Here is a 144179-nt window from a genome sequence, read left to right on the forward strand (position 1 = left end):
CCAGATCCAGCACCACGGATAGCACTGGGGTGGAGGGGAGGGAGCTGCAGGGCACACAAAAAGTGGATGAGCATTTGACCCGAGGCTACCGGGGGACATGATCTTAAAGCAAGAATAATCTCTCTTGGAATAATTGTGCCACTCTCCCAAGATTCAAAGCCAGGGTAGAGCCAAATGATGGACCATGCTCTGGGTGTATGCAGGGTGGACAGGAATCATCTTTAAGTTTTGTTTTGTTTTGAGACAGAGTCTTGCTCTGTTGCCCAGGCTGGAGTGCAGTGGTGCAATCTTGTGCTTCAGCCTCCCAAGTAGCTGGGATTACAGGTGCTTGCCACTATGCCCGGCTAATTTTTGTATTTACAGTAGAGATGGTGTTTTGCCACATTGGCCAGGCTGATGTTGAACTTCTGACCTCACGTGATCCACCTGCCTTGGCCTCCCAAAGTGCTGAGATTAGAGGTGTGAGCCACCGTGTCTGGCCTGTCTTTACATTTTGTAGTGGAAGGAAAGGCCTTGTCTTCTATGGATCTTGATATTTCCTCAAACTCAAATGATGCTTAGATGCCTGAATGACAATTGCCCAATATGTTGTGGATTAGGGAGAGGACAGAGGAAGAAAAGAAGAGAGAAAAAAGATGGGAATGGGGAGAAAGAGAGGTAGGGGGCTGAAGGGAGGGGAGAGGAGAGGAAAGGAGAATAGAGGAGACAGGGAGATCAACCCACAGAGTAAATATTCCGTGGAACAAGAGACAGACATCAAACATGGCTGTTCCTTCAGACTCTATGTTCTTCTCATGGTGAGCATCTCCGTGATGTAGCCTGAATGCAAGTCATCTCCCACCTCTGCCACTCCCTGAGGTCAATATCAGCTTGTTTCAAGACAGGTTTCAAGCTGTTTCAATGCAGCTTCCTCAGGCATTTCCAAGAGTTACTTTTGAGCTATGAATTTTTTTTTTTTTTTGGCCTAAGTGCTGGCATAAGGGATGACTCCCCTCATGAACTTACCGTGTGCAGGCACTTTGCTTGCGTTTCTCTAATCCTCACTCAATCCTATTTGGTAGGTGTGTTATTGTCCCATTTTACAGATGAGGCTTAGAGAGGACATGACTGCAATCCAGGTTTTGCTTTTTCTTCTTCTTTTTTTTTTTTAAATGCTGTTTTGACCTAGTTTTGAGGCCCTGGCTGGAGGCCGGTCAGTTCCTCTTCTTAAGCAGCAGATGAAGTTTATACCCCTACTTCTCTCATAAAGCTCTCACACTACGTGCAAGGCACACTGTGTGCACGCCCACATCAGGGCCACATACCAGACAACTAGAAACAGCTCCTATGCTCCTGAGCTGCGGATTCTTCACATTAATGGATTCACAGATTAGCTGCGTCCCGATCCCTCTTGTTGTATATAGGCTATGCCTTACAACCCCAGCTGGCTGTCACTCTTTACTCCGGTTAGTCTGAGCAGCCCATGTGTGGCCCTGCATGGCAGCCTTTTCTCTTGTTTGCAGATGTAAGTAACATGGAGTGCTGCCTTTCATCTGTCAGTGTTGGGTTGTGTTCCACCATAAAAGGACCTTTAAGTCTCATGAAGCAGTGACATGCTCCACCCGCCAATATGTCAATCACAGGTGCAACCACTGATCAAGGCGACGTTGTCAATTGATGAATGTCCCCTTTAGCCCGCGGGCTTCAGGGGGACAGACGCAATGTCTGTGCTAGTCACAGTTGTGCCTCCAGCACACAGGACAGCACTGGCTCAGTAAACACCAGCATCATGGCACTGACCTCAGCAAGTATTTACTGCATCCTCAGGACTGCGTTAGATGTGCAGAGGCTTTTGCTGTGAGAAGACAGCCCATGCACAAGAATTGCAGAGAAATGAGAGCATCCCCGTGCAGTACCCCCGGGCTCCCACGTGCCTTGCTTTGCTTGACCCTGAGATTTAGTCTGCAGGAAATTTAGGTCCTTGGCAAATTGTCATTGTATTTTGTGACAAATTCCACGTCTCTCCAGTGAAATGACATGGATGATTACTTGGTTTGCAAGGAGAGAGAATTGGGTTTTCCCACTTGGATGCCAGGTACCAGGGGAGGACCATGTAACTGAGCTTATCCAGCTGTGGTGGAGAGGTGGCTGGGCATGGAGGCAGGAGACATGGCTGGGAAGACTGAAGAGTGTCACTCCTCCTCCCAGGGGACAGCTTCCTTATCTCTATAGTGAAAGGATAAGATCACTCCTGAAGATGAGAGAGAGAGTATATGAAGGGGTTCGGAGAGTGCGTTCTGTAGCTAGACCACCGGGGTTCAAATCCTGGCTGCACCCTTTATGAGCAGCATGGCATTGGGCAGGATTTTCCCTCACTGAGCACCAGTTTCTTAATCTATGAAATGGATGCAGAGAGTATCATCCCCATAGGATCATGAAATTAGATAATGTGTATTTAGCACTTAGCTTCTGAAACGGGAATTGCTCAATATATGTTAGCAAGAATAACAATAACAACAATAAATATAATAGCAAATTGGGTGAAACTTTAATGAGGAACAAGAGAGGATGGAATCAAAACATTTAAAACCAAATACTTATTAATTACTCCATTAGTGTCACATGGCTGCTATAACAAATTATCGCAAATTTGGTGGCTTGAAACAACACACATCTGGCCGGGTACAGTGGCTTATGCCTATAATCCCAGTACTTTGGGAGGCTAAGGAGGGAGGATCGCTTGAGGCCAGGAGTTTGAAACCAGTCTGGTCAACAAAGCGAGACCTTGTCTCTACAAAAGAAAAATGAAAACAAAAACAAAAGCAAAAACACTTCCCATACATTTATTCTCTACAGTTTTGGGAGCCAGAAGTCCAAAATCAGTTTTACTGGGCTGATGTGCAGGTGTCAGCAGTACATTATATAGTGTTAAGCCATTAAATTTGTGGTAATGTGTTTACAGCAGCAACGGGAAATGAATGCTTTACCAATGCATATAGTTGTGTATGTATGCAGGTAGTTATGTACATCTAAATACAGTACATGAATACATAAATAAATCTCTCCAAATATATGTAGAGAGAGTCAGGGTGATTAAGCTAATGTGGGAAAATATTAACATTTGGGGAACTTGGGTCTTATGGAAGTTCTATGTACTATTTTTGCAATTGTTTTGTTAAGTCTGAAATTAACTCACAAAAAAATCTTAAAACAATACTACGCTAGTCAAAAAGGACTGGCCAAGCACAGTGACTCATGCCTGTAATCCCAGCACTTTGGGAGACCGAGGTGGGCGGATCACCTGAGGTCAGGAGTTCCAGACCAGCCTGGCCAACATGGTGAAACCCTGTCTCTACTAAAAATACAAAAATTAGCTGGGTGTGGTGGCGTGCTCCTGTAATCCTGCTACTTGGGAGGCTGAGGCAGGAGCATTGCTTGAACCCGGGAGGTGGAGGTTGCATTAAGCTGAGATTGCATCATTGCTTTCCAGCCTGGGGGACAAAGAGTGAGACTTTGTCTCCAAAGAAAAAAAAAAAGGACTTAGATTGTCCATTGTGCCTGGACATTTTCTTTGTAAAAACCGTCATTTTTCTGGATTCTAATTACACTCCAGGCACCAGGACAGAGCTTTCAGTGCATCCTCTCATTTGATCCTCAAGTAACCCCTTGAGATAGGTGCTGTTGCCCCATTTTACAGACAAAAGACTAAGGATCAAACAGCTTAGGGAATTTGCTGGGAGTCACTCAGCTAGTGGGCAGCAAACCCAGGATCCACCTGGCATCCCTGGTGTTCAATGCCCTTCCCTGTGGGACGGAGGGAAGAAGCAGGCAGCAGTGAGTTAGAACAGCGGTTCTTAAAACGTGGTCCCTGGGCCAGCATCAGTGTTAATACCACCTGGAAACTGGTTGGAAAGGCTACTTCTTGGACATCACCCCAGACTTCCTAAATGGATACCCTAGGGGTGGGGCCCGGCCATCTGTGTTATAACAATCCCTGCAGGAGACTCTGATGCTCACTCAAGTTTGAGACCCCCTGTTTAGAGGGCTGGTGCTTGCTGTCTGGTGGCAAGCATCAACCCTGTTTGTCATCCTCTGCATTATTTATGAGTTTTCATTAATATGCAAATTTATGCCAGTTGATTGGCTTGCCTGGCATGGTTCCATGCATCTCATCAATCAGGGGCTGCTGAGCTTTCTTGTTTAGGAATGCTCCAACTGTGGGCTCTTCTGTATCTGCAATGAGATCAATAAATCCTCCACTCAGAGGGCAATGAACCAGGTTGGCTCCCATATGCCCAGAATTCCCACTGCTTGGAAGCTCCTCTGGGGCCCATGGAATTGCAAAGGGGCCCTCCTGGAACCTTGGGCTCTGGAGTCAGGTGGATTTAGGTTTTCATTTCAGCTTTGCCAATTAACTGACTGTGTGATGATAGCAACCCATGTGAACTCCCAGCCCAGTTCTATGAAATAGAGGTGGGAGAAGCTTAGGACTTAGTGTATAAGTGCTTGATTCTTGCCTTCCTCAAGTCTTAGCCTCTGAGGGGTTCAGTCATGTGCCCAAGGTCACTCAGCTCTCTGGTGGTGGAATCAGGCTAGAAGCCAGGTGTCCTGGGTCCTCATCCAGCATTCTCTCTCCCAAACAAGGACTCCTGGCCTTGGTTAATCCATCTGGAGGCTGGTGCATTGCCAATTCAGTTGTTTTGCTGCCGTGTAGGGAGAGGGGTCAGTTTCAGGAGTCCAAACACGTGGCCACCAGCTGGCCCTCTTTGGAGACAGAGGGATAGGACAGGCAGGAGACAAAACTAGCTGATGAAGGTTTCTGTTGTCCCTGCCTTGAAATACAAGTCCTGGTCAACTGCCTTGTTCTCAATTTGTCGCCAGGCCACTTGGTTGAGGGAACAGTCAAACCCCCTTTCTTTGTCCTCCTTGTTCTGTCTCAGGGAGATATTTCTGATGGTATGGTGGTTAGGAGCCCATGTGTTGGAGTCAGGCATAATGGAGTCGTAGGTGTCTGTGTGTCCTTGAGAAAGTTGCTTAACCTCTCTGAGGCTCAGTTTCTCTATTGTCAAGTGGGACTAATCATAGCATCCACCACACAGGGTGGTTGTCAGGACTATCTCATAGTCCTTGGCACAGGGTCCAGCACAGAGTGCCCACTCAAAGGCAGTCACATATAGCATTAGGATGGGCACCCACCCTTCTCAGCATTTCCCGCAGGGCAGAGTACATCCCACAGCAGGTGGAGTGGAGGATACAGAAGAAAATAGTAGGTTACATAGAATATCAGTCAGGTCTCAACCAAGAAACAGAACCAGTGGGAGGTGTATACGAAGAATTATTTATCAGAGGGCTTATCTGAGTATGGGGCTGGCTGGGCGAATCTGAAATCCATCAGGAGGGCAGGCTGTAACTCTCAAGGAGGACCTGGATCTGCAGTTTATGGGTAGAATTTCTTCTTCCTGGAAACTTCAATTCTCTTCTTAAGGCCTTTGAATCCCACCCAGATTACGTAGGATAATCTCCTTTACTTAATGTCAACTCATTATAAACATCAGTGACACCTACAAAATACCTTTAGAGTAACCAGCCTAGTTTGGGCCAACTGCCACCCCGTAACCCAGGGAGGGGAGAGTGTCTCTACTGGCAGGCTCCCCAAACTACCTGGAATGAGAGAGTCATTTCTCAAAGCAAAGGACAACCCAAAGCTCCACTAGAATTTAATTCAAAGCAACAAATAAAAAAGAGTTTACTAATAAATGAAGAAAGAAATTACCTCCAGAGCCTTTTTATTTTATATATGAATAAGATAGAGAAAGGTGAAAAACAGAACAATTACCTCTACAGCATGCTCTAAATGAGTGTTTGATTGGTTAACGTGGTCGATAGCCTGGCCAAGGTGACACATACAACTGACCATCACACATGGCAATGAGAAATCAAACGACAGTGAGATGTGTGAGAATGATATTTACTTTTTCTCTGGTTGCCCACAGAGAAAGGCTCAGTTGGTGTGACTACATCTTTAACACTTTTCTAAAGCTTGGTGATGGCCCTTTATAACGAAGAGTAACCCAATGACAGTGGCCTACAAGAGTCAGCTGCAGCCACCCAGCTGTTGTTCTTGATCACCCTGATTCCCGCCCCACTCCCTCTCCCTCTCACTCATGATGCTCCATCCTGACTGTCTCCTTATTCCTCACAAATGTCAGATCACTCCCACCTCCTGGCCTTTGCACTGGCTGTTCCCTCCACCTGGTGTGCCCTTCCCCGGGACGCCCATTCATCCAATTCCCTCCCTTCCTTCCAGTCTTGTGCCACTGCCACCTTCTCAGTGAACTCCCCTGACTATCCCATTTAAATGTCACAGCTCTGATCTTTTACCCATTTCTGCACTTATCACTTCTTACATTCTATTTAATTATTCACTACTTTTTTAGAATGTTAAGTTCCTCTCCCTTCCCCTTGAGAGATGCATTGCAAATAGAGTGAAGAGACTGCTTACTTTGACCCAGGTTGAATCCTGTGTCTCCTACCCACTGGCTGGGTGCTGTTGTGCAGGTTCTTTGGCCTCTGTGGTCCTTGGTCTTCTCATCTATAAAATGGGTTAAGCATTCTCACCCCATGGGTTATAATGAGGATCAAATGGGATGATGCACAGAAAGTCCCCAGTTCCACTATTCACCATTCTAAACATTCTCATTGATTTTTAAAGGAACTGGACACACACACACACACACACACACACACACACACACACAGATACTCAAGTGCTGTGCTTTTTCTCCTCCTCTGCTCATCTCCTCCCTCTTTCCCTTCAGGGCCCCCTGTCCTTGCTCCTGCCAGACCACGCCCCCTTGCTGTCAGGAATAGTCCTGCTCAGTCCTTTAGGCTTTCTTGTAAATCCTAAGGGTGAATCAGATAAGCCACTGGGATCTTCATTCCAGGAGCTTTTTGACCTTACTGAATTAAAAAGTGGCTGAGGTCATGGATATAGCTCTGGTAAAAACCCAAATAACCCAAATAACTCCTAAGAGGAGAAAAATTATAAAGTCAAAACACTTCCATCCATCCCTAATTTCCCTTCCTAGGGGTGCGTCACTATCAACCATTCAGAGTGGATCCTTCTGTCATTTTCCTGCGCACACACAAACATGCGGACTGGATCTAGGCAATGGATTTACATCTAGCTATTGTTTTTGCAACTGGCCTTTTTAAAAAAATCGACAACGCATTTTGACTTTGGGCGTTTCTTCTAATTCTTATTCTTTCTACATTAGCATCATCTTGGGAAAGTGACTTCTCAGTCTCAGTGTTCTCATCTGTACAATCGGCATGATGATGGAATCTGCCTCAGAGCGTTTGCAGTGACCCTTTGGTATTGATAATGCAACTCCACTGTATGGGTGGATCCTAGTTTGTTAACTAGTTCCCGATGGGTGGACTTCTACGTTATCGCCACTGTTTGCTAGTACAGGTTTAAAAACCCTTGTCCAAACGGAAAAGAAGCCACCTGTGTTTTGGGATTCAGTGTTTATAGATTTTAGGTGAGTTTTAAGGTATATATATCATATACTATGTAATAAAATCAGAGATTGGAGGGGGCTCAGAGTAGCGTCCTATAATGAAACACATGGATAAATTCTTCAGTGCAACACATAAATATTCCCACTAAGTGGCATAAATAAAGACTATAAATAGCCTCAGGTTTGTTCAGGGAGGGTTTTGTGCCAAGTAAGTGTTGGCTCCAAACTTAGGATGGAAACACATTCCATTTTCAGAGCATCTTGGATTTTTAAATTATAGATAAGTACATGACTATGTACTTGGGCAAATATTTCTGTAAGATAAATTTCTAGAAAAAAATGTTGGGTTGAAAATTCTGTTCATTTTAAAACTTTTTATAATTGTTTATAAATTTCCATCCCAGATTGTCCTGTGAGCAGTGTTTGTTTGTTCTAAGCTGGGGCTGCTATGGAAGGGGATGTCCTTGCGCTCCTGCATTTAGGGCTGGGTGGAGGTCTGTGGGGATGGGCCAGGGGCCCTTAAAGTCCTTGGAGAGAGAGATGCATGGAGGCTGCTCTGGGCACCAAGGGAGTTGGGGCTGTGTGGACAGAAGGAGAAGCCGGGACTGGAGAGACTGGAGTTCCAGGAAGTGCAATCTGAGCTCCCTGAGGTCTGCAGAGAAGGTACATGAAGTCTCCAGGGAAGCTGGCCTCAGAGGCTGGAGCCACTCGAGGCAGCTGGTGTTGGAATGAGCTCTGGCCCTCTTCCCATCCCAGAGCCGTGAGCTCCGGGGCGGGACCTGGGCTGTGTTTCCTTCCAAGTTTCTCCATCTGTTTTCATCAGAGGGAAATGATCGTGTGTGGAGATGGAAGGCCTGCTGCGGCCACAGCTGTTGGAGGGGGTGGCATGAGGGTGGTGTGAACAGGAGTCCTGGGTGAACTTGGCAGGTGCTGGGTATCCCCTTTGTCAGGGGTACAATGTAGGGACATTAAATAACCTCAGCATAGTCCACGACCTTCTTCCCACAGTGGGATTGGTACAGTTGCAGTGCCTGGCACACTCAGTAGGTGCTTTATATAGAATTATATGGAAGGAATAACAGAAAGGGAAAGAAAGAAGCCATGTGACCTTGGCACATCAGAGCTAGAACACTCTTTAATGATCACCCTATGTCCCCATTTTACAGAAAGGGAAGTGGAAGCCCAGAGAGGTCAAGGGGCTTGCCCCAGGTCACCCAGCTAGTGGGCCTCCCCAAGTTTCCTTAGCCTCTTCTCTCTGGAGAATCCTGGGGTGGGGGATGCCAGAGGGAGAGCTGCTATCATGCCAAATTTCTACCTGACTCGGCTGGATGTCAAGGCACCCCATTTCTTTGGCCTTGAGCTCCTCATCTGTCAAATGTATGTCTTGTTCCTGACCTGCTACCTCTGCTTGGGGGCCAGGGTTGGGGTAAAGGGGCTTAAGAATCAAAGCTGATCACATTCCTCCCCTGCTTAAGACCCATTTGTGTCTCCACACTGCCCTCAAAATAAAGACGTGTGTCTGGGATGTGACTGTGTGGGCTGGCCTGCCTGCACCCAGCCCCTCCGACTCTGTTCGCTTGCTCTCCCGGCTGCTGGTGGTTTCTTTCTTATTCAGCCCCCTTCCCTCCACAGGGCCTTTGCACAGCCCTCTCCTTGTGGTTTGGCCCCTGGATTGCGGAACTGGAACACGTGCTTTAAAACCTGGTGCTATCACTTCCCAGCTGGGCAGCTGTGGAAAAGTTACTTCCCCTCTCTGGGCATTGTTAGGGACAAGAAAACGCCCTCCTCGAAGGCTGACCCCTCCTCCCTTTGGTCTGCCGCTGCATTCCTGAACCCTGCCTAGGCACTACATCGAGGCTGCCAGACGTGCTACAATTAAGCAAAGCCTGATTACAGCCATCCGGGCAGCTCAAGGGAGGACAGGGAAAACATATGTTGGTTATCCATACTTGTAAATTCCTGTTTGACACATATCTGTAAAAAACTCCTGGTTTCTATTTAAAAAAAAAAAAAGACTGCAGCCACAGAAGTCACAAGATGATGTATTGTAGGCCTGTTACAAGTTAACAAACTATCTCTGTGCCTGTTACCAGTGCATAGATTACCCCAGTCCTAAAACCGCCTTATCCCCCTCTCACCCCATATAAACCCCTCATTTTGTAAGCTCAGGGCTGCCTCCTCTGATTGTTACTGAGCAGCCCAGCAGGTTAATAAAACTTTCTTGCCTGACTTAGGGTCTATTCTCCTTTCTCTTGGATACCCTTACAGGTATCAGTTTCCTCCTCTGCAAAATGGTCCTGATAATAATAAAACCTGCCTCATGGGGTTGTTGTAATGAACAATTACATGTTAATACACATGTGGACTAAGAGCTCAATCCTCAATAGTTCTTAGGACTCTGATATGATTTGCCTCTGTCCCCACCCAAATCTCATCTTGAATTTTCATCCCCACATGTCAAGGGAGGGACCTGGTGGGGGTAGTTCCTGGTGGGGGTAGTTCCCCCGTGCTGTTCTCATGATAGTGAGGGAATTCTCACGAGGTCTGATGGTTTAAACGTGTGGGGCTTCCTTCGCCTTCTCCTCCTCCTGCCACGTAAGACGTGCTTTGCTTCCCCTTTGCCTTCTGCCATGGTTAAGCTTCCAGAGGCCTCCCCAGTCGTGTTTAACTGTTAGTCGATTAAACCTCTTCCTTCATAAGTTACCCAGTGTCAGGTATTCTTCATAGCCATGTGAAAACAGACTAATACAGACTCCTTCTTGCGGCCCTGGGTCCTCTCCTTTGCTGCTGTGCCACGATTGTTATATCCTCTGCAGTGTGACTATTTGACTATACCTGTCTCACCCTAGACTGTCATCTCCAGAGGGTAGGGCCAAGTCTGTCTCATCCACAGCTGTGTCCCAGCACCCAGCACAGCCACTTACACAGTAAGTGGAAGCTCCAGAAATACTTAATGCATCTTGGTGAACCTGACGTGACTCCACTGTTGTGACCTTGGAACTCTGACTTCTCCAGGTTACATGTGTCCAGCAAGCCCCAGCCGCACTTCTCCCCCTCCCCTGCCACTCTCTTTTAAGAAAGACAATTATTCCTGCAGAGACTGCTCTACCATGTGCCTGGGTCCTGGGGCATCTGGCTGTGGCCTCAGTCTGCTGGGGTCAGTCCATTTAGTATGATCACTGCTTGTCTAATTAGATCCGTCAAGATGAAGACAGAGCAATGGCGCATCCTGCATGCTCCCAATTAACTCAGGAGCACCTCCAGGCACCGCTGCTGACTCTGGGTCCCCTTCATCTGGGTTGGCTGCCTTTGGGAGCTAAGAAATGCAATTATTTTCTGGCCACATGGTTGGAGGGAGTTGGGTGACCTGGGCCAGCCTGTCCTCCCTGTGTATTCCAGACAGAACCATGGCGTAATAGTGCGGTATAAGAAAAGGGACATACGGTCAAAGTGCCCAATACTGGCCTTCCCATTGCTTGTGCTTTAGTTTATGAAAACAACGATGGCAGAGAATTTAATGATTTTTTCCCCAACTGGCTGTTGAAGGAGAGATCCTCCAAAACATTTTCAAACCCTGCAAGCCTTTGCCACTTTCAGCTCATCACCTTCTACTCATCCTTCTGTTTCCACTATTACCCCCACTTGCAGCCAGGCTGATCTTTCCCAAGAGCAAATCTGTCTCTCTTCTGTTTATAGCCCTCTATGGCTCTCTATTGCCCTGGATAAATCCCAGACCTCTGATAAAGATCTATAAGGCCCTTGTGATCTGGCCCCTCCTGACCTCTCCAAGCTTAGTTCTTGCCTTCTCTCCACCTCTGCCTCAGCACCTTGCACCTTGATTTAGGCAAAAGAAATGCCTTTTACTTTCTTGACTAGGCTTTGTCATTGCTGGGACCTCCAGGCTTTTGCACATGCTGTTCCCTTTGCCAGGAACACTGTCTCCCTCTTTGCTTGGTTCAAGTCAGTTCATTATTGAGAAAGTCTTTCCTGATGCCTCCAGGGAGACCCTCACTGGATCACACATCATTTGTCCAATACTCTGTCCTTTCTCCTAGATGTTTAACTTTGCAAGGTCAGGAACTGATCTCTTATTTACTCATTGTATCCTCATGGTTCCTGATAATACTGACGACGACGATGATGATGATGATGATAATAATGATAATAATAATAAAAGTGGAAAGCTAAAGTGGATGTTATCTTTCTCATTTTGTAGTTGAGGAAATGGAGGCTTACAGAAGTGGAATGCACCAGCGTAAGGACCTTTTAGTTTTAGGAACTCACAGAACCAGCCCCACCTCCTCTCCTCCGTGCATATCAAGCTGGGAGACCATGCAACCTGGTGGTGGAGGTCATCAGCCCCTTCTTGGGGCAGGCATATTCCAGCTTAGGAAGCTTCTCCACTTACCGCTGCCCTTTCTCAACTTATTGCCCCAGTCCAAGCCCCCAGTCTGACACGGACTATTGTAGCAGCCTCCTTCAAAGGTTTCTATAATAGATCTCCCTGCTGGAGTCTGCCCTCTGTGCACTGCAGGGAGTCGGAAACTCCAGCTGCTCTCATGTTCCTAATCTTTTTTTGTTTTGTTTTGAGATGGAGTCTCACTCTGTGGCCAGGCTGGAGTGCAGTGGCGTGATCTCGGCTCACTGCAACGTCTGCCTCCTGGGTTCAAGCAATTCTCCTGCTTCAGCCTCCCAAGTAGCTGAGACTACAGGTGCACACCACCACACTTAGCTAATTTTTGTATTTTTAGTAGAGACAGGGTTTCACCATGTTGGCCAGCATGAGCTCGATCTCTTGACCTTGTGACCTGCCCACCTTGGCTTCCCAAAGTGTTGGGATTACAGGCGTGAGCCACTGTGCCTGGCTGTTTCTAATCTTAACAGACCTAACTGGCTGCTTTCTGCCAGTGAAATGAAGTCCCAGGCTCCTCTGGGCTGACACTGAACACCCTGAACAATCAGCTCCCGACCCCCATGAACCGACATGATCCCTTGTCCAGCTTCCATTTTTACTCTTGTATTTGCCCCAACCTCCAGCCTAACCAATTCACTCCTTGTTTGTGCCATCCCCCACCAACTTCCCAGCCCCATGGTTTTTTCTTGTGCTGGTCCTTTTGCCTAGAATGCTTTTCTCTCTTACTTCATGTGGGAAATGTCTCTTCAATCTTCAGGGCTCAGCCCAGACACCCTCCTTCTTCAGGAAGCCTCCCCCGATTTCCCCAGGTAGAAGTGATCTTCCAATTCACAAAACACTTTCTGTCTTTTTGTTTGAGCACATGCCTCCCCAAACTTCTGTTTGAGAAAAAGTTTAGGCTTTAAATCCATACAGACCTGGGTCTGAATCTATTTCTGGCACTCACCAGCTGTGTGGCTTTGGACAAGTCTCTTTATCCCTCTAAGCCTCAATCTTCTGGGTAACTTTTCAGGGCTATTCAGAGGATTGGGCATAATACAATAGAGTGACCAGCACATAGTGGGTGCTCAACAGACTGATGTGTTTTTTTAAATGAATGGATGAATATGAAGGGTATTTGGAAGATCATGGGTTTTTACACCAGCTGAATCTGCCTTGAACCTACCTTAAACCAGGTATTTTGATGGTATTTTGTGGTTGTGATGGCTTTGGGGATGATTTTTCACCTGTCTGACCCTCAGTTTTCTCCTCAGAAAAATGAGAGTAACTAACAGTCTTTAGAGGCAGGATTGTAACAGGGGTAGAGATACTTCATTTACACTGCCAAGCTCATAAACATGAGTAGTAATGATGGTGGCGGTGATGATGAGGGTGATGGTGATGATGGTGGTCATTGTGGTGATTATGATGGTGATGATAGTGGTGGTAATGATGATAGTGGTGATGATAATGACAATGGTTGTGATAATGGTGGTGGTCATAATAGTGATGATGGTGATGACTGTGTTAGTGGGGATAGTGCTGAGGATGGTGATGATAGCTGTAATGATGATGATGGGGATGATAATGGTGATGGTGATGATGGTGGAAGTGATAATGTTGGTGGTGGTCATGGTGATAATGGTGGTGATGATGATGGTTGTTATAATGGCGGTGGTGATAATAGTGATGATGCTGATGTTGATGGTGATAGTGGGGATAGTGCTGATGATGGTGGTGATGGCTGTAATGATGATGATGGGATGATATTGATGGTGAGAGTGATGATGATGGTGACAGTGATAATGATAGTGTTGGCAGTGGTGACGATGATGGTGATGGTGGTGGTAGTGATAATGATAATGATTTTGATGATGGTGGTGTTGATGATGGTGGTAGAAGAGGAGGATTAGGGAGTGCTCAGCCAGTCTTGGGACCAATTTCCATGCCCAGCCAGCATTCTTCTGGGCTGCCCTCCAAGCTGGTGACTAGTGTCCCTTAGTTCCCCAGGGGTTTCACTGTAGTGTCTTCCTCCTAGCTAGCAGCTATCCTTCCATCATCTGCTCTTCTTCCTCCTCCCTCCCCATCAGGTACTTTAATGAGGGGCCAGTGCCATCCATAGCCACGCTGGGCCCCATATAGGGTGATGGCTAACACTAGAGCCAGGGCAGGTATAGTGAGAGCTGCCAGTGCAGGCTCAGTGATCATGGTAGATCATGGAGGCAGGTGAGCCCAGGGGTCTCACGCCTTGAGCCCTGCAGGGACCTCACCTGTGTAACAGGATCAGCACCACATGGGCAGCGCTTACAACAGTTATTCCTCAGTGTGATCTTGCCTAGGGGGAGTGAAGAGGAGCTTTTCTTCTGTAGAGGCTGAGTCTGCCTCCCTGAAGCTCCTCCAGGTTAATGCTGGCTCTGACTTCTGGACCCACACAGAATGTGGGTGTTTCCTATTCCTCAGTATTCTAAACCTCATAAAACAACAACCACAACTGAAATGATACCTTAGCTTGGGTTCCCCTGGAAGCAAAGCTAGAGATAAGGATTTAAGTGCAACAAGATTATATGGGAAATGAAGGAAACAGAGGGGGAACAGGGAAGTGAGACAAGGAAGGGAAGGAGCCTAAACAGCCTCCATTATTAAATCAGTCATCACTGTGGGTGGCCGGAGCCCAAATCCCTCTGGGAGACTCTGGGAAACTTGTGGAAAACATGCCTCAGAGTTATCCTACCTGAGGAGTTGCGGAGCTTCAGTATTTGGTCACTGGGGATGTTGTCAGGAGACACTGATACCCCAGCATTTCAGGCCAACCTTGGACCTGAGAAAGCCCTCAGGTGCTGACAAAAGAGTTGGGCCAATGTGCCTTCAGGTGAAGGCAAGGGGATATGAGTGGGCACCAGAGGGTCTGCAACTCATGGATTATTCAGTTAAGTCCTAATGATCCCTGAGAAGGTTCACTTTATGTATCAACTTGGCTGGACCAAAGGATGCTGATAATCTGGTTAAACATTATTTCTGGGTGTGCCTGTGAGGATGTTTCTGGAAGAGATTAGTATTTAAATAGGTGAACTGAATAAAGCAGATCACCCTCCCCAAGGTGGGTGGGCATGAACCAACTCATTGAGGGCCTGTCTAGAACACAAAAGCCAAGGAAGGTTGAATTTGCTCTCTGCCTGACTGCTTAAGCTGGGACATCAGTTTCTTTCTGCCCTCAAACTGAGACTTACACCATTGGTGCTTCTGGTTTTCAGGACTTTGGACTCAGGTTGAACTACATCACCAAATTTTCTGGGTTTCCAACTTGCAGATGGCAAATTGTGGGATTGCTAAGCCTCCATAATCATGTGAGCTAATCTCTCTCTCTCTCTCTCTCTCTCTCTCTCTCTCTCCCTCCCCCCAGCCCCCTCCACATGCTGCTTCTCTGGAGAACCCTAATGTAATCCCTTGTATTGATTCATTCTTGCACTCTTGCATTGCTTTAAAGAAATACTTGAGACTGGGTAATTTATAAAGAAAAATAATTGGCTCACAGTTCCATAGGATGTACCAGAAGCATGGCAGCATCTACTTCTGAAGAGGCCTCAGGGAGCTTCCAATCATGGCAGGAGGCAAAGTGGGAACAGCCCTCTTATGTGGTGGGAGCAGAGGAAGAGCAAGCAGGGGAGGTGGGAGGTGCTACAGACTTTTCAACAACCAGATCCCCTGAGAACTCTATCTCGAGGACAGCACTAGGGGAACGGTGCTGACTCATTCATGAGAACTCTATTCCCGTGATCCAGCCACCTCCCACCAGGCCCCACCTCCAACACTGGGAATTACAATTCAACATGAGATTTGGGTGGGAACACAGATCCAAGCCATATCATCCCTATTTTACAGATGAGGAAACTGAGGCTTGAAGAGGTAATGTGACCTGCTCAAGCCCACATATCTTGTCGGTGGCATCACTTCTGTCCCCAAGAACTCCCTTATTAGTTGATTTCATCCAGGGAATCTGTGAGCAATCATGATGGAGAAGCTGGAGGACTGTGGTGGGAGGTAGGGATGGGGCAGGGCTGCTGCTGGGAGATTTCAAATTTATTCCCCCGGAGCATTTCCACTTTCATTGGGATGTTATGGGTCACAAGAGAGTGGACCCAGGCCCCTTGCTTGGGCCCCAGTGAGTTTTCCTGCACATGAATAATGCTCCTGCCTTTAAATAATTCACACTTGCAGATGGTCATTTAGCACCATCCATCAGCCAGTTATTTCCAAATAAGCAAAAACCTCGGGCATAAATTATTCCTGCAGGGTCAATAGGTTGACAGAGCACACCTGCTACTGCCGGCCGAGTGTCATGTGACCAGGGGACTGCAGCCTGGGGCCTGCATTTCCAGACCTGTCAACACCAAAGAGTGAGAAGGATAATAATAATTTTTTCAGAATCTGGGGCCATGAGTTTTAACTCCAGATCTGTTTGTCACTTATTTTAGCCTATCTAAGCCTTTATATCTTATCTGGAAAACAGGACAATCAGTTTCTCCTCACAGCACAGTGAGATTTAAATAAGATTAATGAAGACTTTTGTCATAACGCCTAATAAATAGTAAGTGCTCAGTGAATAGTCCTTTTTCCCTCCTGTTTACATTCTTCTGTTCTACCTCTTGTTTGCTCTCCCTCCCTCTCTCCCTCCTCTTTTCCTTCCTTCCTTGTCAATAATTGTTCATGTATCCTGTAGCAAATGCTGTTGTGTCCCACCCGCAGCCCTCCAGCATTCATGGACCCTGAACATGCTCACAGACTTCTGTGGCCAGCCCCTGAGTCTTCCTGTCTGAAGGCATTCTTCAGCCATATGCATGCTCAGTCTGCAATGGGACTGGCCAGAAATGCTGGAAAGACACAGTCCTTCAAACCAAGCAAGGATGGTTAGTTGGAGGATAAATACCCCAGCTCCCTCACCTTTCAGGTGAGACCACTCTGAGCATATTCCACACTGTCTTCCAGAAGTGCCCAGTGGGATTGAGCCCCAGTTGCCCATGCCCTGCTCATCAATGCCCTATCTATTGGCTTCTCTCCCTTTCCTATCTCATTTCCCCACTTTCCTACTGGTGCTTCTTAGGGCCACTTCCCAAATAAATAACTCTGCCCAAGTCTATCTCAGGGTCTGCTTCTTGGTGAACCTAAACTAAGTCAGATGCCAAGAGGCTGTAAGTGATGGGGCCACTGAAGACTTCAAACAAGTTACATTCCCAGATTTTCAGCCTCAAGGACCTGTCCTAGGGACCTTACCCACAAAGTTCTGGCTTTCATAGTTTGTGGTCTTGAAGACTGTTTAAGACGGATTTAGACTATGCAAGACTCCCCTAGTCATTCCACTAGGGAGTAGCCAGAGTGATCTTTCTGAAAACAAACAAACAAACAAACACAAAAACAAACACAAAAACAAACAAAAAACACAAAATATGAAACCTGGCTGTGCTCTTCCCCAGAGCCCTCAATTCCAAAGTCACCTACATGGCTTACAAGGCTCTTCATAATTAGGCCCACAGCCTGCTCTAGTCTTATCTCTCATCCTACCTTCACATGCTCTCTTCCCTTCAGCCAGGATGTTCTATTTCCATGAAACACTCTGTGCTGTCTAAATTCTCCTAGCCCTTGTTCACACTCTTCCCTCTTCACAGAGTTCTCTTCTCCCCTACCTTGTTTGCCTACTAAATTAATCATCAAACCTGGCTCATGTTACCTCCACTGTGAAGCCCTTTCCCCCTCCTGTTCCTCCTCTGAGCTTGAGTAATTTTAATAGTGACTCCTCCTCCTGTGCCTTTTCAGTCCGAGGCCAATGGGAAGGAGAAGTTGACCCTGTCCCAGAAGTCTATGTAAAACCTCTTGCCATCTCATTGACTGATGGAGCCATTATGTCCCTACCCTTGACCAACACCACAATCAGAGGAATGCAGGACTCAGATTGGCCAGGTCTGTTCATTGGGATTCCTTCAGCCACGTATGATCTTAGCACCTGATGGATTAACAGTGGGGAGGGAAGAGTTCAGGATGGCTAATGCTTTGCCACAAACGTTCCCTCCTTGGCTTCAATGACTTTCTTTTCTAATTCAAGAAACTCAATTTAAAAGATGAATTTTATTAATTAAAAAATTTTGAGTTAAGTATTTATTCATATCTAGGCAAATTTTGTCTGCTTATGTGTAGATAATCTAGTTATTACTCAACAAGACTCAAGGCCTAAGACTTAAAATCTCCATGGCTCTTGGCTTCACCCTTTGAACTCTTGTTTTCATCATTTCTTCTCCATAAAGGTAACCTGTGTGAAGACAAGCTATAGTTAGCTTACTTTTTTCTGTAGATGTGGTGGGGGTGGGTCTAAAATCCTCTGTTTAATTTGTGCAGTTTATGCCTCTTTCAATACAAGTGGGCTGTGTTTCTGCCAATACATTTATCTGAAAAATTTTGTGGGTCTTTTATGAATCTCATTGGGGCCTCATTCCATTAGAAAAAAAGCCACACACACGAATCTCATTGGCATAAACTATTCTCTACCTTGAACTTCTGCTGAGAATCCCAAGGCAGTGGAGTCACAATACTACTTATTAAAATTTGCATGGTTTGAATGATTGGTTATCTTAGGTTGTTATGAGGCATTAATAATGAATTTTGTAGTCACACCCTCAACTTCATCTTTATACTCTACTTCCTGACAGTGCCCTGAATTTGACTTTTGCCTAGAGATATTTCTTAATTTTGGAATCACTTGCCATCTAGAGACACAAGCCATTTTCAAAACCAGCAAGTCCTGGCTTCTTTTTATCAGTCATTCCTTCAAGTTATCTCTTGCCTCTTGCATTTTACTATAAGCAACAAGAAGAAACAGGTGTCATCTTCAACATTCTGCCTGGAAATCCCCTTGTTTAGATAACCCAGTACACTAGACATATTATTTAATTTCCATTTTACTATAGGTGACAGTATTGCTAAATTCTGACACTACACAACAAGCATCAGCTTTCCTCTGGTTCATTATTTATTCACACATGCACTAACTCATAAGATTACGAACTCAACCAGTATTTATAGAAGCAAGACATGTGCTTACAATGATAACACAATCTCAGGACCTGCTCTCATGAAGCTTATCATCTATCAGAATATTATTTTGTTCCCTTCCCCTCCAGAACTCTATGAAATTTGTATTACTATTATTTCCATTTTACAAATGAGGGAGCTTGAGTTCAGAAAGGTAAAATCAATTTCATAGGGCCTCCCAGAAAGTAAGTAGAGGATCTGGTGTCTGAGCCCAGTTCTGGGTTTGATTCTAGAGTTCTTATGTGTAGATGTTACTATTATAATTCCCTTCCCTGGATTTCAATTTCCACTGTCCTTGTCAAGGTCTGAAGTGATGTCCATTTCTTCTTTGAAATTTTCTGGGAATCAAGCTGTTGACTTTTCTCTACAGGTAAATTTTTTTAAGGTAGAGATGAATAAAGATGTACATTTAGAAGCAGCCAAGTTGCTAGAATTGCTTTTTAATATGGGGGCTTTGGGAACTTCTCACAAGACCTCACTGCCCTCTAATGCCCCATTCAATAAACAGGAATGACAGAGGTGCTCTGAGCTTTCCCTTGGGAGGGTAGGACCAGGACAGGTTTGCAAAGTGTTGAAGTCATTGATTTTTGGAGGACGCTTGGGGGAAGAGAGAAGAGACAATGATTCAGGCAGGAAAACTAAATTATATTGTCATAAATCCTCAGGAAATTGCTATTTTCTCTCTTCTCCCCCACACTGTGCCATCTTCTTAAGTCACGAGATGCTCTCAAAAGCTTAATAACGCCATGGGATCTAGGGCAAGATGTGTGTTTAAGAAAGGGCAGGTCCTGTTCCCTGGATGCTGCAAAATGTGCTGTATCTTCTTGATCTTGACCTTTGGCTAGAAATAGGGGAACCTTTCATAAGCTGTAGAAAAACTGTTAGTTTTCTGAGCAACCTGTAAGACCCTGACCTCACCTTCAGCTGCAAATGTGGGCTTGGTCTGCAGCCTTGGTGGCTTCTCACAGTGAAGGAGGCCTAAGACTTTTGCTGTGGGTCTTAAGGACCCGGGAGGGGAGGCTTCCACTAGTACCTGAAGTATTCCCCAAGGATTTCCCACAACCTGTTTGCTCTTCTCATGCCTCATCTCTGCTGTTCTTCCCTCTCTCACTCTACAGGAGGCTACACTGACCTCCTTGCTTTTCCTCAAACAACTCTCTCCAACATCAGAGCTTTTGAACTTTCTGTCTCTTCTGCCTGAAATGAATGTCCCACATTTTCTTACAAGTAGTTCCTTCTCAACCTTCAGGTGTCAGTTCAGTTGTGACCTCCTCAGTGAGGCCTTTCTCAACCACCTTATTTAAGATGATGTGTTCTCACATTATTATTATTTTTTAAATCACATCCTCCTGTTGATCTTTTCTATAGCACTTACTGTGATCTGTAATTCTTTTAAAACACTTATTTACCTTTTTTTTTTTAAACCTGTTTACTGCTGCTCACCAGAAGAGACAACTATAGAGATTTAGGTTTCCGGATTCTTTAAGTCTCGAAGGACAGACTCAGGACTCAGGCGATGAGGGTGGTCCCACTCGTGCGCTGCAGGGAGAGCTGCTTACTTAGATGCTGGTTCTCAAGTGGAGGTGATTTTGTTCCCACTCCTTGGTGATGTCTGGCAATGCCTGGGAGATGATTTTGAGTGGTGTGAGGTGGATGCTTATAAACAGTCGGCAACACACAGGAAAAATTACAGAGTCATCTGGCCCCAAATGCCAATAGTGCTGTGATTGAGGACCCCTGACTGAAATTATAATGTCAGCGTCACTCATCTGCCTTCATACAGATTCAGGCATTTTTCTCGGGATGCCCAGCGGCTTGGAGCTGTCTGTGGTGCTGAAGCAGACCACACTCCAAGCCCCTGACTTTCTTGATCCCGTTCAGATCCCTGTTTCTGACCCCACCTGAGACTGTTGCATATAGAATCATACAACATTGGAGCTGGAGGGTTCTTAGAAGTCAGCTAATCTAATGCATCTCTTTTGTACGAAGAGGACACCGAGGTTCAGAGCTCAGATTTGCCAACGGTCACGATGTACCTGCAAGTGCATCTCCAACCCTCCCCGACCCCACAAACAATGTCCCTCCCAGGACATCTTGGCCAACGACATTTTGCCATCTGAGGGTTGTTAATGGGGTTGTCCCCAAGTTAAGGCAGCTTGTCTTTTAATCACATCGGAACTAGAAAGAAAATGACTTTGAAGATTTGTTCCCGTGGTGCTCAGGGTGGCTGGGGCAGGCAGGCCCTCTCTGGGTGCCTGCGGTGATACAGCTTGTCTGGCAGGGAGCTAATTGATTCTTTAGGTTAGCACTGTTTTGTGTGCACAGACAAATCTGGCCATCCGTTCTGCCTAATGTGTCACTGAGTGTTTCCTGTGAGCTCCCCAGCCCCAGTCTTTTGCCTCTGACTTCATGGAACTATGTTTTGTGAAACTTCTCTCTCTTCTCTACCCATCAGAAAAGCAAATTCAAGAAGGCTATTCTGTTGATGGTGGTCTTCATTGAAAATGCGTACTTCATTTCATGCACTTCAAGAGAACTGTCACCTAGAGCTGCCCTCTACTGAAAGCCTGTTAAGTATCAGGTAGTTTTTCTATTACCTCTGATCTTAACTGTGAAGTAGACATCATTTGCTGCATTTTAAGATAGACATACTGGGTCTCAGAGAGACCAAGTAGCTTTCCTAAGGTCACACAGCAAAGAAAAGGCAGAGCTTTGATTTGAACTCCATCCTTCCTGTCTTTCCTATAGATTTATTGTTCTCCAAGTGTGGTCCCCAAACCAGCAGCATCGACATTGCCTGGGAATTTGTTAGAAATTTTCAGATTCCCTTTATTCTTGGGTTTGGTTTTGGGCAAATCCAAGATTTCTAGCATTACATTATGGAACTATAATCCCTATTTTGCAGATGAGAAAACTGAGCAGAAGTCAGCTTGTCCAAGGTCCTGCAGGGAGTAAGTGGCAGTGCTGAGGGCAAACCCTGGTCTCTTGCTCTCTCTCACCCAATTCTGCCCATGATTCTTGTGTGCCTGATGTTTCATCCTATTTTTCAGGCAGGGAGGCTGATGAAAAGGACACTGTTCTAGTCACACTACTGGGGAGTAGCAGAGGCGGGATTTGGATCCAGGTCTTTCAGAATCAAAGCCTGTGCGCTGAGGTCTGGTCTATCAAACTTGCGACTTGGTCTCAAAAACTCCATAAAGGAGCCAAGGTGGGTCTTAGAACAGAGCAAAGTCTTTAATGTAAATGTGTATTGCCTTAGGTAAGCCATTTTACTTCTCTCTGCCTCACTTTACCCATCCTACCGTTACACAATGCTCATTAACTGCGCATATTTGTTGTTATACTTGAATGCAACAATGACCCTGAAAGATATTTTAATAATGACAACAGCATTGGCTATGCTTTATTAAGAATCTACTGTGTAACAGGCATGATGTCTGGAGATTTGTAAATTCTGACTCCTGAATTCTCACCCCATGAGATAGGTGCTTTTGTTCACTTGGGTGAGCTCTGGACTTCAGTTACTTCATCTGTACAACTGGAATGATGTCATAACTACCACAGAGCATCATTTAAGTACTACATGAGGTAATGTATGTAAGTTATTTAAATGGAAGCTGGCACATAGTAAGCACTAGGTAACTGTCATGCCACCATGCACGTCTTAAAACCAGGGAAACTGAGGCTCAGAGAAGCAAAAGACTTGCTCGAGACCATATAAACAAGGAGTAGCTGACCCCAGGGTTTATACCTGTGTCTTGTGACTTTAATATCTGTTATTTCTCCTCCCTGTTCAGAGGATCCGCTGGTTTCGATGTTCATTCTCCCTTGCTCTGCCCCAAATATCAGGATGGGATAGCCCAGCCTCTATAAATTTAGTCTGTCCTTTCTTGGCCTGTGGATATGCCACGCCTACTCTCTGAGCCTCAAGGGTCATGGAAATAAACTGCAGAGCCCGATAAATAAATAAAAAATTAGCTTCATGTTCCTGATGTCCGGAGGCTGTGGCAAGTATTGAATTATTCAGGCTGTTTGGGTGTGAGCTGTTAGTTTTCTGCTGTTCTCGCCTTGACGGCTGCCCTGACAGATTGATGAATGAGCCAGTAAAACACTTGGAGGCCAGAAAGAAAATTCTTAATCATAACTCACTGGTGGGAGCAAGTGTTTTCTCTACACTGGCAGCTCCAGAGGCTTGGCCTAGCCCCAGCTCTGTCTTGCCTTCTGCCCTAATGAGGCTGGAGGTACCAACAGTAGAGTTGTCCTTGGCAACCAGGTGAGGGCTTGTCACAGGACTTTTAAGAATAGAGTTGTTTATTCATTTCACTTCATGTTTTTGCTTTTAAAAAAATTAAGGTGCAATTTACATAAAAGGCATAACATTTTAAATTTACTGCTTGGTGAATTTTTACATTTGTGAATGTGGTGTAACAACCACTCAGATAAAGATCCAAAGCATTCCTATCGCCATGGAAGGTAGCCTCATGTCCCTTTTTAGCCATTACTATCTTTACTCCTAGACAGCACCTATCCTGACCTCTATCATCATAGTTTTGTCTATTCTGGAGTTTTATTTTATTTTATTTATTATTTTTTTGAGATGAAGTCTTGCTCTGTCACCGAGGCAGGAATGCAGTGATGTGATCTCAGCTCACTGTAACCTCCGCCTCCCAGGTGCAAGCAATTCTTCTGCCTCAACTTCCCAAGTAGCTGGGACTACAGGTGTGTGTCACCACACCAAGCTAATTTTTTGGTATATTTTGGTAGAGACAGGGTTTCACTATCTTGGCCAGGCTGGTCTTGAACTTCTGACCCCAGGCGATCCACCAGCCTCGGCCTCCCAAAGTGTTGAGATTACAGGCGTGAGCCACTGTGTCCGGCCTGGAGTTTTATTTTTAAATTTTTATTTATATTTTTTAGAGAAAAGATCTCACTCTGTCACCCAGGCTTATGCCCAGATTGCTGTGGTACAATCGTAGCTCACTGTAACCTCAGACTCCTGGGCTCAAGTGATCCTCCCACCTCAGCTTCCCTAATAGCTAGCACACCACCACACCCAGCTAATTTTTAGTTTTTTTGTAGAGTCACGGTCTCACTATGTTGCCCAGGCTGGTCTTGAACTCCTAGCCTCAAGTAATCCTCCTGCCTCAGTCTTCCAAAGTGTTAGACTTACAGGCATGAGCCACCATGCCTGGCCTTTGAAATTTTATGTAAATGGAAACATATAGTTTGTGTTTGGCTTCTTTCACTGGCATATATTTTTTTTAGATTCGTCCATGTTGTTGCATGTGTCAGTAATTGTTCATTTTTATTGTTGACTAGCATTCTGTTATAGGAATAGGCCATAATTCCTTTTTTAAAGAAATAGTTTCCATTTTATTTTAGATTCAGGGAGTACATGTGCAGGTTTATTACCGGGGTGTATTGTGTGATGCTGAGGTTTGGGAACAGTTGATCCTGTCACCCAGATACTGAGCATGGTACCCAGTAGCTTGTTTTCCATCCCTTGCTCCTTTCCGTCACTCCCACCACTGCTAGTCCCCAGTGTCTATTGTTGCCATCTTTACGTCCACGAGTACCTATTGTTTAGCTCCTGCTTGAGTGATAATGTGGTTTTCTGTTCCTTCATCAATTTGCATAAGAATGGGACCTAATCAAACTCCACAGCTTCTGCATGGCAAAAGAAACAGTCATTACAGTGAATCAGCAACCAACAGAACGGGAAAAAATTTTTGCAGCCTACCCATCTGACAAAGGGCTGATATCCAGAATTTACAAAGAACTAAAACAGATTTACAAGAAAAAAACAAACAACCTCATTCAAAAGTGGGCGAAGGATATGAACAGATACTTTACAAAAGAAGACATACATGAGGCCAACAAGCATGTGAAAAAATACTCATCATCACTGGTCATTAGAGAAATGCAAATCAAAACTACATTGAGATACCATCTCACGCCAGTTAGAACAGCGATCATTAAAAACTCTGGAGACAACAGATGCTGGAGAGGATGTGGAGAAATAGGAACACTTTTACACTGTTGGTGGGAGTGTAAATTAGTTCAACCATTGTGGAAGACAGTGTGGCAATTCCTCAAGGACCTAGAAATAGAAATTCCATTTGACCCAGCAATCCCATTACTGGGTATATATCCAAAGGATTATAAATCGTTCTACTATAAGGACACATGCACACGAATGTTCATTGCAGCACAGTTTACAATAGCAAAGACCTGGAACCAACCCAAATGCCCATCGATGATGGACTGGACAGGGAAAATGTGGCACATATACACCATGGAATATCATGCACCCATCAAAAATGATGAGTTTGCGTCCTTTGTAGGGACATGGATGAACCTGGAAACCATCATTCTCAGCAAACTGACACAAGAACACAAAATCAAACATCGCATGTTCTCACTCATAGACGGGTGTTGAACAATGGGAACACATGGACACAGGGAGGGTAGCACTATACACTGGGGTCTGTTGGAGGGGAGTGGGGGTGTACAGTGGGGGGTGGGGAGTTGGGAAGAGATAGCATGGGGAGAAATGCCACATATAGGTGAAGGGGAGGAAGGCAGCAAATCACACTGCCATGTATGCACCTATGCAACAATCTTGCATGTTTTTCACATGTACCCCAAAACCTAAAATGCAATTAAAAAAAAAAAAAGATAGTGGCCTCCAGCTGCATCCATGTTGCTGCAAAGAACATAATGTTCTCTTTAACGGCTGTGTAGTGTTCCATAGAGTATATGCACCACATTTTCTTTATTCAACACACTGTGGTTGGGCACCTCGGTTGATTCCATGTCTTTTCTATTGTGAATAAAGCTGCAATAAACACATGCATTTATGTGTCTTTTTGGTAGAATTTATTTTCCTTTGGGTATATATCCCGTAATGGGATTGTTGGGTCAAGTGGTAGTTCTAAACTCTTAGAGAAATCTCCAAACTGCTTTCCACAGTGACTGAACTAATTTACATTCCCACCCACAGTGTAAAAGCATTCTCTTTTCTCTGTAGCCTTGCCAGCATCTGTTGTTTTTTGATTTTTTTAATAACAGCCATTCTGGCTGGTGTGAGAAGGTATCTCATTGTGGTCTTGATTTGTATTTCTCTGATGATTAGTGATGTTGGCCATTTGTTCATATGCATGTTGGCTACTTGCATGTCGGCCACTTGCATGTCTTATTTTGAACAGCGTCTGTTCATGTCTTTTGCCCATTTTTAAAAATGGGGTTCTTTGTTTTTTGCTTGTTTGTTTGTTTAAGTTTCTTATAGATTCTGGATATTAGACCTTTGTTGGATGCACAGTTTGTGAATATTTTTTCCCATTCTGTAGGTTGTTTGTTTACTCTGTTGATACTTTCTTTTGCTGTGCAGAAGCCTTTTAGTTCAATTAGGTCCCACTTGTTATTTTTTGTTTTTGTTGCAATTGCTTTTGAGATCTGAGTCATAAATTCTATGCCAAGGCCAATGTCCAAAATGATGTTTTCTTCTAGGATTCTTATAGTTTGAGGGCTTACATTTAAATCTTTAATCCATCTTGAGTTGGTTTTTGTACATGGTGGTCCAGTTTTGTTCTTCTGCATATGTCGAGCCAGCTATCCCAGCAACATTTTCCCCATTGCTTATTTTTGTTGACTTTATCGAAGATGAGATGACTATAGATGCATGACTTTATTTCTGTGTTCTCTATTCAGTTCCATTGGTATATCTGTCTGTTTTTGTACCAGTACCATGTGGCTTTGTTTACCATAGAACTTACAGTATAGTTTTAAGTTAAGTAATGTGATGCCACCAGGTTTTTTCTTTTTGTTTAGGATTGCTTTGGTAATTTGGGTTCTTTTTTTAGTTCCATATGAATTTTAGAATTGTTTTTTTCTAGTTTTCTAAAAAATGACACTGGTAGCTTGATAGGAATTGCATCGAATTTGTAGGTTGCTTTGGGCAGTATGACCATTTTAACTATACTGATTCTTCTAATCCATGAACATGAAATGTTTTCCCATTTGTTTGTGTCATCTCTGATTTCTTTCAGTAGTGTTCTGTAGTTCTCCTTGTAGAGATCTTTCACCTCCTTGGTTAGGCATACTCCTAGGTATTTTTTTTGTGTGTGTCTATTGTAAATGGAATTGCATTCTTGATTTGGCTCTCAGCTCGAACATTATAGGTGTATAGAAATGCTACTTATTTTTATATATTGATTTTGCATCCTGAAATTTTGCTAGCGTTGCTTATTAGTTTTAGGAGCCTTTTGGCAGTCTAGGTTTTTCTATGTATAGAGTCATGTCATCCACAAAGAGAGATAGTTTGATTTCTTTTCCTATTTAGATGTCTTTTATTTCTTTCTCTTGCCTGATTGCTTGGGCAAGGACTTCCAGTACTTTGTTGAATAGGGGTGGTGAGATTGGGCATCCTTGTCTTGTTCCATTTAACTCATCTTTGTCTATGATGAGTAAAGCTGTGAAGAACATTTGCATAAAGTGGTAATATGTGTTTTTATTTGTCTTGGGTAAACACTCAGGAGAAAGATAGCTGCATCTTAGAGTCAGGGCTTATTTAGTTTTATAAGAAACGCTAGATATTTTCCCAAAGTGATTGCAACATTTTACATTGCCACCAGGGATGTATGAGTTTCACTCGTCCCCTGTCTTTGTCAACACTTGGTATTATCAGTCTTTTTAATTTTAGCCATTCTCAAGGTATGAAGTTTTATCTCATTGTGCTTTGTTATTAATATCACTAATGCTGTTGAGCATTTTTTCATGTATTTACTGGCCAATCTGGGGATGTGAAGGAGTTAATACCCCAGGGACCATCCTCAGTCATGGGAATGGAATTTAGTAGATAAACAATGCAGCTTCCTCTTCCTCTAGTGGGTTGATTCTGGGGTGTGTTTCACAATGATTCTTAGAAGGGCCCCTGTGGGATTGAGTCCCAGTTGCCCACAGTAGTAACCCATCCTTAATGCATCCTTTATCAGCTACTATCCTTTCCCTAGCCCACTTCCCCTCCCTCCCCAATTTGTGCCTCCCAGGATTACCCTCCAAATAAATTCAATGCACCCATGTCTGTTTCAGAATCTGCTTTGAGGGTAACCCAATCTAAGATAGGAGACACTCCAGATATTGGTAAGAACATGAAGCTCCTACATCCCTTAGGGCTGGAAGATTGCAAGGAGAGGTGGTGTTACTGGTGCCTAGGGGCTGGTGTCACCCAGCACAAGTTGGAATTACAGTGGGCTTGTCCGGGGGAATTGATGTCAACAAGGAATCCAACACTGTCAGACACACTATAAGTTATGGTTTGAACATTTTTCTTCTCCCAAACTTGTGTTGAAACTTAATTGTAATTGTAACAATATTAAGAGGTGGGGCCTTAAGAGGTGGTCAGGCCATGAGGTCTCCAGTCTCATGAATTGACTAATGCTGTCATCATTGGAGTTTGTTCATTATTAAAGGGCAGCTTCAGTCCTCCCTCCCCAAATCCCTTTGCCCTTCACCATGTTATGACATGACAAGAATGTCCTCACCAGATGCCAACACCTTGACCTTGGACTTCTCAGTCTCCAGAAATATAAGAAATAAATTTCTCTTTATTATACATGACCCAGTCTGTGGTATTCTGTTACAACAGCACAAAATAGACCAAGACACTACCCAAATCAGAGAAGAAAAGGGAGAAATATTCTGGCTCTGCCTTTTCTCCACCCTCATATCTCCTGTCTGAGCCTCCCATTGGTGGAACCCAGAGAAAACCCAGTTAACCAAAAAGCCTGGGAAATCCAGCCCACAGGGTCAGGCCCCCCCTAGATATAGAGCCAGGCCAGGAAAGGGTGAGGTGTGGATATGAAGACAATCAGGTCCAGATCCAGTGGGAAGTAGGTTGGCAGGGAGTCCTTCTCAGGTGCCTAGATGAGCCACCCTCCCTCCCCAAGACTTGGCTGCCAGGCTGAACCTAGGGGAAGTCTCTGTCTTCTTTTTCTCCCCCAAAGTTCTGTGTAGGATGCTCTGCTTCTTAGTCACTTGGATGCCTGACCATGACAACTGTCCCTTTGTGCTCAGACACAGGGCATATTGAGTCCCCTTCTCCTTCCCAAGTTACTTTGAGCTTTTGCTTTCCCCGGGGTGGTGGGATGCTTAGGTATCTGTTATCTGAAAGATTAAAACCCACCAGGTGGAAAATTGCAGGAGAAGTGCCAAGCAAAAGGATTCCCTCCCTCTACAGCAGGAAGACAGTCCTTTGAGCCAGTGCCAGGGACTCCCGGATCCCTCTGCTGGCAAGGCCTGCTGTGGCAGATGGAATTTACAGACTTCAGTGCCCTGAATGGGAATAGCTAGACACAGAAGAAAGAAATCCATACTTGGGCCAACATGCTTATCCACTAACAGGTAAAGTGGCCTTGGGCAAATCATCTTAACCTCAGCTTCAGCCTCTGCCTTGCCATCTGTAAAATGGGATCATGGTACTTGTTTTACTTTCTTCATGGGGTATTGGATAGATGTATGTACAAAGGAAGTATTTGTGGAGTCTGGTTAATAGGATGAAGGTAAAGAACCTAACTCTTACCCCTATAAATTCTCTTACTCAGAAGAGGTAATATTATGAGGAGGTACACCAGAAAGTCCAATTTGTCTTTGGCATAGTCATGTGGTTGACAAACTCCGAAGTGGTCCCCCCTGATCCCCACTTCCTTCATTCACATCTTGTGTAATCCTCTTCCATTTGGTAGGATTCCATAGGGCAGGAACTGTGACTCACTTCTACCTAAGATGGTGGGATATTACTTTCATGATTATACTACATACAATTCTAAGGGCTATCTTTCTAGTAGACTCCCTCTATTGCTTTCTCACTTTGCATGCTTGGATGAAGCTGTGTTGGTGAGGTCCACATGTCAGGGAATTAGGGGCAACCTATGATCAACAACCAACAAGGAACTGAGGACCTTAATCTGACAGATCTTGAGGAACTGAATTCTGCCAACAACCAGAACCAGCTTGAAAGCAGTCCTTCCCCAGCTGAGCTTTCAGATGAGACCTCAGCTCCAGCTGACAACTTGATTGCAGCCTTGGGAGAGACCCTGAAACACAAGGACCTGCTAAAGCATGCCTGGATTCCTGGCCCATAGAAACCGTGTGATAATAAATATATGTTATTTTAAGCTACTAATTTGTAGTTACTACTAATTTGTAATTTGTAGTAATTTGTTATGCAGCAGCAGGTAACCAATAAAGCACACAAAATCCTGCATGATCTGGCCCATTTCCTCTCTGATTTCACTTCCTAGTACTCAACTTTCACTCACTTTGCTCCAGCCACTTTGATCTTCTTGCTATTTCTCAGACACACCAAAAATTCCAAACCATGGTTCTTTGCACTTGCTGTTCCCCCTACCAGGAATGTTCTTTCTTCAGAACTTCACATGTCCCAATCCATGCATTTATAGCTATGTGATGTGTTATTTTGAGGAGGGGGAATAAAAAAATTAATTTGATCGAGGGAGAAAGAATTAGAAATGTCCTTGGTTATCTCTATAGCTTTGGTTCCTAACTTAGGGCCTGGCTTAATATTTGATGAAAGCATTCTGGAAAATGAGAAGCAGACAGGAACTCTGTTGGGTGGCAGGATGAGTAAACTGAAGGCTCCCAATGTTCTGGGTAGTGTGCATTAGGGGTGAAGAACCAGTCAGTATCTGTACCAGCCAGTAGTGCCTCCTGGAACTCAGGAATGGAAATGCAGGTGTAAATTCTCAGATTCTTAGTCCTGAGCAAACTTGAAAGATGTTGGTTACTTTGCTTCCAGCACCTCCATCCTTTTTTTCATCCCCTACGGGGTCTTCAAGTTCTGGCAATTTTAAGTTTTCTGGAACCTCTCTTGCTTTCCTCTCCATCCTCATAGCTATTGCCTTATGCCAGGCCATCATAGGTCTCCTGGACTACAGCAATAGCCTCCTAACTGATTTGCTTCCTGTTGTCCTTCTACAACCCACTTCCACCATAAGCCAGAGAGATATTCTAGAACACAAATCTAACCATGTTGCTCCTGCTTTAGAACTCTCAATAGCTCCCTGTTGCCCTCAGGGAGTTGCCCTCCCAACTCTTTGCCAGGTCATGTGAGGTCTGACCCAGGCTTCCATCTTCAACTTCATCAACCATATCCCACTGTCTAGCAACACTGTGCTATATTAAATTCTCCAAATGTGCTTATTTCTCTACTCTCTTTGGGTTTTTTGTATATTCTATTTCCTGTCTCTAGAATACTCCCCCTTTGCATATTTTCACATTCCCACCAACTTGATTACTTCCTACTCATCCTCAGAGATCATCTTGGGCATGATCTTCCCTTTGCAGTGCAGGTTATAGATTTTCCTGCCCCATCGTAGCATGCCCATCATGGCACCTACATAGCTGTAATATAATTATCCTCTAATATAGGATCTTTGGTTTTGGTTTACCATTGTATCCCAAGTGCAGTTCTCCAACCCCATGGTCCCTTCTAGCATCCCTTGGGTTCTAGGCATTGACTCCAGTGCCAGTGCTGGTGGGAAGCTCTGAGTATCACCCACCAACAGGCCAGAGCCAGAGTGGGCTGCCACATGCCGCACAGCAACCACACAGCAAAGGGCCAGGAACACATGGTAGGTGCCTAATAAATATAAGCTACATGGGTGAATACAGCAACACCAGCCCCTACCACTTATTAAATCAGATCTACACTACACTAATATTGGGTGGTCAAGGCCCCCATGACTCATCTAGCTTCTTCTACCTACCTCCTTTCCCAATGCTCCCCATTATGCAGTCCACACCCTACTGATGTCTGTCTTTTCACTGCCAGGCTGGGCTGTATGTTGGCTGCATCCCCTTCCTGAAGGCCACAGCTTCTGTTGCACGGTTCCCTCTGAGTTCTGGCAACAAGTTCCCCCGTGGCCTCTGCTCCTTCATTCCTTGCCCAGGCCGACTCATGCTTCAAGCACTTTATCCCATCCTTGGTGCCTGATGGATGGGGAGGATTTGACTAAGTGGAAAGATTGAGAATGGTATTCTGGAAAGGGGGCACAGCTAACGCAAGGGCTCAGGGGTGGCAGGAAGTGGGGTTTATGCAGGGAACAGGAAGGAGATGGAACTGATTAAAGAGGTGGGCGGAGAGTAAGCTACCTAGGACCTCTTCTGTGCCAGGCATGGTGCCAAGCTTATGCTTCACATTCTTATTTAACCTGCCTCTGTGTCTTAGAACAGCCTCTGCATTACAGGAGCTAAGATCCCAGGCTCTGTATCAGACAGCCTGGGCTCAGATCAAAGCTCCTCTACATCCTGGTAGTGTGACCTCACAAGGACTTAAACTCACCACCCTTCATTTTCTCCAGAGAGAAAACAGTAGAGATAATATCTATGTCATAGGCTTCTTATGAGACCTAGGAGTTAATATGTGGGAAATGCTTGGAACAGGGCCTGCCACATAGCGGCACATCTATGGCTCCACAGATGTTAGTTATCACTAGGCTTACTATACCTGCGCTGCCCTTTCAGTATTGTAGCCACTAGCCACAGGTGGCTCTTTAAATGTAAATTCGTTAAAATTCGGTACAATTAAGGATTTGGTTCACCATCACATTAGTCACATTTCAAGTACTCTACAGCCAGTGTTTTGGAGAATGCAGATGTGGAATGTCTTTGGAGGGGACAGGAGATAAGGGTGGAAGAAAGATTTTCCTCTTTTGAGGAGATGAGGGCTCACTATGTTGCCCTGTCTGGTCTTGAACTCCATGGGCTCAAGCATTCCTCCTGCCTCGGCCTCCCAGAGCACTGGAATTTAAGGCATGAGCCACTGCACTCAGCCTCTATTCAGTCTTTAAATCTGGTTTCTGAAGAAAAAATACAGGACAGGGAGCCATGTGTTGTCCTCCCTGAAGCATCTTCTCTTCCCACACCCCTGGGAAGGGCAAATGGAGAGGGCAGGAGGGAGAAGGGGCCCTGAAATCCTCTCATTTGTACGATCATGCCCATTCTCTGGCATGTCCCATGGCCTTGCAAAGTATGGGCAGAAAAACACTGGGATCCTATATTCTGATAACAAAGGATGTGGCAAAAGGCAGGAGTGGCTTTAAGGAATATTTATAGGGCTGTTGCATGGGTGTTCTCCAGATTTCCCTGACCATTCCAAGGTGAAGAAGCAATTTTGTATTGCCATTAATCTTGCAAACAAATGCATGGAGTAACCACAGCTGGGAGTTTTCATATTAATCGATTGTGGCATCAGAACTGAGTTCAGAGCTCATTAGGCAGGGCTGTAAGCAGTGGGTCCACTGGGCTCGTTTTGCTGTGTGGTTGCTGTGTGGCACGTGGCAGCCCACTCTGGCTCTGGCCTGTTGGTGGGTGATGTTCGGAGCTTCCCACTGGCACTGGCATGGGAGCTGGTGCTCAGAACCCAAGGGAAGCTAGCAGGGACCATGGGGTTGGAGAACAGCAAGCTGGGGAGGACCTAGTGTGGTTCAAACACTTTAGTGATTCCAGGGTTGTGAAAGAGTGTGAAGCCTGGATAGAGAGGCAATCATGGAATGCGTTTCAAGTCTGAGCACTCCCTCCTACTCAAACTCTCTGTGTTTGAATTTTGGTCATTGTCCCTCTTTGAGTCTCAGGTTTCTCATCTTTGATGTGGAGATTATACCAATACTTGGTGCAGAAGAATGCTTAAGGGTTATACAAAACTATGCCATTATCTTTAGGTCAGAGATGCTGCTCATAGGATTTAATTGTTGGGTCCTAGAAGAACTCTTTCCTTCAAATCACGCCATCTGCTCTAGCATGGCTAAAATACTCATATTAATGCTGTATCTCTGTGTGTGCATGCAGGGGATGTGGGGGTGGGGAGGAGAGAGAGAGAGACAGGTAAGAGAGAGCTGTTACCCATCACTGACATTCCTAGGGTGGGTAAAGGATTGAAGAGCAGGGTTGTCTGGGGGAAGCTGTGGAAGAAGAGAAAACAGGAGGCACTGGAACCTTGGAGGGAGAGGAGGAGACTCCTGACGTGTGTACTGGATTTTAAAGTTTATATAGGACACTCATATTCACTGGTTTATCTGCTCACTTCCTGTTCAAGAAGTCGACAGGCCGGGCGCAGTGGCTCAAGCCTGTAATCTCAGCACTTTGGGAGGCCGAGGCGGGTGGATCATGAAGTCAAGAGATCGAGACCATCCTGGTCAACATGGTGAAACCCTGTCTCTACTAAAAATACAAAAAATTAGCTGGGCATAGTGGCGCGCACCTGTAATCCCAGCTACTCAGGAGGCTGAGGCAGGAGAATTGCCTGAACCCAGGAAGTGGAGGTTGCAGTGAGCCAAGATCGCACCATTGCACCATTCTCAAAAAAAAAAAAAAAAAAAAAAAAAAGAAGTCGACAAACAGGCTCTGGCAGTAGCAACTATTACTTTTGTTTTCCTTCACTTTTACTGAAATCCCTGAGTGAAGCCCACTTCTCCCTCCTTGTCTCAGGCCACTTGCTTGATGCTTCTTTCTTCCCATGTGCACGTTATGTCTGGGAGCTTTCTCCAATGCACTACATATGTAACCACTAACTCACTCATTTGTTCAACCAGACAAAGAGCCAGCCAATGAATTAACCAAACATCTAACTAACCAGCTAGCCGGTCAATCAATGGACTGACCAACTGGAAAACTAACCATTCAATCAACTAACTGAATAACCAACTAACCATCAACCAACTGAACCCAAATAATCAATGAACCAATGGACCAGCCAACCAACTCAACCATTCACTGAGCAACTAATACATTGTCCAACCAACCTACAACTAACTAGCCAACAAATCAACTAAAGTGTGCTGGTGTTAGGCAAATACAACCAGACTCTGACTTGGCCCAGGGAAAAGACTGTCTGTCTCCTGCTCAGGTTTTCAACAGCCTCGCCTGGGAAGGGGCCTCACCTTTGGATTGCCTCCTTGCCAGACATTTTCCCTTCTGGGCCTATTTCTCCATCTGACTAGAGTAGTGGTTTGCAAACTGGGTTCCTTGGAGCCCCAGGGTTCTGTGGAAGAGCCCTGGGGCTGCCTTGGAAGGCAAGAGGCAGCCAGGTAGGATGGGACTGGGATTCTCATTTTTACTTTCTCCCTTTCATCTGTTTTACATGTTGGGATTTTGAGTAAGACTTTGTTTAAAGAAAGGCTTTGATGTCTTAAGTTTAAAAACCATCACGTTGGGTCACCTTTTCAGCTCTAGAGGTTGATGGTTGTGTTTCTGTGGGTATGGGGGAGATGTGCAGGAGACCCTGGGCCCTGGACCTAGAGTTTCCATTTGGCAGAATGCAGTGATGGCACAGAGGGGACCATCCACATATCTCCCTAGGATGTAGGACCACTGAGTTCTGAGGCAGAACTGTTGGATGCCTGACGTGCTAAGATGCTCCCAGAGAGGCCGGCATGTTGGTGAGGGCTGAGCATAAGTAGCCCTGACTGCATTTCCTTACCCATTTCCAAGCTGAGCTTGCTTCCCATGATCCAAGGTTGGTTGGAACTTTCAAACAGCTCCTGGCAGGGCATGGGATGTCCTTGGACACGGTGTCCATTGGAATCGACTCCAAAGGATCTTCTGGCCACGGCCAGAGCTGCCCATCTGTCAGTTTCTCAGAGTCGCCACGTGGGAGGAAGCACAGAGCTGGGGTATGTGTAGGCAGACCGTGTGAATCACACCAATCTGTTGCAGATTGTCTCAGAGGCCCTGGGTGGGGTGCATGGCCTGGGACTTCTGTGTGGGCTCCAGTCCCCAGTAGTGAAAAAGAGGCCAAGTAAGACGCAGGGTTCCCACCACTTCTCTCTGCAGGAGACAAGGCACAGCGCTGGACTCATGCCTCGCCTTTGCTGAAAGACCTCAGGCAAGTTGCCTCATGTTCCTGAGTGTCTGTTTCCTATTATATTTGTGTCAAATAGACTAGTCAGTGGTTATCACCGAACCGTGCAAGGCCAAGGGAAGGACGGATCTCTGTTTAGGAGTCCCCTCTTTGTAGATGGAGAAACTGGCCAAATGGAATTTTTAGAAAAGTTAGGGTTATCATTGAGGTTTATGAGTTTACATCTGTTTCCTTAACCCTTTATAGGTTTTTATTTTTTAATTTTTTGGAGACAGGGTCTCACTTTGTTGCCCAGGCTAGAGTGCAGTGGTGAAATCATAGCTCCCTGTAGCCTCAAACTCCTGGGCTCAGGCGATTCTCCTGCCTTAGCCTCTGGAGTACCTAGGACTGCAGACACCAGCAACCATGCCCAGGTAATTAAAAATTTTTTGTAGGGATGGGGGTCTTGCTATGTTGTCCAGGCTGCACTTGAAGTTCTAGGCTCAAGTAATCCTCCAGCCTTAGCCTCCCAAGGTGCTGGGATTCATGTCCAGCCCCTTTACAGGTTTTCAAGATCTTTTAAGACATCATTAAACAATGTCTGGGGCATTTTTTTCTCTCCATCTGGGAAATGTTTTCCTTTTAGGCAAAGCAAAGCCATGCCTGACTGGGAGAGCTCTTTTGGGTCTGAATCTGTGTAAATACCCAGGGATAACTCTGGGGACCTCTTGCTCTCCTTACCAAGCTTCCTGCCTTCTCAGCTCATCTCACCTCTTGCTCTTTACCAAGCTCCCTGCCTCCCCACCCCAGTAGGGCGCAGGTTTAGGCATCTCCCAGGGTACATTAAACAGCTCCAGCCAACCTGCCTGATGATCCAAGTGGCTATCATTTATTCAGAAGCATCACTGAGAGTTTCTGATTTATTGGTGATGGGTCAGCTATGTTCTTCAGGCAGCTGATGGTCATGCCATTAATTTTCAGAGATTAAGAGCATGATGGGGAAGATAAATTTAGTGACTTGGGGAGACCTGCAGAGAGCAGCTCCTGGGAGGGTCTCCACATACCTTCATGCTCAAGCCAGTGAGAAGCAATTCCCTTTCGGCTGCTTTTCGAGAAGGTGGTGATGTGAGCATCCTGTGTGGAGGAGACTTGCTTTCAGAATGGCAAGATGTTCGTTCCTGGACTCAGAGGGTATTCTCGTGCTAGATTCAGATTGCTGGAATTGAAGAGTCACAGGCTGTTAGAGTAAGATGAGTTTTCTGAAACCATGCAGTCCAGCCCTGTCATTTTACTGATGGAGAAACTGAGGCCCAGAGTGGGAAATGACCTCATCAAGGGGAATTCAACCAGAGGCTGCACCTGGCTCTCCCTCCATTACTCCTTTCTCCTAGAGTTGGGGATTTGTTGCAGAGTGTAAGAAAAAGACTTTTGAGGGGACCTTACATCTTTGTGAGCACCCCTATTTTACAGAACAAAACCCCTGAGGTTCAGAGAGGGCACTTGACCTCCTGGCTGTAACTTTCACAAGGTCTGTTCGGTTTTGTGCTGCCTCCCTGGCACCCACCTCGGTGCTTACAGCAACACAGATGCTATAAGTATTTTCTGAATGAATGAATATTTATCAGCAGATCAGAAACTAGAATTGTGTGATTTAAAGGCTTCCTTTGGGGCTCGGTGGCCAATTTCAGGAGTGGCAGCCTCACTGCTGCACAGATGAGCTGTTTTGTGTATTTCTTATGTGGTAATGAACAGTGGATGAGGGGATCAGGAGTCCCACAGGTGAAGCTCAGCATCCCAGACAGCGGGAGTTTTCTTGTAAGGGCTTTAAAAGCCCCAAGAAAAGGAAAAAGGTTTAAATAGCACCCCCAATGCTTAGCTTTGGTCAGGTAGCCACCTCCTCCCCATTCAGGAGAACTCTGCAGTGAGAGAAGTTATCTGAAGGCTCTGATTCTAAGAGAGGTTCCTAGGGATGCATCTGAAATGGATCCAGAGGATTTAGTTGTAGCCGAGGAGGGAGCCATGAGCCCATGAGCTGGAGGAAGGCGGCAAGATGTGTAAGAAGCAAGAGGCTGCAGAGACAGGGGAGGATGTGGAGGAGGACCAGTCTCCTTCTCTTTGCAGATAGTGCCTGGGTGACTTAGCACTGTCTAAACACAGTGATGAGGACATTGCCTGGACGAGGGCCCTGCCTTAGCAGAAACCATGGCCCCAAACAAGAACACAAAATCAGTGGGAACAACAGCACCCAGTTCCAACAGATTCAATTCATGGAGACTTTGCTTCAATGTAACAGACATTCCCTGAGCACCTCTGTGGGCTAAGCTCTGTGCAAGGCACTGTGGAAGTTAAGAGAGTCAGGACTGTACAGTTAAGAGATTGCATTCTGGAGCCAGAGGGTCCAGGTCTGAATCCCGGTTCTATCACATACTAGCTGTGTGATCTTGGCTAAGTCACTCAACTGGGTCTCTGTTTCCTCATCTATAAAGTGGGTACCAGCAGTACCTATCTCATAGGGTTGCTGTGAGAATTAAATTGGTTAATATAAATAAACCCCTTGGCACAGTGTCAGCACAAAGTATGTGCTCAGGAAGTACTGTTGCTATGAAAATGTAACTGTATCAGATGTCCCTGGCATTATACAAATGGGGCTGCAGGAACAGAAGTGTTCAAATGACATGGCTTTCAGCCCCTACTTGCAAGACCTCACTTTTTCCTCAATATCTCCCCCAGTGATTTCAGTGGGTCTCCAGGGACACCTCCTCGTATTCAGAAAGTTGTCCATCCACGTTCTCCTGCTTCGGGCTCCTGGAGGAATTCCCTGCCCACAGGTCATATGAGGGAGGCCTCTCCAGAAGGACCCAGTTGCCAGGGTCTTCTCGAAGGACATTGCTTCCCTCCTGGGCCCTGGGTAATTCCACTCCTGTCTGCTTTCCATAGCCCATATTGGAATGGGGTGGAGGGTCCTCCTTCTCACTCAGGCTTGCCTTGTTCAGCTGGGCCCCAGAGAAGAACTGCTCGAACCCAGAGTGTCCCCAGATTGTTCATGAACGTAACTCCATGAGCTTCTGATCCCAACTGTTCTGTCCAGGGGGTCTCTGCCCTGAACTCCATTTTCCTTCTGAGCATCTCGCCAGGGTTGTATTCTCTCTCTCTTTAATACACACACACACGCACACCACACTACACACACACACACACACACACACACACACTACACACACTACACGCCCCACATACAACACACACACTATACCACACACATGTACACACACCCACAACACACACACACCACACAAACCACACACACACACGCACACCACACTACACACACACACTACACACACACCACATGCCCCACACACAACACCCATACCATACCACACACATGCACACACACACACCACACACACCACACATGCATCACACAGGCACACCACACTCACACACACTACACACATCAAACGCCCCACACACAACACACACCATACCACACACATGCACACACACACACCCACACCACACACACATCACACAAACCACACACACACCACACATACTAACACACACGATGCACAAGAACACACAAACACAACCCCCACACCCCCCCACATCACACACACACACCACACAAATGCACCACACACATCACACGCCCCACACACAACACACACATCACACCACACACATGCATGCACACACACCCACATCACACACACCACATAAACCACACACACATGTACCACACATTCACACACACCACACACAAGTACACAAACACAACCCCCACACTCCCTACACATCACACACATACACATCACACATGTACAAACACAACTTCACACCCCCATACACCTCACACACACATTACATACACACACAACACACACACCATACCACATACGTGCATGTGCACATGCACACTGCATACACCACACCCCTTCAGACATCGCACAGACACTACACATACACTCACACATGCACATTACATACACACCACATCACACACCACACACATGCATGCACACATACCCACACCACACACACACCACACAAACCACACACACACTACATACCACACACACCACACATACACACAGCACGCACAAGTACAGACAAACACAACCTTCACGCTCCCCACATCACGCACACCACACACATGCACGCACACACACCCACACCACACACACCACACAAACACAGCCCCGTGGCCCCCCACACGTCACACACATGCACCCCCCAAACACACACCACATGCACATGACGCACACACCACACCACACACATGCACGTGCATATACACACCATACATATACACACACACCACACCCCCATCACACACATCACACACACACCACACATCACACACACACACCACACACCAAACACACACATGCCACACACATCACACACACCACACCACACACATGCACACACACACACCCCACACATGCCACACACACATGCCCCCCCCACACCCCACACATATGCCACACATACACACACATACACACATACATATACACACTCCCAGCTCCTTGTCTACAAGTTTGACCATGTCCTGTCTTCTCTTCCATGGTTTTTCCAAATCAGTTTGAGCCACATTTTACTTTTGTGGCTCTTGTCAGAGAGACCAGGCCCCATGAACTTTAGGGCTCCTGGAGTGGACTGTTCTGCCCATGTAGGGGGTGGCTACAGAGTGCCACAGCCATCCATGGCCAGTCCTTGAAGGGTATCAATATTTCTGGATGTCTGGGGTGTGGGGAATTAAGCAATTTACTCATGTGGCAAGATGGAATTCTCCATCACTTTCACCATCTCATTCTTCCTCTTCCCCACCCCTTGTGAGAAAGAGGGCTCTTTTACTAGAATATCACATTAAAGTTATGCTTTGGGAGGTGGTTTTATTGATCAAACATGTAATGCTTACTAGGCACCAGGTCTAAGGCCTTTAGATGTGTGATGTCCCTTACCCCCAACCCCCCGACAGCCCTATGAGCCTTTTTACTCCAATTTTACAGATGTGGAAACAAAGCCCAAGATTACACAGCTAGTAAGTGATGGAGCCTGCATGAGACTCAGGCTGTCTGGTTCCACAGGAGTTATGTGCTTAACCACCTGCTCTGCTGCCTTTCCAGCGAGCTTGGTCTTCCTAAGAGGAAATCTTGCTTGTCTTCTAGACCAGGCTTGCGACTGGTCTTGGGCAAGAGGGGCTTCTTTGGGCAATGGAAAAGAGAGCCCTGCTCAGATTCTCCTCTGGCCATGCCCTTCCCCAGGAAAGTGGTTATCCAGAGCTCACATCCTCCTCCTTCTGGTTCATATCCTGCATACCTGGGAGCTGAGAATTCCCTGCCCTAAGTGTTGGGGTGTGTGTGTTCATCTGTGGGTGCAAGGCCCCTCTTAGTGTGGGTGAAGCTGGAGTGGGAAATTAAGAGGAGTGGGATATAGGTGGGTGACGAGCTTTCTTTCTGCCGTCTTCCAGCATGGAGAACTGAGAAATCAGTTCCTCACTAGAACCTGGGCTTCCAAGTTGTCGGGAAAGGTCCATTTGTCAAAGTAGGCGGATAGAACATTTTCTGTTTGACGTTAGCAAGCTTGATTGATGATTTTAAGCATTTAGACATGTACTATGGGGACCTCTATTTATACTCTTGCTCCCAGCCCCACAGATGTCAGGATGGATTGTGAAGTGGGTGTGGGACTGAACAGCTATTGTCCCAGCAGCTGGGCTGCTGCAACTATCAGCCTCTGCAGGGGTCCCCTCTGATGTAGAAATCACTCTTGCTTAACTTACTCAAAGTCATGTCCCTTTGGGGAGCAGCCCACATTGATTACAGTGCAGGAGTAGTAAGGTCTGGTCTCTTGCCCCCCTCCCCATGGCTCTGTAGGATCATCCCTGCTCCAGCATTCTCTGTGGGGTTAACAGAAGCCTCCACTGAAGCTATATCCCAGCTGGATTTCTCCCTCTGCCCATGCAGCATCTTCCTGGCCCCATGCAGGTGCTAATTCCTTTGTCTTGTGTCTTTGCAATGCCTTCACTAGGGGACAAGTCTACTACACCCCATTGGTGTTCGGCCTGGGGGCTATGAGGACCTCTACAGAGAATATATGGGGTAACAGACTATAGCCTCACCTGCTGGCTCTCTCTGATTTGGGGAAGCATTCTTAGCCAGGCAAAGACAGGATAATGACACCAAGTTAGTCATTAGCTTTAATGACATTACTGGGCCAAGACAGGGGGTCAGTTTTATGAGAAGCACTAAGCTGGGAGGAAGGGTTTGAAAAGTATTGGAAGATATAATGGACCACTGTGATTATCTGCACATTAGTAGGGTGTGGCCTTGTGGCTTGCTTGGCCAATGGAATGTGGGCAGAAAGGATGATGTGCCAGTTCCTCACCTGGGCTTTGAAAGTCTTCATGGGTTTACTCTCACCCCTCTTGCATTTCTGCCATCACCTTGAAAACTACATGCCCTGGCTAGCCGACCGGGGTCCAGGGAGAGTGAGTGGCACCTGGAGCAGACTGGGATCCAATCAATGGCTTATAGCCAAGCTTGGCCAAGCCCAGGTTAGCTGATAACCTCCAGCTCACAAATATGTGAGCGAGAATGAAGTATTATGGTTTTAAGCCACAGAATCTTAGGTGCTTTGCTAGACAGCATTAAGGTGGCAAAATCTGATTGATTGACACAAAAGTTACCTGTGCTTGTTTTTGGGAAAAATGATGTTTCCCCTCCCTAATTCCTGAGTCAAATAGACACTGCCGGAAGAGGTTCCACAGGGATATTTTCTTTAGCAAGCCACTGGGGAAGTCCAGGGAAGTGAGTTCCAGGCTGAGAAGCAAAAAACTGGGAGGAAGAGCTTGAAAGGTATTAGAAAGCATGATGGACCATTGTGATAATTCTTTTCTTCTACACATCTGGGTGCTGGTCGGATGCCCTGATTTCAGCAGATGCTTCCAGCAGAACCTCAGGGGCATCCCATGGTCCCCAGGGAGGAGGTCTTGAAGTCCTAATGTGTCACTGTATGTGTGGATGTTGATGAGAAAGATGAGTGCCCTGAATGCTCCAAATACAGAGACAGCTGCTGGCCTGGGGACCATGAGGGACCCCATAGAGGATGTTCTGGGCTCACAGACTGCAGCCTCATCTGCTGGCTCCTTTGATTTAGGGAGATATCCTTAACTATGCAAAGATGGGAAAATGGTCCCCAAGTTAGTCACCTGTTTTAGTGATATTACTGGTCCAAGACAGGGGATCAGTAATTGGCATTCTGCTCCTCACTAGCCATGTGATCTTGAGAGCAAGTCTGGCCTCAGTGTCCTAATCTGATCAATGGGCATAGCAATGCCTTATACGTTTATCTTGATAATGAATGAAAATAGTTGAAGCTCTTATCCACCTCAGGGTGTTTGCCTTGGCAATTTCCTCTGGCTGGTACAGTCCATCCTGAGATTCTGATGGCTAATAACTGCATCCTTCAGATTTAGGGAGTCTACCTTGCTTGCCCACACAACTGCTTCCTGACTGCCATCATCACACACCCCTGTTTTTGGTTTTGTTTTTTTTTTGAGATGGAGTCTTGCTCTGTTGCCCAGGCTGGAGTGCAGCGATGTGATCATGGCTCACTGCAGCCTCCATCTCTGGGGCTCAAGCAATCCTCCTACCTCAGCCTCCCAAGTAGCTGGGACTACAGGCATGCACCACCGTGCCTCGCTAATTTCTGTATTTTTAGTAAAGTTGGGATTTCACCATGTTGGCCAGGCTGGTCTTGAACTCCTGACCTCAAGTGATCCTTCTGCCTCAGTCTCCCAAAATGCTGGGATTACAGGTATGAGCCACTGTACCCGGCCAACGACTCCCTGTTTTATGCACCTTTTAGTACTTGCCACTATCTGAAATGATCCTGTGGACGTCCACGTTCATTGCTGTCAGAGACGACCTGATGACAGCACACATAGCCCGGGGCCTGGAAAATAGTAGCTGCTCAGTTAGTCTTATTTAAATGAATAAGCAACTGGAGGGGTAGATGCAGTGTCTGCTGCCAGTAGGCATGATGTGAATACACATTCTCTATCATCTGAGGCTCCCAGAGAATCTGATGAGTTCTGGCTTAAATTAATTGGGAATAACTTTTCATTTTCCAGGTAATGCCTCTGGTCTCTATATCAGAGGTTACACATTTGCAGCATGCACTCCATATATGGCTCTGGGATATATTCTGATGGATAGTATGGTGTTTCCAAAGCATTTGAGCCAACCTCTATAAATCAAGAGATTTCATATTTAAAAGAATCTTACTTTCAGACATTTTCAAAAACAAAAAGGAAGATCCAGCAAAGCCAGGCCTGAATTTCTGCTTCGCAAGGAGGGGCTGGCAATGAGTAGCTACCCTCTGGAGTCAGGTGGACCAGTCCCTGACCCCAGTCCCCATTGCTCCTTCCACTAACCCCTGCCCAGTCCACCGGTTCCCATGACCTGCCTGGTTTCTGCAAGTGTTTGTGTTCCCTGATCTATTCTTTTCTGATTCTGCTGAATGGGTCAGGGCTGACTCCACTGTTCCCTCCCACTGTTCAGATACTCCCCCAAGAATTCACGGCCCTGAGCTCAGCTCCAAAGCTCTCTTGCTTTCAACTCCCACCCCATCCCTTGCCCTTGGTATACAGATTTTAAAACACGCACAATTGATTTGCCAAGAATGGGATGATTAATTAGAAATGAAGACTCGCTGTGGGAGAGTCTCTAAGGCCGTTTTGATCTCTATGCTTCTTGAATTTCCTTGCTTTGTTCTGGCCCCAGATGGGGGACTCGTTAGGCAGCGGGGGCTGCTGGGCACAGATGGTTTGCTATTTTTGAAAACCCCCTCCCCAGCACCCCCCTCCCCAGCCCTTCTCTTTCTTCTTGAGCTATGCCCCGTGCTCTGAAGGTGTATGCTGGGAGCTGTCATGGGGATACAAACCCACACCTGGCAGGCTACGAGGGTGCATTTTCTTCTTTTCCTAAACTTAAAATAAAATCATCTCCAGACAATGCTCAGCATTGTCTGAGTGGCCGAGACATGGTGGGGAGAAGTAGCCTGGATCTGAGCAGTTTCCTGTAGAATCTTGCTACCCAGGTGTGGTTCTCAGTCCAGCAGCATCTCAGGTATCCCGGGGAAGCTTGCTAGAAATGCAGACTCAGGCTCCAACCCAGACCTACTGACTCAGAATCTGCACTGAACTCCCGGGCAACTGGCATGACCAGAGCAATTTTCATATTTATCTTGGTTCTAGTGCATACTTTGAGAGTGGGTGCAGTCTTCCACAGCTATCGTTACACCACAGTGGGATCCGATTCTCACGAATCCCCACACCACCCCAGCCCAGTGCCTGGCACATAGTGAGGGCTCAGTGTGTCTTTGTAGATTTGCTTCCACCATAGAGGTTGGGTTCCCTATTTGGTTCTCAGTCTTGGCTGCACACTGGATTCCCTGGGGAGCTTTATACATTACTGACCCCTAGGCTCCACCTCAAGAGATTCTAACTTACTTGGTTTGGGTGTGATCTGGGCTTGGAGATTTTGGAAGCTCCCTAGGGAGTCAGAAGTGCAGCCAGGGTCAAGAACAACAGTTTGTTTGTGTTTTTTTTTTGAATGCAGGTGTGTCTGATGAAAGTTCTGAGTGGTCACAGTCCCTCTTTAAAATCCCATGGAAGTGGGGGCAGTGCAGAAACCCACTCAGCAGCTCTACGTTTTTCCTCAGTGTTGGGATCAGATAACTGTTTTCTTACTGAAGAACGGATGCCATTACTGGATTGCATTTAGGGGCCAAGACATATGAAATGTGTATCTTGGAATCCAAGAGTCACACTCCCAGGGCGAGATGCTCACCTTGTGGGCTGCTTGTGGGAGGTGAGGCCACACCCCCACACACGGAAGCACCTGCGCTTTCACATCCCTCTCCTCTCCCACTTTCCCTCGTTCATTCCTGTTCTTTCTTTAGATCTTAGCCTGATGCTCACTTCCTCCCAGAATCCTCCCCTGACCATCCACCCCCAGGTAAAGCAGGCTTCCTTTGTTACCTGTGTTCAAAGAATGGGGCTCTTTTCAGAGCCTAGTTAGACACTCAGGTGTGGGAGGCTGGGGTTGAAGCTGGGCATCCCACCCTGGACTGGAAACTTGCTAGAGGCAGTTGTCAGGCTTGTGTGGCCCCTCATGGTATTCCAGTGTGTATAGCAGACACCTAGTAAAAAGTGCAGTGAATGACTGAATGAGTGAGTGAATGAATGAATGAATGAATAAATGAATCATTAAAGTTGTTGAGGGTGTTGGGGGAAGGGTTCTTCCTTTCCACAAAACCTCTATGTAGATGTGGTTTATCCAATTACCCTGAGATATTCAGTCAGGCATAGCTGCATTTCTTAGGTTTATAATTTTCCAATAATTAGACTTTCAGGCACGTACGTCTTGTGGTTAGAATATGATTCTGTTATACCTCTGTTGCTAAAGTAACTGCTATGTAAGCCTTCAAAAATTTGCTTTAATAATGATGGGCTGTAGTGGATTTGTGCTATTTAGGTAACTTGGAATCTACCTTCAGGACAATATAATTACATGGCTGGGTTATTTTTAATTTCATGGGACAGCATTTCTCAAGCTCCAGCCATCCCAATGCCACTTTTTAAATTTTTGCCCTGCTTGTATACCACTTCTATGGTGTCGTGAGTTTAATATTGTCCCTTAAATCTACTCATTAAAAATGTCAGTGAATGTACTCATTAAAAATATCAGTAAATGTAGCTCAAAAGGGAAATTTATATGACCACAGTAAATAGAAAACCAATATCAATTTCCTCAAATAGAAGGTGACCATAAAATACCACCCCCACATAAACAATGAAAATAAAACACTGTGATTAATACTGTTGGCTGTCCAAGGCTCTGAGCCTGAGACCTGCTCTTTCTTTGTTATGAAGGGAGATTGGTAAGTGTTGGATTGGTAAGTGTTGAAGAAGGTGCCAAAGAGCCGGGAGCACCAAATTGAGACTTTCCCTGGTATAATGAGAAGGATGGCAAAAGAATTAAAAGAAACAACTTTCTCATGTTGCGATTCAACATTTATTTAGTGTCTTGTCCATGATATAGGGTATGGTTTTATAATACAAATTGATTTGTCTGAGCTCATAGCTTGCTCTTATAAAATCAATAGCAAGTTTTATGTTATGGCATCAAGTTTATTGCAATTTATTTTTCTTTCTCCAGTTATTTTTTATGGCCAGATCAAAAGGGTGGAGATTGGATGGAGACTTCAAGACCCAGCTCATCTTCAAGTCCTTTGTTCTGCCTGGACTGTGAAGTTAAGAACCACTGACACATCACAGGTGCCTTTGAAGTGTAACTGATCAGGGTCAGAACACTGGCCTTGCCACGTTTGCTCCCTGAGCTGGCACAAAGCACTTCACTTCTTTAACGCTACATTTTCTGTGCTGTAAAATGTGAATGGTAGTATCAGCCTCACAGGGTGGATGCCAGGCCTATAAGGAATTGTTGTATGTGAATCACCCTCTCAACGTGACAGGTGGTTCTTATTGTGGATGCTGTGAGCTCTGAGAGAGAAGGGCAGGGTCTGTCTTACTCGCTTTATAGCACTAGGGCCTGGCACTTGGAGGGAACTCAATACATATCATCATACTTGAGCAAATTCAGGGGTACAGAGGGTGGGGAACGGTAACTGCTCATGCTGCCTTCTTAAGAGTGTCTTCTCCAATTTGGTGGGTGGAAAAGAGGCACGTGTCAATTTAGAGACTGCCTTTTGGGGCAGAATGGTCCTTGAGATTCCTAGGGGGCAAGGGCTGTGCTAGGCAATCAATATGAGGGGTTTCCTACTGGTTTTTACATGAATGGTGGAAATGAGGACAGCAGCAGATGTAAATCCACAGAATTGTAAACCATCAGAAGGACCCATTCCCTTGTTTAATAGAGGGGGAATCTGAGGCATGGAGAGAGGAAGTGACTTGACTATGGTCATCAGCTGGTTGGATGCAAAGCAGAAGCTTGAACCCATGTCTTTTAATGTCCCATCCAGAGCTCTGTCCCCCATGTCATGCCCAGCTGTTATTCGCCTCCTCTAGCAGTTGTCATATAATGATCATCTGATCATTTTTTTTTTCAGAATATTGCAAAGGCTCTGGCTTTATCTCCTCTCTGGGAATAAGTCCACTTTCTCTGCCAGCACCTGCAGAAAGCAGGGAATGCTGGAAGCCTCCCTGTGTGCACGCATGTCCCCCATAGGGCTCAGTTGTGATGCTTGGGGCATGAAGTCAGGGTGTGTGCATCACAGTGAGGGGGGTGCCAAGTGTTCTCCAGAAGAACATTGCCTGATGTCTCCCTCTGGGGCCTCATCTGTTGAACCAAACAGTGTTTATTCTTTAATATTATGAAACATTCATTAAGACTATGGGAAAGGAAAAAAGTATCAGGAAGAAGAAAAAAACAATTATAATCCCACTACCTAGAGATACCCACTGCTAATGTCTTGGAACATTTCCTTCCAGTCATTTTTCTCTGCACACACGCGCACGCGCGCACACACACACACACGACCTTTATACATATCTCATTTTTCTTTTTCCCTGGAGCACAAATTTTATTCATGAATTTGGAGAAAAAAATTTATATTAAAATTAATACGGCCACATTTTGAAATAGAAGGCAAAATGGGCCTGAATTTTATAAAAGAAAATATGAAGCTTCACTGAAAAATGCATTAGGGTCTTGGGCTTTACCAGAGACCTCAGAGCTATGCGTTCATTCATTTGGTGGGTAGGTGGGAGAAGTGTTTCTCTCTCTTTCTTTCTCCTCTCTCTCTCTCGATCTCTCTATCCCTCTCTCTCTCGCCCTCTCTATCCATCTATAACTGATATGGTTTGGATGTTTGTCCCCTTCAAATCTCATGTTGAAATGTGACTTCCAGTGCTGGAGGTGAGACCTAGCGGGAGGTGTTTGGGTCACAGAAGCAGATCCTTCATGAATGGCTTGATGCTGTCCTTGGGGTAAAGAGTGAATTCTCACTATTAGTTTATGCGAGAGCTGGTTGTTCAAAAGAGTGTGGCATATCTCCCTTCTCTCTCGCTTTTTCTTTTGCTATGTGACATTCTAGCTCCCCTTCCTTTCTTCCATGACTAAAAGCTTCCTGAGGCCTTACCAGAACCTGGGAAGATGCTGCCTTGCTTCCTGTACAGTCTGCAGAACCATGAGCCAAATAAACTTCTTTTCTTTATACATTACCCAGCCCCAGGTATTCCTTTATAGCAACACAAAATGAACTAACACAATCACCAGAAACCATGTACTTAATATGTACAACATAAATATGTAATGTAATATTATATATTTAATATATAGTTATATTTTTAACATACTTTCTATAAACATATTAAATGATAATATGCTTTATTTATATATAATTCACATGTTATGCAATTAATCCATTTAAAGTGTACGTTTCAATGGTTTTTAGTTTGTTCACACAATTGTGCAACCACCACAATTGTGTGGGTGGAAAAGAGGCAACTTTAGAACATTTCTTTGCCTCAACAAAAAATCCCCCAAACAAAACCCTGTATGCGACTGGGCATGGTGGCTCACACCTGTAATCCCAGCACTTTGAGAGACCAAGGCGGGTGGATCACTTGAGGTCAGGAGTTTGAGACCAGCCCGGCCAACATGGTGAAACTCTGTCTCTACTAAAAATCCATAAAAAGTTATACCTGTGATCCCAGCTACTCTGGAGGTTGAGGCAGGAGAATCACTTGAATCTGGGAGGTGGAGGTTGCTGTGAGCTGAGTTAGCACCACTGCACTCCAGCCTGGGCGATAGAGCAAGACCCTGTCTCTAATGAAGAAGAAGAAGAAAAAAACCTGTATGCACCGCAGCCACTCCCCATTTCTCTCCAATCTTCCTCCCACAGTCCAAGGCAACCACTTTCTACTTTCTGTCTCTATAAACTTTCCTGTTCTTGACATTTTATATAAATAGAATCATGCGAGGTGTGGCCTTTTGTGTCTGGCTACCTTCATTTAATGTAATATTTTCAAGGTTCATCCATGTTGTAGCGAGGATCAGTACTTCAGTCCTGTTATGTTGGAATAAGTTCCATTGTGTGCATATAGCACATTTTGTTTATCCTTTCATTAGGTGATAGACATTTGGGTTGTTTCCACTTTTTGGCTCTTATGAATGGTGCTGCTATGAACATTCCATACAAGGGTTTGTGTGGATATATAGTTTCATTTCCCCCAGGAATGGAATTGCTGGATCATGAGGTAACTCTTTGTTTTTCTAAGGAACTACCATATTGTTTTCCAAAGTGGCTGCACAATTCTACATTCCTCTAGCAGAGTATGAGGGTTCTGATTTCATCACATTCTCTCCAAACTTTGTAAAGTTCCTTGGGGAGCCTGCTTCAACAAACAGGGCACTAAATGGCAGTTCTGCAAACGCTTGCTGCCAAGTGGGCGCCCTTCAACATCAGTCACCACTCATTCTTGTTTGCACCATTAATTTACCTTTTGTTCCCCTGGTGACCAAAGGTATTCTGACAAGAGTTCATTCAGGTTACCCTAAAATTCCAGGTTAGTGGGGATTGACCGTCCAGGAAATCTCCTGTCAGGCAGTTTGCTGCTTTCAGCTGTCATCGGTTGATTGATACATTCATTCAGCAAACATTCCGTGAGCACCTATCATGTGCCAGCCACAGTGCCAGGCATTAGGTGCATGAATATGGATCAGATTTGTGGTTTCATGCTTATAACCCCTTGAGGTTCTGGGATCCTTTTGAGAATCTGATGAAAATTTTGGACCTCCTCCCCAGAAAAGGTTGTGCCCACATAGACATATGTGCATAATTTTACGTGTTTATGGCCTCCTTGAAGACCATCAGTAGATTTCTTAGGAAGGTCATCCAAATATTTCCAGGTTCAGAATCATTGTTATATTCCAATAAATGAACAAAAAACATGGTGTCTTATTTGCGTCAGTATTATTATATAATACCTAGAAGTTTGATTTCTAATCAAAGATTTTCTTCCTCCCACTGCAGGATTTGTGGACTTTGGTATTTGAAAGTGGGTGCCTAGGCTCTATGCATAGGATATTTGGGGTGCTGCAGCTTCAGCAGGCAGCTCTACAGGCATGCTCCCTGCCCTCATGAAACCTGCAATCTGGGGACGGACTCCTGTTCACACCTGACTTAGGCTCTTTCAGAAATAGTTGATGGATCTCATGAGACCATCTGATCTCTGACTCTCATCAGCGGTGTGCCAGGGCTGGGCACAGTTGCTCATGGCTGTAATCCCAGTGCCTTGGGAGGCTGAAGCAGAAGGATCACTTGAGACCAGGAGTTTGAGACTAGCCTGGGCAAGATGGCTAGACCCTGTCTCTAAAAAAATTAATTTTTTAAAAAAGCAAAAAAAAAAAAAAAGTTAAAATAAAAACAAAGAAATAAAAAACAAAAAACTGTGGGCTAGGAAGAATCAAGGATGAGATGAACAGAAGAGAGGCATGCAGGCAGTGAGGGCCTCGTGGTGTCAGCATGCCCGGATCACACCAGCCTTGGGAAACTCTAATGAAGACAGGTGTTGCAGGTTACTGAGTCCAGCCTGGTCTTTTAGATGACATTAGGGCCCAATAGGAGCAAATACACCTCGACTAGTGGAAACCAAGGGGGACATCTGTGGGTGTGGAACAAAGCTAACGAGTATGGCCACAAACTTCCTTAACGTCTCGGAGGTCTATGATGACGTTTTGTGGAGTTTTCCATACCACACAACCAAAATCCTATTAAACCAAGGAGAGAGCAGATTCTCTCGCCTGAGTCCTGAAGAGTGAATCCAAGCAGATATAGGAATCTTTCTGGAGTGAGTGATTTCTGGGGTGAGTGACATCTTTCTGGGGTGAGCGATCCACAGGTTTCTTTTGCTGAATGCTAAGTAACTTCTTGGGGTCCCCATTTCCTTTGTCTCCTCAACATCACAGGAATGTGGAAATGTAGGTCTAGGAGGCAGCCAGCCGCTGCAGAGCAGGCACAAAAGCAGCACAAAACAAGACCTTTCTGATGAACCCTGGGTGTCTTGGAGTGGGACTGTGTGAGAACAGATAAGCCTGGGAAACTGGAGGCAGGTGTTGATTTCAGCGTGAGCCAGCTCCTCAGATGCTTACGATCCTGTGATTATGAGCTTCTCATCAGTCACAGACTCCTTTGAAAAGCTATGGTGAACTCCTTTGAAAAGCTAAGCTCTCCCCATAGGCTACAGTGAACAATTTGAGGAGGGTTTTGAATCACTGCAGGACAATCGTGGGTCCCTGGTAGTTCCTAGAAAGCAAACCTTACCTTGTGTAGTCCACTGAGGGAACTGAAATGTGGTATACATTGCAATTATTGCTGTTAAAGAAGCTCATAATAATAAAAATCAAGGGTTGGCAAACTTCCTTAAAGGATCAGAGAGTAAATATTTTAGGTTTTGTGAACCAGACAGTCTGTTGTTGCAACTGCCCAGCCCATCATGGCAGTGTGAAGACGGCCACAGACAACGCGTAAGTGAATAGGCATGGTTGTGGGTTCCCATAAAACTTCCCTTTCAAGAGCAGGCAGTGGGCCAAATCTGGCTCTTGGGCTGTAGTTTTCCTACCCCTGATAATAGTACAATAGTGTTTAGGAACGAACACTCACCATGAGTCAGGAGCTGAGCTATGTGTTTATGTTATTATCCCCATTTCACAGAGGGGTAATCAGTTTCAGAGAGGTTTCATAGCTTGCCCAAGATCACACCGCTAGTAACTGATGGGGCAGAAATTCTTACTTCATTGCTTTGTTCCTAAGAAATGCTCACAAAAAGTATTATGAAGATGTAATGATAGTGTTATTAAATTATTATGAGTATCAAATAATAATACATAATAAGAACATTTTTTGAGAGCCTTCTCTGTGCTGATGACTATGCTAAGTGCCTCATATGGTGCTAATGTCTGAGTGTTGTGTGTCCCTTCAAAAATTCATATGTTTCAAATCCTTACCCCTAAGGTGAGGGTATTAGGAGGTGGGGACTTTTGGGAGGTGACTCTGTTGTCTTGATTAGGATTAGTGCCCTTATACCAGAGACCCCAGAGAGGACCTCTCCAACTCTGACATGAAGTTACAGTGAAAAGATGGCTATCTATGAGGAAGGGCCCTCATCAGACCCTGAATCTTCCATTACCTTGACCTTGGATTTCCCAGCCTCTAGAACTGTGGGCAATAAACGTTTGTTGTGAGCCACCCAGTTATGATATTTTGTTAGAGCAGCCAAGTGGATGAAGGCATACACATTAACACAAATCATCCCACCACAACCTGCTATTACTGTTATTACCTCCATCAGGGGACTGAGGCCCAGAGAGGTTAAGCCACTTGCCTTAGGTCACACAGCTGGCAAATATGAAGGCAGGATTCAAACCTACACTGTGCCCCCCTCCAAGTTGCTATTTTGAGGCCCACACAGGCTACAATAATATTCCATTTATCACCTGATAGGACTTGGGCCGTGACCAATAACAATGTAGCCCCATATGAGGATTCCGGTCTCCTAGCTAGCTGGCAATACCCCTTTAGTTCCTGGATCATGGGCTGGTTCTAGGAGACGACCCTGTGTAGCTGGGGTTTAACCAACTGATCAGGAAACATACACACACACACACACACACACACACACACACACACACGGTGCAGTGGCGTGATCTCAGCTCACTGCAACCTCTACCTCCTGGGTTCTAGTAATTCTCCTGCCTCAGCCCCCTGAGTATCTGGGACTACTGGTGAGCACCACCACACCCAGCTAATTTTTGTATTTTTTAGTAGAAACGGGGGTTTCACCATATTGGCCAGGCTGGTCTTAAACTGCTGACCTTGTAATCAGCCTGCCTTGGCCTCCCAAAATGCTGGGATTACAGGCATGAGCCACCATGCTCGACCTAGGAAATATTTTAATATTTACAGAACTGGTATAACTCTCCTAGCTGTGCTGCTATAAGGTGAGGGAGGCCTGCCTGGCTGGTGGGGTGTGTGGATGAGCAGAGCAGGAGGCCCAGGCATCGGGTTCCTAGAGCAGATGCCAGTAGAGGGGATCTGAGGCCTGGGACCCCTGAGCAAATCAACTTAGTCCCTGGGCATCACCCAACCCGGCCCAGGGCCAGGGCCCGCACTCCTCCCATCTCTCTGCAGAGGCAGCAGCCTGAGTCCTGAGTCAGAGGCTCCCATAGGAAAATAAACTTTCTGTACTAAGAGGAGGAGGGGGAAGCTTACTTTTCAAAAATAGGAAAGGCAGCCCTGTTGCTATGACGAATTCCTCGTGTTGCTCCGTGTTTTTGAAAATTTTTTATTTTTTTTATGACCCACATAAAAAGGTACATACAGCCCTTGTTGTAAAAATACATGGAAAAAGCTCCATCTTATACCCGATTCAAGTGAGGGCCAAGGAGATGTGAGGCAAGGAGAGCTTGTTTTAAAGCCTTTGAAGGCTCTGGGATCTCTGACATTTGGGGGCCCCACCCCACATCATGGTAACCTCAAAATGCGTGTTTCTTATAAAAATATCTAGAAAGGTTTTAAAATAATTCATACAATCTGGGCTTTTATGAAGAATAAATTATTCATCGTGTTCTCGTGACTTGAGCTCTTCTATTTCCAACGACAGGAAGGCCGTGGAGGTGCAGCTGATTCACTCATGTATTGCAGACGTCAAACCAGACGTTCATTAATTTTGATGTCGCAGTTTCCTTTTGGTGTTCTGGGGCCAACTTGCTTATGATTACAGGTTTCAAATATCTCTGTAGGCCCTTGATAAGCTGGTGGGCTCCAGGTTCTGGGACCCAAGTGTGGGGCCATGGGGTCAGGGCCAGGGTCAGGGGCAGCAAGTAACTCCTGGGGCCTCAGTTTACCCATATGGAAAATGGGAGTGTTTCAGGAGAAAATAGGAAGTTGAAGACAGAGAGAGAGAGAGAGGGAGAAAGAGGAAGGAGAAAGAGGATATAATGGAATTGATGGGATAAAATATCAATAATTTGGTAAATTCTTAGGAACTTAAGAAGTTCTTAAGTTTATATTTACCCTGAGTTGCCAATTATTTATATTTTAATAAATAAAGATAAATTTAAAATATTTTAATAAATATAAATTTAAAATATTTTATTAAATAAAATATTTAAAAATTCTAATACATAAAATATTTATTTAAAATATTCTAATACATAAAATATTTATTTAAAATATTCTAATAAAATATTTATTTAAAATACTTTAATAAATATATTTTAATAAATATAAACTCCCTATAATGGAGTTTCTTGTACTATTCTTGCCACTTTTTTGTAAGTCTGAAATTACATAAAAATGAGAAGTCGATATAGGTGATGGGGAGGAAGGCAGCAAATCACACTGCCATGTGTGTACCTATGCAACAATCTTGCATGTTCTTCACATGTACCCCAAAACCTAAAATGCAATAAAAAAAAATAAATAAAAAAAGAAAAGTCCTCCTCACACCCCAGGTAGTGGTTGGAAAAGGGGATGTTGGATTAATTGGGAGACTTTGAGCCATGCTCAGATGAAGCCTGGGAGAACCCTAGGGGACCCAGCTCGTCAAAAGAGGTGGCTCCACTGTCCCTGTCTTCCTTAACTAAGCATGTCCATTTCTGTTTGCCTTATATTTTGGGGCTTCATATGGTTTCTTCTGGGTAAAAAGGAGTCCTTTAAAAAGGAAGCCAGAGACTGTGGCTGTGGAGGTGCCCAGGACTTGGGCAGGTCTGAGGATTTTCATATGGTTTGGCTCCACGTCCCCACCCAAATCTCACGTCGAACTGCAGTTCCCCGTGTTGGGGGAGACACCTGGTGGGCGGTGATTGGATCATGGGGAAAAACTTCCCCCATGCTGTGCTGGTGATAGTGAGCGAGTTCTCATAAGATCTGATGGTTTAAAAGTGTGTGGATGTCCCCCCATCGCACACACTCTCCCTCTCCTGCACCATCATGTCAAGAAGGTACTTGATTCCACTTCTCCTTCCGCCATGACTTCCACAGTTTCTTGAGGCCTCCCAGTCATTCTTCCTGTAGAGCCCATGGAACTATGAGTCAATTAGAGCTCTTTTCTTCTTAAATTACCCAGTCTCAGGTAGTTCTTTATAGCAGTGTGAGAACGGACTAATACAGACCTGAAGACTCTGTGTCCAGCCATCTCAGAGGCCGTGGGTTTCCTTAACAAAGGCAAGAAAAGAAGCCAAGTGAATTGTTATGGATTGGTGGGCGGGGCTGCGGCTGGGGATGGGAGGAGAAAGAGGGAGGACAAAGAAGGGACTGAGATGGTGAATCCAGCCTTTGACTGCTGCCTTGCCTGCCAGCACTCAGTAGGTGCCAGGCACTGCTCAAAGGACTTTACAAGTGCTAAGACCTTTCCTTCCCACAGTACCCTGCCCAGCAGCTACTATTACTATCTCCATGTTACAGAGGATGAAACTGTGGCTCAGAGAGGTGAAGTCACTTTCCCAAGTCACATAGTCAGTGAGTGGACATGACTTTACTTCCTCCCTGTTAACAACAAGGCAAGAAATAGGCACTTTGGTGAATGCTGCAAGGCCAGAGGGAGATTTGGGGAGTAGGGGTGTGGGGGATGGGCTTCCAGAAACAACCCACAGATATATGGCAACGCTATGTATTAAGTGCTTACCCTGAGCCCCGTGTCGTACGTGCTACATGCATCATTCTAGACAATTGTCCCAATCATTCCTCTGGTCCTTTGAGGTCAGGATTACTATCTCTATTTTGCAGAAGGAGCAAGGGAGGCCCAGAGAGGGGAAGTGACTTGCCCAGCGTCTCAGAGCAAGAAAGTGGCAGGGCTTGGGTTTGAACTCAGGTCTTTTGGACCTCAAAAGGTTGTGGTCTTGTCCAGTAGGCTGACTGCCCTAAAATGCAGTGGCTTTGGTGCTTCTTGTCCATTTCCAGTAGCTCATACTAACAGTTGGCCCTGGGAAGGGAGGCGAGAGACTAGGGGATGGCTCAAGTCATCAAACCCTTCTGGTATGACCTTTAGGTCCTGTGTCAGAGCCAGGGTGATGGCAGTTCAGGGGCAGAGACAGATGTACACATGGTGAAGTGAAAAAGCAGTGTGATTTGAGAAAGGATGAGTGTGTTGGCCAAGTACAGATATGCTTGGTAGAAGGGATGATCAACGTTCCCAGGTAGGTGGGAAGATAAGGGACAATCCTGGAAGGCTGCCTGGAGGAGAGGACATCTGAGCTAGATTTTGAAAGATGACTAGGAGGTTACTGGGTGGCTGGGCAACATGGTAGTGAGAGGGTATTTCTGGCCAAAGGGGAAGCTCTAACAAAGGTGTGGAGCCTTTAAATTGCACAATTGGTTCAGGGTAGGAGGGGAAGAGGTAGGCCACGCAGCTGGGGGGATGGCCAGGGGTGAGGTCACCAGAAGACCCTGTGTCTGTGTGTGTGTGAAATGGGGGCTGGTGGAGTTCTCTGGGAACTGGGAGAAGAGATCAGCTGCTCAGGACTTGCCGTGTGGCTTTGGGCAATCACTAACCTTCTCTGGGCCTCCATTCCCCATGTCTCTCCCCACTGCATCTCTCACCCCCAGAATGGAAGCTTTCCCAGAAGAGAGCTACGTGCACTTCTCCAACTGCACTCAGGACGTCGCCTGAGTGTTGGAGAACAGCCACAGGCCTCACCAGCTCCGAGCTCCTCCCATCCCAGTCTGGGGTCCAGGAAAAATGCTCTAGAACAACCTTGCCCAGTCGTCCCACCTCCCACGCGTCCAGGATGGTCCCATAACCCCCAGAGTGGAAAACTGCCTTTTTCAGGAGGGGCTGCGTGGGTGGAGTCCCCAGGGCTCACCAGGGAGCAGTGGGCCCTGCCCACCCCCATCAGGAAAACTCCTCTGCTAGCCTTAGAGTTGGGGTCTCTGACTCCCCATCTTCCCTGGGGACCATTAACCCTTCAGTGCTGTTAACCCTTTCCAGCTTGGACAAAAGTCCGGGGGCCTGGATGCTCATCGAATGGACAGAAGAGACTAGGCCATTAGTTTTTTCCTGCTGTTTCTCAGTTCCAAAACCTGAACTTCACAATTATGTCTGTCTCTCCACATCAGACAGTCACCAAGTCCTCAAGGAACTCCCTTTTCTTCCCCTCTCCTTCTCTGAGCCTAGTCTACAGGACAGAAGTAACTCTCACAGTTCTTCGAACACACACTGCACAGACATGAATCATGTTTACAACAAAATATTTGTCTGGGGGCACAGCACATGTCTGGTGACAGCTCAGTGCTCCACTTTCCTGTCTTGGTAACTCTGCAGTCCTCTCTGGGGTTAAGAACCAGAGCTCAGCCTTCGTTCCCTGGGTCTGTGGCCCCGTTGGCCTGAGCTGGTTGCTGACTGTGGCCATCCATTTATTCATTCATTTAACATATACATGTATTGAGCAGCTGCTGCATCCCTGGACCCAGTCCCTGTCCCCCTGGAGCTTTAGGTGTGCTGGGGAAGAGGGAGGAAATATACCTTGCACACATCATCATGGCATTATGGTTGAGGACGGTGCTGCAGTGGAGGTCAGGGTGCCATGAGAATGGATATCAGGGCACTGACCTAGTCTCAGGGTTGGGAGAAAGCGACATTTCAGCTGACTTCTGAAGGTCCTGCTCCCGCCAGGTCTCTTTCTAGCTGTGGCAACCCTTTAGTTTTCTCCATCTTGGGAGATGAGGTTGGCAAGAGCCAGGTTATGGGGGATTTTGATAGATCAGAGTCAAGACACTGTAAAAGGGAGCCATGGAGTGTTGTTGAGCAGTGGAGTAACACAGAACAAAATGGAACGTCAGGATGGCCGATTCTGCAGCGTCCCAATATACAATTGAGGGCCTCCATTTGGGAATGTGGCCTTTTTCCCCCCTCATGAAACCCACCTCCTGCACAAGGAATGTGGCCTTTTTAATGCTCAATAATAGGGGGTGGAAATCTAATATTCACTATATGACAGTTGTGCCAGACTCTTTTCTAAGCATGTGATGTATATCAACTCTAATTTTCCCAACAAGCTTCTGAGGTAGGGACTCAATTACTCCCACTTGCTGAGATTCAGAGAGGTTAGGAAATTCCATAAGGTCATACAGCTAGCAAGTGGAGCAGAGACTCAAGCCCAGATCTGCCTGCCCCCAAGCCCAATGCTCTGATCGTCTTTGAAACAGCTCTTGTATTAGGTTTCTACTGCTGCTATAATAAATCACCACAAACTTAGCGGCTTAAAATAATACAGATTTGTATCCTTACAGTTCTGGAGCTCAGAAGTCCAAAATGAGCTCATGGCCTAAAATCAAAGTTTTCATGGGGCTGGTTCCCCTTGGAGGCTGCAGGAAAGAATCTGTTCTTTGCCTCTTCTGGTGTCTGCAGGCTGCCCACACTCCTTGGCTTGTGGCCACATCAGTAAATCTCTGCTTTCTTCGTCATCTCAATACCTTCCCCTTACTCTGATCTCCTGCCTTCCTCTTACTAGGAACGTTCTAATAACACTGGGCCTGCCTGGATGATCCATGCTGATCTCCCCATCTCAAGATCTGTGATTTAATCACATTTGTAAAATCCCTTCCTTTTTACCACGTAAGGTAACATATTCTCGGGTTCTGGGGATGTGGGCATCTTGGGAGACCATCATTCTGCCTTTCACAGACTTCCAGCCTGTTTCACCCTCTGTTCCTTTAAAAGCTGCTTCCATCTTCAAGACACATGAATTGCCTGAGAATCATTTTTTTTTTTTTTGACAGACTCTTGCATGGTGGCCCAGGCTGGAGTGCAGTGGTGTGATTTCAGATCACTGCAGCCTCCACCTCTTGGGTTCAGGCAATTATCATGCCTCAGCCTCCCAAGAAGCTGGGATTACAGGCATGCGCCACCATGCCCTGCTATGTTTTTTTTTTTTTTTCTGTAGAGACAGGGTTTCACCATGTTGGCCAGGCTGGTCTTGAACTCCTGGCCTCAAGCAATCATCCTGCCTCAGCCTCCCAAAGTGCTGGGATTACAGGCATGAGCCACCATGCCTAGCCTGTCTGGGAATCTTTCCTGGTAATTAAGGGGGTCTTAGAAAGCATCATATCTCATTTAAAAGGGGAGTCTTGCTGGGCACGGTGGCTCACGCTTGTAATCCCAGCACTTTGGGAGGCCGAGGCAAAAGGATCACTTGAGGTCAGGAGTCCGAGACCAGCGTGGCCAACATGGTGAAACCACGTCTCTACTAAAAATACAAAACTTAGCCAGGTGTGATGGCACATGCCTATAGTCCCAGCTACTCAGAAGGCTGAGGTGACGGAATTGCTTAAATCCATGAGGTGGAGGTTGCAGTGAGCCCAAATCTTGCCACTGAACTCCTGCCTGGGCAACAGAGTGAGTGAGACTCCATCTCCAAATAATTAAAATAAATAAAATGAATTCTCCAGCAGGCCAGCTTCCCGAACATGGGGCATGGCTGTCTTGTTCACCAGCCTGTGCCTGCCAGCGAGATGGGGTCCAGTAAGCATCTATGAGCACTGAATGAACCAGAGAAGGTAAATGACTCGCCCAAAGTCACACAGCCTGTTTTTGGCTGAAATAGAGGAGCTCTCATTCCCATGCAGCCTGTCCACACCTTAAAGAAAGTCCAAAGTAGGCAGAGTTTGGACTCAGAGAGGACCCTTCCTGTGGCAGGAAGCACCTTCGAGGGCCTCCTTTGGTTGGGAGCCTCTCTGGTGAACCTAGTTTAGCCGCTGATGATCGGGGAGGCTGGGGACACTGTTCCACTTTGAGTAGAGGGCTGGGAATCTGTGAACACTGAAGATCTCTCGGAAGGAGCTACCGATGGCTTGGGAATGAACATATAAGCCGCATTATGCTAGGCACAGCCAGCACTGGGAGAGGGAGTGGCGCGGCTGGAACCAGCCCCTACTGAACCCGCCTGTCATGTGCCAATGCGACAGACTTCCCTGGAGGACAGCATGGGGAGAGGAAGGCAACCCTCCTCCCACCCCAGGTCCAGGGCAGGCGCTGCTCATGGATCACTGTGCTCCCTCCAGCCCGGCCAGGATGTGGCCTCTGATTCCCTTTAACACAGAGCTCCAGGAATCAAGAACCGGCCAACCCAAGCTGGACCTCAAGGGGAAGCTTGAGCCTCCATCCTGGCGTTACGTGGGGCTTCCGGGAGATGTCTCTCTGAGGGTACTGGAAGAGACTGCTTCTCTCTCAAGTCCCAGTGTCGCCAGGTCAGCCCTTAAAGTCCTATTTAAAACAAAAACAACCCCTCCCACCCCCGCCCACCACCAAACACTTCTTGCTCCAAGAAAGAAAAGCCAAACTGTTCAGCCCTGTTCAAAAGGGTGGCCAAAGGCCGGTGGCTTCAGACTGTGCCACAGCCACCAGGTGGAGAGCCATGAGCCAGGCAGCCCTGCCCACGCCTTCCTCACTGGCCCAGTGGGGCTGTGGGTTCCCTCCTCCTCTGCCAGCTGCTCCTCACTGGCCCAGTGGGGCTGTGGGTTCCCTCCTCCTCTGCCAGCTGCCCAGGGGCCCAGCTGGTTGGGGGACCAGTGTCCTTGCTCGGCCAGATGTGGCTCCTGGCTGCTGAGACTCAAGCCTGCGGTTCGCTGGGAGGCCAGAGGCCCAGGGAGGCCTGCCGCAGCCACAGCCACCTCCGGGGAGGAAGAGGCATGTCCAGGAGTCCATCCTGGGCTGGATTTACCCAGCTCCCCTTCCCAAGTCCCCGTGTGCTTGATCTTCCTTAAAGACTGCCTCCTGGCCACCTTCTCTCTCCCACACTCCCCATTCTCCCCAACTCTTTCTCCTCCTCCCAACTCCTTTATCTCCCTTTCCTCCCCCTCTTCTCTTTCTCCTCCTCCCCCTTTCTCTTCCTGACCCCTCCTCCTCCCCTTCCTTCCTCTTCCCTCCTCCTCTCCTCTTCCCTCTTCCTCCTCTTTTCATTTCCCTCCTCTCTTTCCCTCTTCCTCCTTACCCTCCCCTCCTCTCCTCCTCCCTCTCCCCTCTCCTCCTCTTGGCCCCGCCTCTTCCCTCCTCCTCCCTCCTCCTCCTCTCTTCCTCCTTCCTCCTCCTCTTTTCCTCTCCCTCTTCCTCATTACTCCCTCCCCCTCTTCTCCTCCTCACCCTGGCCTCTCCCTCTCCCTTTTCTTTCTCTTCCCTCTTCCTCCTCTTTTCATGTCCCTCCTCCTTTTACCTCTTTTTTACCCCCTCCTCCTTTTCTCCTCCTCTCCCTCCCTTCTCCTCTACTTGGCCCCTCCTTTTTTCTCCTTCTCCTCCTCTCCTCTTTCCCCTCCTCCTCTTTTCCTCTCCCTCCTTCCCTTCCCTCTTCTTCGTCCTCCTCTTCCATTGTCCACAGCAGATGAGGAAACTGAGACTCCAGAGGGGAAAGGCCTTGCCCAAGTCACACAGCTTACAGTGACAGAGACAGGGATTCAAACCAGGTCCGTCTGCTATCAAAGCCTCCGTTCTTAGCCACCGTTCTGCGCGTTGGCAAGGTAAGTTGTTCCAGGACCCATTTCAGTGAACTCCTAATTGAAATGCCTGTATCAGTGGATCTCAAGCTTGAGCAAGCATCAGTATCCCCAGAGCACTTCTTAAAAGCCAGATCGCTTCCTGGAGTTTCTGACTGCCTAGGTCTGCAGTGAGGTCCGAGTGTGTGTTTCTAACAAACTTCCAGGTGAGGCTGCTGGGGCTGGTCTGGAAACCAGACTTTAGGAATCTCTGGTCTCTTTTAGATGGTGATATACAGGATCACTGATACGTTATGGAAGTATCCTTTACTTTGGACCAGGACAACTTGAGGAATGATATGGTTTGGCTTTGCATCCCCATGCAAATCTCATCTGGAATTGGAATTCCATAATTCTTATGAGCCATAGGAGTGACCAGGTGGGAGGTAATTGAACACGGCGGTGGTTTTCCCCCCATACAGTTCTCATGAGATCTGATGGTTTTATAAGGGGCTTCCTCCTTTGCTTGGCACTCACTGTCTCTCCTGCCACCCTGTGAGGAGGTGCCTGCCACCATGATTGTAAGTTTCCTGAGGCCTCCCACACCGTGTGAAACTGTGAGTCAATGAAACCTCTTTTCTTTATAAATTACCCGTCTGGGGTATTTCTTCATAGCAGCATGAGAGTGGGCTAATATAGTTACTAACTTCTGGGAGAGCTTGGGTGAGTTTGCCTCCCCTGGGTTCAGTGTTCCCATCTGTACATTAAATGTTTGGATAAGATGTTTTATTCTTTAGATAAGCCCAATGAAGAAGAGGAGAAAGAAGAGAGTTGGGTGGGCTGGACCTAACTTCTGACTGTAGAGACCTGTGTGACCTTGGGCAAGAGACTCAACCTCTCTGGGCTTCAACTTATCTGTGAAATGGAAGAATGAAATTAGATGGTTTCTAAGTGTAAAGCTCACTTAATTAAAGGATTGAGGATGGTGGGGAGACGTCAGTGGGGATCTAAGGCTGATCAGATGATGAGGACATATTCCTCCACCTGCCCAACACTTTGAGGCTCAGAATATAGGTTTCTCTCTTTCTCTCCCTCCCTCCCCGTCTCCTTCTGCCTTCACCTCCCCCTCCTCCCCATTACCTTCCTCCCTGCCCTCCCGGGTCTTCCTTTCTTCTCCTCCCTTCCCCTCTTTGCCCCTCTCCTGCCCTTCCCTTGTCTTTTCCTGCTAAAAATACTACTTTAGGCAGCCATAGGCAGTCTTGGCTTTGGAATCAGACAGAGTCAGATCCAGCCACGGCTTGGTCAGCGTGAGCTGGGCACCGTGGGCAAAACGACTTCTGCTCTGTGGCCCTGGCATCCTCATGTGTGGAATGGGCAAGTGATGCCTCCCAGATGTTGGTGGTGGTTCACACAAAAGCACTTGGCACAGGGGCCCACGGTGGGCACTTCTGTTATTTCTTCAGTCTGGAGGCCAAGGGTGGGCCTCGGAAACAGACAGCCTCGTTGGAATCCCAGCTCTGTCAGTGGCTGGCGGTGTGGTCTTGGGAAAGTGACTTAACCTCTCCGTGCCCCAGTTTTCTTATTGGTATAACTGGGGTAGTAATAATTCCTGCTTTCTAGGGTTGCCATGAAGAGTAAGTACGCATCACCTAGTACACAGCCTGGCTCTCAGCTGTTTTGATTATTCCACTAACAATGATGAGCACACAGCTGATGAGCCAGGCACTTAGTGCTTGCATAGGGCAGGGAACAAAATACGGTTCTTTGCCTACAGAGTTCTTGGTGCAAGGAGAGAGACACCTTAACAGGCAAGGATAACACTGCATCAGGGAGGTGATGGGTGACCCTGAGGGGCAGAGCAGCCCCTGAGGGTTGGGGAAAGCTTCCCTGGGAGGTGACCTTCAACCTGAGACCTGAAGAGGCAGTGGGAAGCCATCAGGCCACGAATTAGGGCAGGAATAGCATCCAGGTGTATGAACAGCATTGCCAAGGCCCAGGGTGAGAGGCAGCCAGTCTCTCAGTCAGCGTGGAGCTCTAGCCCTCACCGGGAGCAGGGGGCTTGCACTTCCCCCAGCAGCCCGGGGTTCGCCTGTGCTCCCGGTTTGCGCTCAGTGGGCGTGGCTCCCGGCTGCCAGAGGGCGGGTCGTCCCCAGAGGGCCCTCGTCGCCACCCAGGAGCCCGGTCCCGGGCTGGTAGGGGCACCCTCCCCTCGCAGCCCCCTCTCTACAAAGCCGGCCTTTTCCGCTCTCGGTGAAACCAGTTTCCTGCCCCTCCCTCCGCTCTCCTCCCTACAGCTGTTTCTGTGGCTGAGTTCTGTCCCTGTCCCATTCAGGGAAGCAGCCCCCGCTGCTAGCAGGGAGCTCAGGACAGAGCAGGGCCCCCGGGAAGTCTCCGGGTGGTTAGGGGTGTTCCAGCCGCTGCGCTCTGGGGGTTCGGAGGGGGATCTTGAATGAACAAATGAATGAACTGCTTTCTGGGCAAACTGCCACAGCCAGAGGAGCCGTGTGATTGGGAGAAAGAAGCCGGGGTGCGCAAGTCTCCTCAACAGCCTTGAGTGGCCTGAAGTCACAGGGAACCCTCAGGAAGAACTTCTGGGCAGAGACCAGCGGGAAGGTATCACCACACACTTGCCTTTGGTGTCTTCTGAGAGGGGCCAGGGAAGGGGAACACTAACAGAGAGAAATTTGGGTTCTTTCTATAATTTCATATTTGTCAAAAGGAAGAGTTTTGTTATTATTTCCAGATGTCGAAAGTAATCCATGTTCATTGTTTAAAGAAATAGCAGGACGCACAACTAAATGTGTGTGTGGATTCCCACCTCTAGTTTGGTAACCTACTTAACCATGGATTGTGAACTTTCTTCCATATCACCTATATTCTTCCAATATACGTTTTTCATGGCTGCATAGAAAGAATGTCTTACAATTATTTGACCTTTCCATATTAGATTTGCTTCTTTTTTTTCTAATAGAACAGTGCTGCAATGAGGACTTTATCTAGTATGACATCTTCGTGTGTGTGTTTATGAATACCTTTTAAAAATTGCTGGATTTAAGGTTTGCATGCTTTTAAGACTTTGCGCTTTTGGTCACACTGTCTCCTGGAAGGTTGTGACAGCTTGACCTCTCTATGATGTTATACCAGGATGCAGTATTCTCACATCCTAAACCCACCTTTTAAACCTTCCCTGATATGAAGTTGAGAATAATATCTAGATGCTTCCATTGGCATTTCATTTCTTTATTAGTGTTGCATCTCATTTATAAACTTGTTTTCCACATTTCTAGTGTGCTCTCCTGTTCAAATCTGTTCCCATTTTTTTCTGCTCGGGGACATGTTTATCTTTTTCTTATTGATATCTAAGAGTTCTTTGTATATGAAGGACACAAACCCTTTGTGGGCCGCTCTCTGTTGAAAATATTCCACTCCCTCCTCTGTTTTCAGTATAGCCCATTTTAAATGGGCAAGCTGGCTTTTGGCAAAATTATAAACAAACAGCACATTGTAGTGATCAGGGAACTACTTCTTGATATAAGCCCGATCACTCAGACCCGTGCAGTTCAGAGATGCCAGGTCACTGCTCTGAGGTCACACGCCTGAATGCCCAGGTTCTGAGTCTTTCTTTTCTGTTGGGGAAAGCCCTCAACTTCCCTTTTGCATCCCCTACCTGTTCACAAGGCCAGTCTTCTCTGTGGTTCCTGCTGTCTCTCCGGCCCCTTCCAAACTGGTTTGAAGGAAAGATTCCTCTAAATGCCTTGGCTGCTGAGTTAGTGGGACTGGGTCATTCAGGCCTCTGGTGGAGGAGGAGGGAGCTTGGGCTTTTCTTTGGAAAGAAGTTTTAACCTAAACTAGTGACACTCAAATGGTGTTGTGTCAGAAACTCAGGAGGCCCACAGAAAGAGTTATCTCTTGATGCACAGGGGCCTTCTTTGGACTCTCCCAAAACTTCAGGGAATACATAACCTTACCTTTGGGCAAGTCATGCCCTTCTCTGGCCTGACTTGTTCTGAGAAGGCCCCCACCTGCACTGGGTCAGGGTTTGTCTGCGAGGCTCTCCCAGGGCCTGTCCCTCCCTTATCGCGGCTCTTGCCACACCGTGCTCTAATGACCAGTCATCTTGCCTGTCTCTCCTTCTAGCTGGGAGGCTCCTGGAGGCCAGATCTGGGATATTACTTTTTTTCTGTATCCTCAGTCCCCTGCACAAGAACTAGCATATATTAGGGTCATTGAATAGTGTTCATTGAATAAATCAGTTTTGCCATCTGTAAAATGGGGTGGGGAAGTTGAACTAAAGCCCCATCTCTTAGATGTTTACCTAATAACTCCTCTCAGTTTGCAAACCACTTTCTCAAGATGATTTTCTCGAATCCTTACCATGGCCATATGATGAAGGTTCTATTAACATGCCCATTTTACAGATTAGGAAACTGAAGCCTGGAGAGCTCTATGCTAGACCTCTCTGCAAGAGGCGATAGAACATTGTGCAAGAAGGGGCAGCTTGGTCTTAGGCAAGATACTTCCACTCTCTGGCCACAATAATATCATCTGTAAATAAGGATGATATTATCTGATATTATTATCACTCTGGGGATGGGTTTGAACTGGTCTGCCACCTGCCAACTGAGTGATATGGAGTAAGTTATTCCTTATCTTTGTGCCTTAATTTCCTCATCTATAAAATGGGAATATGGTCAGTAACTGCCTCATAAGATTATTCTAAAGAGGAAGAGATCATACATGTAAAGCAGTAAGCAGAGGTTTGTTGTAAAATAAGGGCTCTGTAAACATTAGCTGTTGTTCTGATAGTGTTTGTCTGTACCTGTGGCACTCATCTGAGCCAAGGGGAAGTTATTATTGGTTTCTTTAGTAGATTATTAATGCTCTTATTTCCACTGATATACAAGAAAACCAAAAGCCTATTTCATTCTCTTTGAGCTACACCACAGTGGTGCAGTCATTGCCGCCAGTTGTGAGGCTATGAAGTAGACTCAGAGCTTCTCAAAGTGCAATCTCTACACCACCTGCATCAGGATAATTGCAGTGTTTCTTAAAGCTTCGGTTTGGAAATCAGAATCTCTGTGGATGAGGCTTGAGTGTCTGCATGTTGAACCAGCACCCCAGGTCATTCAGATGCACCCCAAAACTTGAGAACCACCAACCTAGATTACTTAAAAGTCTTTGCTTTTTGCCCTTTGTTCACACTGGGGTCTTGGGTTCTTTGCTGCACAATGAGGTCCCTTTTTTCCTTTCTAAGCAAATATTCATGGACTTCTGTGAATCCGCATGTTCTGTGTCAGCAGTTGAGGCCAGAAGGTCTGGCAGAGAAGAAGCGAAACTTTGTCTTATAGTACCACAGAAAGTCAGATTATGTTAGCAGTCTCCCAGTGTGGGGGCTTTGAGCTTATTTTCAGCCACAGAATCCTTTCCACAAATGAAAGTCTATGGGGAAGTAAAATTTGAAAACAGATAAAAGTGGTGTTATTCTTGTTGAAACAGAGGTGGAAGACTCGAGGCTGCCACTAAATCTCACTCTTGTTGATGAAGGGCCTCTAAGAATCTTTGTAGCTCCATAGGGCAGGCAGGAAACTGCAACTCCTCTACTCTAAGGAGTTAAGAGACCAAGTTCTAGACATTTGTTGAGCTTACTGTGTGTCCTTCGGCAAGGTACTCCCACTCTCTGGCCACAATAGTTTCATCTGTAAATAAGGATGTCAAATGGTGTATCAGTTAGGGTAGTAGCTGCAGTAACAAATATGCCCCCAAAGGCATAAGTGCTGAAGCAAAACAGAGCTTTATTGTAAGGCAGGTAATTCTGAATGGAGGGTGGTCCTCTTCCACTTCAGTGACTCATCTGGTGGTCCCACTCTCTCCTTGGATAGCCTCACTGTCTGGAGCCAGGTGCAGAAGACAAAGCATGGAGGTGGCAGGCACATTTGCTCATCTGCTTTGGCCTGGAAGCAGCAGGCATCTCTTCCATCACATGTGAGAACTATCATGTGGCCAATCTAGTTGCAAAGGAGGCCAGGACATGGAGTTACAAGGATATGAGGTTCTTGGCAAAGGCAGCTCTTCCCCAGCCACAATCATGTATTGTGGACAGGGAGAATGAATTTTTGTGGACAGCTACCTGTCTCTGTCACAAATATGGTGACCTCTTGGTTGCTTGCATTCTTTGATTCTAAGTCTACATTTTCATTAGTCAATCTTAGTTAACATGGTGATGTTGGACTTAAAACATTACCCATCCTCAAGGTCATTCCCATCAAATATACAAAGTAAATTTCCAGACTCCAGGCCCCTAAACATGGATTTTTCTGAAACATAGGTAACTGCCATTCTCTTTCCCTTCTGGAAAAAGGAAATAAGAATAATGATTTGATAGAGCATGTCGTGGTTATTAAGCCAAAGGTATTTATATCCATTATCCTATTGAATCTCCCTACAACCCTGCATGGAAAGGCTTCAGGACTATCATCCCCATTTTATAGGTGAAGGAAATGAGGCTCAGAGAGGTAAAGGGACTTGCCTAAGGTCATACAGCTCATAGCAAAAGAATGAGATTTGAACTAAAAAAACCTTATTCTTGTCCTAGGGTCCCATTGCACATTTGAATGTTGGTGTACATGTATGCGTACATGGCGTGGTTAGAGTAGGGATTTTCCTTGGGCTGGGCTCCCCCAGGGCTGGGCATGAGGGAAGTGAAAGCTCAGGAATCATGGTCAAACTCCCCAGAATGGGCCAAGGCTGCTGACTGTAAGGAAGCTGGGTGGTTGTCCTGGGTCTGGCTTGCAGAAGTCCAACGTGACTGAGTATTACAGCCACTGGCTGTGAAGAAGAGAAGGGATAGAGCATGAGGGTGTCGTGCAGTTCTGGAAGACACAGAGGCCTCAACTGGGCTGGCCACATAGTGGGTGCTTGGGAGCAATTTCCTGTGTGAATCAACCCATGTGGGTGTGACAGCTGCAGCACTGTGAGAAAATGAGACGAATCAGGCCTGTTTCCTGTCTTCGAGGCCCTCAGGGGAGGAGAGACGAACTTGTAACATATACTTTTATTCATTCATTCAACAAACATTTATTAGCATCTACTACATGTCAGGCCCTCCATAGGGCAAGAACGATGGAAGGACAGGATTCCTATCCTTGTGGAACCCATTTGAGAGATGAGGAAAGTGAGGCTCTGACTGGGTATGTGACATTCCCAAGATCATTTAGCCAGATTAGGAGTTGAAACACCTGGTTTTCAGTCCAGGGCTTTTTCCATACCCCCGGCTGAGGGAGTGGTCCTAGGCCAGGACTGAGATGCAGCGAAGAGGTCCTGTCATTGGCAGCCACTTTGTGCTGCTGCTGGACTCAGGACATGCTGGTTTCAGGCAATAGGAGGAAATCAGTTATTTCTTTGTAGAATGTCTAGATCTTTGCAGCAATGGGCACAGATTGAGAAAAAGTAGAAATCCTTGTGCTGTCAGATGGAATCAATAGGCAGTAATTCTACAGGGTGCTATCAAAGGAAGAAATGTTGGTGTCTGGGGGGCACTGGCTGGCAGCACACTGTGGTGATGATAGATCCAAGTGCCCTAGAGTTGAGATTCCAGCTTTGAACTTTAACCTCCTGACCCCCTCAGCTTCCTCATTCATGAGGTGAGCATGCTATGAGTGTCTGCCTGGCAGGGTTATGGTAAGATTAAAAGAGTTCCTATCCATCAAGCACTGAGTACAGCACGTGGTCAGTTCAATAAAGGCATTTCTATTTTTATTTTTGGGAAAGTGAGCTTTGAGATTGGCCTTTGCACATTTGGGTTGGTGTGGACATTTGGTGCCTTGTGATCTTGGGTTCCCAGAATAGAAAATGTTATTTGGGTCAGTCTCTTATCTCCATGTCTGGCCCCAAGGAGAAGTCTTGGGCTCCGCTGGTGGAGAGGGCCCTGGGCCTCGCTGGCTCCACCATAGACAGTCTCTGGCAGTGTTGGAAGTGCCAGGGGCTGACTCAGCAGGGAGGTCATCTGCTCTCCAGGCAGAATGTTGGAATCGGTTCTGCTTTCTTAGAGTATAGGACTTGGGTACCCAGATTCCAGCCCTGGGCTCCTGCTGAGAGGAGCCCTTGTGCAAGGAAATGGGTGGGTGGGGAGATGGGTGAAAAAACAACAGCTAACACCCAGAGGTCCGAGAAACAGGGAATCAGGGGTCTGAGAAACAGGAGGTCAAAGGGGAAGAGGGTGTGGTGTTGTGAGGAGAGGGCAGGCCCTGTGGGTTGTAATCCTGGGTTTGACACCTATTGATTTTTTAGTTTTTGAGACAAAATCTCGTTCTGTCACCCAGGCTGTAGTGCAGTGACATGATCACAGCTTACTGCAGCCTCAGCCTCCTGGGCTCAAGTCATTCTCCCACCTCCTGAGTAGGTGGGACTACAGGCACACATCACTATGCCTGGCTAGTTTTTGTGTTTTTTATAGAGAAAGGGTGTATTAGTCAGGGTTCTCTTAGGATTCTCTCTCTCTATATATAAAGGGGAGTTTATTATATATTACTTTGCATGATCACAAGGTCCCACAATAGGCCGTCTGCAGGCTGAGGAGCAAAGAGAGTCAATTTTGTAAGGTTTGTTCTTGGGTTCTTGCCGAGTTTAAAGAGAAGAAACTGAGGCCAACACCAGAAGATCCAATATAAAGGAATTTATTCAGGCTCCCTGGCAAGGTTCTGCGGTCCTACAGGAGGGGCCAGAGAAGTCTCACAGACTCCTCTCAGACGTGGGGTTTTATAGGGAGTGAAGGAGCTCGATTGGTTGTGGGAGAGCAGGACTGCTATTGGGTAAGGTTACAAGCCTTTGTTTGCATACAGGACTTGGCTGCTATTGGCTAGAATTACTTGGCTGCTATTGGCTAGAAAGACTTGGCTGCTATTGGCTAGAAAGACTTGGCTGCTATTGGCTAGAAAGACTCAGCTGCTATTGGCTAAAATCACAAGACCCTGCTTGCATACTAGGTTCTTTAAGGGAAGGCCAGGCTGTGTGAGAAGGGGAGAAGGTAGCTTGTCCGAGCTTTCGGGAAAAAAAGGGGTGGGGGGGTGTGTCCGAGCTCCCGGCAAGGCAATTGGCCTTCCAAGTTTGAGTTCCAAAACTGAAGAACGTGGAATCTGATGTTCGAGGGCAAGAAGCATCCAGAACGGGAGAAAGAGTAGGCTGGGAGGCTAGGCCCGTCACTCCTTTTCATGTTTTTTTTTTTTTTTTTTTGCCTGCTTTCTATTCTCTAGAAGCTAATTGGATTGTGCCCGCCAGATTAAGTGTACAGACCACTGACTCAGATGTTAATCTCTTTTGGCAACACACACGCACAGACACACCCAGGGTTAATACTTTGTATCCTTCAATCCAATCAAGTTGACACTCAGTATTAACCATCACACAGGCTCTCGCTATGTTGCCCAAGCTGGTCTTGAACTTCTGAACTCAAGCGACTCACCTGCTTTGGCCTTCCGAAGTGCTAGGATTGCAGGTGTGAGCCACCACGCCCAGCTACCTATTGCTTTTGTGAGCATGTGCAAGTCACATAATCACGTAACCTTTTTAGGCCTCAGTTTTCTACTGTCCAGGGTTGTTTAGAGAGTGTCTGCCGTGTTCTTTGGCCCGGAATAGGTGCTCAGTAAATGACTTGGGTGAGGGAATAAGGGCAGGGGACAATGCCTATCCTCTGTTACCTGAATTGGTTTGAACAGTTATCAGAATCGATGAATTCCCGAGTGTTAGATGAAGTAAGAGTTCAGGTAGCAAGTGAGTACATTTCCTGTTACTGCTGTAACAATAACCATAAACTGAGTGGCTTAAAACAACACAAACTTATTATCTGATTAGTTCTGGAGGTCAGAAGTCCCAAATGGGTTTCACTGGGCTAAAATCAAGGATTGCACCTCTTCTGGAGGCCCTAGGGGACAATCTGTTTCCCCTCGTTTTCCAACTTCTAGAGGCTGCCACATTCCTTGACACGTGGCCCCCTTCCCCCACTTTCAAAGCCAGCAACCTGAGGTTGAGTTCTTGTCACATCAAATCACTGTGATCCTCCTGCCTCCCTGTCTCATTTTTAAAGACCCTGAACCCACCTAGGTAATCCAGCATAATCCCCACATCTCAAGGTTCTTAGTGACATCTGCAAAGTGTTTTTTGCCATGTAGGATAATGTATTTACAGGTTCTGGGGATTAGGATGTGGACATCTTTGGGGGTCTACTATTCTGTCTACCAGTGATGTTGGTCTGGATCTGATTGTTTCTTGAATTTGGATATTGGGAGTTCAGATGGCCATCTATTGACAGTTGGTTCAGCAGAGCACTGGACACAAGTGTTAGCAACCAGTGAAGCTTTACCAGGGCATATTCAGTGATGATCAGGGCTGACCCAGGACCCAGGCTTTGGCATCATTTAGACTGCGTGCAAGTCCCTGAACTTATGAACCTACTGACTCTGAGCGAGCGGGTTCTTCCATCTGTGAAATGGGACAGTGGCATGTAGTTCATAGGGTAGTTGTTAGGATGGAAGGAGATAGCAAGAGTTAAGTGCTTGGCACCTGGTAAGAGGCTCAACATGAATGAATGATCCCCCAGCAGTTTAACTTTCCAGATGGAGTGTCTCCATGCCAGATACTGGTGATTTCTAGTTATGAGAACCTTTCTATCTCTGTCCCCTGCTAGGGAGACATGCTTGTTTGGCTCATGGGCTGCGAGGAACAGGAGGGCTCCTTCTCTTTCCCTCTATAAGAAAGGAGGTTTGTTTTTGAGGATGTGCATTCTACCTAGGAGGGCAGGAGGTGCCAGCTGCCCAGCCAGGCTTGTGTTTGACATGGAAGGCTCTCAGGTTATGAGTTGGCTTAAGAGATGGATGATCTCTATCCCCTCAGCTGCAAGAGCCTGTGGCTCCCATTCCTCTGTTCTACTATCAGTGGGGCTCGGTGTCTTCCATTTCTACCTCTTTCTGCTTCCAGCCCTGCTGCCAACTGCTCTACTTTCTTTCCAAGTCACTGTTTATATGCCCCAAGAGGAGCCACCTCACTGGTCCATTTAGTCCTTCCAGAGTCCCCACTGGATCCCTGCTGGGGTTCAGGTTTCTCTCTGATGCTGGATGAATTCCATCTGAATATGGAACTTTCATTTCCAGAAGGCCCCAGAAGAATCATGACTTGACATTGAATTGGCATTGACCTTGACATGATCTAGTCCAGGGATGGAAGAACACACCCTTCACCGCGTGCTGTGGCAGACATCAAACATCAGTCATGACTTTTCCTCTAGTTGAGCCTGATGTCTTTGTTGTTTATCTTTGTGGATCAAACCATCCCCAAATTTAGTGGCTTGAACTGACTTATTCATTTATGATTCTGCAGCTAAGCAGAGTTCTGTGGGGACAGTGCATCTCTGCTCCATATAGTGTTGCTTACATCACTCATGGGCTGCATTCAGCCGGGAGCTTGACTGGGGCTGGGATATGTAAGATGATCTCACATCCCAGAACTTGTGTGTGCTCTCTTTCTCTCCCTCTCATACACACACAGACACACACACACACACACGTACACACACACACACACACACACACAGCCCATCTCTCCAGCAGAACTGCTTGGATCTCTCTCCCAGGAGGCTCAGGGCTCTGCAACACTGATAGCAGAAGCTGCTGGCGTCTGGAGATCTAGGCTGGGACTAGCACAGCATCACTGCTACCACTTTCTGTTGGCCACAACGACTCGCCATGCCTGTGCAGATTCAAGGGGAGGAGAAACAGAGTCCACTTCTTGATGGGAGGAGTGATGTGTGAGTATTGGGGCAGGGTGGGATATTAAAGTCTATCTTTATAGACAATCTGCCATCTTCATCTTAAAACAACGAATGGCAGTGGCCATCTGAGATAACCATTTGTCACCCTAAGTTAGTTTACACTCCCATTTTTCAGATGAGAAAACTGAAACTCAGAAAGGATTTGTCTAAAGGAGCACAGAGAGGTAGTGGAGAGATGGTATAGGGCCTCCGTTCACTCCACAAGCATTTACTGAGCACCAACAGTGTGCTGGGAGCATGAGATACAGGGAGCTCCCGTTGAGTGGGGAGACAGGTGAGTAAACAGGCAGAGGGGAGGCCCATCTAGCCAAAAGCTTGGCTTTCATGTCGGGTGCTCAGGGCAAATTTTGCTCACAGGTCAGTCACCCGTGATGATTCCATTCATCATCCATTCAGAACAGTAGGTGACTACCGGGCCATTTTCACTGAGTACTTATTGTTAAATACCCTCCCGTTTATACCTGCTTGATACATTTAGTGTGCAAAGTACTGCGGGAGTGAAGTAGAGGTAGCGTTCACTGGGGAAGCCAGGAAATATTGCTTTGAGAAGGAAGCGTGTCTTTGAGCTGGGTTCAGAGGGTGAGTTGGCCTTGAGTTGCCTATAGGAGCAGTTGGCTAGACGTAAGAGAGATTTTCGGCAGGGAGAGCAGCATGAACACAGATCCAGAGACTTGGTAAGTGCAGGGTATCTGGCGTGGTGGGCCAGAAGCAGGGATGGCAGGAGGGGGTCAGAATGCTCGTCAGGGCCTTGAAGGCCCCACCCAATTTTCCAGATGGACTAGTGTGCTTCATTTCCTGGGAACAGCATCCTGTTGCCTCCAACCCTTGCCCTCTCCAAACTCAGTTGCTGAAACTTAAACATTTGGACAATGGAAGATTCCAGACAACCCGAAGCTAATTGAGTTTGAAATTCCAGTGGGCATGCTGGCTTGTGGCTTTATCTCATGGGTTGTCTGGCCCATAAACCAGCTTGAAGAAGAGAGTCTTTCTCTCCATTGGTGGCTTTCTTGATTGAATGGTGGGTGCCCCACCCCGCCCTCGGCCCCAGGACTTGCTGGTGGATCTCAGCATAGAGGCTGGGAGGAACAAGGTGTCTCCTTAGGTTTAGGACGGCACCTTTGGGTTGCCCAGGGCAATTTGGTGATGTCTTTACTGGAGAGAGGCAGCCTTGGCTACCAGCCGCGGCAGCCAGACTCATCCAGGCTGGACATTAAAGGGCCCCCCGGCCTCCTAGCTGTGGGGGAGGTACAGCTAACTGACGTCAAGAACAGGTCTTCAGGGAGTGTAGGCAATTTTCAGTCTCTTTTATGACAGACTCACCTCACAGGGGGCCTCTTCAGCTGTCAGGGATTTAGGTCACGAAGAATAAGCTTCATCAGCTTCCCTTGAGTCAGAAGGGATGGCCATGGGGTGGATAGAGGCAGCTGCTCTCTTCCTCACAGACCTCTTTTGAAACACATTTCAGCCGCGTGCTGGCTGGGAGGCCTCAGAAGAGTTGCTTAACTGCTCTGAGCCTCAGTTTCCTCAACTTTCAGAGCAGGACCATCACAGGGCTCTCCTCACCGGGGTATTGTGGGGTTAAACAAGATCACATGTGGCCTGGAGTTGGGGCTAAAAAACAAAACGCGGCCTTGGTGCCAGGGTCTGGCCTGGTGGGGAAGGGGTGCGGGAGACCAGCACTGTTGAACCATGAAAGGCTAAGAAATGCCGGCTGTAGGCAATGCCAAGGTCATAGTTTCATGCCAAACTTTTCCCTTTCGACTTCCTGCCTTGGCCAAAAGACATGGTAGGGACTGGATGGAGACTTTGACTTGCGGCCTCACTTCTCCCGGGGGAAGCCAGGCCTGTCTGGCCTACACAGGCCTTTCTTTTACTGTTTTTCCCTCTCCTCCCATGAAAAGCCTCAGATGTGAAGGAACTCAGGAAATCAGAAACACGACTCTGAGGAGGGGAGGGAACGGCTGTGAGCTGCCTGTGAGGCCGGCTGGTGGGGAGACACTCTCCCTTCCCCATCCCAGGGCTTCTGACAGGTCTCTGGGGAGGAGATTGTCAGGCTGGGACCCTGGACGCCCTCCACGTCCTGGCAGGCTGGCCTCTGATCCTCACTTTCTCAGTCCCGTCCCACCCCGAGGTGCTTCACATTTCCCTGGGGCCCAGGAAGCCACTGTGCCTCTCGTTCTTCCTTCCAAGAGCCTTTTGCATCGGTTCCACCGCCAGAAGGGACAGGTAGCCTTCACCTGCAGAGTCCAGGCTGGGCTCCTGCCCATCCCACTTCCTCCCTCCAAGATTGTCCTCTGGGGCCAGTCCTACCTCTTGGCTGATCACAGCAGGCTGTTTATAAACCAAGTACCCACCCGCTGGCTTCACACTCATCAGATGCATAGGTGGTGGGAAAATACAGTCCTATTTTACAGCCAGGGAAATGAAGGCCCAGAATGATGATGTATGTTCACTCACTCCTTCATTCTCTAATTTACAACGTCTCTTTCTTTTAAGAGACAGGGTCTCATTCTGTCGCCCAGGCTGGAGTGCAGTGGTGTAATCACAGCTCACTGCAGCCTTGAACCCCCAGGCTCAAGCCATCCTCCTGCTTCAGCCTCCCAAGTTAGCTAGGCGTGTGCTACCTGACTCTATAAAACGTTTTAAAAATTAGCTGGGCATGACAGGCATGTGGCACCATGCCCAGCTAATTTTTAAAACATTTTATAGAGACAGGGTCTCGCCGTGTTGCCCAGGCTGGTCTCAAACTCCTGGTTTCAAGCGATCCTCCTGCCTTGGCCTCCAAAAGTGAAGGATTACAGGCATGAGCCACCATGCCTGGCCTCAGAACATGTTCATTAGCCAGCCTCCCTGTCTGTCTTTGAAACGCACCCGCCTCTAGCAGCTGTAGCGCTTTGCTCTTTGGTAGGTTCTGTCATGTTACAGTTCCATGTTTGGTTCAACCTGGGTTGAACTCAGGTTTCAATCAAACTGAGTCTCTTGATTACCAGCTGGGTGATCTTGGTTCAGTTTCTCTCTCTCTCTCTCTCAGCATCAGTTTTTTCACTTTCTATTAGAGTTGATGACAGGATCTGCCATGAGTTGTGTGGTGAGGATTAAATCAGCTAATCCATGAGAAAACACAGCAGTGGGCCCAGTGCTTAGGAGATCCCTTGTAAAAGAAGCATGCTGAAGACTTCCTTGCAATTAAAATAAGGAGGGTGCATGAGAGGTCCTTGGGAAATACTTTCTGAAATGCTATTGAATTTTGCAGTCACTTCCCCTGCTCCAGCCCCCAGCCCCTTAGCAGCTAGCTTTCCCCTGTCCATGGTGAGACTCAGAGACTGAGGCTCAAAGACATTAGCTGAGTGCCCAAGGCCACATCACCCAGGTTGCCCCTGTTCTCCCAGTCCCCTTCTCCAGAGTCCATGAATCCTTCTCCCCCACCAACCCCCATGATTTCCAGGCCTTTCCCCCTTTCCTCTGCTGCAGACCCTTTTTTTTGTTGTTGTTGTTTTGAGGTGGAATTTCCCTCTGTCGCCTAGAATGGAGTGCAGTGGCACGATTTTGGCTCACTGCAACCTCCACCTCCTGGGTTCAAGTGATTCACCTGCCTCAGCCTCCCCGAGTAGCTGGGACTCCAGGCATGCACCACGCCCACCCACCTAATTTTTTTGTTTTTTAGTAGAGACAAAGTTTCACCATGTTGGCCAGGCTGGTCTCAAACTCTTGATCTCAGGGGATCCACCTGCCTCGACCTCCCAAAGTGCTGGGATTACAGGTGTGAGCCGCCATGCCCGGCCATTGCAGACCCTTTCTATACTGATTATGGCACCACAGCATAGTGGGCCTTTCTGATGGGACTGTCTCTTTATCTTCCATGCTTGACTTGTCAGTGTCATGGCCCATTGTCCAGAGCCTGTTCTCATCCAGATGGCCAGTTGGAAATCAAAGCAATAAACTCACTCACACTGAGGTGTCTGCAACTGATGATAGCATGCAGGAGTGGAAGGTTTGCGAGCAGGCTGCCTTAAGCCAGCAGAGAGTGCTCAGGATGGGGGACATTCAGGTGCTGTGAACATAAGCACAGGGAAGGCGAAGCTTCTGGCCAGGAATCTTCTCAGAGATAAGCAAGCCACAGCCTCCTCTGCTGTAAGGACCTGAGGACAGAAAACTACTGAGTCAATTTCATAGGAGAAATTTGTAGTTCCAACTTCCTTGCATCTCCACTGGGGCCTCTGTTCTTCCCTTTTCTTGTAGACAGAATGGCCAGAATTGGGTTGCCTTAAAAAAAAAAAAATGACAAAGCTGCACATTAGCAGATTTCAGAGAAATAGGGCAGGCCTGGAGGTCGTGGAGGCGAGTGTTGCAATCTTGGCATGATCATGTTTATACTGCCTGCTCACCCGCCAGCCTTTCTGACAGCCTGGGGGTAGGAGTGGTTACCCCAACATGTCCCATGCCCTGGATGAGGAGCCGGGGGTCCTTGCCACTCTCTGTAGAACTGGTAAAACTGTCTTCCAACCCACTTTCCTTCCCTTCTTGTACAGGCGGTGGAAGTGGGGACTGGGAGAAGACGCGGCGTTGATGGCTGGGTTGGTGTGTGTAGAAATGCACTTTATCCAGGTGTGTTTGGAAAGGCAGGATGGCAAAAATCTCTTTCCTTTAGGGAAAATCAAACCCTCACTGAAATTATTTCAAGGCCACGTGCATGGACAGAGCTTCTGGAATTTGGTGACTTGGCTTCAAATTCCTTGACTTCCTTGCTTGGTTGCCTCAGCTTCCTCATCTGTAAAATGGGGGTAAGGATGCTGCTGCCTCAGAGGGTTGTCAGGGTGGAGCAGGGGAGACGGTTCTATGGGAGTGTATGTTTTATTTCTTTTCTTGTTTTTGGTATTTGCCACAGCCAGCTATTTACATAAAAGAATCCACTGGGGAAGCTGGAATTGGGCTGATAACAAGAGGGGTGCCAGTTGCCCTACGCCTGCCGGGAGTCTACACAGGGCTGTGCTTAGTGAGTGTGCAGACTGAGCTAGGTACCAGCTACCCATATCCCTGGCCACGATGCGGATTTAGTAAGAAGCTGTGGCTGTGATCTTCATCCTCTCAGGTGATTGAGAGGGGACGGGAGTGAAATGGAAGAAGCCACAGTCCAGGACAGGCCCCCAGGACAGGTTTGCAGAACAACCCATAAGGCTTGTCTGGGTGTCTTCTTGCTCCCTGAGGGGTGGTAGTGCCTGGGAGCCCCCTGGAAATACTGGGGGCATCTCCAGGCTGCCCCATCCCTGTCCTCCCAGATCGCCTCCCACCGCCCCGACTCTGCTACCCCATCTTCCTCTCCCTCCTCCGTTTCCTCTTGCCTGCTTTCTTGCTTTCTTCCGCAGCCAGTGCTCTGAACCAGCTGTGGTCTTCCAGAGGCGGAGTGCAGCAACTTTGGGCAAAACCAAGCACTTACCTGTTCCAAGCAGGAGGGCTCTCGAGGCCGTGGTGTTGACAGGGTTCTTGTTGGTTTCTTCTCTCTGGGAGCTGGCTGTGGTCAGACTGGAGGCTGTGGGAGGAAGCGTGCTCAGGCCACCCACCACCCCTACACCCAGCACATTGTGGGTGCTTAGTAAACACTTGCAAGGGAATGAACAAGTGAGCCCCAACAGCAGAAGGGTGCACCCTCAGTCCTCAGGGAATGGAATCTCTTTCCCTTAGGGAAAACTAAACCCTCACTGAAATTATTTCAAGGCCATGTGTTTTATTTTTAAACTGCATATAATTATTTTGAGGGCACATGCTTGAAAAAAATAGCTTGGGAACTTTGCATTCAGTGCCACAATAGGCCCGTGCATTTAAAGATGAAAATGGAGCCCTCGGAAGTCTTTGGGTTGGCTCCAGGGAGAGGGGCCTTGTCTGTGCTCTGGCTTCCTGTCTGGGTGGCTCGTTTGGAGAAATTTAGAGTAGAGAACTCACAGATTGTCAGGTCTGAGGGGAGTGCTCCCACGTGATGGGATCCTCTTCCCCTCACCTCTCCATTGTGTATTGGAGGAAACAGAGAGGTTAAGTGACTTTCCCCAGGTCACACAGCTGGTAAGCAGCAGAGCCAGGGCTTGAACCCAGGCAGTCTTCACTGCAACACCTGAAAAGAGGCTCTTTGGTGAGCCCTGTTCTCATCTGCCTTCCTACATCTGTGACTGGGCAGCCAGGACATGTTTCCTGGACAGCTGAGATGTACTTCCTTTCACAACAGATGTGATCACATCCAGCTCCCAGAAGAAAGAGACCACTGAGAACCCAGTCGGTATTAGGCCCCCCAAGGACCTTTCCACTGGGGACAGGTAAACGCCTAGTTTGCCCAGAGATGTAAACTTTGAGGTCTCCCAGCTGGAGCCCTAGACTTCTGGCCTGGGCTGGGTCTCTGACAGGCAGGGGACCTGCCAGGCCTGGACCGTGGCCCCTGGTCTCTCTGGAACTGGAAGTAGTCCTGTGTGCCTCTCGTCAGAGGCCCTTGGCTGTGGGGCCAGCCTCTTCCTCCAGGTGGCTTAGTTGTTGCCAATTCTCTCCCCTTGGCCCCTGTGCCACTGTCTATGTGGCAGTCTGGAGTTGGCAAGGATCAAAGAACTCATTTCCAGAAGAGGAAACTGAGGCACTAGATTGGATATCAGAGAAAGAGGACTGGCATCCAGTGCTGTTTCTCCGGCCAAGCTTGTCCGTGAGCTCAGGCAGGGACTGCACCCCGAGCTCTACACGTTGGACCAGATGGCACCTTCCAGCTCAGTGTCATCAGAAAGATTTTCAGCCTCATGGTTCAGAGAGGGGCAGAAACTTGTGCAGATTCACAGAGAATTTAGAGCAGAGTCAGGACTGAAACCCAGTCTTTCTGTCTGCCCTGCACCTTGTTCATTCCTGTTTCCCTCAGGGAAACATTCAGGGACTGGGGTTTAAATGGGGAAGGCAGAGCTGTCCTTTGGGTCTCAGTTTCGCCCAATGTCAAACAGAAGGGTTGACAACCCCAGCCCACCAGAGCCTAGCTATGTCCACACATTTACCAGTCTGCAGATAAGCTAAAAAAAAAAAAAGGAGTGGGGAGGGGAGGAAATCACAGAGAGTAGAGTAAGCTTTTCGTAAAGTGAAATATTTTCAACTGAAAAAGATGAGTCTATGTCTCACCTATTTTCGTGGGTATTAATGTGTTGTTTCTTTTCTGAAGTGGTGGTGATGGTAAAGGATGGCTTTAGTTTTGCAATGTCCTTACTTGGCAAATGTAGAAAGGTGGCAACTCTCTGACAGTCTCAAAACTTTTTGGGAAATGTAACCAGTTCATGAAATCCCAAGGTGTGAAGTTGGCTAAGCTTTTTAGAGCTCAGTGGGGGATTCAGGTGGGCACTGTCTGGCTGAAGGGGGAATCTGACAGAATGAGGTATGGAGGTGAAGCTGTCTGCTGCCAGATCCACGGCTGGACTGCAGAGGGGAGAATGCACCTGGCACATAGTAGGTGCCCAGCTGTGGCAATTGGATAAAATGAGTACCATGTGTCTTAGTCCATTTTGCATTGCTATAAGAGAATACCCAAGGCTGTGTAATTTACAAAGAAAAGAGGTTTATTTTGCTCACTGTTCTGCAGGCTGCACAAACAGCATGGCACCAGCACCTGCTTCTGGTGACGGCTTCAGGGAGCATCCATTCATGGTGGAAGGGGAAGGGGAGCCGGCATCACATGGGGAGAGAAGGAGGGAGAGAAGAAAGGGAGGTGCCAGGCTCTTTTAAACGATCAGTTCTTGTGGGAATTAATAGAGTAAGCCCAGGGTGCTAGGGGGACCCATGGGCATAGTATCAACTCCAGCTGCCAAACCAAAGGAGGCTGCCTGGACACAGTGAAATTTGAAGAACAAGCAGGAGTTGGCCAGTGGGCATCCCAGGCTTAAGTAACTTCAGAGGCACCAAAGCATTGCACTTACACATGACATAGCTGGAGAAGAAGGTTGTGAACTAAGTTGGGATTTAAAGCTGTGATGGTAGAAACTCAGGCATGGTGTGGAGCAGAGGTAGAGTTTTAGCGAGAACATACGGACCTCAGTGTCTCCCTAAAATCTCAACGGGGTGGCCTGACTAGGGGACAAAGCTCTGAGCTTCCCTCCCTAAGCCCTGGGAGGTATGCGCCAGGCAAGGGGTGCTTTCTCCTGAGCTCCAGCAGGATTTCCAACCCGCTCCAGGGATCTGCGACTCAGAATTAACATCCCAGGCCTGACTGTGAACACTTCTACCTCCACATTTAGAAAGAGTGAGAAGTGCCAGCCCACCTCCCAAGCCCCTCATGTAACATGTTCCTGATTACCCAAAAGTAAAGGTTTCTCCTTTTTTCCTTCCCTCCTTCTTCCACCTTCCCCTCAGCCTCTTCCTTTTAAACAATCAGTTCTTGTGGGAACTAATGGAGAACTCCTTACTTTGAGGATAGCACTGAGACAGTCATGCAGGATCCACTGCCATGACCCAAACACTGCCCTTAGGCCTTACCTCCAACACTGGAGATCAGATTTCAACATGAGATTCGGAGGGACAAACATTCAGACTGTATCACCATGTGTGCTCAGTTCCCAGTGGAAGGGGGCTGTGTGGGGAAGAGCTAGGGAAGGGAATCAAAGTCTCCTAGATCTGGGAATATAGGAGAGGAATGAGTCAAAGCACGTTCTAAGAACCCCTGCAGTGGGTTCTGATCGGGATACCTGTCTCAGATCGAGTTTCTCCCAAGCAGAGCCTGAGACAGGGATTTGGGTGCACATGCTATGTTAGGGTGTGCTCTCCAGCGGTCAGGGGTGGAGGGTGGTGAGTGATGCAGGTGCTTGTAAGTGCAGGATGGGAGCCCAGCTTCATTTTGATGTTTGCTCACCATGCAGTTTTTTGCATTAATTTTGAGATATATATATATATATATATATATATATATATATATATATATAGAGAGAGAGAGAGAGAGAGAGAGAGAGAGAGAGAGAGAGTCTCACTCTGTTACCCAGGCTGGAGTAGAGTGGCGTGATCCTAGCTCACTGTAGCCTTGACCTCCTGGGCTCAATCGATCTGCCCGCCTTAGCCTCCTAAATAGCTGTAACTTTGATTTTAAAAGAAAAGGTTGCATTACATTATTATTTATTTGGATGAGTGAGGTTTTTGGCAACCCTCCCCACTAAGTTTGCACTCAAGGCAAGTGCCTCACTTGCCTCCTCCAGTCCAAGCTCTGCTCTCAGGAGAAGGGGAATGAGGGAAGGGGTTAGTGAGGATGTGGCCTCAGGTGAGACTAGCTTCAGTCTGATCCCACGGCGAGCCCTGGAGTGAGCACTGTGCCCTGTGGCAGCCAGGGAGAGGCAGCTTCTGCTCTGCTCAGGGCAATTCTTAGGAGAGGGCAGCTGTGAGCTGCTAACCTCTAACATTCCCTTCAGCTGGCAAATGGGGGATCCTGCTAGTTAAGACGACGCAGACTGGGCACCAAAAACACCCGCTACGAGAACATTCTATCGTTCTTTGAGAGGTGGCAGTAAAAATTTCAAAGATTTACAAGCACTTTTGGCTGCTGGACTGTGTTTCTTTGAATATGGCTGTGCTGGAGATTCTGGGGTTCGTTTCTATTCCTCTTGTAGAATGAATGAATGAGTGGGTGGAGCCAGTGTGGATGTGGGTGTGACCTGAGGAGCTGGTTTCTCCTGAGCCGCTGGCTCAGGTTCCTGAAGGGTTGGAGCTGGGGAGAGGACGCCCAAAGTGGAACAAGTGTCTGTGATTCTTCCCACCGAAGGAGACATGGAGGAGGAAGAGGCTGAGGGGAAGGAGGTAGAAGGAGAAATATTTGCTTTTGGGTAATCAGACATGTATTATATGAGGGGCTGGCACTTCTGGCTCTTTCTAAATGCAGAAGGAGAAGTATTCACAGTCGGAGGCCTGGAATGTTAATTCCGAGTCACAGATCCCTGGAGCGGGTTGGAACTCCTGCTGGAGCTCAGGAGAAAGCACCCCTTACCTGGCTCATACCTCCTGGGGCTTAGGGAGGGAAGCTCAAGGCTTCGTCCCCTCGTCAGGCCACCCCTTTGGGATTTTTAGGGAGACACCGAGGTCCATATGATCTGGCTGAAACTCTACCTCTGCTCCACACCATGCCTGAGTTTCCACCCTCACAGCTTTAAATCCCAACTTAGTTCACAACCTTCTTCTCCAGCTATGTCACGTGAAAGTGCAATGCTTTGGTGCCTCTGAAGTTACTTCAGCCTGGGGTGCCCACTGGCCAACTCCTGCTTGTCCTTCAAATTTCACTTTGTCCAGGCAGGCTCCCCTGGCTTGGCAGCTGGATACTATGCCCATGGGTCCCCCTAGCACCCTGGGCTTGCTCTGTCATAATTTACTCATTGTCTGTCACCTTTACTTGGCTTTGGGTTTCTTGGGATTGGGAACTACATCTTTGTATTCTGTCTCGCAACCTGACACCTGGCAGATAATAGGTGCTCAGTAAGGTTTATTGAATGTAAGGAGGAGAAATATGTAATGTGTCATTAGATATTTATACCTCCGTGTGAAGGAAATGCTGAGAGGAGGTTTTTATTTTGTTTTTAAATTGTACTCCCTTATAGTCATACCACGTTTATGTCTGGGGCTATGTCATATAATGGTAAGATTCTTAATTATACTCAACACCAATCACAATAACAATGGATAATGTACTGAGAACTTACCATGGGTCAGGTATCATTGTTCTAGCTGTTTATTTTCCTTCTCTTATTATATCCTAGCATCAACTTTAGGAGGTAGATACTATGTGTGAGGTAGGTACTTTGTGAGGTATGTATTGCTCCATTTTACAGATTGGGAAACTGAGGAAAGAAATTAAGCCACAAAGACGTCTCACAGGTAGTAAATGACAGAACTGGCTTTTGAACTCAGGTGGTCTGGCTTCAGAACCTATATCCTTAACCATCACACACTGAACATAGCTTTGGGTTCAAGTCCTAGCTCCTCCATTTTCTAGCTGTGTGATCTTGGACAAGTTGCTCGACCTCTCTGAACTTCAGTTTACTCACCTGTGAGGTAGGGGTGGTCCTCAACATTGTTGGGAGGCTGGGGCAAAGTGAGGGATGGAGAGGACCCTGAGGGTTGACAGTGATGGGTCTCATGGCTCAGCGAGGCGGAGGTTTCAAAGATCGCTGCTCATGGCTACAAACTGTGGAGCATTGGAAACCTGCATCAGCAGAGACGTCATGGCCAGGGTTCTTGGCAAAGGGCACGGGGGCCAGGAAGAGGGAGACAAAGGCTCCTCTGTCAGCACCTTGGGGCCCTCGGGAGGCAAGTTGGGAAGATGTGAGTGCTACGAAGAGGGAGATGATGACTCCGCCTGGAAGTGGGGCGGGCACACTGTTGCCCACCAGGATTTGTTCTGCATAAACCATGGGTGGAAAATTCCTCTAGATCCTTTCCTGAGTGGCTGGGAAAGCTGAGACTAATTCATGGAGGGGCGAGGTGTCTCTACACCCTGGGAATGTATCACTATTTTATTTTAAAACAGAATAAAAGCAGAAAACAGCTTCAACTTGGCAGTCCTCAGGGCTGCTTGGGGCTACCAAAGCCACCTCCGGAACACAGCTTCTTGTGGGCTCAGGCTCTGGCTACTATGGGATCAGGGACCACACTGGAAACCTGGCGCTGGTGGTGGCTGCTCTGCTTTCTGCAGAGACTCCTTCCTCCAGCCTGACTGGCATCTTTTCTGGGAACCCACAGAGTCCAGATCTGCCCTCTGGGGTGACGAGGAGGCCTCAGGCACAGACCTTTCTCACGCTGTGGATACTGGCATATATCCGCAGAATTCTCTCCTGATTCCTGATCCCCACGGCGACCCTGCAAACAACTGTCATCTCCCTTTGAAAAATGTGGAAACTGAGGACAGAGAGTTGGAATAGCTGGTACAGCTAGAATAAGAACGGAGGTTCCCTGACTTCTCGCGAGACAGACGTTGTGCTAAAGACATGGCCCAGATTCTATGGGGACTGAAGGTCTAAGTGGTTCTGAAGGATATTCTCGATGGATCAAAACATAGCATAGCCAATGCAAAGGGAAGGCTTAAAGCCCATTTGCTCATTATAAAAAAACAAGGCTTGAGAACTCCAGACTCTATTCAGAATATGTGGGCAACGATATACATATGTAGTTAATTGTAGCATTATAGCATACACAATGGTTTATTATAATATTGTAACAGCAAGAAACTGGAAATAACTCAAGTGCCCATCCCTGGGACTAGTTAATTAAATGTTGGCAAATCTACCAATGGAATACTATGTAGCTATCAAAAAGGATAAGACACTCTGTACATATAAATATACTAATAAGAAATCATCACTAGGATATGTTGTTAGGTAAGAAGGACCACTTGCAAAATGGTGTGTTTAGTATACTACCTTTTATGCAAAATTAGAGAAATGAAACGAAAAGAGAATGTATTTCCCCGAAGAAACTCTGGAAGGAAACATTAGAAGCTAATGTAGGGAGGTGGGTACAGAGGAAACTGGATGGATGGTGGCAGGTTGGAGCAAGATTTTTCATTCTATTTTTTTAATATTTTTAGATGATTTGAACATCACCAGCTAGATGGAGTTGTGATGCCTGGTCAGCAATTTAGATTCAAAAACCCAATTAGAATTGTGGATGGATGGCCATTAGGCTAATAATGTTATTATATGAATAGTATGTGTGTTGTAAACTCTAAGGCCTGTGGTTTTCATTCCTCTTTTCTCCTTGACTGTGACATCAGTGTGTTTGGGGTTTTCAAACTGGCCGGATTTACTGTCCAGCTGACTACAACTTTCCTTGATGTCAGAGTGAAGCTAGCTTTGGCCCACTTTAAACCAGCTGAGAGAGTCCTGTGGGGTTTACACAGAGCCCACCCTTTCCGCCAGTGTCCACATCATCCTCGTGGCTGCAATGCGCTCCTGGTGGCCTCCTGAGGCTGTGGGTGGTCAATACCTATGTCTCATAGTGGACCTACCATCTCATTCCAAAAGCACCCTTGAGCCCTTGGTGAAATGTCTGTAGGGAAGACTGTGTTTTTGTGGGCTCTCCTTGCTGCTAATATCCATGGATAAAGAGAACCTCTAGAGCAGATGATGACTGAAAGCCATGCTCAATGAAGAGAACAGCCTGGGTTGGCTTTTAGCTCATCGTGTCTCTGCCAGGACCTTCCCAAACACTGCCTCCGGCTTACCACACCTTTTCCTGTTAAAATCAACCAATGACATTGAGGCTGGATGCAGTGGCTCATGCCTGCAATCCCAGCCCTTTGGGAGGCTGAGGTGGGGACAGTCACTTGAGTCCAGGAGTTTGAGACCAGCCTGGTCAACATGGCAAAACCCCATCTCTACAAAATACAAAAAAAAGATTAGTGGGGTGTGGTGGTGCATGTCTGTAGTGGTCTTAGCTACTCAGGAGGCTGAAGTGGGAGGATCACTTGAGCCCAGGGAGGTTGAGGCTGCAGTGAGTTGTGATTGAGCTCCCACTGGCGATTCCAACTAGTACATGGTCTGACCCACTGCCCCATGGCTCTCGCTTTCCATCACAAAGCAAAGGCCCCACCCATTTCTGCTATGGGGGTGACACCTTGCCCATAGCTCCCTGATCTTTGGGAATTTTGGAAATTCCCAGTGCTGCCTTTCCTGTGCTCTTAAATGTTAAATGCCCCCCACCCCAGGAGGACGGCCATTCACAGGGCCCCTCCCTGCCCACACTGGCTGGCTCTGTGAGGTCTGTTCGAACCTTCTCTGAGGTTGGCAGAAGCCTCTTTTTAGCCTCGTCCCTTTCCTCTTCCCTTGGAGTCTCTCTCCCTGGGGACTTTCTTCGCTCTGCCTTCGTCTTTCTTCTTCCACTTTGCAGCGTTGCCCTGGCCCCTCTGTCTTCCTCTTTCCAGTCCCTCTGCGTCTCTCCTCTTCCTGCTGGGTTTCCTCTCCCTGCCCCTCCTCCCCATCTCTTTCTGTCCACGTGGAGGAGGTGTCATCCTGTGTTTTCTCTGCCCTTTCTTGGCTGTGCTGCTCCCTCCTTCCTCCTAAGATCATCTACCCCGCCAAGGCCCTGCCCTGCTGGGGTCTAGTGGAGAGGGCTCTTCCCTCAAACTCCCCGGAGCTGAGGGGCAGGGCTGGCATCCCGGCCAGTGACCAGTGCAGCCACACAGGGCTCAGAAGGCCTGTGCTCGGTTTAACACTTGGCAGTTGCCGTCCTGAATTTGCAGTAATTTTTGAATGAGGGGTTGCATTTTCATTTTGCAGTGACTCCATGAAGTATGTACTGGTTCTGCTGAGGGTTGTGAACTTCCTGGGGGGAACACGTCCCCTCCTGGCAGAGCTGTACGAGCTGGGCTGAGGCATAGGGTCCAGGTGCTGGTCCTGCTTCTGCTTCTTACTCACCCAATAGTAAGTTGTAAGATTCATCCTCATTTTACAGATGAGATAAATGAAGGCTCAGAGAGGCCATGTCACTTGCACAGGGACCCATAGCTCGTCAGCCTGGACCGAAGGAAGTTGACTCTGAAATTTGGACATTCTGTGGCTCTTTACTGGCTGAAACCATAGGGGTCTTGGTAGGCCGCCCTTTTATCAGTGAACTAAGGCTCAATCTTTGCATCTGGAAAATAGAGGTAGTGAAAGTAGCCGTCTCTGCAAAACCAACTGGCATTTAAATCCTGGAAAGTTCCTGGCACGTGGCTACCATCTGAAATAGTAGCCACAGGCTTTCTGAGCCTCGGTTTCCTTATCTGTCAAATGGGGATCATGGTGGTACCTGCCTCAAGGGACCTTGTGGGAATTTAATGACACAGAACATGTGCTTAGCTTAGAGCCTGGCACAAGTGGGTGGGCAAGGTCAGTACACAGAAGCTTCTGGGGCAGAAGAGGGAGTGATCTGTGAGTAGGGAAACCACAGGATTTATTGTCCAGACTAGGGCACTTTGAGAATGACGAGAGGCATAAACAGGGATTGTCCTGGGCAAGCCAGGATGGAGGGTCGCTCTACCTGTGCATCGAGCGTGTCCGTGTCAGGCTTGTCTGTTTTATAAAACATGTGCACAGATAGGTGAGTGTAAGGATGCCCCAGGCCCACGTTTGGCTGGTGGGGACAAAGACTGTGTTCGAGCATGGGCCGTAGGGAATGATGACCCTTGGGCTGGGCATGATGGATCACGCCGGTAAGCCCAGCACTTTGGGAGGCAAAGTGGGAGGATCGCTTGAGGTCAGGAGTTCAAGACCAGCCTGGGCCATGTAGCAAGACCTCATCTCCAAAAATTAAAATAAAATAAAATTTAAAAAATAGAGGGAATAAAAGGAGGAGTGGTGCCCCGTTTACCACTGCTGCTGCTGCCAAGGCTTCAGTTCTGAAAAAACAACACAGGGAGAATGACTTAAAGCCATAGTTTAGGCCTCTTCTCGGATATTCTAGAAAGTTACTTGGATTATACCAGCAATGCATGCACCCTAGATGTGTAGACTGAAACTCAGGGTCACATTTAGGAAAAGTAGCTTTTACTGAATTGCAGTTGGGGGCAGCGCTGTCGGTCAGGGAGTGTTTGATGCCTCCCTTAAAACATTCAGGAACTGGAGGTCCCGTCCCATGGTCAGATCCCCCATATCTTCTCTCCATGGGCCTCTGGAGACAGACCTTCTGCTCCTAGCATCAGGAGGCCTTGCCATCCCCCTGAGTGGGTTTGGTTTTTAGCAAGGAGCATGGAAGTCATGACTCGGTCCCCCTTTCAGGAAGCTGGGGGTCCGGCGTAGGGCCCAGCCACTGTCAGTGTTTAGACATTTCTTATACCCCCGCATTTCACCCTTAGCCCTGGCTCCATTTTCTGCCTCTACACGTTTCCCTTTCTTCTTTTACTTTAATTTCTGTTCCCTGTACGTGAGCCTCTTTTGAACCTCCCCCATCCACAGCTGCATCAAGCCAATATATAAGGGAACATAAGTGAAAAACTGATAAACCTATAAGCAAAAACATACTGTAGCACCCCTCCCCAGCCCAGGAGAGCAGGAACGGTGGGGGGATCTCACACTCTGGTTGGCCTGGTGGGGATCAGCTGGGAAGGGGTTAAGAATGGTGCAGAGAAAGAGCTGGCTGAGGGTAAAAGGAGGAAGTGGCTGCTGTCTGGGAAGGGAGGCAGCTGGCTCATCCTGTGTGACTCGAGGGCCTAAACCAACATATGAATGTGGCAGGTTACTCACGGTCAGTTTAGTGAAAAAGGAGAAGAGCTTTCTAATGACTTGACAAGTCTTTCTAGACGGTCCACTGGTGGGGGTTTCAAACTCACTGATAGCTGACTCCAGACAAAGTGCTCTTTAAACGAAACAGTGGAAGGGCCAGGCTCTCATGTTCACAGAGTGGCCGGCGGGCCCTGATTTACTGGACATTCTGGTTTGAGCATTTTACCTTCTGCATTCCAGGACAGCTCTTGGTTTCTGGCAAACCAGGACAACTGGTCACCCTATGCACCCTACATATATGATCCCATGAAGTCTTCACATCGACTCCCTTTATAGACGAGGAGTCTGTGATTTAGTGACCCAAGATTACATTGCACGTGAAGAGCCAAGCTGGGATTCACATGTGGATTTGCCGTAACTGAGCAGGACTTAAGTTCTCAGCTGCACTCAGCCACTTCCCTTTTCCTGTAAGATGAGGGTGCAAAACCCCTCCTAAAGCCTAAAGCCTATCCAGCAATATCACTTTTAGGATTCTAGAATTTTCTCTGGTCTTCAAGCAGCTTTTTGTTTTCCATGGAAGGTGGGGTGGGGTAGGGTGGGGGGCTATTTTTCCAGCAAGACCCCACCTAGGTCAAGGCTTGGGCTTTGCCTTGGGAGAGGTGACAGCCTGGTGACAGAGTCAAAAGGAAGGGCAGCCTGCCCCTCCTCCCCAGTGCCTGGGAACAGGGTGGGATCTCACACTTCACCATCCTGATTGCTGGCAGTGGTGCCAGTCCATTTGTCAGCTGCCTGGGCTGCAGCCAGGGAATTCCAAGGAGCCAGAACCTGCTGAGCGCTCCAAAGCCTCTGTGCTCTGGGCTGGCAGCCTAGGCAGGAGGCCTCTGGGGCAGCTCAGGGCTCTGGGATTTTTCAAAGCTCCATGTGGCTGGACAGGCCTCTGCAGCCCCTGTGCCCTGGGAGTCTGGCGGGCCTGTGGAGACTGTGCAGAGGGGGTGAGTTGGAGTCTCTGAATACCCCAAGTCTATGAGGTAGGGTCATGAGTGTGCAAGGTGGGGACAGGTGCATGAGTGGGGACAACTGGTAAAAGATCACAGGGCCCTGCATTAAAGGACAGTCACAGTCACTGAAGACATGGACTCCAGAGTCAGGACAGCCCAGATTCAAATCTCACCTCTGTCCCTTCCTGCCGTGGGATCGTGGGCCAGTGCCCTTGCCTCTCTGTGCCTTAATTTCCACCTCTGAAAAATGAGAATGAAAATATCTACCTTGAAGGTTTGTTGTGAGTGGAGGCACTGAGTATGCCATCAGTGCCTAATAAGCAGGTGGCGGACGCCATCAGCCCCAAACTCTCAGTTTTGGTTCCTCTCGCCCCAGGGCCGCACCCCAGGACCCCGTGGCAGGCAGTGGGTGAGGGCTCTTCCCTGTGGAGAAGCCGTGCTGGCAGGATGTATGGGAAGTCCTGGGGAGAGGAAGGAACACTGCCTGGACACTTTTCACAGTCTATAGTGAAAGGGGCCCGTTAGTCCGTCCACGATGCTTGGAAGTACTGTGATAAGGGCATAGATGCTTTGGGCTCCTACAGATCTGAATTCAAGTCTGAGCTCCACCAGGCACTGGCTGGTGATCCTGATCTGGTTCCTTTCAGAGCCTCAGTTTCAACATCTGTGAAATAGGGGTAATGTTCCTCCACTCCTCAGGCCAGGGGGAAGGTGGGTTGTCAGGACGTGAAGAGATGAGGGGGTGTCAAGCTCCCAGCTCGGTGCCTGGCACGTGGCAGGAGGCTCTTTCCTCTCGTCAACTTGCTGCCTGCTCTGCTTGGTTTTGTGCATGTGAGGCTGTCGGGGAGCAAGGAGCTGCTGTGGAAAGCACGCCCCAGGCAGAGGGGCCTGCAAGAGCAGACGCCCAGGCGCTTTGGACCGTGCTCAGGAGTAGTGGACTCCGTGAGCACAGGGAGCAGGTTGGTTTGGAAGGACTTGGCCTCTGAGGTCCCCCTAGCAGTCCCTCCCTGCCTCCAGCCTGGGCTTCGCATGAGTCCTGCAGCCCTGTCCTGGGTCAGTGACCCTGGGCTGCTGACCTCACTTGGGCTGTCCAAGAGGAAGGGAGGCTAGTGCTTATGCTCAGTGGCCCGCCTTCCTCCTGCTGCCCCTTATCTCCACCAGCTCTCCCTCTCTGTGCTGCCCTTTCCCCTCGGCATATTTTCCCTGGCACCTTTTTATCTTTTTAGGAGGCGAGGTCTTGCTCTGTCACCCAGGCTGGAGTGCAGTGGTGCGATCGTAGCTCACTGCAGCCTCGACTTCCTGGGCTCAAGCGATCCTTCCCCCTTAGCCTCCTGAGTAACTGGGACAACAAGGTGTGTGTCACCACACCTGGTTAATTGTTTTAATTAATTTTTTTTTTTCCCCTAGAGACAGGGTCTGTCTATGATGCCCAAGCTGGTTTTGAACTCCTGGCTATAAGTGACTCTCTCACCTCAGCCTCCCAAAGTGCTGAGATTACACGTGTGAGCCACCGTGCCTGGTCTCCCTAGCACTTGGAAGTGTGAATATCTCACACGTGCACATACACACATTCATGTCAACCACTAACTGAATCTGACATAGTAGGGATGGTTTTGGCATCTGGGCCGCAGTCCTGCTACCATTTTGCCGTATAACTGTGGCAAAAAAGCTCTTTCCTCTTCGTGTGTGGGCCTCCGCTTCTCCATCGTCGTCAGCATGACATTGACTTCAGTTCACTGGGGGAAATTTGAAAGCAGAGCTCTGATGGTGGAATTGAAGGCATAGCAGCAGCGTGTATCCAGCATCAATTTGCGGTGGGGGATGCCTTTCCAGAACCCCAAACCAGACCCCAGAGACGACTCCTTCATTTGCACCTTGGTCATCTCCTGGCAGTGTGTGTGTGGGGAGGTCTCCGAACTTACCTGCCTCACACACATGTCCTGGGATGTGCCTGCCTGGTGAGCTGCAGGTTCTGGCTTCCCCTCAGCACTGCCTCCCTCCTATCTCTGCCCACCTCACTGCTGAAAGGCCCTGGGTCCATGAGGCCCAGGGATGGGGACTCGGTGTTGCCATGGCAACCATAGCTTATCTGTGGCATCATGACTCCAGGGGAAGATGGGTCCCAGCCCCCAGGACTGGCCAGTATGGGCCCCTCTCTGTGACCTAGCTTCTTCCATGAAGACCCATCTGAGTCTCTCTGGCCCTCACTCCTCTGCTTACTCAAGACCTTTCTTGGGACATTGGTGGTTGCCATGGAAATGGCTCTGGAAGCAAACCAGTCCCTGTGGGCTGAGGAAAAATCCTCAAGAAAAATAAAGAGATTGCCGGACTTCCTGGCTCTCTGATGGGACATCCTGAGGCCTGGAGCCTCCAAAGACTGCACCTTCTGGGCCGGCCTGGAGCTGGTAGACGTGCCCTCAGTTCACCAGGCCTCTTGCTGTTCTCCTGCCTCCAGTCTCTCCTCTTCCAACACAGCCCCCACATCAGGCACCCAGGTTAGAAGCTGGAATCTTTAGAAAGATGGTACCCTCTGCTTAAAACCATCCATGGCTCCCTACTGCCCATAGGATAAAGTTGATGCTTGCAGGGATCTCACAATCTGAAACCCTCTTCTTTCCTTAGCCGCATCTGCCTTCTCTCTCCCCAACACAAACACACACATACACAGCCCCTATCCACACTTTATCAAGCCTCTGTGCCACTGCAGATATGTCGTCTCCCTCAACTGCTCCATCTGGCAAAGGCTTCATACCCTTCAAGGCTCAGCTCAAATGCCACCTCCTCTAGGAAGCATCCCCTGATTTCCCCAGCCCTTTCCCTTTGCTTTATGTGGAGCCAGGGCCACACATTCAGTGACCAACAGGGCCGGGCAGGACACCCAAAATGACTCATTTATGAAAATATTTCATGTCCACAGAGAAATACGTGCTCTCCTATGAAAGCTGAAAGTAAGAATGACTTGGTTCCTCTTTCTCTCATGGGATTGCACTTATTTCTTCCACAATAGAGACCCCGGGCAAACTTGATGGCAAATTCTAGCTGGCTTATTACCCCAGGGGACAATAGGGAGGGGTGGAGACTTTGGATAACGCTGTTCGGTAATACAAACCCAGCATGGCCAGTTTGCTGGAAGCCTAGCATTTAGGTGACATCTCAGAATACTGACCATGCCACGATCTGTTCCTGCACGCTCTTTCTCTACATGAAGGCAGCGACTGGGCCATCTTACTCCCACAGCATCTGGCAAGGAGTATGACCCTTAGAAGTTGCCCACCACCAACTTTTTCTTCTTTTTTTTATGGAAATGGAGGTCTAAGCCTGTCACCCAGGTCGGAGTGTAGTGATGCACTCATAGCTCACTGCAGCCCTGAGCTGCTGGGCTCAAGTGATCCTCCTGCCTTTGCATCTGCTGTTCCCATTGCCTATTTCTGTATTCACAGAAAGCATCATAGGCAATGGGAACAGCAGAGGACTCCGGTCGCCAGTCCAGCCAGGACCCCGGTCTTGCTCTTGGAGTGGCGACTCAGATGGAGTGTAAATCAACCTTGAACCTCTGGCCCAGAGATCTTAGAGCTGTCAGGGGTCCCAAAAGCTTCCTTTATCCAGTCCCTCCCACTGACCTGATTTCCTGAAAGGAAGGTTTTATTATTGCCATTTCGTAGGTGACTCCAGTCCAGCTCAGAGTGGCAAAGCAACTTGCCCAGGATCACACAGCATGGAGCAGAGTCGTGCCATTTTTATATTGGTCCCATGGCTGGAAATAGACACTTGGCTCATTCAGTTATGGTGTCTTTTGAAAGCTGAAAGGAAGCTTTGAGATCATCAACTCTGAACCCCTCATTCCATAGATGGGGAAATTGAGGCCCTAAAGAATCAGGGATATAGTTAAGGACATTTGCTAAGTAGAGCCTGTTCATTATAAATTCTCCATTCAAAGGTGGAACAGGGCATACATGCTGGGGGAGGGGGATTCTATTTTAAAGGTTGCACTCCAAGAAGCCTCTCTGAGAAGATGACCCTCTTTATATTTTATTCATAGCACAAATCATCACCTGCTATTAAATTCATTTTATTTTTTTGGCATTTATATAGAGCTTTCCATGAACCCGGCATGCTTCTGAAACACTGCCAACATAAACCCATTACCAAATTTAATCCTTGTAACAACTCCATGAGGAAGGAGCAATGATCACTCCCATTTTCCAGATGAGAAAGCTGAGGCACAGAGAGGTGTGGTGACTTGCCCATGGTCACACAGCAGAGCTGGGATTCAAACCCAGGCAGCCTGGCTCCAGATGTGTTTGCCTTCCTTATTATGTGTTTGTTTACTTCACTCTTCAGCATCTGTCACCTCTACTACCCTCCACTCCAAGGGCAGGGATGCGTCTGGTTTGTTCCCTGCTGTAAGCCCAGTACTCAGATCCAGGCTGGGCTCATATTAGGTATTTAATGACTATTTCTTGGAAGGATGGAGGAAGGGAAACAGGAGGATTAGAGGACTGGAAGGAAGAATCTTTGGCCTTCAGAGCTGAGCCCAAGATTGTCTTGTCGGAAGCTTCTCAGCCTCCTGGGGGATTTGAGTCAGCCTGTCTGGAGAGGCCCCTGTTCTGCACATCCTCATCCTCCAGTAGAACCTCTGTTTTCTGACCTCTCCCAAGAAGAGGTGCCAGACCTCACTCCCGGCTCCCCGGGTCCATGCTGAGCACACTTCCTCCAGTGACGGGAGCCCTGGAGGGGAACAGTTAAGGCGGGGCAGGAAGTCTCCGGAACAAGGTGGCCTGCATGGGAACAGGCTGTTGAGTGGCCACCGAGGGGTCTGGGCTACCCTGGACCAGATGTGCTCAGGGAATGAGCAGAGGAGAGAGCTGGGAAGGGGCTTGTGCCCTGCCAAATTCTCCTGGGACCCTGAAACAGTGCACTTCACTCAGGGAGCAGTAAACACATTTCAGTCTCACCCTGTGAAAGAAACGCCCTTTGCCTATAATATCAACGCAGCGGCTGTGACGGTGGCAAGTGCTTCACCAGCCTTGTTTCATTGAATCCTCGCAGCTCCTTGAGACAGATGCTACAGATGAGGCTCCTGAGGCTCAGAGAGGTGAAGTAACCAATATGAGGTCACACAGCCACGACGTGCTGGAGCTAGAACTGAATCGTAGTTCCAAGTGACATATAACACGATTCCATGGAAAACCAAGGGCGGAGAACCTGGAAGCCCAGCCTGGAGCTCCTGATTCTACCCACGTGCTCACTTGCTCACTTCACTGAATCTGAATCTCAGTTTTCTCATCTGTGAAATGAGAATAAAGGGAAATTGGTGTCTGTGACCTTACGAAGGGCTGGCTGTTTTTCTAGCTGTGCCACAGAGGTTCTTTTCCTTCACCATCACAGTATGTTGGGTGGTCCCCATGCCCCCGAAGTGGAAATGGAGACTTGGAGGTGTGGAGAGCAGGTCCAGGTCACCCAGCCAGGGCCACCTCCTTGTTAGGTGTTCTTGCCCTCTGCTGAGGCTGGACAATAGCCTGGTTTCAATTCAGGGTCTGGAATAAAGTGAAACATGCTTTGCAGGGCTTCTCGCAGAGGATGTGGGGATGCTGATGGGAGGCTGAGCTGAGGCGGGGAATGGCAGAAGCCATGGTTTCCTCATCCAGCCCAGGGCGGTACAGGCCTGGGAGGAGCTGAGAGGCATCTCTGTCCTGTGGCTTGGCTCTCCTCCTGCCTCTGCTTCTAGACACTATGCAGGCTCTGTTCATTTCTGGAAGTAAAGCCCTCTGCTTTGGGCAGGATCAGCCAACTGGACTCAGCCTTGCCCTCTCTCCATCATGGGACAGGGGCTCATGGAACACCACAAGCTGCTTTTTCTGTACACACATTTGCTGAGCTCCTGCTGTATACCAGGCACCCTGTCCACATCACTGTGTCATGACACGCTCATGCTAACCCCAGGAAGGAAGTACTCATAGCCCATCTTACAGATGGGGCTCAGAGAGGAAAAGCCGTTTGCCCGTCACTGAGCTAGGAAGGGCTTTTGAACCTGGTCTGACTGACTCCCAAGAGTGGGCTCTTAGCTGCTGTGCAGCTTGGAATGGGGGATGCGTCAGATAACCTTGTTGTAGCCAGCCAGGACCCCGGTCTTGCTCTTGGAGTGGCGACTCAGATGGAGTGTAAATCAACCTTGAACCTCTGGCCCAGAGATCTTAGAGCTGTCAGGGGTCCCAAAAGCTTCCTTTATCCAGTCCCTCCCACTGACCTGATTTCCTGAAAGGAAGGTTTTATTATTGCCATTTCGTAGGTGACTCCAGTCCAGCTCAGAGTGGCAAAGCAACTTGCCCAGGATCACACAGCATGGAGCAGAGTCGTGCCGTTTTTATATTGGTCCCATGGCTGGAAATAGACACTTGGCTCATTCAGTTATGGTGTCTTTTGAAAGCTGAAAGGAAGCTTTGAGATCATCAACTCTGAACCCCTCATTCCATAGATGGGGAAATTGAGGCCCTAAAGAGTCAGGGATATAGTTAAGGACATTTGCTAAGTAGAGCCTGTTCATTATAAAAGAAAGAACACAAGATTGATTCTTCATCTGGGTTCAAATCCCACCTCTGCCCTTCCCCAGCCGCATAACCTTGGTAAGACTCTTAACCTCCCTGGGGCTCAGTTTCTCAGCTCCAAAACGGACTTCATAAGGACCACTGTCTCATGGGGTTTGGGTGAGATTATGCTGAAAAAGGGCTTCTCCATGTCCTGAAACACATAGTAGGTGTTCAATAAAATGTAGTTACTATGGTGGTGATTACTGATATTATTTAATGCTGACACTCTAGGGTCTAATGCTCCTTCACAGGATGGCCCTCTGCCTCTGGTATACCTGGCCGGGGCTCTGGTATGAGTCTGGGGGGTCTGGTGCAATGTTCTCCTCATCCATCTGCCAGAGCAATAGAGAAGGAAGGAGTGAGGCATGGGGCTTAAACACAAGGGCTCCAGAGATGAGTCTGGGTTCTCCATGTCTTTGCCCTTCTTCCCTCCAGGCAGATTGCAACCCTGTGGCTGGGGAAGTTCCTTGATTTGCCACTTTTCAGGTATCTCAAGGTGCCAGAGAAGAGAAGCAAGGGCAGAGGGTGAGCTGTGGTGATCTGGTTGTAAGAGAACAGCGACTTCTCTGGGGGCGCCTCTGGGGGCAGGCAGGGCCTCTGCCACCTCCCAGAGTCGAGGCTCCAAGCCCACACTCAGAACAGCACACCCAGTGCGTGCCATGGGCTGGTTCCCAGCATGGGCAAAAGTCACTCAGCCCAGCTGCCTCCTCGACCACATCCTGAGCAAACCAGAGGCACCCCCAGCACTGGCCGCCCTTTAGATACACTGTGGACAAAGCTTGGGGATTATTTGCATGAGTGGACCCAAGGCAGACTTCAGGGGATTCACTAAATAGGGTGCTGGGCCTCCCAGTCCAGTGGGTTATGCGCAGGGGAGAACATTTGTTGACAGGCCAGCTCCAGGGGCTGGGGCAGTGTGTATGGGGAGGGGCACAAGTTGGGTGGCTGGGAAGATACTTAGGGTTTGTGCGTGGGACCCGTTACTGGGGGCTCCAGGGGCTTTCTGGCCTGGAAGGACAGATGTCCATCAAATGTTCTTGCTGGGGATCTTTTGTGGTTAGGAATGGCTGCTGGGGAGATGGTTACAAGGACAGCTAGGTGTCCAATAAGATAATGAGGCTGAGTCTGCAAGGGAGTGTGCTCATGGAACTTGGTGCTGAGTTGGAGTTCAGTCTGGGGCTTGGGTCGAGCCTCGGCTCAGTCCTCGGGTAAGCAGGGTCTACATCGCTCAGGCCGTAGTAAGATGTCGGTCTTGCTTCTAAGAACAAGGAGGTGCTAAGGGGTTTTCAGCAAGGAGTGACACGATGTAGTTTTGCTTCTTGAAAAGATTTGTCTATTCGGTGTAAAGTTGTCTGTGTACTGGGTAGATAGGTTTCTAACCAGCTGGGAGCCCCTGGTAGCCACATAGGTAAGCCGAGGTGCTGTGCAGATCCGTGAGTTGTTGGGAAGAACTTGTTGATAGATGTGGGGGGACGGAGGGAGGGGGAGGTGTGGAGAGTCTGGTTTCTGAGTCAGGATGTCGGCAGGAAATGGAATACCCACTCAAATGAGGTGATTGATGAGAACTTAGGGGAGGACTGACAAAAGGGTAGACAGCCCAAGGGATCCCCACCATGCTCCGGGTCCCGTAAAGGGGAGAACTCACTGCCCCTAGACTGAGGGGCTAGAGCAGGAAGTGGTTATGGTGCCTTTCGTACCTCCGACAGGGAGGGAGCTGGAGGGGTCGCACCCAACCACGTGCTCCATGCCTGCAGTTACGCAACATACCAGAGGTCAGAGGGCAAAGAGCCCATGGAGATTTTCAAGCAGGTCAGCAGACAGAGATCTCCGGGGAGGAAGGAAATGCTTTTAAGGCTCAAGCAGTAGCGTTCTAATGGGAGGACGCCAGGCAGTGGTGTGAATATTTTGGGGGGTCTCCCTGCATCTGTGTACTCATCAGCTGCTCTTTCCGGCTTCTGAGCATGTGGGCTGTCCTGGTCCAGGGGCATACGCTCCCTGTTTTTGCCCATTCTTATGAGGTCCTAAGCTCCACTGTGGCCCTTTCCAAACCCTAAAGAAAATGGGGCAGCCTATTAGGCAGCCCGTGCCTCTCTGCTCTGCTACAGTGACTCAGTGTGAGCTCCCGCATGTGGGCGTGGGAGCAGGGAGGAAATTCTCTCCCGACATGGAGCTAATTCTGTCCTGGGGCTGGCAGCCAGGCCTGCGGCTGGAACATCTGCAGGCACTGTGTGGTTTCCAGGTTCCCGAGTCTCTCAGAGCCTGGGGAGACAGGGATTGTAACCCTGGAAGTGTCCTTGGAGCCACCCTTGGGAGATGAGTGGGCCCTGCTCTCTGCCCTAGAAGCTAGGAGATCTGGTGAATGGGACTAGCCCAGAAACTCTGGCAGCAGGCAAAGACATCGGCACCTACAGTCGTCCAGGCTGCAGGATGCTGGTATGCTGCTCAGGAGAGACATTTTTGAGGGTAAGAGTGGTGGCTGGCAGGTCTCACTACATTCCAGCTGCTGGCTGAGGCTGTGATCTTGGGCTTTGGGGTCAAAAAGTCCTTGGATCAGGGTGTAAAGGTATCTGCTGCATCGAACTTTAAACTTCAATTTTCCTCCGTTCTGCTCAGCCTTGCGGAATTTCCCCCCTGGACATTGGGTTTCTCAAGACTCTACCCCTGAAACCGTGTAATTTACTGCACCCTCCCCTCTGCTTGCAACCCCCCACGTTTATGATCATGCCTATTTGTAATAGATAACCCCTACCCTTGTGACCATGCATCCCGTGACGCCCTTCCCCTCCCTAAAATGATTACCACCTTGAACTGACCACTTGCCCCAACCTGTAAAACCGGCTTCTATCTCACTACCACCACCCTCTGCTGTCTCTCTTTTCAAATTCAGCCCACATGCACCCGGGTGAATAAACAGCCATGTTGCTCAAAAAAAAAAAAAAAAAAATTCCTGAGCTGATGCTTAAAGGCTGTGTGAATCTGGACTAGTCACTTCAGTTCTCTGAATCTGTGTTTGCAAATCTATACAATAGTCTATGTGGATCATGCTGAGGCAGTTCTAGGCTCTGGGGATACACCAGAAACAAGAGAGACCAAGCCCCTCTTCTCTATGATTCAGAGATGGTCATGCACTCTCTGGGCCTTAGTTTTCCCTGCTATAAGAGAAGATGTCCTCCGAGGGACCTCCCAGCTCCTTTTGGAGGCTGACGGAACTGGAGGAGAGGTGTCTGGGCCATCTGGCTGGACTGTCAGGGTGGGTCATGTTGGGAGAAGGGGACAGGAGCCAGGCCAAACATGGTCATTTGCAGAATGAGGAAAGTTTCCAGTTTCCCTGATGGACTCTTACGCCCACAGGCCCTGATAAGGCCCCTGCATTTGGCCTGCAGCCTGCTTTCAGGAAGAGGTTAGTGGGAGGCTGCGATGAAAGAGACAGCAGATTGGCAGAGCAGCTGCTGGCAGCTTGGACTGGCTAGGCGCACAGGTGAGTAATGTCGCAGGTGAGGGGCTGCTGGCCGAGCTTGTCAGACGGGGAGGGCTCACCGATGACGGACATGCATGGAGGCAATGGGAAGAGAAAGAGGAGGAGGCGCAGATCGAGAAGACAGGGAGACTGTAGAGAGATGGAAGAGATGGAGAGGGCCAGGAGCGAAGAGAGGCAAACACAGAGACTGGGGGAGAGAGAGAGGCAGAAAGAACAAGTCAGATACGAGACGGAGTAGAATAAGAACAGGACAGAGACAGGAGCAGGGAAGGAGCCAGGGACAGACAGACCAGGACAGAAAAGGAGTCAGTGCTTTGCAGACGTAGGGAACCCACTGGGCAGAGGGGTTTAATCAAGGAATCAGAAGGCAAATATCTGCCGCCCAGATGGCCCCTGACCCTGCTATACACTGAGCCCACAGAACACAGACCAGCCGGGGGACAGCCAGAGGAGGTAGGGCCCTGGGTCCATATAGACCCGGGTTCAAATCCCGGTCCTGGAGCGGCAAGGAGCACTCACTGCCCTTAGGTTGAGGGGCAAGAGGCAGCAGTGGTTCCTGGCGCCTGGAGTGTAGCTGTGGCCAGTTCCACCCGTGGAGACCCTACAGGGAAGGAGCTGGAGGGTAAACAGCCAACCTTGCTCTCCTCCAGCCCTGCAGTCCCTGCTGGGGACTATCATCATCGGCCAACCAGGCAGCTGTGAGGGGTGACTCAGGCAAGCTACTTGCTCCCCTGCCTGGGCTTTCCCCACAGCCTGTGGGGGCAAATGACCTTGCAGGGTTAGGGGGAGGCTCAGAGAGGACAGGTGTGCTCTCACCCACGGTGCGCTGCATCCCAGTGTCCACACCAGCACCGGGGCGCAGAAGGCTCCACATATCCTTGAAGGATGGATGAATGAATGACCCCCACCTCCAAAGGGCTTCTGCTGGAACTGAGATTGGAAGCATTTCCCATTCAGGCTATTAACCAGAGGCAGAGGGACCTGGGGGAGAAAATCACAGGGCACCTGGAGCCTTGCTTTGCTCCATCTGTAAAATACACACCCCAAATCTTGCCAGATTGATCTTCTGGGGGCCCTTGGGAGGTTCCACTGGGGCAAAGGCCAGAGTTTTCTGGAATATTCCAAGGAGGCGAGGCAGTGGACAAAGAGAGTGAGCTTGTCAGTTCAGCAGGCTTTGGGTCTGAAGTCTGTTTCTGAACATTCCTCCAGAATGGCTAATTGGGCCTACCTGCTTATCTGAGCTCTCTGTGTGACCTTGGGCATGTACTTGCCCTCTCTGTACCTCTTTTCTCATTAGTAACAGTGCTTAAAACAGTGGCTGGAATGTAGTGAGGACTGTATGTGTATTTGTTTAATAAAACTTAAGCCAATAATGGCATTCGAGGCTTTTGTTCTGCATGGCAAGAGGATCCAGATGTGACCTTGAGGCCCCATTCCTTTCCCAGCAAGTGTCCTGTAGTGGGGCTGTGGGCAGGATGCGGCCATGTGTCTGGTGACTGGGGCTGGGCTCGAGTAGGAAGGTCTGGGGCCCAGGACTCTGCACAGCCGCTCCTGGCTGGGCTGACACTGTTACTTCCGTTGGCTGGTCCAAGTTCATTCCCCCCTAATGGGGAAGAATGTTAGGTGGGGCTCTGAGAGCGCATGTTTGGGTCCCTGCCTGCCCACTGTGGCTTGGTCGGGGATTCAGTCGCCAAGACTCTGAGCTGGGCACCACCCAAGCGTGAGCCTCAGGCAGGAACTGGAGTGTTTGTTTGTTTGTTTTGGGCTTTTCTGCACCTCAGGAGAGGAGAGAAGGTTGACATAATTACACCCCTCCATTCCCCCGCTTATCCATTCCACTGCTTCTCCAGCAGGGGTGCCTGGAAGCCCCCGCACTTGTATTTTCTTTCTTCACTGTGCTCATTTCCCTGTAGCCCTATTTCCTAGTCCCATTACCCCTCCCACCCACCCTCCCATGGAGCCATTCTAATGTGTTCAATGTGCGTCTTGCTGTTTGGCTGGATTCTTGCAAAATGTGTGTTGCTGCTTTGCAGACATGTTCTCAATGTACCGCAGCACTATTAGGGGCCTGATAGCCAGCACCCGCGGCTCTTTGTTGGCGAACTGACCTTGGAGGCTGGGAGGGGCTGGGACTCAAGGGCGGAAGCATGCAGATACTCGGCCTCCTGGAATGTGACCTGCACTGTTCCCAGGGTCCTCGGTGAGTGTGAGCCAAGGCCACCCTCTGTAGGACTCTGCGGGATGCTGCACCTCTGCCTGGCTTCCTCTCACTTCCCCACTTCCTCACCAGTTTTTCCTGAAATTAATAAATCATTTTGCTGGGATCCTCAGTGGAGAGTTTGCTTTTGGGGAAAGAAGACATATCCAAAAACAATGGACATGGACACCCAGCTGTGTGTTGCCTTGCAGGTAGGTGGGGCACTGCCTGGATATTCACTCGGGAGCCATCACAGGGGGTTCACAGGTACCTGCAGCATGGCATGAGATGCCTGTGCTCGCACCAGGCCAACCAGGGGAGCGTCCAGCTTTCTAATTCTTGCCATAGTTTAGTAGGTGTAGGATGTCATCTGGTTGTGGTTTGCATGTGCATTTCTTTGTTCTTCAATTTGTCATATGCCTAGATTTGGGGGTTTCGCTTCTGTCAATTGCCTGTTCCTATCATTTGCCCATTGTCCTGTTGGGGTTGCTGTTTTTTGGATTTGCAGGAAGGGGTTTCTTGAATACGCTAGATGGCAATCCTTTTTGGGTTTGGAGATTGTAAATATCTTCCTCCTTGGGAGTAGGAAGTGTGTGTGTGTGCATTTGAATGTGTGTACTTGTGTGAGCACACGTTCCTGTGTGTGTATGTGTGTGTAGCCCATTAAAAGGGTGGGATCTGGAGCCCCACATAGGCTAAGCTTCAGGGCAGAGAGGTGGAGGTCAGATTCCGAAACACGAGATGAGCATTTAAGTGGAGCCACAAATAGCAACACTAACAACAACAATAACAACAACAACAACATGGGCATTAAGCCTTATATGTTTCCAAAGCCTCAGTCTCCTTGTCTGTAAAATGGGGAAGGATACCACCCCCTTTGCAAGGTTGTTTGGGGACAGTCTGTGACAGCATTTCCAATGGGCTTGGCTCCTGCCACATAGTAAGTGCTTAATAAATTATGATGCCAGCAATAGTAAAGCATGTGCTTATTATGTGCCTACTGTGTGCCAGGCACTGAGCTAGGGGCTAGCAGAGGAGAGCACATGTTACACAGTAGGGCTTTTGTGTGTGGGTGGTCTGGGTGGCATTGTTAGGGAAGATGTGGTCTGCAGCAGAGGGAGAGGCCCGGGGAACTGGACAGAGTGAGAGTCAGAACCAGGTGCTGCTAGGAAACTTGGGTGGATGCTGATTGTGGTCACAGCCACTGCTGACGACAGCAATAGCAACATCGGCTTTCTGCTCTGCAGTGATGCAACATGCCTCACAGTGCTTATTCCACCTCCCTGAGCCTCTGTGTCCCTCCCCATCTAAAAACGCATATAATTGTGTCCCGACCCTGCAGGGTGATCATGAGGATTGGGTGAGATGGGATAAACTCCTCGGCTCATTGTCCAGCACAAAGGAAGTACCTTATTAATTATTAATGGTGAACTTTCTTATGCTAGGCAGTGCTGCAAATGCTTAACCAATGCCTCTTATTCAGTTCTCACAACAGCCCTAGGAGGTGGGTCTTTGGATTATCCCCATTGTACCAGTATTGAAATTGAGGCTTTACAGAGGGCTCAAGTAAGTAACGTATTCAAGGTTGCACGGCTCACAGGTCATGGGAGAGTCCAGCCCTGATAGATGGAAGCCACATCCCAGGCCCTGAATCCCTTTGTTGTGTATTTTGGTGTTCTGTGGCATCAACAATGTCACTGTTATTATTTCTAATTTCCAGACAGATCCAGTGAGATAGGAAAAATTCATTCATTCATTCATTCATCAAACAATATTCTGGGTAAGGCACTAGAGTTCCATAAGATATTACCATTGGGGAAGTTAGGTGATAGGTACCTGGAACTTCTCTGTACTACTTTTGCAATTTCTTGTGAGTCTGTAATTATTTCAAAACAGAGTTGTAAAGGGAGTAGAGCAGAAGTGACCCCTATGTGATTTCCAAACACTGACCCCAAGGTTAGGTTATAAAAGTCCATGTTCCCTGGCACACTTGCTCCTGGAGCCCAGGGCTGCCAGGCAACAAGCCCGCTCCTCATGAAGCTGCCATGCTGTGAGTAAGCTCAACCCACATGGTGCCCCAGTCCATAGTGTCAGAAAAGCAAAACGAAACTGAACAAAGCCCAACATCCAGAGGGCCTGTCTGGTGCCAGGATTTTGCCCCAGTCTGAGGAAATGGAGCTGAATAAGACCTAGTTCTTGTCCTCAGATAACTTGTTTTCTGATCAGATGAATAAGCCGGCAATAATCACATAGATGCCATGTGCCCCACAGGAGTGAGCAGGACCCTGTGGGAGCAAGAATGGGGGGTCTATTTGTTTTCTAGTGCTGCCGTAACACATTGTCACAAACTGAGTGTCTTAAAACAGCAGGAATTTATTCTCTTATGGTTCTGGAGGCCAGAACTCTCAAATCAAGGGCTGTGCTCCCTCTGAAGGCTGCAGGGGAGGATCTCTCCTTGCCTCTTCCAGCTCCTGGTGGCTCCAGATGTTCTCTGGCTTGGGACAGCATCCCTCCCGTCTCTGCCTCCGTCCCCACATGGCCTTCTGTTCCGTGTCCACGTGAAATCTCCCCCCTGCTTTTTCTCTTATACGGTGACTGTCATTGGGTTTGAGGCCCACTCTCATCCCGGATGATCTCATCTTGAGATTCTTACCTTACACTCAGCTGCAAAGACCCTCTTCCCAAATAAAGTCACCCTTGCAGGTTCTAGTGGAAGCACCATTTTGGGGGCAGAGAATATGCAGAGGGCATCCTTCCACTCACTACAGAGGGAGAGGGGATGCTTCCTGGAGAGGATGCCTGAACCTGGTTGCTAGGGATGAGGTTGAGCTTAGAGAAGGAATTTAAAAGGCAGTAGAAACTCCTACACTGAAAAAAACATAATTTTGATTTTTAGAGACTGCCACCTAGCAAATGCGTTGGTCAGGAAAAGTGTCGGTTGTTCCAGTTCATGCCTCTCCCACAAAGCACAGCTCTCAGACCTCTGGGATCTGACCTTCTGAGTCTTTCCATGATATTCTTGCCAAGACTGGGAGGAGCTGGGAGAAGCACCTGGTACAGGCATATGCAGTGCCTCCCAGAGCCAACAGTGTTCTTGAGACCATCTGCTGCCCAGTCCTGACTCCAAAAACAGATCCCTGTCACCTTAGCTCATCCTGGTCCCACACAGCAGGCAGGGTGGTTATTGTTATCATCCCCATTTTGCAGATTGCACAGCTGAGGCCCTGAGAAAAGAAGCAACTTGCTCAGGTGACACAGCAGATCTCCTTCCTCCCACATGTGGGCCCTGTGCTGCCACCTCCTCCCTGGCATTCCCTTCTGGAGTCCTCCTGGGACCGTCCCAAGGGAATGGACCAGCATGACTGGCTTGCGGAGTTCTGGCTCAGGAGACTCAGTGTGGGGTGACTTATGCCCTGGAGCCAAATCCAGCGTGCGTGCAGGGTCTCAGCCAGAATCTAGGGACTGAGACTGGAGAATGGGCTCCCCCTGGGTTCTCACCCTCAGCAGAGGGTGGAAAGGGAGGCAGATGTGTCAGCCTGGCCTGCCTGTCTGGGCTGTGATGAATGATGTGGTCTCTGGGGAGTAACCCCCGTGTGTGCCCCAGACCTCAGCTAGATTGTTCTGAAAACTGGGAGGGTGAATTCCCTGAGGGACTAGGAAAAGTGCAGCAACGAGGAGGGTGTCTCTGTGGGGTGGAGCTGGAGAGCCTGGTGCATCAGGAAAGGGGTGAACAGACACTGACAAACGCGTTCTGCTTTCCAGAAAGCAATGTGGTAAGGAGCAAGACTCATAGAGCGAACCCAGATGTGGATCTGTCACTGGCCGAATTCTGTGACACTAGCATCACTTCTTCACCTTTACAGTGGGAGTGATAGCAGTACCACTCCTGGAGGTTGTTGGAGATCCATGAACTGATACAATGAAAGTGCTTGTTATAGTGTTTGGGCTCTGACGTTCATCCAAGCAATTACTTATCACAAGGAAATAAAACCAATATAAAGTATAATTAGATGTAGTCATAAGGACCAACCAAAACCAATGCAGAAACCTGCAGACCAGAATTTTTATGCCTTTGACCAACAAACATGATTCTGAGCTTCCTTGTGGCCACATCAAAAAGGGAAATGTGATCAGTTATAGAACATGGATGATCAAGAATGAGAAAGCAACCCAGTTCCTCAAGAGGAGCAATATTGTTCCTTACCCTGAATCCTCCACAGTATTTCTCACTGAACAGAAAGCTTCATAAAGGATACTCCAAGGGAGGCAGTGGGCAGCATCATTGACTAGGAATTACACAGCATTGCAGGTGTGAGTTTCATGTGGTAACTCACTGTAGAGGCCTTGAGGGGGAGATGAAGGGAAATCTGTGAAGGTGGCTCAGGGAAGGTAGCTCTGTGGAAGGACCAGGAATGTGACAAAGGTCTGGGCTATCAGGACTGAAGATTGAGGATTACAGAGCTCAGAGTGGTTGGGATCCAGAGCTGATAATCCCTCAGGGAAACAGGAGGAGCCCAAGAGCCTTTTCACTTGAGATCCTTGGAAGTTAGATTCTGGAGTCAGAGCTCCCTGCTGTGTGGCCTCAGGCAAGTGTATTTACCTCTCTGAACCTCAGTTTTCTCATCTGCAAATAGGATTTATTATTATTATTATTTGAGATGAAGTTTCACTCTTGTTGCCCAGGCTGGAGTGCAGTGGTATGATCTTGGCTCACCGCAACCTCCGCCTCCTGGGTTCAAGCCATTCTCCTGCCTCAACCTCCCGAGTAGCTGGGATTACAGGCGCTTGCCACCACACCTGGCTAATTTTGTATTTTTAGTAGAGATGGAGTTTCTCCATGTTGGTCAGGCTGGTCTCAAACTCCCTACCTCAGGTGATCTGCTCGCCTCGGCCTCCCAAAGTACTGGGATTACAGGGATGAGCTACCACTCCCAGCCAGGAATTATTTTTACAAAGCTGTTATGGAGTTTTGCAAAGCACATACAGTGAGAGCTCAAACAAACGTTAACTATGTGTATGCACATATTACGTACAGTGGACCCTTGAACAAGTCAGGGGTTAGGGATGCCAACTCCCTCTACAGTCAAAAATCCACATATAACTTTTGACCCCTCAAAACTTAACTACTGATAGCCTCCTGTTGACCAGAAGCCTTGTTAATAACATACACAGCAGATTGACACATATTTTTTGTTATATGTATTATATGCTGTACTCATACAATCAAGTAAGCTAGTGAAAAAGAAAATGTTATTAAGAAAATCATAGGGAAGAGAGAATATATTTGCTACTTATTAAGTGGAGTGGGTCACTATGAAGGTCTTCGCCCTCATTGTCGTCACGTTAACTGGGCTGAAGAACAGGAAGAGGAGGCGTTGGTTTTACTGTCTCAGGGGTGGCTGAGGCAGAAGAAAATTCACAGATAAGTGGACCCATGCAGTTCAAACCTGTATTATTCAAGGGTCAGCTGTATATATAGTGACACATACTTTTATCATAAGCTTCCTGGTTGTGGGGGATTGAAGGAATTTGGGTAACTAGAATTTTACAGCTCTTTACAATTCACAATTGGCAAAGGCTTCATTGTCGTTTCACATGATTCTCCCAGCAATACGAGGACAGTGTTTTTTACCTCTACTTGAGAGATGAGGACATTGGAGCTTAGAGAAGCAAAATCCTTACCCATGTCCCTCTCTCTTTCTCTCTCTTTTTTTTTTTTGGAGACAGAGTCTCACTCTGTCAGCCAGGCTGGAATGCAATGGCATGATCTTGGCTCACTGTAACCTCTGCTCCTGGGTTCAAGCAATTCTCCTGCCTTAGCCTCCTGAGTAGCTGAGATTACAGGTGCCCGCCACTACACCTGGCTAATTTGTGTATTTTTAGTAGAGATTGAGTTTCACCACGTTGCCCAGGCTGGTCTCGAATTCCTGGCCTCAAGTGATCCACCTGCCTCAGCCTCCCATAGTACTGGGATTACAGGCATGAGCCACCGTGCCTGGCCTCTGTGTCCCTCTCTGACCTGCCCTTGATCCCACAACTGGAGAGACAAGTGGGCAGGAACACACTGGTCCTCTGGCCTTCCCAGGCTCCTCTCACCTTCCCAGGCAAAGACCATTTTAGAAGGGAGTTAAGAGTGGAAGCCTGAGAAATAATGACGACAATAACAACAATATAGTGCATACCCCATAAGGGGACCTGTTCCAAGCACTTGATCCTCACAACCATCTTCTTCTGAGGTGGGAGCTATTATTATCAAGCCCATTTTACAGATAAGACAATTGAGTTGCAGAGAAGGTAACTGACTTGCCCAAGGTCACAGGGGGTTCTTGCAGACCCAGGATGTGGATGCAGGCAGTCTGGCTGGGCCCCAGAGTCTGCTCTTCTGCTTGGTTTGGGAACAGAAATGTGCTCAGGACAGAAGGAATGTGAGTTAGGACAGGGCAGAGGCTCAAAACAAACCTGTGACTTGTGCCTCCCTTACACTTCCAGGGAGAGCTAGGGGGCTTGGCCAGGGTGGGGCAGGGGTGCGGGAAGAGGTGCACCAACAGGGGACACAAATCCACTCAATTCCTGGAAGGATGAGGAGTCAGGTGTGTATGGACAGACCAGAGGATGTCAGCGCCATTCTGTGCCAGCCCAGCCTGGCCCCACCTCTAAGATGAAAAAACATGGCCTCTGACCCGAAGCTGCTCCCAGCCCAGCCAGACAGCCCAGCATGATGTAATCTGCTTTGGGCTGCATATCTATAGATGCTGTGCAGAGCACTCAGTCCTGAGTCCCAGATCCTCCTCGACCTCCTCTCAGGACTCACACACCCAGTCCACTGTCAATGAGGGAGGGGAAGGTCAGAGATGGGGAGATATCTGGTATGCCCTTCCTCCTTTCTCTGCCTTCCACCTTCTTAACTCATACCTGTCCTTAAAACTCAGCTTAGATGCCACTGGCTCCAGGAAGCTTCTGACTCCCAGGTTGGGTAACAGCCCCTCCTCTGGGCTTCTGGGGGCATTCTAGTCTTGCCCCAGACTCAACACTGTCTCTTTGTCTTGTACCTGTGAGCTCCTTTTGGGAAGGGACCGTAGAAAGGCCATGTCCTCATCCCTGGTGCCTGCACAGTCTGGCACAGGGAATGTCAGCTTGGTCATTTCTTCCAAAAAGAAGGTTGGTGGTGGTCATCAATCTGGGCAGATCATGGTCTCAGGGGCAATGTGGACTGATGGTTAAAAGCCCAGGCTCTGCAGATGTGGTTCAAATCCCAGCTCTTCCAGCCACTGCCTGCATGCTTGGGCGTGGGTCCTGATCTCTCTGAGACCTGCTATAGCCCCTCATGGGGTCAAAAGTGAGACCATCTGGACTGAGGGCTCAGCATGGTCCCTGGTATACACAGAGCTCAGTGTGCATTCCCCACTACTATCATGCACACCAGTCAGGTTTCCTCCAGTTATGGGAAGCCAGCTCCAGTGTCCCAATCTTCTCTCTGCATTCCAGTGCCACAGGAAACCCTTGGGGACCCCTTGGTGGGCACTTCTGAAATACCCTCTCAGCATACAGAGTGTGATGACACCCAAGCTTTGATTCTGAGCCCTTTGAGTGCAGAGCCCTCAACGGAATTTTCCAAGTGGCTTTTATTTAATAAAAGCAAAAGATGACTTTTATGTAATAAAATACAACTTTAAGCCCATAGGATCAGTAATGAATTTATGTGCAGGAAGATTGGAGTTATTTATAATGAAGCATCGATTGGCAGTCTCGCCAAGTTGAAACATCTGGTTTGGAGCCCATTTGACAAGATGGGGAGATCTTGAACAGCAGAAAAAAGTGCATAGACTCTGAGGTGTCAGAGCCCTGGCTTTAAATCCTGCTCATCAGCTGTGTACCTCTAGGTAATAATGCAATCATTAGTATTTATTGAGGGCTTACTGTGTGCCAATACCAAGCTAAATGCTCCACATTCCTGATGCCTCTAGTTTTTATATCCACTCTATGAAGTGAGTATTCCCATTTTATTGATGAGAAAACTGAGATTCAGAGAAGAGAAATCACATGCCCAAAGCCACGCAGCTCGTAAGGGGCCAGGGTTGGGTATGAACCCTGCATGCGATCACTGCCTCCAAGACCTTGCAAACTTGCAAACTCGCAAACTCCTCAGAATATGTTTGTTCTTCCATAGGTTGGAAAAATACTCAACAAGATTGTTATGGGGCTTGTTCGAAGTGCCACTTAAGTTGTCCACACAGCAGAGGCTCAGTGGATATATTTGTGTCTGTCTTCACACCAGACTCCTGTGACCTCAGAGCCTGCGTCTCATTCGTGGTTCCCACAGGGCCCAGAGAATGTCCAGCAAGAATGATGCTGTCTTCTCTGAGCCTCAGTCTCCCTATTTCTTAACACTAAAGTAATAAAACCTGCCTGGAAAAGTCTCCAGGAAGACTAAATAACAAGAAGGAATTAAAGTTCTTGGCACATAGCAGGTACTCTGGGCACGTCTTCTGTTTTCTCTGTGCCCACACTACCTGAAACAGTGTTTTTTGGGTCCTGACCTGGTAGTGGATTGAGCCATCCATGCTCCTCCTTTGTGTCTTCCTTCACTCATACCCAACTCCCGCCGTCACTAAGGATGTGCTGGGGGAGACGAGTGGTTAGAATGAAGCCCTTGACCTGGGTAGAGTCAGTTGATCTAGGTTTTAGGGGCTCCATCCCTTCCTGGCTGCATAACCTTGGCTGAGTATCAGCCTTTCTGAACTTCTGCTTCCTTCTCTGTACAATGGGAATAAGAACAACAGATCTTATTTCTGGCTGGATCCTCTCAACCCTCTGGTTCTTAGCCCTGAATCCAATTGCTGCTTTTTTTTCTTACCTGTAGGTGTTTCTAGCTGTGCACAGGGACTGATTGGCTGAGGACTCACACTGGAGAGCTCCAGACAACATAACAGTGAACGGTGAGGAAACCCTTGTAGTCTGAACTCCAAAGCGGACCAGTGACCACTGACAGGGTGGGGGCACAGGGGGATTACGGCAAGGCTGTTCGCTCGGTTTTAGAAGCGTGGTTGGAACCAAGTTCACAGCACCATGTACCTCTTCTTTATTGCACTTAGCATTATTGCAATGTTCCCATCATTTGAGGGACTTTTTGATGAACAATTGTCTCCCCCACTAGACTGTAGAGAAAGGGAGGGCCCCAAAGAGGCAGAAAACATGGTTGTCAAAAGGATAGACTCTGAAGCTTGGATTTGAATCACAAGTCTGCCTTGTCCTAGCTGCAGGACTTCAGGCAAGTGACATAAAGTCTCTGTGCTTCAGGTTCCTATCTGTAAGATGAGGCTCATAACCTATCTACCTCACTGAGTTGTTGTGAAGATTAAGAGAGTATAGAATGCAGTGCCTGGCATGTAGGAGGTACCAGAAAGGCATTTGTTCAATAAATAAAACAGCAAAGAAGGAAGTGGTTAAATCACAAAACTGGACTTGCTCAGAGCCCGGGAGGACATTGTTGGTCTTGCTGGTGTTGGTCAACCTCTTGAAGCCAGCTCTAGGTTCCCCTAATGGTCCCTGTCTTCTCTTGCAGAGAATGGAGTATGAAGATTATAACACCTCCTTCAGTTACAATGACGAATACCCTGATTATTTAGACACCATTTTTTTTCTGGAGGAGTCGGCGCCCTTGGGAGCCAGGGTGACCAGGATCGCCATGGTGGTGGTCTACATCATCGTCTGCTTCCTTGGGATCCTGGGCAATGGTCTGGTGATCATCATTGCCACCTTCAAGATGAAGAAGACGGTGAACACGGTCTGGTTCCTCAATCTGGCGGTGGCAGATTTCCTGTTCAACATCTTCCTCCCGATCTATATCACCTATGTCGCCATGGACTACCACTGGGTTTTTGGGACGGCCATGTGCAAGATCAGCAACTTCCTTCTCATCCACAACATGTTCACCAGTGTCTTCCTGCTGACCGTCATCAGCTTTGACCGCTGCGTCTCCGTGCTCCACCCTGTGTGGTCTCAGAACCACCGCAGTGTTCGCCTGGCTTACGTGGCCTGCATGGTCATCTGGGTCCTGGCTTTCTTTTTGAGTTCCCCATCTCTTGTCTTCCGGGACACAGCCGACAATCATGGGAAAATAGCCTGCTTCAACAACTTCAGCATGTCCGCAGCTGGGTCTTCCTTGTGGCCTGCTCAACCCCAGGTGAACCCTGTGGGGTACAACTGGCACATGGTGGTGACCATCACCCGCTTCCTCTTCGGCTTCCTGGTCCCAGTCCTCATCATCACAGTTTGCTACCTCATCATTGTCTGCAAGGTGCGGCGCAACCGTCTGGCCAAGACCAAGAAGCCCTTCAAGATCATTGTGACCATCATCATTACCTTCTTCTTCTGCTGGTGCCCCTACCACACACTCAACCTCCTGGAGCTCCACCACATTTCCATCCCTACCTCCGTCTTCACCCTGGGTTTTCCTCTGGCCACTGCCTTCGCCATTGCCAACAGCTGTATAAACCCCATTTTGTATGTTTTCATGGGTCAGGACTTCAAGAAGTTCAAGGTGGCCCTCTTCTCCCGCCTGGACAATGCTCTAAGTGAAGATACAGCCCACTCTTCCTACCTCAGCCATAGAAGCTTTACCAAGATGTCATCAATGAATGAGAGGACTTCCATGAATGAGAGGGAGACCAGCATGCTATGAGCCTCACTGGGGAGCCCCTCAATGGAACCTCTCAACCCAGGGGCACTCAAGGGTATGTCTTCTGAAGATCAAGGCAAGAACCTCTTTAGCATCCACCAATTTCCACTGCATTTTTCATGGGGATGAACAGTGTTTTACGCTGGGAATCCAGGGCCTGGAACCCCTTTCTCCAAGTGGACAGAACGCGCTGTGTTCCACACAGTCAAGGCTGGTCTCCCATTTATGCTTCTTGGGAGACCAGCCTTGACTGACTCAAAGTAAACAAGGAAGAATTCTCAAAAGCACTGCCATTAACTGGGATTGGCATGGGGCAGTGGGATTAAGCTGCCTACTGTGTGTGCCCCAGAATGACCCAGACACTCTCCACGGTCCCTTCCTGCTGTGAGCAGTGGGAGGTCAGAGCAAACCTAGTGTGATACAGAGCACACCTGGCCCTTGTCTACCTATTATGAGTGGCCTATTATCACTGGCCAGAAAACCCTACCTTTAAGTCACTCCTCTGCATTAAAGCATGTGGAAACGCATAGGTGATCTGGGAGAGGAAGGTGCCATATCAGCCCATGAACTCCATAGACCATGAATTTGGCTTTTGGATCAGCTAGGAAGACAGAGAACAGGTTCTGAGAGGTCATGTGGGCTCTTCGCAAGGGAAGACAAGTGAGGGATGCAACGAGGACTTGAGATTTGGCAAAGGAATGAGAAAGAAGAAAAGAACCTTCAAAAGATGTAGGCATGAAGCAGCTCACCCTAGAATGTCACAGGCTGATGGAGCTTCAGGCTGGAGCTATTGTGGGGTGAGGGTGGTGCCAGCCCCTGAGCTCACCTTGCCCTTCTTACCTGGGGGTGGGGTTGTGGCAGGCATCTTCACCAGCAGCCCTCACCTCCTCACAGGGATTCTTTCTGCCTTTCCTAATCCACTCAGCTCTGGCTGGAGGGGCTTAGAATAAAACACTGGTGGTGGGGCTTCTCCTTCTGGTTAATTTTCTCAGTGCCTTTGGAGATGGGTCCAAAATACAGCTTTGGGAAGCAACTCTGGAGAGTCCACTTGGAAGAAGAGTATGTCTGAGGGTTCAGTCACTTGAAACAGAGTCTGAAACTGGACTCCTTGAACTGTGGTCCTGAGCTGCAGACACCAAATACCTCCTGGATACAGGTGCCTGGCATAGCTTTTCTCATCTAATACTGACACGTCCCTGTGGCACAGAGTGTCATTGCCCCATTTACAAATGACATAGTTGAGGCCCAGAGGGGCAAAGTAACTTGCCCAACATCACACAGCTAATCAGTGGCAGAGTTAAGGTCTGAACCTGGCTCTGTCTGGCTCCAGAAACTCCTTTCCTCTATTTGGAATTTCTCTGTGGAGATTATTCTAGTATGTTGATAGCCTACATTTATTTAGCACTTTTCATATTACGCACTTTACATATGTTTTCTCATTTAATCATTACAGTAACCCTGAGTTAGGTACTGTTATAACTTCCCTTTTACATAGGAGGAATCTGAGACTCAGAGAAGTTAAGTAACTTGCCCAAAGATACCCAGCTAGTCTCTGCCAGAACTTGGATTTGAACCTCAGTCTGCCTGGCTCAAATGAGGCTGCAGAGTCAGGAAGGACCTAAAGAGGTTGGAGATTTTTACCATAAATATTGATTCTTCTGCAAAAGAATGTGAACATATTAATGGCCTTTAAGAAGCTTTGCAAATAGTTTTCAAAAATGATGCAACATGGCAGAGAAAATGCACTTGGCTTCCAGCTTGCTCAACAGCCATTAACACCCCCCTACCATGGCTCCCACCTCCTGCGTCTCCTTGAGATCAAGGCAATGGGGTGGGAGGGCTGGCAGGAGGCAGTCCCTTGTGGGCCCGAGTCCCTTTGGCTCCTAAGTGTCCACGTTCTGTTCTCTTCCAAGTCCCTTTGTCCTTAAGCCGATTCTCCAACAAGATGCAATGAACAGATGCAATGTCTACCCCGTGCTGGGCGAGTTCCCGAGGCCACGGGCTGTTTGGAATCATACTTCATTAAGAGACAAACTGTTCCTTCCCTTGTTGTGCCTTAACGCTTATGACAAGGCAGCTCTGAATTGACCCCAAGTTGGAGCCTCTGAATGCTGTAAAGAGTTTGAACATAGACAGTTTGAGAGCAAAGGGAGCTTTAAATATTGCTCAGTGGCCCCCATCATCCCTCTTCCCATGTTTACTGAGGCACGAGATGGCATGGGATCTGTCCCAGGTCACAGCAGCAGTCATCAGCGACTTGGGCCTCCTGGCTCCTAGGATGCTGCTTTTCCTGGGCTTCTGGGAGTCCAGGTCAGGCTGGGGGAGCCGGGAATTCATGTTGTCATCAGAAAAGCTGATCAACAGGAGCACAATTCAAACCCGCTGTTTTCCTCCTTAGAGTCTGGCCTCCCTCTTTCTGGATGCTCTGCTGGTCTTCCTGTTCTAACTTAGGTTCCTGTCAAGTACTTAAATGCAGTCAGAGGGTCCCGTACAGGCTTGTCCCCACAACTTCATGTGACTCTCTCCATTGGGTCATGCATATATCATCCCTGCAGTGTGCAAAGTGTGCTCACCTGCATTGCTGCACAGGCAACCGACACACTTAGTGCCCAGAGCCTTCTCTCTAGACCCAGGACTCAGCGATGGGGCCTTATTTAACCCTGCCTCCTGGGTGGGGTGGGCAGGCTGAGGGATCATGAGGACCAGTGCTAGAGGGACAAGAAGAGAAGGCGGTGTTTGAAGATGGGGGAGGGACAGGAGAGGAGACAGAAAGGTCCCGGAGCATGATGAAGGAAAAGGATCTGACATTCATGAAGCAACTACGATGGTTCAGACACAAACATCAAAACCTCAAATTGGCCCAGGCAGAAAAGGATCATCATAGCAAGGTGGGGTGGGGGCGCAGAAAGTGAGGGTTCAAGAACAGAATTCACTAGCTCAGAGTTGCACAGCTAGTGAGGTATGGAGCTGGGCTTTGAATCAGGTCAGCTGCCTGAATGCCCAACTTCTTCGGCCCTTGGAAGAAGAGGATCGGGGGAGGAAGAAGGAAAAGGAGGTGGAGGAAGAAAGAAGAGAGAAGAGGAGAGAAATGAAGTCAAAAGAGAAAGAGGAATTAGATTTCAGAACCATCTCCAGCTGACTCTTGAGCCAGCAAGGACAGGGAGCAGGGAAGAGCAAGAACACGAAGGGCCTCAGGCACTGGGATGCCTTTGCCAGCCTTAGATAATTTCCAGGGTACACAGAGCCCTGCAAGTTCTCAGGCTCCCTCTCCAGAGAAGAGGCACAGAGATTCTGGCAGCAAGGTTTAGAAAGGGTGAGGAAACTAGGCACTGACCAAGGGAGGGGATTGGCTCAAATTCGACCCCAGAGTTAGCTCTAGTGGGATTGGGAGCCTGGATGAGTGAGAGAAGATAGAACCCAATCATGAGAACAGCAAGGGACCTTCAAACTCATCTTGTCCAGATGCATCCCATTTCACAGATGAGGGCACTGAGGTTTTGGGAGATTCCCTTTGAGGACTCTGCAAAATGAGGTGATGTTTGGTTTGGATGGAAATGGTCGGTGATTCCTCAACACCTGCCCTGCCTCCCTCTCTCATTCCTCCCTGACATGTTATGCTCTTGTTGGGGCTGGGATGCCCTAGGACCATGGTTACCAAATCCTGGGTTTGGAAAATTGCTGCTGGGGGTGCTATCTAGGACCAGAGAGGAATATACTATTTCTACTGTGAACTAATTCAGCAGGGGGTCTGCTTACTTCCTCCCTTTGAGGGGACAGTTTCTCTCGAATAAAGAGACTGAAGCAAGAGTGTGTGGCTCAGTTCTGGAGGTTCCTGCCATCACCTACCCATTGCCTTCCCCACTGACTTCATACGGTAGCAGCTGAGGCTCAGAGAGGTGACGTGGCCAGTGCAAAGTCACAGAACTATGCTGTGGACAGCAGGAGAAGCCGTGAAGTCCCCAACCTGCCATTCTTAAACCATTGACCTCCAAGAAATTTGCATTTTGAAAAAAATTCTTTTTACTTATTTTCCTTTTCTAGCAATTGAGTTACTCACCCAAGATAATAAAGCAAACCACAGCAGATAAGGGACACAAAGCCACGCCTCCATATGGCCGGGTCTACACTCTTTGGCACTGTGTCAGGTGGACCAAGGACAGATGCTTCTGCGACACATTCATCCATTCATGTTTTCACCTGCCCATTCACTCTAACATCCACCCACCTATTCACCCCAACATCCACTCATACATTAACTCATTCACCCCAAGATCCACCCACCATCCACCCATCCATTCACCCTAACATCCACCCACTCATTCACCCCAAGATCCACCCACCGAATCACCCACCCATTCATCCCAACATCTACCCACCCATTCACCCACTCATTCACTCCAAGATCCACCTAACCTATCCACCCGCACATTATCCTAAGATCAACTCACCCATCCACCCCAAATCCACTCATCCACTCACCTAGCCATTCAGCTCAACATCCACCTAACCATCCATCCACTCACCCATTCTTCTACATAACCACCCATTCATCCATTCATCCACTTATCCATATCTATCCATCCATTCATCCATTCCATTAAAATGTGTTTAACATCTGCTCTTTGCCTGATTCTGTGGTAGGCACTGGACACAGAGAGATGATCAAGCTCTGTCCTTCTGAGCTCATTCATTGGCTTATGGGAGAGACAGCCACTAATCAAAATTATACACTTCACCCGACGGAAAACAACCCCAGTAAATGTTACACACACTCACACACACACACACATACACACACACACAAGCGGGGGTGGGGAGTCTCACTCTGTTGCCCAGGCTGGAGTGCTATGGCACAATCACAGCTCACTTTAGCCTTGAGCTCCCCAGGCTCAGGTGATCCTCCTATCTCAGCCTCTGGAGTAGCTGGAACCTATTTTTTTTTTTTTTCATAGAGACAGGGTTTCTCCATGTTGCCCAGGCTTGTCTTGAACTCCTGGGATCAAGGGGTCCTCCTGCCTCAGATTCCCAAAGTGCTAGGATTACAGGCTTGAGCCATCGTGCCAGGCCTACACACACATTATAGAGGGATCCAATCCTGGACAAAGACCTTGGGGAGGAGACACTTGCTCTGACATGTGGAAGATGAGTGGGCACGGATGTGGTAGGGAGGTGCAGGAGGAGGGTGGTCCAGGTGGAGGCGACGGCAGGGCAGTGGCATTGATGCAGGAGGGAGCAGTGCTCACTGTGACAGGAAGGAGGTGGGGGCTGCAAGGAGGCTGTAGGATGAGCGAGATCAGATGGGGGTGGAGTGGAAGGACTGGGCAGTGGGGGAGACCTTCACGCTGAGACGGGGCAGCCACGTGCAGAAGAGTGCCATGCTCAGATCTGCAGGCTGGAACAATGCCCCTAGCTGTTCCGGGGAGGACAGGCTGGAGAGGGGCAGGAGGGGAAGCCGGGAGGCTGCTGTAGCGTCAGATGAGCAATGGTGGAATCTGGACTGGGGAAATAGGGGCGATGCTGGAGAGAAATGGACTATTGGAAAGATATTTAAAAGCTATGCAAGCTTTCTCAGGGGAGTGGTTAGTGGGAAACCAACCCAGGGCCCATTTCTGCTGCACAGAGGCCTCGGTGCATTGCTTTATTGTCAGAAATTAATTGTAAATATTATTCAAATGTACCTCCCAATGCACAATTATATTTCTCAGGGGAGCCCTCTGTACACATAATAAAGCCCTATAAATAATACATATATTAACCTAAGAGGAACAGAGGCATATTAACACTGCAATTGCAGGTTGTGCTGTGGGGACTTTATACAGATGAGATGCCAAGCACTTGGACTTGGGGTTTAACCTTGGAGGTCACCTGAGTTCTGTCCTGGGGAATCTTCCAGAAGTCTCTCCCCCTGGGATATGGGGATACCCCCAGACAAGTCAGGCAGCTACTGCTCTAGATAGCAAGTCAAGAGACAGGTGGAGGCAAGATGAGAATTGGTAAGGGAGGAAGAAGCACAGGTTTATACACTTTCCTTGTGCTGCAAGATGAGAATTGGTAACGGAGGAAGAAGCACAGGTTTATACACTTTCCTTGTGCTGCAAGATGAGAATTGGTAAGGGAGGAAGAAGCACAGGTTTATACACTTTCCTTATGCTCAAAGATGCAGAAACAGCAACAGCAGTAATAATAGCAAATGTTGCTTGAGGCTTGTCTAAGTTTTGGGCGAGCTCTTCAGTTTCATCAACTCATTGAATCCTTGGAACAAAGATTCAGTGGAAGGGGCGATTGCTATCTCCATACACAAGTGAAGAGACTGAGGTTCAGAGCGGTGAAGTGACTTTGCCCGATGCCACACAGCTGGTAAGCAACAGAGCTGGGATTCAAACCCCAGTATGTTTACCTCGAAAGCTCTGGTGTTTTCCCCAGAAATGTGCAAATGTGAAGTCTCTTCTGAAGAGACTCGTCCCTGGAGAGAGGAGGACAAGCACATATTCTCTCTCCAGCGTCAAATTTTGAGGAGGTGGGAGTCGGGGAGTCTGAGGAATTGCTTTTTCCTTGAGAGGAGGAAATTGCATTTGAATGGGCTTGTCACTTTCTCACAACCCTGGGAAACTTAGGGTTTTTGAGTTTGGAAAAGACTCTATTCCCCAAGTTTGTCCCTCCCAATTCCCCCATTTCACAGGTGGTGAAACTGAGACCTCTTTGCCAATAAGATGGAGACCACCTGCCTCACTGATTGCTGTGAGATGAGAGGTGTGTGAAAATGCTCATCTGAGTCACTCCTAAAACACCGTCACCCCAGAGACCTAGCCATTCACCAGCCACCCTGCTTCACTTCTTAGTTTATTGACAAGGACTGTGGTGCTGATGTGCTGTAAAGTCTTTCTGCTTAGGGTCTGGGCTCCACTGAGGAGTTTCCAGCAGAATCCTGGCTGAAGGGGAAGTGGGAGATCTTGGCAAAAACTGCTATAGGGCAGACGTGCTTTGTTTGAGACATAAATGTTATGCTTAAAGATTGTCCTGAATATGAGTGAGGGATGCTCCCCATCTTGACCTAGGTAGTGGTTACATGGGATAAGGGGTGGGGAGGTGGGGTTCATCTATAAAAACCCATTTATCTGTACTTTGAAGATGAATGCTTCACTGTAGTAAGTTATGCCTCAGCAAAAGCCTTTCTAAAAATAAAATAATTCACGATGTCTGCAGAAATGAGTTCCCATCTCCACTGGTACCCAAGACAGGAAGTGGCAGGACAGAACCAGGTCTAAGGGTTTGTCCCTGATTCAAGGGAGCTCTTTAGAGTGCAGTGGCTCCTACAGCGTCCATCCAAAGACGCAGAGTCTCAGGAAGGATTAAGCCCTCCTGGGGCTTCCCCAGCCTCACCACCTGACTCAAAGGGCCGTTGATGGTTATGACAGGGGGTCGGGTAGGCTCAGGAGTCAGACTGTGAGGGCTTGAATCCAAGCTCTGCCATTCACTTCAGCTAAGGGCAGGGCTAGAGTTAGGCTCTGTGGCCTTGGGCAAGCTAATCAATGCCTCCGAAGCCTCAGTTTTCTCATCTGCAAAATGGGCTTGATAAAGGTTCGCAGCTCTCAGCGTTGCTGTGAGGATTCAATGAGATGCCGCATTTTAGTGTTTAGCACGTGCCAGGCTCTTTCATCTGAACTTGCAACGGCCTCCTCGCTGGCCTCCCCACTTCCGTCTTTGCTCCCACAAGCCGCACTGTAGGAAGCAGTCAGAGTGAGCTTCTATCAAAGAACACAGAAATCCAGAGCCCTTCCAAAGGCATAAAAACCCATATTGGATTGGCTGCTGCTACCTTCTCTAAGTTCATCTCATGCTGCTTTCCAGCTAGGCGATCCTTTCTGCCTCTCACAAACAAAACAGACCAACAGCAACAAGACACCAAGATTGATCCTACCTCAGGCCCTCGCACTTGCTGTTCCTGCTGTTCCTGGGCCCACTTGCCTCCGTCCTTTGCATGACTGGTTCGTCTGCCTCCTTCTGGTCTCTGTCCAAATGCCATCTCTTCAGGCAGGCCATGCTAAGGCAGCCTCCATCCCTACTCGCTACCTGTCAGATCCCTTTTTTTGTATTAGTATTTTCTTTATATTAGTGACTGCCATCTGAAATCATGTTATTATTTGTGTATTTAGTGGCTTTAAGGCTGGCCCCTACTTGGATACAGCAAGAAGGCAGGGACTTTGGCCATCTTGTTATGTCTCCAGCAGTGCTTAGCCCAGAAAAGCTGCTCATGACTTTTGGTTGAATGAATGAAGACATAACCATAAGCTGACATTATTTTTGTCATCATCATCATCATCATCATCATCGAGGTTCATGCCAATCACTGTTATAATACACCATTTCCAAAGTATTTTCACATTTTTTTCCTATCTCAATGAAACTTGAGAAGGGTGGAATTTTTCCCCATTTCACCAACGTGGAAAATGAGGTCCCAGGTCTCTTAGTTCGGAAGTGGAGGAGCCACTGTTCTTTACTTGTATCATTAAGAGTAATCACAGGCTGGGTGCGATGGCTCACACCTGCAATCCCAGCACTTTAGGAGGCTGAGGCAGGCAGCTCCCTTGAGGCCAGGTGTTCGAGATTAATCTGGGCAACATGGAGAGACCCCGTCTCTATTAAAAATACAAAAAAAAAAAAAAAAAATTAGCCAAGCATGGTGGTGCATGTCTATAATCCCAGCTATTCGGGGGGCTGAGGCACAAGAATGGCTTGAACTTAAGAGGTAGATGTTGCAGTGAGCCAAGATCCCACCACTGCACTCTAGCATGGGTGGCAGAGTAAGATTCTGTCTCAAAAAAAAAAAAAAAAAAAAGGAAACAGAGTAATCACAGACAAAGGAGGTTTCCATTCAGTGCTTCCACCTCCCTTGGCCTTTTCCTTTCCCTGTTGTCTGATTTATTACAGCCAGAAAATGAAGGAACCAGATGCCTCCCTCCTCCTATTGTATTGTAGTTCTTTTCCAGACCAGGATTCTGTTAAGGGTTTGGCTGGTACCACTGTGACCACAAACTTCCTGTGTTTATCCCTTCACTTAGAAATCACAGACAGCGAAGTCAGCTGGGCGTTAAGGTCTATGCTGGGCACTGGATGACGCTGTGACACCAACGCACTGCCAAATACCTGGGGGTTCCATGGGGCCCAGATGCCTAATGCAGAGAGAGGCAGATCCAGGGTATCTTTGCCCTGGTTTCCACTATGCAGATGTTTGCCACCTTCACAGCAACATCTGGATGATGAACGAGTTTCCAGTTTGTCTCCAGATGTTGGTGCTGTGGTTGCGGAGCAAGAACACAAACAGGGAGGTGGAATGGAGGCTCTCAGCCTTGGCTGGTGGTTGATGACAGCCTGGTTGATGGCAGGCAGTTTCCAATGCCCAGCCCGTTGCCTAGGCACCAACGCCTTACCGGGAAGGATGGACTTGTGATGGGATTTTAGGCATGGGGACAGACAGCCAGGGGCAACTCCACGTTGGTCAACCTATTTCATCCTCATCAGAGGCTTGAATGGTCAAACCATGTGTTCAGAAATGAAGAAATGCTGAGTCAGCTGAAATTCAAGCCCTTACTGTCAGAGAAGCTAAGCAGAAACATCTCGGAGGTGGGGGCGGGGGACAAACTTCAGACAAGGATCATGGTCAGGACAGGTCTGCCAAGAAGCCTGCACATGAAGCCTCAGATCAGAAACCCAACGGAGTGGATGTATACAGGCACAATCTACTACGACTCTGAAAACAGACCCATCCTCTCGGGCTGGAACACCACTTGGCTGTGCTACAAAGTGAAAACCAAGAAGGGACCCCTCAAAGCCCCCTTTGGACACAAGGATCTTTGGAGGCGAGGTCTATTCCAAGCCTGAATACCACTCAGAGATGAGATTCCTAGATTGGTTCTGAAATTGGAAGCAGCATGGTGACCAGGACTACCTGGTCCTCTGGTATGTCTCCTGGAGTCCCTGCCCAGAGTATGCAGGGAATGTGGCAGAGTTCCAGGCCAAGGATGGCAAGGTCACCCTGATCATCTTTGTTGTCCACCTCTACTACTTCTTGGAGCCAGATTACCAAGAGGAGCTTCGCGGATGGTCAGAAAAGACAGTCTGCATGCCAGCATGAAGGTCATAAACTATGATGAATTTCAACACCATTGGAACGGATCTGTGGACAACCAAACAATGCTATTCGAGCCTTGGAAGAAACTGAATACAAATTATGCATTGCTGCACAGCATGCTGGGGGAGATTCTCAGACACCTGATGGATCCAGGCACATTAGCTTATGACTTTACCATGACCCTTCAGTCTCTGGGCAGCACCAGGCCTACCTGTGCTACAAGGTGGAGCACCATGACAGTGACACCTCTGGACCAGCAGAAGGGCATCCTACCCAACCAGACTTTGAATAATCTCAGTTGCTATTAAGGTTTCCATGCAGAGAAGTGCTTCCTGTACCTGATTTCCTTTTGGAAGCTGGACCGGGCCCAGTGCTACAGGGTCACCTGGTTCATCTCCTGGAGTCCCTGCTTCAGCTGTGCCCGGCAAGTGGCTGCATTTCCTTGGGAGAACAGACATGTGAGCCTGCACGTCTTCGCTGCCCACATCTATGATTACCTCCCAGGATATGAGGAGGGGCTGTACATGCTGCTGAGGGCTGGGACCCAAATCTCCATCATGACCTCCAGGAAGTTTAGGCATTGCTGGGGCACCTTTGTGGACCACCAGAGATGTCCCTTCCAGCCCTGGAGTGGACTTGATGAGCACAGTCAAGCCCTAAGTGGGAGGCTGTAGGTCATTTTCCAGAATCAGGAAAACCAATGGATGGACCTCGGTCTCTAAGGAAGGCAGAAGACCTGTGTTGAGCTGCAGAATGGAAATCTTCTTTCAAGAAATACAAACTGGCCATTCACCACCATCTCCAGCTGATCAGTGGACACCAGCAAAACAATGAGCTCCTGACAAGTAGATTTAAAAAAAAAATCAGAGTTAATTACTTTTAATCAAAAATTTATACCATGTTTCAAGTATAACAGTCATTGATTATGGTCAAAACACTAAGAAAGTTTTCAAATTCACTAATCCAGTGACAGTTTGGTTTTATATGTAGAAGAATAAAATGAAATACTAAATTAAAAAAAAAAAACTTCTAAAATTTGGTGAAGACAAGGCTTGGAAATGCCAAAGAAACTTTTTTCCCTTGAAACAGGGTCTCACTCTAGAGCCCAGGCTGGAGTGCAGTGGTGCAAACATGGCTCACTGCAGCCTCGAGCTCCTGGGCTCAAGTGCTCTCCCCACCTCAACCTCCTGAGTAGCTGGGACTACAGGTGTGGACCACCATGCCCAGCTAACCACAGAAACCTTCATCTATTTATTCTTTCTTTAGGCACCATTAATACCTAAGGTAGGTAGAATGGGTCCCAGAAGACACAATTGGGAATGGCTGATCGTCAACTTCAGTCATTGTCCCCAGATCAGGTGGTACAGGATGCCTAAGGTGATGAGAGGTGAGGGTGCATGAAGAATAATGAGCATGGAAAAGAGAGAACCAGAGCAAAGTACCAGATAAAATACTGGTCAAGCACAGATGAATGTCTTCAAGGAGCTCTTATATTTCTCTGCACAACATAAATACCCTTGCTATTTCAGGATGGAGGCTGGCCTGCTCAGTAGCACACATGTTCCAAATAAAAATTTTGCATGAAAGTAAAAAAGAAAAAAAGACAAAAGGAAGAAGAAAGAAAAAGAAAGAAAGAGAAAGAAAGAAAAAAAAGAAAAGAAAGAAAGAAGGGAGGGAGGGGAGGAAGGAAGGAAGGAGGAAAGGAAGGAAGAAGTGAAGTTCAGAGGGAACAAGTAAGCTTCCCAGAACCACTCAGAATCTATTCATTGATTTGTATTGAGCATTTACTATATGCCAGGCAATGTACTAAGCTCTGGGGATACAGGATGGCAGATGCCATCCTGACCTTCGTGAATCTTACAATGTATTGGCATGCAGCAGAGCTGGGATTTGAACCCATGGCTATATAACTGTGTGGTTTATACTCTTTTACTACATATCCTTCCTAAGTTAAATAAATTAGATCAGAGGAATTAGGACAGAACAAAGGGAGAGATTTCATGTTCTAAAGCCTTGAACCTGTCAGGAGTCAGAAAAGACTCACATTTTGGCTAGGGATTGCTGAGTCAAGATTGATTCTGGGTTTTAGGATGCACCTGTCAGCAACTGCCTCCCCATCCCTGAATTCTCAAAATAGAAAAGTGATCCAATCCAATAGCTCTTTCCTCCTTTGAAAAAGTAGCAAGAGATGCTGCTGCTTAACCCAAGTGAATGGCATGCTAAAGGTGAAATTGCAGGGATCTCGGCAGGTTAAAGGATAAAGAAACAGGGACTGGGAGGAGGCTCCCTAGCTTCCTCCATTCTCCCCATAGGGATGATTAGTTTTGCAGTTTGTTAGAATCTGAAATGTCACCACTTTCTGATTCCTGACTTCCTTGGACATATCATCCTTTTATAAGCCTCATCTCGGTCTCCTGGCCATAGAATCCTCACAGATGTAGATAGATCTAAGGAAACAGTTGGTTCAATCTTAACATGTCAGAGATAAAAGGCCCTTATGATCAGTATTGTCAAGCCCATCCCAGGATCTCTGATGAAAAATTAGTCTCACAATGCATTAGCAGTGAGGCATGGCAAAATCTTGGATGTGTCCATGCCTGGCTCCTGTTTCCCACTCCATGATATGATCCTCCATTTCATTCAACTGCTTAGTCTTCTTCTCACATTTTGGCTTAGACACATCAATCTCTGTAAACTTGAGAAGCAGAGAAACAGAAAATCAGTGTATCTTTAAAGGCTAGGAATATACATTACATGAATAAAAGCCTTGATACCCTATGCTAGTTAACATTCATCTTTGGACTCACAGTTTGAAACAAACCAAGTAAAGTTTGAAAGAAAGAAGATTATATAAGTTAGAATGCATTGGACTGCAAGTAACAGAGACGTCATTCAAAATAGTGGAATCTACAGGAAAAGTGCATTCATTTGCATACTAAGAATGCCTGGAGGTTGGAAATTCAGCAGCTGAATGTTGGCGTCAAGAACCCAGAGTGTTTCCTACTGTCTCCTTTGTCATCTTCAGAGGATGGGCTTTGTCCCCAAAATGACATCTCTACTGGTCAAAAGATGGCATTCACAGTATCAGATATTGCAGCTGCCCATGGCATCAAGTAGAAGAGCCATTGATTATTTCAGAATGTTGCAAGGCAACCTCCCCACCCCCAACCCTCTAGCAGAACTCCCTTCACACTTCTTTGGCCAGAGCTGGGTTACATGGCTATTGCTAAACCAATCACTGAAAAGGAAAGAAGATTGGCTTAGCCCAATCAGGATCCACCCAAGGGACACATGGGAAAGAAGTGCACATTCAGACAAGATCAGGGTTTCATTTACGTGGAAGAAGGGGAATGGGTTAGGGATAGGCACTGAGTGGTGACTCCTACAGAGAAGACAGGAGACACTTTAAAAAATCACATGTTCAGGCCAGGGATTCACATTTTTGTTAGGAGGAAACAGAAATTATCAGATCTAAGCAAAATTATGGTGTGTGGTAGGGTGGGCTCTCCTAAAAAGAACTTATTTCTCAGAAAATCAGAAGGGCTTACTCCCTGAGAGTAATAATTTTTCTCTTTTCTTTATATTAGCTCACCATCTTTGGCAAAAAGTTAGTGTATATAATCCAGAAAAAGGAAAAAGAAGAAGGAAAGAAAGAAAGGAAGGAAGGAGGGAGAGAGGGAGGGAGGGAGGAAGGAAGAAAGGAAGGAAGGAAGGAGGGAGAGAGGGAGGGAGGAAGGAAGAAAGGAAAGAAGGAAGGAAGGAAGGAAGGAAAAGAGAGAAAGAGAAAGAAAGAGAAAGAAGAAAAAAGAAAAAATGAGAGAAGAAGGAAGAAAGGAAGGAGAGAGAGAGATAAAGAAAAAGAAGGAAGGAAGAAAGAAAGAAAGAAGAAAGATTAAAGGAAAACTACCTAGGAACCCAGAGATCAGCCAGGAATAAATACTATTATCATTTTAGTTTATAATCTAAAGTCTAGTTTATATGTCTATATCTTTTAATATCTATCTAGTAAAAAAAGCTATTCTGTTCTCTAACATTTTTTATTCATTTTTAAAAATCAGGTCACTAAATATTCCTCTATGAAGCTTTGGTTATTCAAGTGATTGCCTAGTAGACGTAGTAGAAGTTTCGCAATTTATTTGGCCAATCCCCTATTGATGGACACTTAGATTAGTTCCTTTTTATTGTTGTTGTTGTAATTCCTTGACATGTTCTTGCTGCAGTACATCTGAGTTTCTGAGGTCCCACGCTTAAGCCCTGGGAAGCCGGCAGATTTAACTAACTCAGGATTTCTGCACACTAGCCCAGCCTCTTGGTCCCTGCCTCCCTCTTAGAGCAGAGGGAAGAGCTCTCTGGAACCTCTAGGAAGAGGTCAGCCAGCTTAGAAAAGAGGGGATGGCAGGCAGTGGTGATCACATGCCAGGCTCTGGAATCAAGCCACTATGATTAGGTGAATAACTCTCCCTCTTTGAACCTCAGTTTTCCCATTTGTAAGATTGGGAACATTTTGTAGGGTTGCATGAGGATTCTGCAAAATAATCCATTTATGGAGTTTATCGCATGGCCTAGGAAACTATGTGATTAAAAAGTTGCTAGCTCTTGGGGAGGCCAAGGTAGGAGGATCACTTGAGCTCAGGAGTTTCAGCCCAGCCTAGTCAATATAGTGAGAACTTGTCTCTACAAAAAAATAAAAATAAATAAAAAAAAAAAATTGCTAGCTCTCGCTGTTGTAATGTTTTATTCTTTTTTCTTTCAAAAACTAGAGCTACAAGATTGCATTTGCTTTGTCATCTCTGGAGGACCATATCTAATTCAGGCCATTGATTCAGGAGGCTGCACAAATCTGCCTAAATTATGTATTGGGGTTGCATGTTTAATGTTTGCTTCAATTTGGGTGTGTGAAGAAAATGTATTTTATTTGTCTGCAGCTGATCTGGTCTTCTCTTCCCTCTCTGACACACATTCTACACTGGCAAAAAGAAAAAACCAAAACTAAAAACCAGAGTTTAAAAAATTAAGCTTTACCCCTGTTATGAGTTGAATGATATCCCCTGCCTCCCAGTTTATATGTTAATAGACTAACTCTCAATACAGCACAGTGTGACTTTCTTTGGAGATAGGGTCTTTACAGAAGGAATCGACTTAAAATGAGGTCATTGAGATGAGCCCTGATTCCACTATGACTGATGTCTTTATAAGAAGAAGATATTTTGGATACATACAGACACAAACAGAGGGAAGATGACGTGACAAGACACAGAGAGAAGATGGCCACTTACAAGCCAAGGAGAGAGGTCTGGGACAGAACTTTCTCTTACAGTCCTCAGAAGAAACCAATCCTGTTAACAGCTTGCTCTCAGACTTGCAGCCTGCAGAACTGTGACAATAAATTTTCTTTGTTTAAGCCACCCGGTTTGTGGCACTTCGATATGGCAACCCTAACAAACTGATGCCACCCAGTTTTAAAATGTTGGTCCTAATGATAGTTTTACAAGTTCCCGAGGCAAATCTCCTATGGATAAACATACGCATCCTCTCTGAAACTCTGACCTTCTCAATTTTCTCCTGGGGAGGCCTTGGGCATGTGGAAGGTGGGCATGGTTTGATGGTCCTAGGAGAGTATGAAGGAGTGAGGAGCAACTAGGGTCCTCTGTTCTCCCCAGTACTGCTTGCCATGCTACAGGTGGTAGCATACAATGGATGGAGGGAGCTTACCCTGGGCTTGGCCAACAAGCTTCCCTTGGGGTCCCCTATGTGTAAACTCTGCCTTTCAAGGCACCTCTGCCTTGCCCTTTGTCTTAGCCCTTTTTCTGTTGCTATAACAGAATACCCAAGACTGGATAATTTATAATGAACAAAAATTTATTTAGCTCACAATTCTGGAGGCTGGGAAGTCAAAGAGCATGGCACTGGCATCTGGTATGAGCTATCCCATGGTGGAAGGGCAGAGGCAGAAGTGAACACAAAGGACAGAGAGGCACCAGGGGCTGGACTGGCTTTATAATAACAGCGTCTCTGTAACTTATCTGCTCTGTCAGTAAGGCCATTAATCCATTCATGAAAGCTCTACTCTCATGTCTCAAATCATCTTTTATTAGATCTCACCTCCCAACACTGTTGGATTAAGTTCTGATACATACACTTTGAAGGGACACATTCATGGCCATGGCACTCTCCATCCAGTTTCGATTGAGATGATGCATCCCAAGGCATGGTTGCTTGAACGTCACCTAGACCTGTCCCATGGCTTCCCTACTGGCTGTCAACCCCACATCCATGTCACATGAAAACTGAGGGGGCCTAAGAAAGCCAGGGAACTGGGGATGTGATCCAGAGAGCCTCTCCTGCCCTCTGTGCTCCTGGAACAAAGTAGAGAGAGGGAAAACCAAGCAAGCACAACTGGCCAGTCTGCTCTTCTGCCCCTGAATTATGCTCCTTTTCTTCTTTCACCACCCTGGGTTCTGGAAAAGGCTCAGCTTTTCTCTGTATCTCCCTTTGTAATATTCTATCATCTAATGGTAAGCCCCAGAGATATAGATGGAAGGCAATCAGCTTCTCACTCTGGCAGAATCCAGAGGCCAAGCTTTTCTGGCTTAGTTGTCATGTGTCAAACGAAGAGAATAAAAGTTGGAAAATCCTCCCTCAAGACAATAGCCTGACTTTAGTTGATAGCCTTGCTGCACAATCCTATTTTGTATGTCAGAAACAGAATATCACATCATTCTTCCTCTTATATAACAGATCCTATTTTCCTCCCATGCACATGAACTCTGGGGGCCAACTGGACAAAAATCATGTACTTGAAACAATAACTATAAGAGTTCCTTCATAATTTCCAGAAGAGCAATCAGATACATTTTTTAAATTCTTTCTGCTGTTCCCAACAGGCTTTGGATCTTAAATGTTAGAATAAAAAATCCAAAATGATCATTATTAAGATCATTATCAAAAATTCTTCAATCATTATTAACAATTATTCCACCTTTCACAGAAGAGGAAATGGAGGCTCAGAGAGGTGACATTGCTTGCTCAAGTTGGCCCAGCTGGTGAGATAACATGAAGGAGAACACTGAACCCAACTTGATCTGACTTCCAGATGTTGATTATCACACCACTGCATCCATGGACAGCCCGGTGTTGCTGTACTCAGGCTCCCGTTCGGTTGCATACAATTTTTCTGCTCACTTATCTGGAGTTGCTTACTAGATTTCTGAGAACCTGGATACTGGCCAGGGACAGAATTGGAAAATATCCATGGAAAGGGTGTGCTGGGTGCAATTCCCTAAGGTTTTTAATGCATTTATAATAGGATTAGTGTTGCTTGGAATCCTGGGCATCTGTTCTCTTTTCTTGTGCTCTCTGTGTCCCTTGGGTCTGAGGATTGCCAGGAATTAACAACCCATCCTGGGGTCTTTGGAGACTAGGAGAATAGATGCTCAAACTGCTCCCCAAATATCCTGTATGTGATACTCTTTACAGTGGGTCTCTGGATGGTGCTTTCTGGCTTACATAGGGATTCACTTGCCTGACCTCATCCCACTCTACAGGTTCAGTGGGACAGGTGTGATGGGCCCCATTTTTAAAGAGGAGGACCAGGTGCTCACAGAGGTCAAGCCATGTGCCCAAGCAACATAGCTAAGGAACAACCATACCCAGGACATGGTGGCTACCAAGCTGCTGTGCTCAACAGTGAAGCCAGTGACCCTGGGCAATTGGTTTCTACACTGTGTGCCTCAGTTTCCTCATCTGCAAAATGAAGGGGCAGCACAGGGTCTGAAACGGGATGCTAAACCAAGAGGCAAGGCCTTGTGCTTACATCCTGGGACTTAACTCTGTCCTGGGGTATTTGCGCAACCTTGGGGAGGTCACTTTTCCTCTTTGGATCTCAGCCTTCCCTTCTGAAAAGTATGGAGAGGGAAAGGGAAGAAGAAGAGTTTTGACACCAGTGCAGTGATCGGAAGTTAGAATATAACAAGCATCTACTATTTGCTGGGTCCTCCTCTTGAGACTCACATTACTTCATTGACTCCTCCCCAAACCCTGGGAGGTGGGCGTGGCTGTGCATGTTTTACAGATGTGGAGACTCAATCTGGTGTGTTGCTAGAGCCATGCTCATGGCCAGCCAGCCTCTCGGGACCCTTCGATCTCTGACATTCTGAGATTCTAGGCAGAGGGGCCAATCCTGCCTCTGCCACTTCGCAGCTGTGTGACATTCTGGAAGGGTTGCTTCACTTCTCTAAGCCTCAGTTCTTTCATCTGCAAAAATGCGTCCTATAGTGCCCGCCTTGTGGAGCTACTGAGATAATTAGGTGATATAGTACAGGTTGCACTGTCTAGCACATGGCAAATGGGCTCTCTTTGCCTTCTCCCACCCACATGCAGAAAATGGTTGAAAGGAGCCAGGCTAAGTGAGGGGGGTCAAAGGAACTCCTCCCTCTTCAGCAAATCCTGCCTTCCCCTCCCCCACTTCTGTTTTGCTCCACTAGACTCAAGTTCTAGCAGCTGCAAGTAATTGGATTTAACTTAATTGTCTTTTTGATGCCTTTTGGTTCAGGCGATGCAGAGGCCTCTGGGTAATCTGCGTGTTCTTAACAAACCAAATAAAGAGCTGATAACCATAAACAAGTCCGTTTTAATTGGATTAAAGGAGGCTTGGCTTGGTGACCGTAAACCACATAGGGGCTAAAGAAATAGGGCTCTTGGAGATTTCAGATTTTCTTCTTCTTTGGACGCCCCCCACCCAGACCCTGGGGCATCCTGCACAAGGCATTGGCTTCCTGCTGGATAAATTGTGTGCTATTATATTCGTGTCCATGTTTTACATAGATGTACATGAGATGGTGGTGTCTTTCCTCCACTCTCCTTCCCTATCTGCTAGGTACAGTTTGACAAGTGGTTCTTCCCATCCAGCTTTGAACTGAGATCAAAGGCCCAAGCTCTGACCATGTCACTTTCCTGCTTATCTTGAGAAATTCATTTAATCTCCTGAACCTCAATTTCCTCCACAGTGAAAAGTGATGGTGCTCATTTCTGCCCTGTAGGCTTAGTGTGAGGATTGCATGCTGGTAAGTTGCCCGCCACTTCATAGGTTCACCAAAATGGCAGTCACTAAGGACATGAGCCAGTTGGAGTGGTCACGGCCCCTGATCTCATGGGAGCCAAAAATCTAGCTGGAGTCCCAGCTAGGTAGAGACAGCCACTTGCAAGTGTAATACGTGCTGAGTGAAGACTCACCTAACCCAGCCGAAGGGGCCAGGATGGCTTCCCAGAGGAGGTGGGGTTTAAAGAATGAATAGGAGCCCGCTAGAGCTGCACTTGCCAAACTAATGTGTGTGCAGGTCCCCTAGGGATCTTGTTAAAGTGCAGTTTCTGACTCCAGGGATCTGAGGCAGGCCCTGAGATTCTGCACTTCTAACCAGCTCCCCAGTGATGCTGCCGGGGCTGGTACAAGGGCCACATCTTGAGTTGTAGAAGTTAGCGAGTTGATGAAGCCAAGACTTGAGACCAGCCAGTTTGTCCCTAAAGCTGGCCTTTTTAACTATGCTCTACCTCCTCAAGAGACCAGCAGGAGGGTGGGGAACAGGTATCCTGAGGCATCTAGCAGGGCAGTTGGGTCTCGGAAGCGTGTAGCCTGGTGGGCAATTACATCAACATTTCCTTATTTTGTCTTACACTTCCATGGCTGTTTTGCATTTGACAGTGTGCTATATTTGAGCTTGTTCCTATGTAAAAATAACACTCCCCTCTCTGAATATTTTTTTCTTCTATATTCCAGTAAAATTCATGTCCTGAGCTGTGCCTTCCCACATGGTCCCACATGGTCCCACATGGTCCCTCCAGGGAGTGCTGGTCCTATGTGATTATTGGCCTGGGCAGCAATTCACAGATGCTTTTGGGCATGTAACTGTCTGACCTGGAGTCCACTGTGGCTTGAATACTAAGGCATGTGTCCTGAGGTGTGGTGGGGTTTTGTTTACACACAAATTCTTATCTCAGGAACGAAGTAAAAATCCTGGTATCATGCCTTCAATTGCATCAGAGATAATTGGATGATATAGTACAGGTTGCACTGTCCAGCACATGGCGAACGGGCTGTCTTTGCCTTCTCCTACCCACATGCAGAAAATGGTTGAGAGGAGGCAGGCTAAGTGAGGGTGTCGAAGGATCTCCTCTCTCTTCAGCAAATCCTGCCTTCCCCTCCCCCACTTCTGTTCTGCTCCACGAGACTCAAGTTCCAGCAGCTGCAAGTAATTGGAGTAGGGTGGAGTCTGGTCTGCAGAGACAGCCAGGCCTGGGTTCCAGGGCTGGTGTTGCTTTTTCACAGCTGTGTGATCCTGAAGACATTACTCACCTCTCAGCCTCAGTTTTCTCCTGTGTCAAGTGGGGCTTGTACTAGCACCCTCTCAAAGGCTGGTAAGAGCAAATGTTAATTTCTTGCTCTCTGGGGGCTCACTGTACTCAACTGTAAAATGGAAAAGTTGAGCTAGTCCAGGGGTTGAGAAACTATATCCTGTGGACTGCAGCCCGTTTTTGTAGTTACGGTTTTTTTTTTTTTTTTTTTTTTTTTTTGAGACGGAGTTTTCGCTCTTGTTACCCAGGCTGGAGTGCAATGGCGGAATCTCGGCTCACCGCAACCTCCGCCTCCTGGGTTCAGGCAATTCTCCTGCCTCAGCCTCCTGAGTACCCGGGATTACAGGCATGCGCCACCATGCTCAGCTAATTTTTTTGTATTTTTAGTAGAGATGGGGTTTCACCATGTTGATCAGGATCGTCTCGATCTCTTGACCTCGTGATCCACCCGCCTCGGCCTCCCAAAGTGCTGAGATTACAGGCGTGAGCCACCGCGCCCGGCCCGTAGTTACAGTTTTAATGGCACAGAGTCATGCTCCTGCATTTACATATTGTCTGTGGCTGCTTTTGGGTTATAGAGATGGAGGTGATTAGTCATAACAGGCTTTATGGCCACAAACCTAAAATATTTGCTATCTTACCTGTTACATAAAAATATTCGATGTTCCCTGGGCTAGTTCAGTGAATTGCAAACTTTTATTAGCTGATATAGGGCACACTCTTGGTTTCCCACCTGTTGCATGTTGGATTTTTTTTCAGATAAGTAGGCTCTGAGATGGAGTTTGGTGTCCAGGATATTTTCTTTTAGGGGTTGCCCTTGGATCAACACCTGTGGAAGGATGGGGAAGGAGGAGGAACCAGGCAGAGAGAGAAGCTGAGCTGTGATGCAGGGTCAATGACAGCTTCAGCCGACCCCACAGAGAGATAAAATGGCTCTTTGGGAGTTGTCTTAAGTTGTGCTGTGTGGTCAGACGTTTTACCTTATATCAATTAGTCCTTCGATGAGGGCTGCCCCAGGAAGGGCATGCCTTTGAGAGCTAAGGTGATCCCTGAAGTAACTGACAGTTGAGGCCAACGCCTTCATTGAAAGGAGCAGCACATTTTAGAGTCCCCCCTCCAGCCCCGCAGCCACTCCCAGCCTGTTTGTTGTTGACAGAGCTCTGATTTGTTTGGTGACCAGCTCTAAGGGTTAAATCCTGACTCCCTGACTTGTTAAAGCCTTTCCTCTCTCTCCCTTTCCCCTTTACCATCTTTAGCCTTCTGAGTCTCCCTTAGAGCTAGCAGTGATCATGGGACCAATTCTGGCCAATAAGGTATAAGAAATAGTCTGCAGGAATGGAGGAGATAGCCTGCAGAGGTAGTGGTCCCGATAAGAGAAAGTGATAGGTTTGAAAGGACACTGTGACTGACAACCCCTTTCCACTTTCTTCCCTCCTACAGTTCTTCCAAATGTAGGCATTGATACCTGGGACTGTGGCAGCCATATTGAGGCCACGAGGCAATATGGGTCCAAAAGATCAACACACTAAGATGGCAGAATAAAATTAAATAAATAAATAAGAAAAGAAATAAGGAAAAGAAAAGTAAACAGAAGAAAAAAGAAAGGGTCTGGTGTTTTCATATCATTGTTGAATCATTGAATTAGGCCTGGAAACATCAATCTCCAGTCTTCTTGTTAAGTGAGATATTGTATAAAGTGCTGTGAGTCAGATATTCTATTAATTATTGTCAGATCATTTCACACTAATAGGAATTGTTTGGCCTTATGAAACCCTGCATAGAACCTTAATTGTGAAGATGAAACCAGAGCTGTTGTAGTTAAAGCAAAGCTGGAAGCTTAGACCTTCCCTCCTCTCCTAACCTCCCTCTAGGCACCTCCATAGATCTCTGGAGCTTTGGGAAATTCTGTTTTCAAATGGAGAATGGTGGTTCATCAGTTACCAATTGCTGCAACAATGCTGTGTAACAATTTAAAAATTTCAGTGCATACAGGAATAAGAGCTTGTTGCTTACCATCTGGGCTGGTTAACTAGGGAACTCTGCTGATCTTGGGTGGGCTTACTCTGGCACACAGTCTGGTACACAGCTGATTGTTGGCTGATCTAGAATGGCCTCAGCTTGGGCAATTGGGTCACTAAGTTTTCCTCTCTAAGTCTCTCACCTTTCAGCAGAGGTTATAGAAGTCAAGCCTAATTAGGCAAGCACTTTTCTAGCCTCTGATTATATCATATTTGCTAAAAGCCCAGTGACCAAAGCAGGTCACATGGCCAAACCCACAGTTGGAGTGGGAAAGTACTGAAAAGTCACATGATGAAGGGTGTAAGGAGGGGTGAGAAACTAGGACCATTTTTACAGTGTAACACATGTGGTATGTGAAGATCCTCCTGATTTTAAATGTGTGAGCTTGAAAGCTCCATAGAAACCCCACTTTAAGGAGGTGACTTTTTCCATTTCATTGGTTAGACCACATGGTTTTGCACGTTAGTTCTTAAGACTTATTCTACAAAAAACCTGTGGTTGAAGACCTTCAGACCAGTTGATCAGATATACTTGTGATGACAAATATGGATACTTATAGTGGGGATTCATTGATTAGAGCTATATCCATACATTTAAGAATTACACTAGGAGGACTAAGGAGACTGTGGTCCCCACCCAAGTCTCCCTGAGTGGGAAGAGAGATGATTTGTAACTCAGAAACATGAGGGGACTGTCAAAGACTCATGAAATCAGCCATATGAATAGTGGAACATAAGTTAAAGTTCCACTTGTTCCATGACACATAAATTTTATCAAGATGAAAAGAAAAGCACTGACCATACTTATGTAACTAACTGAGGTTGGCACACCAATACGCCACGTTTGCCTGTGTGGTGCTTGGTTCGCCCTCCTGTGCTCAAGGACTTGTTTATTTGTGTGACCGCCCACACAGTTCTGTGCCACTTGATACGCATGGTTTCCACTCTTCTTCAGTTATTTGATTTTCTAGTCATGCTCACATGCAATTTCTTTCCTGGGAGCTGCTACCACTTGAAAGTTTGTCCAAACAAAAGCGTATCTTCACCTAGTTAGTCTTTTAAGGAAACCATCAGCCTGTATGCATTTGTGTATCTTAATTTTGTTCGTGTCTTTCTTTTTCTTTCTTCACCTGAATCAGAATTTCCAGGAGGGATGGATTGAAGTTATTAGCCTCTCAAAGGAAACAATGGTACCTAGGCATTAATGATATTTCAGAACCACGGACAGAGCCCATGGCACAGTAGACGCGGTGTATCTATCACACAGCCCACGGAGGACAAATCTGTTGCTTAATTTTCCTCTGTGTAGAACACTACTTCATCAAGAAATGGACAAGTGGTTGAGAGCTGGAGTCTGGGGTTAGCATGTCTGAGTGTCACTCCACCCCCTCTCACTACTACCTTATTGACACAGCCTCTGTTTCCTCTTCAGTAACATAGGAATAATAAAAGTGTCTAACTCCTAGAGTTGTTGGGATTCAGTGGCATGGTAGGTTGAATTACTGGCTCTAATTCTTCATCCCTACTTGTTTTCATGCCACGTGACTTAGCAGTTCATTCTACTGCAGTCAGAGTATATTTCTCTATTCCTTGATTTTGTGTTTGCCATGTGACTTCTTTAGCTAATGGGATGTTAGCAGATGTGTTGTAAGCAGAGACTACAAATGTGCTTGGAAATTCTCTCCTGTGCTTTTGTCATTGCCATGAGCAATGCTTCCCCGAGATAGTTATTGCTTCTTCAGCTTGAACCCCAGAATCAACCTATATGGAAAAATTTGAGCTCAACCTTTAATCTGGAGCATATGACCTGGAGTCCAGCCTGGTCCTGCCATGTTGCAGCCCACACTTAAACCTGCAAAAATAAATGGCTGCTATTTTGAATCACTGAACTGGGGTGGTTTGCAATGTAGCATTATTGAGACAATGGCTGGCCAATACAAATGAGACAAAGCATGGACAACACTTAAAACAGTGCCTGCACAAAGTAAATGCACCATAAATTTTGGCTTTCAGGGACATCATTATTAGGAGCAGATGGAAAGGTCAGTGGTGCATTACTGTCTGGCTGTCCAACCCCAGGCAAGTTATTTAACCCACACTGATATTCACTTTCCTCATGTACAGAATGAAAATAGAAATACGTCTTCTGAGTATATTTGAAATAATCAAAGGAGGAATGAACCTAAAACAGTTTTGGAAACTATAAGTTGGTTAACAACAAAGGCAATGTGATTGGGTGTTCTTAGCACATCCAATGAGTTAGAAACAACACTCAGATTACAAAATTAAGTTGAGAGACACAACCAGCACCATAGGGGGACAACAGCCATTAGCTAAAATCAACAAGTCACTAGTTTTAATCCAATTTGTCAACAATACACCTTCTACTGATTTGCTGCTAATTTCCAAGAACAGGCTCTGGCCTCACCCAGAGACATCCACAGGTGTGGTGTACTTTTAGCATCAGGAGAAGAACTGAGTGGTTCCCACCAATCTGCTGTAATGACTGAGAAAAAAATGTTTCCATGAACACTGTTCCTTTGGGATAAGGAACTACCACCTGCAGGCCTCCTTGAAAAGGTAACTAATTTACTAGGAACAGAAGAATATGAATAGTTATCCCTTTTAACAACAGATTACAAGCTCTCCACCAACTGGGAGAGGGAATGAGGCAGAGGGCAGATGTGTTTTGATGGTGAGCATGAGGTAGGGTAGAGAGACAGAAGACACAAAATATGAACCCATGCCAAGGAGAAGAGAACTGAGAGAGTGGAGAGGATGGAAGAAATGGACAGCGGTGTTCTTTGGGAAGCACTAGAAATTAGGAGCCCTTGATATGCCTGGGTTCACAAGTGCATGTGAAATTGAAACAAAGATCTCTTAAATAGACCAGAAAAAGCACAACTTAAAACAGAAAAATTGATATATTGCCTAGGCTAGTCTTGAACTCTTCGCCTCAAGTGATTCTCCCACCACTACACTCCAGTCTGGGCAACAGAGTAAGACCCTGACTCAAAAAACCCATAAACCAAAAAACAAACAAACGAACTTGGACTTTGTTAAAATGAACATATTTTGCTCTTCAAAAAATACTGTTAAGAAAATAAAAAGGGAAGCCATCGACTTAATGTAAATATGTATATTCAGTAAATCTTGTTATCAGAATATGTAAACAATGCTTACAATGCATTAATAAGACAAACAACCAAATTAAAAAACCGGCAGAATATTTGAACAAACACTGCACTAAAGAAAATATAGAGATAGTAAGTAAGCACGTGTAAAGATGTGCTGTATCATTCATTATCAGAGAGATGCAAATACAAACCACAATGAAATGCCACTCATACTCACTAGAATATCTGGAAGTAGAAAGACTGATAATACCGTGGCTGGGCATGGTGGCTCATGCCAGTAATCCTAGCTACTAGGTGGGAGAATCTCTTGAGGCCAGGAGTTCAATACTAGCCTAGACAATATAGCAAGACCCTGTCTTTACACAAAAAATAAAAATAAAAAATTAGCCAAGCATGGTGGCATAAATCTTATAGTCTCAGCTACTTGGGAGGCTGAGGTGTGAGGATCACACGAGTTCAGGAGTTCAAGGCTGCAGTGAGCTATGACTGCACCACTACACTCCCGTCTGGGCAACAGAGTGAAACCCTGACTCAAAAAACCCATAAACCAAAAAACAAACAAACAATCAAAAATCCATTGACAATACCAAGTGTTGGTGAGAATGTGAAGCAACTGAACTTTCATACATAGCTGGTGGGAATACAAAATGGTACAGCCTCTTTGGGAAACAGTTTGGTGATTTCTTTTTTTTAGGTAAAGTTAAACCTACACTTAGTTTGTGACCAAAAATTTCACTCATAGGTATTTACTCAAGAGAATGAAAGCATATGTCCATACAAAGACCTGTATGTAAATGTTTATAGCAGCTATTCTAAACTGGAAATAACTCGAATTGCCAACAATTGGCGAATGGTCAAAAAACTGTGGTTTGTCCATACAGTAGGGCACTGCATAGCAGTGAAAGGAATGAACCACTCAGGCATGCAGCAACATAGATAAGTCACATAAGCAGCAGTTTAAATGAAAGAAACAAGACTCATTGTATAATTCCATTCATATGAATTCCTAGAGAAGGCAGAGCTATAATGATAGGAAGCAGATTGGTGGTGGCCAGGGGGCCATGAGGCAGGGGAAGGGAATAAACTGCAAAAGTCAGGAAAGAATGTTTTGGGAAAATGGTAATGTTGTATTACATGATGGTCATGGTGATTACGTGACTGTATGTGTGACTGTCAAAACTCGACAAATCACATATCTGAAATCGGTAAATCTTGTCGTGTGTGAAATATACTTTAATAAAGCTGACCAAAGAACACGACAAAAGAAAACACTAAGCCCATGGTGGAGGATGTATTAATATTGATAATGCTAATTAAATGCTTTTGATAGGCCAGGCACTCCACATACTTGTCTCATTTTCTATATTAGGAAACTGATGATCAAGAACATGAAATAACATTCCTAGGGCTACACCACTGGGAAGTGACAGAGTCGAGACTTGAACCCAGGAAGGTGAGCTCAGAGCGCATCTGCTTTCCACAGGATCCCATTGAGGTCCTGAGACCAACAGGCCTGCCATCCTGTATCTTGAGAATTAGGTCAATTGCTGAGGAAAGATGAATTCTTAACACTTGAGGGGCCCCTGGTTTCTCTTTGGAATTAGCTAACAATTACCAAATCCATGCATTTAATGAGGTAGAAAGTGGCCTATGATAACAATAATTAGCACTTAACCATCTCCCTGTAACACCAGCTTGATTTAAAGGCATGTTTATTAATTAAACCCTTTGCACAGCACTGGGAGGTGAGGGAATGGTGGATGGCTGGCCTTCCAGGAAAACCAGCAAAGGCAAGGAAATGGGTATGGTTTTTCGTAGGTCAGGCTCCTTTAGGTCTCAGTTTGGGGCCCTGTGGTCTTGGCTCACTCAGCCCATCAATGTGCAGAGAAGGCACATAATCCTGTCGCTTCCTCTAAATCAGAGTTTTGACAACAGGGAAAGTAGGTGCGAAATATGATGTGCCCTTGGGCAAGGCTCTTCCCCTTACGGACCTCGTTTCTCTCAGTGAGTTGGTTTGTGTGATTCCAAGTCCTACATATGCCCCTAGACTTCCCATTGCAAGGACACACTGAATCCTTAGGGGATCACTCAACTCAGCACCCTGGGGTTACGGTGGGGAGGACTGAGACCTGGAGAAGGCAGGGCTTTGTAGGTATAGTATTTCTGAACAAAATCCAGGTCCATGATTAGAGAGTGAGATATATAGATTTTGACTGAAGAAAGAGTTGCTGGAAAAGTCACGCTGTGGTTCAGTTCTCACAGAGCAGCCTGGATCTGGAGGCAGGGGACTGGATGCTTTTGTGGGGTGTGTTGGGTAAGTGAAGGGAGGCTGCAGTGCTGAGTGAATGTGTGAGACAAGGAATTCCTGAGGAGTGAACATGCAAATAAATGAATGATGGATGAATAAATGAATTGATGAGTGAATGATATTAGAGAGACAACTGGATGTCAGTCTCAGTATGTTTCAGTCAGAATCCCAGGAGGAGATTAGGATGATTCAAGGAAGATTTCATTACAGATGGATGTCTATGAAGGTGCCATCAGAGTGTGGGGGACCATCAGGAGAGTGTGGTGGCCTAGGAAGCTGTTTCCACTTCCAGCCTCAAAAGGAGGAAGGAAAGGGTCAGTTCCTGGAACTTGGAAGGAGAGAATGTGCAAAGAAGCAAAAGCAGGGCTGTGATCCAAGGCAGAGCCAGCCTACAGCTGCCCTGCAGGGAGGAGGCCAGAAGAATAAATTTCCTACCTCCCTCTGCTCCCGCCCCCAATCTCCTGCCAGCTCTTTTCTGACACAGCCCACACAGGTCAACCTCTTGAGAAGAGGGTAAGGAGGAGAGGCAGGGGAGTGGATTCAGAGAGGCATACAGACATCATCCAGTGCCTTCTAGAAATTTTCTACTACTCCCATTCTCTACTTCTTACAGTGGAATGTTGACTTCCCCATCAAAGATAGGGTCTATGTCCCCTCCCTTTGAATCTGGGTAGGCTTGTGACTATGAGGAAATGATGCTCTGTGGCTTTGGAGGCTAGATCTTAAAGTCAATACACCTTCTGCCTGCATCCACTCCTCCTCAGGACACATGCCTTGGGAACCATGACAACCAATAAGAAATGCTTCCCTGAAGCCACCAAGCTGAGGAAGCCACATGGGATAGAGAGAGATGCCCAGGTGTTCCAGCCCCTTGATATATGAGGGATGAACAGTCAGAAGATTCCAGTTCCCAGCCAATGCCCAGTGGAACAGGAATGAGCTATTATTCTTGCACAGACTACACATTCATAAACAAATAAAGAGCACAGGCTCTGGTGCTGACAGCATGAGTGTGAATCTCTATTCCCCTGTGTGACTTTTGGGCAAGTGACTTCACCTCCTTGAGTTTCAATTCCCCCTTCTGTGAAATGCCATAGAATTGTGAAGGTTAATTGAGTTCATCTATGTAAAGTGTTTAGCAGAGTGCCTGTACTGGTTCAGTTCTTGTTTAATGTCAGCAATTCTTCACTCATCATAGTCATTGATTTTGCTTCAAGCAACTTCTTCCCATTATCAGGGTCCCAATCTCACCGTGATACATAAAGGGTTTGAGGCCAATGGTTTCCAAGATCCCTCTGGCTCTGGTTCTCTAGCTCTGGGAATAATTTACATACTCACCTGCTTGGAGGAAGGGAATTAGACTCCAGGCCATACACTCCCTCCCAGCAGTCCAACACCAACCAGAGTTTGCAGTGCACAGTCTGTACCACCGTGTACTGAGGACTTGTTTTCAGGATTAGAGATCAAGAAATCCCTGTTCAGAGTGATCCTGAGGGTTCTACCTCTGGGGCAGAAACCTTTATCCTCCCTCTTCAAAGCCCTGCCTTTCTTTCTGAGAGACCAAGCGCTATTCCCCCCAGGGCCTCCACTTGTTTCCAACTGCAGAGTTCTGGCCTCACAAACTTATTAGGGGGCGGAAGGAAGAATAAAGCTATGTATAGATCATAGAGTGTAAAATGCCATTGGTTTTTGGCTTCTCCAGTATAATGTTTATAAGCCAACTGATCATGGGGCCACTGTAATCTATAAATATGTTTTGTTTGGCCAACATTGTGTTTTAAACGATAAAAAGTTAGGAGATTTTTACCTAAAAGTCTCTTGAAAAATTTGAGGCTCTGGAAACTGTAGGTTATGTAGGACTAATTGACTGAAGCTACGTGGTAGCCTTCTCCTTCGTGAGACATAAATTCTCCTATACAGCTCCACCATCCCCTTTCCTCACCTTTTTGTTGTAGGGTCACAAATTATATTAAAAACACAACA

The 144179-nt window shown here is 47.3% G+C and overlaps 1 protein-coding gene across 5 annotated transcripts; it reads left to right on the forward strand.

Annotated features, from left to right (window-relative positions):
- The first annotated feature begins 61667 nt into the window (after positions 1-61667).
- On the forward strand, positions 61668-118064 carry CMKLR1 (chemerin chemokine-like receptor 1). Of its 5 annotated transcripts, none has more exons than XM_012469153.2 (4): positions 61668-62374; positions 101256-101382; positions 112440-112515; positions 113142-118064. In XM_012469153.2, the coding sequence occupies exon 4, from the start codon at positions 113145-113147 to the stop codon at positions 114258-114260; it is 1116 nt and encodes a 371-aa protein (XP_012324576.2). In that variant the 5' UTR covers positions 61668-62374; positions 101256-101382; positions 112440-112515; positions 113142-113144; the 3' UTR covers positions 114261-118064. The 5 variants fall into 5 exon arrangements, with proteins under 5 accessions (XP_012324576.2, XP_012324577.2, XP_012324575.2 ...); XM_012469152.3 differs by lacking the exon at positions 61668-62374 and adding an exon at positions 64649-64942; XM_012469154.2 differs by lacking the exon at positions 101256-101382.
- The last annotated feature ends 26115 nt before the right edge of the window (positions 118065-144179 follow it).

The sequence above is a fragment of the Aotus nancymaae genome, unplaced genomic scaffold (assembly GCF_030222135.1).
Source record: "Aotus nancymaae isolate 86718 unplaced genomic scaffold, 86718_ANA_hifiasm-v0.15.2.pri h1tg000021l, whole genome shotgun sequence".
NCBI lineage: Eukaryota > Metazoa > Chordata > Mammalia > Primates > Aotidae > Aotus > Aotus nancymaae.

Bases quoted from the DNA above. Each gene is read 5' to 3' on its own strand.
- CMKLR1 (XM_012469153.2), top strand. From the start codon at position 113,145: ATGGAGTATGAAGATTATAACACCTCCTTCAGTTACAATGACGAATAC.